The 142,393-nt window shown below is 41.6% G+C and overlaps 2 protein-coding genes and 1 long non-coding RNA gene across 7 annotated transcripts in view; 1 reads left to right on the top strand and 2 right to left on the bottom strand.

Moving 5' to 3' along the window:
• Positions 1-28,147: 28,147 nt before the first annotated feature.
• LOC136171210 (uncharacterized) lies at positions 28,148-55,408 on the top strand. Its single transcript, XR_010663778.1, has 6 exons — positions 28,148-35,537; positions 36,311-36,445; positions 40,142-40,370; positions 43,610-43,877; positions 49,147-49,311; positions 52,395-55,408. It is a non-coding gene; the product is annotated as an uncharacterized lncRNA (long non-coding RNA).
• NOD1 (nucleotide binding oligomerization domain containing 1) lies at positions 43,720-128,397 on the bottom strand. Of its 4 annotated transcripts, none has more exons than XM_065939957.1 (13): positions 128,053-128,397; positions 82,343-82,440; positions 79,845-80,150; positions 78,400-78,574; positions 73,798-75,625; positions 67,940-68,023; positions 66,603-66,686; positions 65,183-65,266; positions 59,302-59,385; positions 58,148-58,231; positions 55,434-55,517; positions 50,482-50,565; positions 43,720-43,855 (listed from the first exon to the last, which is right to left on the bottom strand). In XM_065939957.1, the coding sequence occupies exons 3-13, from the start codon at positions 80,043-80,045 to the stop codon at positions 43,783-43,785; spliced, it is 2,865 nt and encodes a 954-aa protein (XP_065796029.1). In that variant the 5' UTR covers positions 80,046-80,150; positions 82,343-82,440; positions 128,053-128,397; the 3' UTR covers positions 43,720-43,782. The 4 variants fall into 4 exon arrangements, with proteins under 4 accessions (XP_065796029.1, XP_065796027.1, XP_065796030.1 ...); XM_065939955.1 differs by lacking the exon at positions 128,053-128,397 and adding an exon at positions 126,974-127,502; XM_065939958.1 differs by lacking the exon at positions 128,053-128,397 and adding an exon at positions 124,554-124,644.
• A 4,594-nt stretch (positions 128,398-132,991) lies between these two features.
• Positions 132,992-142,393, bottom strand: part of GGCT (gamma-glutamylcyclotransferase) — a 9,712-nt gene continuing 310 nt past the window's right edge. The window contains exons 2-4 of one of the 2 annotated variants that reach the window (XM_065938763.1): positions 136,346-136,491; positions 135,214-135,349; positions 132,992-134,139 (exon numbers count right to left, since the gene is read on the bottom strand). In XM_065938763.1, coding sequence (XP_065794835.1) covers positions 133,996-134,139; positions 135,214-135,349; positions 136,346-136,491 — 426 coding nt within the window. In that variant the 3' untranslated portion in view covers positions 132,992-133,995. The remainder of the gene's footprint in view (positions 134,140-135,213; positions 135,350-136,345; positions 136,492-142,393) is intronic. The other variant, XM_065938764.1, reaches the window with a different exon arrangement.

Below are 142,393 nucleotides of genomic sequence, written 5' to 3'. Positions count from 1 at the left end.
CATAGTGATCCCTTTTTGTTAAAATTTACAAAAGGTAACATTTTTTTAAACTTTAAATTCAGTCTCCCATCAGTGACTTTTTAAAAAAAGAATTGAGAAATTGAAAAAATTTTAAAGCCCAAATGCTCCAGTTTTTATTTAAAGTCAAAATTGTTAATCTGGAAAATATTATAAGTAATATTGTGCATGTCACTTATAATATTTATAAATTTATATAAAGACACTGAATAGTGTAAGTAGGACATAAAATGACATTAGATGTTTGAACATGTAGTTGAAACTGCTGACAGCTGAATATTACGGAGACAGTGAAACCCTAGTTATCAAGTTGTTCTAGTTTTCTAGAAACTTTGTAAATACTTCATTTTTAAGTCAGATCACAGTTAGGTATATAGAAAGCAGTATATTCTGAAATTTCACCTTAGTGCCACTCTTTTCTTTATAATGGGTTTATTGCCAATTTTGACTCATGCTGATCTGATATTTTTCCCCCAGAATGTATAAAAGAGTGTAAGGATGTATATGAGTACAATTATTCTGTCTTCTTTTGGCTCTTTCCCAGAGAAATAAACTAAGAATAATCTTAATCTCTGTTTTTAAGACCTGGTCCTAAATCAGATATAGATTGCGTTTTAAGAGTAATGTTTGTGATTGAAATGTAGATAATGGTTTCTCTAACTCATTTTTTGTAGTAGCCAAAGCAACTAAAAAGTCATGTTGTTAACTGTTGGATACTGTGTAGGTTTTGATTGTTTCTTAGTGCAAGTTTTCTATTTCTTTTGAATATTACACAATTATTTCAGTTTTCACCTACTAAACAGTCTACTGAAATGTAGCCCCAAAATGCCTGAGGGAGCATATTTGCAGTATGTATCTTGAGTTAATGAAAATACTGTATTTTTTTCAAAGCTTAGTTTGCTTTCTAATTTGGATTTAGTGGAGTTTAAAAGCAGTTGTTTAACATTATAGCAAGACATAAGGATATTCCTTTAGTTGAAAAAGGACTGTAATTTAATGTAAATATTAGCTAATTTAATTTACTAACTTATAGAATTGAAGAAGGGAAATTACATTTGAACAAAGCATGAAACTTTTTTAAAATTCAAGAATAATTGACTTAACCATCTGATTGACATCCATGTTATTATAGATTGATGGTAATAGTCATCTTACATTTCCACAGAGAAAGTTTTCAAATAAGTTAGATTATTAAGAATTTTATAAAGCTGCATAGAGATACATATTGCTCTAAATACAGTACAACTTGTTAGTTGCAAGCTTTTTAGTTCATTTGGGCTGTTTTCTTGCATTCTGATTTATCTTGAGGTGAACTCAGAAAATACTGACAGTGGGTGGTTAAATGTGAAGTGTCCCTTGTTCATGTACAGATATTTTCTAAGTTAAAAAATCTAGCATGCCAGTATTTTGTCTTTGGCCCATTCCCCTTTATTTCTGAAGTATGTAACTTCTGATCTTTTTCTTTGCTATATTGTTAGAAGCATTATGGTAGTTATATCATCTGTGTTATTGCCCCCTTTTCTTCTCTATCCAGATTTTTTCATTCTGAAACTCAATTGTTACTTGATTTTTTTATATATATATATAGGAAATTGCTACTTAGTGTAGTAGTGATCCTTATTCAGGAACAGCTGGTAAAAATTTTTTGTAATAATAGATAATACTGGGCTTCCCTGGTGGCTTAGCTGGTAAAAAGATCTGCCTGCAATGTGGGAGACCTGGGTTTGATTCCTGGGTTGGGAAAATCCCCTGGAGAAGGGGATGGCTACCCACTCCAGTATTCTGACCTGGAGAATTCCATGGACTCTATAGTCCATGGGGTTGCAAAGAGTCAGGCACAACTGAGTGACTTTCACTAGACAATACTATAAATAAACCATATTCTATGAATGTGCTTAAGTTAGGGATATTCTTTTCAAATCACAGAATTCTTGTATTGAATCAGAAATACCTTGTCTTTTTAGTTGTCTGATTCTCTATGGAGAATAAAAGACATCAAAGAAAATCTGATTTGATGATGTTTAGTTTTAGTCAAAAATGCAAAATTACTATACTTGGGGGCGTTGGCATATTTTCAGATACTTAAGCCATCATTAATTTTAGACCAATAGCTGATAAGATAAATTGTTGGTTGCTTGTTGGTTGCATGGCATAAACTCACATCCCAGAAAGAAATGAAATTTTCAAAAGTGATATTATAGTATCTGTTAACCAACTTTGTGGTTCTTAACTCTGCTCTGGACTGTGTGGCATCTTCCAGGATTGCAAGTCTTATAATCAGAAGTGACTAATTTATTCTGTTACTAGATTCTCATGACTTCCTTTTTCATTTAGTATGCTGAGATTGGTAAGTACTGATGATTTCTATTTATTAACTTAAGAGTTCTCTGGGCAACCTGTTACCAGTGAATCTGGTGCCAGCATCTTGAAAAGGTTTCGTTGTTAGTCAAAAGCATTTTGAGCATCTGTGTGCATTTAATACAGTTAGTAGATCCTATAGAGAGATACAAGAGATTTGGGGATTTGATGATGATATTGATCTCCATTACACTTTATTGCTTTGTAATGACTGTGTGAGTTTCCTTATTTGAAAATCATGATGATGATAATTACCTCTACTGCTCTAGAGGGTCATGGTTTCCTCAACTCTTCTGTAATACTTTTTAATTTCCTCTATTAGAAAGGGTTTTCCTGGTATCAAAAGCATCAATCACAAGAAATAGAGAAGATGTTTTGGGAACAACTTGTATGCTCTACAGTGGAACAGTTCATTATTAATATTTTAATAAATAAGACTTCCAAATGATCTTGCCAAATTATCCCACTATTTAGAAGTAGAAAATAAGAGAAGAATTCTTTCAGGGAACTTTGTCATATCCACCTTATGTCTAGAAGTTGACAGTACATTACAATAAAACAGAATTATCTGAATTCTGAAAGGTTACCATGAATTAACTTATGTCACAGGTTTTTTTATTTTTTTATACTCATTGCCACAAAAATTGAATAAAAAAATATTAAAATTCTGCAATAGCTTAAGAAACAACTGTTTGTAGTGGTAATGGACAAAGAGGCCTTTATTCACTACTGTAATGATAAAGAGACATACTGTGAAATTTCTAATGTAAAACCTATTTTGTAAATTTGTAATTGAAATGTGATTGGAGAGCTATTATATTTTAGGAAAGAATGATGGTCTGCCAGTGCACAATCATAACTTAAAGTTTAGATTGTATTTTAGTAACATTCCATTATGTTTTTAAAAGGAGGGTAATTAATCTTTCGAAACGCAGTTTTCATGATGGAAGAGGTATTGAATTTTTTAGCATAGTGGTTAACAACATGGATTTTGGAGCCACAGTGCCTAGTTTTGCCATCTTCTTAATGTTGGCAATATACTTCTCTGTGCCTCGCTTTTGCCTATAAAAACAGGTAATACTACTGCCTACCTCAAGGTTGTTGTGAGGATTAAATGGAAAGTACGTGTATGCACCAGACAGAGTAAGCACTTAATAATGTTAGTAGTTTTTATAAATAAAAATATTTTTGCCCATTTGTGAATAAATTTTGTTATTCTCATCATTCATGAAGTATAGGAGTAATTCATAGACCTTGATTTAAGAAACGTAAGTGTAATAGAGGACAGGGTGGATTCTGATCTTCCCTCTTGCTGAAATCTGAAGATTATTTCAGCAGTTACATATTAAGCACTGCTTGGTTCTGTGGACTATTAGGGAACTAAGAATATAGAAATCAAGAATAACTGATCTCCAGGAATTTAATTTTTAGTATGTGAAGCAAATAAGTAAACAAACATATAATAAGGAGTAAAGGCTGTTGTGGAGGTAGGGAGAAGGGTCATTAAGCTCAGACTAGGCAAGAGAATGACCTCAAGTCTTTAAGAAGAAGTAGTCTTTAATCCATTAAAAGGAAATGTGAAGCAGGAGGTTGGGAAGAGTATTCTCAGGCAGAAAACATAGCACATAGAATCATAACCCTCTTGGAGAGTTGCTATGTCTAGAGAGGTAAGCAGGTAAGAAATATCGAAGGTATGTATATACCAAACTAAGATTGAAGGATTTTTAGCAGGAAAAAGACATCAAATTCACCCTTCAGATTAGAGAGGAATGAGCCTAGTGGCAGACATGTTAGAAAATTTACAGTAACTCAGGCAAGATGATGAGCAGAACTGAAGCAATGACAATAGGGAGAGCAAAAAGGAAGAACTTAAAGAAGTGAAGAGTAGAAGTAACTCACCTTGGTAGTCACTTAGGTGTAAAGGATGACAGATAAGACAAGACAGCTTTCAGCTAGTACTTTTCCCACTTCTTGAAGGGTGGAATCTTTCCGTGAGGAAAGCCAATTATGCTGAAGAATCTGCTGGAGAACCAAAGATAAAGAGAACCAGTTCTGACCTGAAGGATCTTAAATGGAACCAGAGTCTTGAGAGAACCAGACAGGAACAGCTGGTGTGTGTGTGTGTGTCTGTCTGTTTTTAGTGTTTAGGGGGAGTCTAGATAAAAATGTGGCCAACACTATTAGAAGTATATGGTAAGTGGGCTAGACCAAACTAGGTTATTGACATCTAGGTTGGGTGACTTGGACTCCTCCACCACTAATCTTCCCCTTAACCTCAGATACCTCTTGGAGTAGGGCCATGCTCTCCTAGGTGTGTTTAGTGAAATGTTGAGATGCACACTGAAGCTTTCTTGAAGTTTTCTCTTTGAGTCATTTTTCCCATACTCTTTCTGTGTACCAGTCTTCTACTCTTGGAAGAAGAGTAGTTTTAGAAATAGACAGGAAGGATGAATCCTGCTGTCCTAATGGATGCTGCTGTTGGAATGAGTAAGATAGGCTGTGCAAGAGGACCAGAAGAGGACCAGTTCCTGGAAGACTCTGGATTGCTGCTGGCTGCGTTATGATCTTTGTTAGCAGTTGTTAAATTCTGTCACACAGAGCTTTATTTCTGTGGTCTTTCCATATAAACTTATGAATTCAGTGTTCATTATTTTCTGAGATTTTAAAAAGCACATGACACAAAAAATATCTTCCCAACGAAGTCAGTTTGAGATTTAAATGCTTTTGGATTGTCTTGATCATTTTGTAGCTGGATAACTGAGAGCAGTTGTAATTGTACAGTATTACAATGTAAATTTGTATTTCAGAAAAATATCAAGTTATTGTATGTCATGAACTTTTCAAAGTAAATCATTAATAATTGAAATGTTATTAAATCTGTAAATGTTAGAAGGATTCATGTCCAAGTATTTAGGGGATAGCCATCAATGAAGTTAAATGGTATATGGTTCAACCGCTGTTAGAACTTAAACACTGCAAAAGCTAAAGGCCTTACTAGGGTATTATAGTATCTAAACTATTATCACTTTAGTATATAATCAATGTAAAAACTATCAATGAAGTATTTTGCATTCTTTTTCAGTCTTTGAAATTGGGTATATATTTTATATTTATAACACATCTGTGTTCAGAACTAGCCTTATTTAAAGTGCTCAAGAGCCACATGTGACCATTGGCTACTGTGTTAGTTAGGCACACAGGTCCAGATGACTAGGAGGTGGTTTTTCTACTCTGTCCTTAACGTGAATATTTTTGAAAACCTTGTAATTCTAACTTTGGAGACCTGAGTTTCTCACTGTGCATGAGCAGAGCTGGTCTTATTTTGTTACTAAATGGAAATAGAGTTTCCAGCTTTTTTTTTTTTTTAATGAAAAAGGCTAGAAATGTCTTGAAAAGGTTGATGGCCTAATGAGTCCTCTTTGTGTGCTTTCATAAATGTTACTTTTTTTTGCTGCTTTATTTTTTTAATTGAAGGATAATTACTTTACAGAATTTTGTGGTTTTCTATCAACATCAACAAGAATCGTCCATAGGTACATCCATGTCCTCTCCCTCCCGTCTCCCTCCCCATCGCACCCTTCTGGATTGTCACAGAGCCCCTGTTTGAGTTCCTTGAGTCATGCAGCAAATTCCCATTGGCTGTCTGTTTTACATACGGTATTGTAGGTTTCCATGTTTCTCTGTCCATACTCTCTCCCTCCCTCTCCCCCTCCCCACCTGCCCCATGTCCGTAAGTCTGTTCTCTGTGTCTGTTTCTCCATTGCTGTCCTGAGAATCAGTTCATCAGTCCCATCTTTCTAGACTCCATATATATGCATCAGTATATGATATTTATATTTCTGACTGACTTCACTCTGTATAACAGGCTCTAGGTCCGTCCACCTCCTTAGAACTGACTCAAATGCATTCCTTTTTATGCTTGAGTAGTATTCTATTGTATATATGTACTGCAGCTTCTTTATCCATTTATCTGTCGATGGACATCTAGGTTGCTTCCATGTTCTAGCTATTGTAAATAGTGCTGCAGTGAATATTGGGGTACGTGTGTCTTTTTCAGTTTTGGTTTTCTTGGGATATATGCCTAATAGTGGGATGGCTGGGTCATATGGTGGTTTTATTCATAGTTTTCTAAGGAATCTCTATACCATCTTCCATAGTGTCACTGACTTTTGCTGTGATTAGTGTTTTGGTGAGTACACACGGGCTCTGAATAACTGGTTCAGTTGATAGTTTGGCTGGTGTTTTAGCCAAATGACCAATAGGAATTATGAGCAGCGCTGATGAATAGCACTTGTCTGAGTTTTCCCCTCTGTCGAACTCTGTGGGGACAGTTTTGTGAGTTTCAGGCCTTCTTAGTCAGTGGTTGACTTTTTACCACATCCATGCTTAAACTTCTAAGCTTGTTCACCTGATTCTCATTCACAAAACTGAGTCTTCAAAACCCAGCTTGAGAGTCACCAAGAGTTAATTCTAAACTCTCTTCGATAAGATATTCTGCAGTTGGTGTGGGGAGTCTGTACTCTTAGTGAGCTGATGTGCTTCCCCGGTGGCTCAGTAAAGAATGCTTGGCTCAGCAGTAAAGAATCTGCCTGCAGTACAGGAGACATGGGTTCGATCCCTGGGTCAGGAAGATCCCCTGGAGAAAGGGCATGGCAACCCACTCCAGAATTCTTGCCTGGAAAATACCATGAACAGAGGAGCCTGGCTGGCTACAGTCCATAGGGTCACAAAGAGTCGTTGAGGACTGAAGTGACTTAGCACGCACAGCACAGCACAGCGAGCTGGTGAAAGCAGTCAGAGGGTGGGGTTGTGAGGGATGGACCGTCTACAAGGATGGGCCACATCCAGGGAAGACGGATATTACGCTCTTCTGCTTCGAGATCCCCATAAGCCAGTGATTCGCAACACTTGACTAAACACGAGATCAACTCAGAAGGTAGGAAGGGAAGGCAGAGGCAGCTCTTTAAAGATTCCACTGCAAAGATTCTTGAGTTGATTGTTCTGGTGTGATACTGTTGTGTAGCCAGTGTACACCCCTTATGTAGGGTTTCCTCACACCCCCAAAATAAGGGGTCAGCCCTTGAGGAGGAGAATGCCTAGCATATTGCAGACCTCTGCAAGTAAGCTATAGCTTCATCCCCTCCAGTTCTCTTTCCTGCTTGATTGAACTCTTGACTCTTTAAACTAGAAAGCTATTCCTTTATCACGCATTCTTCCCAACTCTATGGTTCATAGAATAAGCTACCTTTTCCAACGAGGCTCACATCCTTGATTTGCACAGCAGTTTCTGGATTCTTGAAAGCCCTTTCTGCCTCCAGGACATGGCTGTGACAGATCCAAACAGGCTCTTGTCCTTTCTTCTGGCTCTTAAGAAGTCGACTTTGACATTGGAAATTGAGCAACAACGTCTTTGTCTTAATCCTTATTGTCTCTCCCTACTGAAGCAGCAGCTGCCAGTGAGTCACTGAGTTGCCATAAGCAACCAGGAATGCAAGGAATGAAAAATGTAGCAGTTAATAATTCTGAAAAAGCATTTTATTACACTCACGTCAATCACTGGAAAGCCACTGTGGTAACTGTGGGCATGTGAGTAGCTGTAGTCTTGTATGGTCTTCATTCTTAATGTTGGTAATCTTCCGTCTTTTCACCATGAAGAAGAATGTGTGGGAGTAAATTGAATGCAGGGTAAATTGAAGTGGTTCATTCATTTAGCACATATTTAGTGAATATTTGATAGATACAAGACACTATGCATATATTGAAATAGTTCCTGCCCTTAGGCAGCTCTATGGTGCTGTATTCCTGTTAGAAGTTGGTAATCAGCCATAACATGGATGCTTAAAACCTAGTTCTTTTTCTTTCTAGTTTTATGAAGCACATGTAAGTTTAAGGTGTACGGCATGATAATTTGACTTATATGCATCACAAAATGACTACCACAGTAAACTCATTAAGTATTTATCATCTCATACAGATACAAAATAAAAAGGAAAAAAAAAAACTGTGATGAGAACTCTTAGGATTTACTCTTAACTTTCCTATATAATACATCAATACTAATTATATTTTTCATGTTGTATATAACACCCCTAATACCTAATAATCTTACGACTGGAAGTTTCTAACCTGGTTCTTGAGTAAGCATTTTTGTCAGATCTTCCAAAGCGTAAGATTGTTAAAGTTACGAGAAAACATCTGTGCATCTGGCAGCAGCGTTGCACCTTGTGCCTGACCCGGGTGTGTGTCCGTGCTGCTGAAACAAGTGGACACAGGTGAAGTGCTTATGTTTGCAGTAAAGACAACCAGTAGATTTGTTAACTCATTTCCATGTTTAGGGATCTGTTTCCTCAGTGAGGGCAGTGTTATATTTCTAATCCATTTTTTTCTTCTCACCTTATTAAAGCAACTAATGTCATGTTACATAGTAAGATGTTTTGTACAATCTGATGAGTTTGGATACACATACACCCGTGAGACCGTCACTACAACCAACGTGAGCATATTTCCGTCCCCCTCAAGAGTCTCCCTCCTCAAGCCCCCTTACAGTCAGTTTCCCCCATCCACGCTCGGGCCTGGACAGCCGTTAATCTACTTTATGCTGCTGTAGATAAGACAGAAACGTCCAGCGTGTGCTTTATTTGTGTTAGGCTTGCTTGGCTTAGCATATTTGTGAGAGGCATCAGTGTTGTTACTTGAATCAGTTCGTTCTTATTGCTGAGTAGTATTCTGTTATAGGAATATGACTGTTTTAGTAGTGTGTGATCCATTCTCCTATTGGTGAGAGCTATTTCTAGTTTGGGGCTATTATGAGTAAAGTGGCTATGAACATTTATATATAAATCTTTATGTGGACATGTGATTTAATTGCTCTTTAATAAATATCTAGGAGTGGATTTACTGAGTTGTAAATATTTATCTTCGTAAGATACCACCAAACCATTTCCCGAGTCGGCTGTACCATTTTACATTTCCTCCAGTAACACCTGAGGGTTTGTCATGTCATTGTCAGCACATGTATTGGTCAGTCTTTTAAATTTAGACCATTCTAGTGGATATGTTGTGGTATCTTGTAGTTTAGTTTGAACTGACCCAACCACTAGTAATGTTAAGCATCTTTTTATGTGCTCATTTGCCCCTTTTATATAATTTTGGTAAAAGGTCTGTTCAAATATTTATCCTGTTTGAATAGTTTTGTTGAAGTACAATTTACAGAACCATAAAAATCTAACCATTTGAAGAGTATGAGTCCATGGCTTTTTAGTATATTTACAAAGTTGTGCAGTCCTCATCGTATCTAATTCTGTAATATTTTCACCACCCTAAAGAAAACTTTATACCAATTAGCAGTCACTCCTCATTTCTCCCTCCTCCAGCAGTTAAGCAACCACTAATATATTCTGTCTCCATCATTTCCCTTTTCTAGATATTTCATATAAAAGGGGAATCATACAAAATACAGTCTTTTGCACCTAGCTTCTTTCACCTAACATGTTTCTGGGGTTCATTCACGTTTAGCAGGTGTGAGTAACTCTGCCTAATTTTACTGAATAGTATTCTATTGTATTTATATACCACATTTGTTCATTTACTAATTTATAAAATTTGGATTGCTCCCACTCCTTTGGCTGTTATGAATAATGCTGTTAGAAACATCCGCCTTCATGTCTTGTGTGTACATACATTTTTCATTTATTTTAGGTAAGTATTTAGAAGTAAAATTGCTGGATTAGATGCATGCATGCAGCCTTCTATCCCATGCCAGCCTGAGATATGTTGGAGGCTTACTGTTATCTCATCCCCATATCACCATGTTAAGTTTCTGCTGTTGTGTTCACCTGTTGCTTGCCACAGCCAGCATCTCATCATCAGGCAAGCTGTAATGGTGGCCTTCTCTGGTTGCCCCCAAGATGATACTGTTTCAGCAGTTCTCCTGAGCATGACTTTTCTCAGCATGATCTTGCCCCAGATCAGTTCAGTGCCCTCCAGAAGATACAGCCTGCTCCACCATGGTAGGACTACAGTGCCACCGACGTGGGAGATTTCTGGGGGCAGGGAGAGCTCCTGCAGGCTGCAGTGCTGGGCTCCCACTGATTTTGCCAAGATTCAATAGGTTTTCTTAAGTAAATGTCGCTGTTTGTTGCATACCTTGGGTCAGTTCCCAATTTTGAAATGTCTCTTTTGATAGTTTTGTCAAATTTTATTTTATGGAGAGAAAGTGTGCCATACTCCTTACCCACTTATTCCTGAGGTCTTACAGGGCTTCTTATTTTTATATTGTAAAAGTGTTGCTCTGTCGTGTCTGACTCTGCGATCCCCGGGACTATAACCCCCGGCTCCTCTGTCTGGGATTTTCTAGGCAAGAATTCTGTAGTGGGTTGCCATTCTCTTCTCCAGGGGATCTTCCCGACCCAGGGATTGAACCTGGGTCTCCTGCATTGCAGGCAGATTCTTTACCATCTGAGCCACGAAGAGATTATTTTTAAATTGAGTCATGCATAATTTATTGAGTTGTCAAAGTTCTTTATATATTCTGCATACAAGACTTTAATCAGATAGATGATTTGCAAATACTTTCAGTCTGTGACTTGTCTTATTATTGTCTTTAACAGTATCTTTGAAAGAGCAACAGTTTTCAATTTTGATTGAAGTTCAGTTTATTTTTTTCCTGTTCATGCTTTTTGTGTCCTAAGAAATCCTTGCTTAATACAAAGCCACAGAAGTTTTCCGTTTAGATCTATGATACAGTTTGAAATGATTTTTGTATATGTTGTGAAGGTAAGTATTGAGGTTTATGACTCTCCAGATGACTCTCCAGATGACATCTCCAGATGATGACATCTCCAGATGACTCTCCAGCTTATTTTTGTTGATTCTCTTTTCCCTGTGAAATTAACTTGCCATTTTGTTGAAAATCAAATGGTATGTGTGGATCTGTTTCTGGAGTTTCTTCTGTTGCACTGAACTATGTATCTTTACTTATGCCATTATTACACGGTCTTGATTATTATAGATTTATATTAAGTCTTATGTCACTGCCTTCAGCTTTGAAAAAAAATTGCTGGTCATAGAATTTTACATTGTCTTTTGTTTTTTTGTTTTCCTCAGTACTTAAAGATACTGCTTCATTACCTTCTGTCTTAACATAGCTCAGGCAAGAAGTTTGCATCATTCTTTTTTAAAAAATTTTTTAATTGAGACATAATTTGTATACCATAAAATTCACCATTTTGAAGTATACTATTACATGTTTTTGGTATATTCACAAGGTTGTGCGACCACCATGACTATCTAATTTCAGAACATTTGCATGACTCCAAAAGGAAACCCCCATGCCCATTTTTAGTCATACCTCATTGTTCCCTTACCCCTGTGGCCCCTGATAACTGCTAAACTACTTTTTCTCTCTGTGAATCTGCCTGTTCTGGATATTTCATTAAATGGAATCATAGAATATGTGTTCCTTGGTATTTGTTTTTTTTCCACTTAGCATGGTGTTCTCAAAGTTCATTCTGCTATAACACATGGTAGTACTTCATTTCTTTTTATGGTTGAATACTATTCTGTTGTATGAATATACCATATTTTTTTGGTGGACATTGGATTGTTTGCATTTTTCACTATCTTGAATAGTGTCACTGTAAGCATTCATGTACAAGTCTTTTTGTAAAAGTCTGTTTTTAATTATCTCAGGTATGTACCTTGTAGAATTGCTGGGTTGTGTGTCAACATATGGCAACTCTGTGATTAACTTTCTGTCAACTACCAAACTTTTTCCAAAATGGCTGTGTCGTTTTACATTCCCACCAAAAATGTATAGTTTCCAATTTCTCCACATCCTCACCAACACCTGTTATTGCTCACCTTTATTAATATAGCCATCCTAATGACACTGTGAAGTGGTATTTCACTGTGGCTTTGATTTGCATTTCCGTATCTGTGTTCATCGTCTTTCCATGTGCTTATTGGCCATTTGTATTATTACATCTTCTCTGGAGAAATGTCTTCAGATCCTTTCCCCATTTTTAAATTATTTGTCTTTTTATTGTTGAGTTTCAAGAATTCTGTTTAATATGTTCTGGATTCCTCGACCCTTATCAGATATGATTTGTAGTGTTTTAAATATTTTCTCCTGTTTTTTGAGCTGTCTTTTCACTTTTTTGGTAGTGACTTTTGTAGCATGAAAGTTTTTAATTTTGATGAAGTTCAGTTTTATCTTTTTCTTTGGCTTCTTGTGTGTAGGTGTCATCTGTGAAACTATTACCTAATCTAAAGTTAGAAAGATTTACACCTCTGTTTTCTTCTAAGAATTTTACAATTTTAACCCCTATATTTAGGTCTTTGATCCATTTGGAGTTAACTTTTATGTATATTAGGAGGTGTCAGGGTCCACGTTCATTCTTTTCTGTGTATGTATCCAGTTGTTCTAGCACTATTTGTTGAAAAGACTGCTTTCCTCCGTCTTTCTTTTTTGAAAAATCAGTTGACTGTCAATATATGGATTAATTTCTCTGTTTTATTCCACTGATCTATGTCTATCTTGCGACAGTATCACCCAGTCCTGATAACTATATGTTTATAATATGTTTTGAAACTGGGAATTGTTCTTGGTTAAGAAATGTTGGAAGTTTTCCCTGGCACTTGACCTAAAGATAAGGTGATACCAGTTTGTAAGTATTCACATAGCTTTACATTTTTGTACACAGTAAATGATGCTGTAATCCGAATGATAGGAAGGTCTTTAATTTTCTGGGCGTTCTTCCACTAGTAAAATTGACGAATCTTCGCTTGATAGTATTTTCATAAATATTGTACTGTACCTTGTCTAGCAAGGTGAGACCTCAAACCGTGTTGAGAATTGCTAGTGTTTGAATTGTTAGCTGACAGTCAAGTCAGAACAGCTTCTAAAAAATCTTCCTTTGGAGCTTTCCTGGGAGTTCCACATTTGTAGAGTCTGTAGCCATTGTAGAAGTGGAGTTTCCCTGAATGTAGCCGCCTTCCTCTCTCCTGGGTTCCATCTCCTGTGGGTCATAGAAGCCTTGGAGGAGTCAAAGGGCCTCAAGGGTCCAGGCCCACTCCAGAGTAAGGTGAGGCCGGGCTGGAGGACCTTTGAAGAGAAGACTAACCCAGCTCCCCACTCCGCCCAGACCCTAAAGTAACCCAGCGTGACCTCCACATGAGGGAACATGGAGCATGGGCTTGCGACACTTGCTGGAGTCCCCAGGGTGTTGTCTCCTAACTTACTGACCCAGAGGTGCTTGCTGCCATTCTGGGAAACCAGCTTGCCGACATTGCTCCCTCCCAGATCCTTTGTGTGGAGGAGTATTTCTCAGACATCCACGACTTCCATTATAAGTCTGGGGAGTAGGCACTTCTTTAAAGTTGCTGGAGTGAAATACCAAGAAGGCCTTGTGGTTGTGAAGGTCTTTGTAGTTCAGGATCCCATGTTGCCTCTAACCAACTCGTAACAAGAGCTTGAGGGACTGAAAATCTGGCTTCATTCTGCACAGAACTGTCTGTCTTTCTAGAAAGCAGCAGAAAAAGCATCTGAGAAGGCAGCCATGTTCTTCAAGCAGTATGTGCAAGACAACCTCTATGATCGCATCAGCATTCGTCTGTTCTTAAATAACATTGAGAACAGGCGGGTGCTGATGCGATCATAGAGGTTGTCTAGATCCTCACAGCTGTGGACGAAGCACGCAAATCTGGAGTCGGTCATGGGGACATTCAAGACTAAGAACGTGATGGGTCCTTCTCACTGGTTTTGCCAGTTTAAAATCTACTTATCTTTCAGAGGACAACCCAGCAGATGTCAACAATTTTTTTGATACTTTACAGAGGAGAACTTGTTACATTGCTTAACCCGCTATGATGCTACTATTGTTAGACTCGCCTGTGCTGGGTCAACCTTGTGTGTGTGCTCAGTAGCTTCAGTCGTTTCCGGCTCTTGGCAGTCCTATGGACTGTAGCCCACCAGACTCCTCTGTCCATGGAATTCTCCAGGCAAGAATACTAGAGTGGGTTGCTATGCCCTCCTCCAGAGGATCTTCCCGACCCAGGAACTGAACCCATGTCTCTTGCATTGCAGGCAGATTCTTTACCCACCTTATTGTCCACGTGATAACAGTGCATATTTTTGATGTTAGTGACTATAATATCCCTTATTTCTCTGATACCTTTGAGAATCTCAGCGGTGAACTTTATTCCTTGAACTATTTGTGTACATCTTAATAATATTTATAGCTGGGACTCAAGCTTTGTGGGTATCCTTATTCTTGAAGTGATCAGAATTAAAGGGAAAGTATGTAATACAGAATCTGTGGTTTTACTGAGTGTTTAATTTGGAGTAAGACATTTCTGTTTCTCTGAACAAATAACTACATTTCTGTGACTATCAGTGTATAAGTCTATTGCTGCTGACAAAAATAATATTGCTGGTAGTTTGATGTTGAAAGAAACTAGCCTCTTAACATTACTGAATTAGGGTCCTTTCCACTACTATGATGCTTAGTATATGTGGCTTCTTTGTGAGGAGGTAGGTGTGTTATATGACACACCCACCTGTGTCATATATTTATTTGTAATTATATATTTATTTGTAATTCTCACTCAAAATCAGTTGATAACAGATTCATATTTTTAGCTTCCCAAATTAATGTGAATGCTTAATTCTGCATGGAAAGTTTAATTGAAATATTTACATTATTTCTAAAATGTAATTTGTTGGGAATCACAGATTCTGAAGTCTGTAAATAGTGCATATATGTGGAGATGATATTGTCACCTTTTTTGAAAGATACTGGCTTATTCATTATTGTATGACTTATTTGTCATTTTAATGGAGTATGAAAAATGCTCTTTGAACTGTGTCTTTATGGCTAGGCACATCCACAGAGTGATGGTTGACTTTCTTAAAAATACATATTTTTTAATATTTAAAAAAACTTTCTTTGAAGATATCCCATGCTCTTGGATTGGAAAAATTATATTGTTAAAATGGTTATAGTGCTCGAAGCAATCTCAGATATAATGTAATCTCTATCAAATCACCCATGTCATTTTTCACAGATGTGGGACAAGTAATCCGTATATGGAACCCAAGACCCAGAATTACCAAAGAAATCCTGAGGAAAAAGAACAAAGCTGAAGGCATATCCTTCCCAGACTTAAGAAAATACTACACAGTTACAGTAATCAAAATAGCATGGTATAAAAACAGACATATGAATTAATAGAGTAGAATAGAGAACCCAGATATAAACCCACACATCCATGGTCAATTAATTTATGACAGAGGCAAGAATATACAGTGGAGAAAAGACAGTCTCATCAGCAAGTGGTGCTGGGAAAGCTGGAGAGCCACGTGTAAATGAAGCTAGAAGACTCCCTCACACCCTCAAAAATAATCTCAAAATGACTTAAAGACTTACATGTAATTCACAACATTATAAAGCTCCTAGAAGAGAACATAGGCAAAACATTCTCTGGAATAAATAGTAGCAATGTTTTCTTAGGTCAGTCTCAGAAGACAATAGAAATAAAAGCAAGCAAGAAAAAGAAATGGGGAAGAGCTAATCAAACCTACCGTCTACTTTGCATAGCAAAAGAAATAATAAAACGAAAGGACAACCTATAGACTGAGACAATTGCCAAAGTAAATATGTAAAACCACTTAATATCTGGTGAATACATCACATACTCTCCACTATTTTTCTGTATCCTCTTCCCTGTTTAATTTTTTTTGTTAAGATGTGTGAAAGTAGTTGACTTATCCACCAGTATGTATTGAGATTATAAATTGAAAAGAAGGTAACTGAAGAATATATTTAGTATATAGTGAAACTGTAGCATCATCTCATGCCAGGGCACAGGTTAGCCACACATCATGATGGTAAAAATAAAGACTATTAATTAAGCTATTGACATCAGCCCTTTGATAGTTCTTTTATCAGGCTTTTGTGTAATGAGCTTATGCTAATAAAAGCCACATCTTGTATTTTATAGCACTCACTGCCCCCCATCATGCTAAGTACAGACATCTCATTTAATCTGTACAACAGCATTTCAGACAGGAATTTTCAACCTCATCTTCACTGACAGGAAACTTGCAGAAGCTAAGTGATTTGACCAAGGGAAAACCACTGGTAGTTGACTGAACCAAATTGAGTATGAATATCAGGGTTCCTGGCTCCAGAAATTTGATAGTGTACCACCAGAAGTTTATAGAGAGGATATAAAAGCAGAGCTTGGTAAGATGATAGTCTAGGATTTCCTAGTATCAGAAATAGCAAACCCTTTTTGTCTCATGCAGCTGATCACTGAAGCTATCTTACGGTAAGTAGGTTGCTTGGTTAGTCATGGAATGCCTCAGTAGAGGTTAAAACAGAGAGGACAGATGTGTAAAGACCTTGGGGATCCTCTGTCTGTAAAGGCAGATTAAATGGAAACCTCACAGTCCAGATAAGGGGGAGTAGGACTTAAGTTGCAGGGCTAAATGTTGACACATTTATTTAGACTCTTAATTTGTAGTTGAGCATAAGCCCCCCTCTTAAACCTCACCTGAGTGTGCCTGGGAGCTTTTAACACCTCATATTTGAAACACAGTACTTTAACTCTGTAACCAAATTCTACCTTTTCAACCACATATACTGTTTTTTCCCATGTACCTTGGTTCGGTTCAGTTGCTCAGTCGTGTCCGACACTTTGCGACCCCCTGAACCGCAGCACGCCAGACCTCCTTGTCCATCACCAACTCCCGGAGTTCACCCAAACTCATGACCATTGAGTCAGTGATGCCATCCAACCATCTTGTCCTCTGTCATCCTCTTCTCCTTCTGCCCTCAATCTTTCCCAGCATCAGGGTCTTTTCAAATGAGTCAGCTCTTTGCATCAGGTGGCCGGAGTTTCAGCTTCAACATCAGTCCTTCCAATGAACACCCAGGACTGATCTTTAGGATGGACTGGTTGGATCTCCTTGCAGTCCAAGGGACTCTCAAGAGTCTTCTCTAACACCATAGTTCAAAAGCATCAATTCTTCGGTGTTCAGCTTTCTTTATGGTCCAACTCTCACATCCATACATTACCACTGGAAAAACCATAGCCTTGATTAGACAGACCTTTGTTGACAAAGTATGTCTCTGCTTTTTAATATGCTACCTAGGTTGGTCATAACTTTCCTTCCAAGGAGTAAGTGTCTTTTAATTTCATGGCTGCAGTCACCATCTGCAGTGATTTTGGAGCCCCCAAAAATAAAGTCAGCCACTGTTTCCACTGTTTCCCCATCTCTTTGCCATGAAATGATGGGACTGGATGCCATGATCTTAGTTTTCTGAATGTTGAGCTTTAAGCCAACTTTTCCACTCTCCTCTTTCACTTTCATCAAGAAGCTCTTTAGTTCCCCTTCACTTTCTGCCAAAAGGGTGGTGTCATCTGCATATCTGAGGTTATTGATATTTCTCCCGGCGATCTTAATTCCAGCTTGTGTTTCTTCCAGCCCAGTGTTTCTCATGATGTACTCTGCATATAAGTTAAATAAGCAGGGTGACAATATACAGCCTTGACATGACTCCTTTTCCTATTTGGAACCAGTCTTGTTCCATGTCCAGTTCTAACTGTTGCTTCCTGACCTGCATGCAGATTTCTCAAGAGGCAGGTCAGGTTGTCTGGTATTCCCATCTTTATGAGAATTTTCCACAGTTTATTGTGATCCACACAGTCAAAGGCTTTGGCATAGTCAATAAAGCAGAAATAGATGTTTTTCTGGAACTCTTGCTTTTTTGATGATCCAGGGGATGTTGGCAATTTGATCTCTGGTTCCTTTGCCTTTTCTAAAACCAACTTGAACATCTGGAAGTTTACGGTTCACGTATTCCTTAAGCCCCAGTTAAAATCATTTGCTGCATCTTCACTAGACCTCTGTGGCAATCTAAAGGAATGGATGTCTAGGTTATTTTTTCTTACATCCTTGCTTATAAATATTCTACCATTCTATAAGACCTTTCAAAATGCCCTTTCTTAGAGAAAGCTGCCTCTGATTGTGCTAACCTATTACGAACCACATCCTGTAATTTGTAAATACTTCATCACACTTAGCCTAATGCCTTTTATCGGTTATTTATTTTCTTATCTGATTCCATCTAGTAGACTTTAGGCCAAAGAGTGGACTTAGTTTTAAATCATGTCCACAGATTTTTTGGTGTTTCCCCCAATCAAGAGGTAAAAATCAACTTCATTTGTCTTGAGTGTGGGCTGGCCCTACTAATTCTAACTAAAACAGCAGGAGTGATGTTGAATGCCTTCCGAGTCTTGGTTAGAAAAGGGAATACTGCTTCTTTCTGGGGCTCTCAGGAAGTTTCCATGCTCTGAGGAAGCCCAGGCCACATCAGTTGCCAGATATGTGAGGAAGCCTTCGAGTTGACCCCAGCCCTAGCTATTATCAGACTACAACTACAGGAGAGACCCTGGGTGAGAACAACCTCGCTGAGTTCTTTCAACCCTCAGAATTGTAAGAGATGATAATACACGACAGTTTTGTTTTATGCCACTACATTTGGGACGGTTGTTTACACAGCAGTCACCAACTAGAACAGGAACCTAGGAACTAGAGAGTCAAGGACCATCCCGATAGGTGGGATGGCGCCTTCTCTCAAGCCATGCCATGGCATGTGTTTGCTCTGAGTCTTCTGCTGACCAGGGCTTCTTACCAAAGCTTTTCTTGGTCTCAGCATCCTGATGCTTTGGAAATCCTTGCAGTTATGAGAAATGTGCAGACAGCTTTCCAAAAATTGGCAAGTGAAGTTAATAAAGTCACTACTAAATTTAAGCAAGAAGGAAAGTAGTCTGAGTTAAGAGAGTTGTTCAAGACTGTTAACTGTATTCTCTTTAAACCCTTCCTGAATGCAGCTGACATTTGTTAGCCATATACATGCTGCTTAGTTAATGTTTGTTTTTGCTTATCATCATAGTTGAAATGGACTGTGTATGTTTATTTTGAGCTTAACGTAAAGCAAAGAAAAAGCTCACTTTAGTTGATGGTTCTAATAATTCCTCCTTTAGATGTTTTAAAATTAAAAATTTCAAGAAAATAATGGATATTTGTTGTAGAAATTTTCAAAAATCCAAGTGTAACACACAGAAGAAAACATCATGTTTTTCATTTCCCCAGGAATTTTGACCCCGTTAATTTGTTGGTGTATGTCATTCCAGACTCTTATTCTATGTTTGTGTATTCATAAGATGCCATAGTATATCAGATCATATTATTCCTCTGCTTAAAATCCTCCATGGATTCCATCTTACTCAGACACAGCTGGAGTCTTTACCATGACCTCAGAGACCCTACAACATCTGGGGTGTGTGTGTGCATGCACACACAGGTGTGTACATTCCAGTGGCTCTTTCTAAGTCATTCTCCCCACCTTTCCTCCTGTTCCCTTGTAGCCACATTGGTCGTTTGATATTCCTGAAATACAGAAGGCAAGCCCCTGCACCAGGGCCTTTGCACTTGATCTTCCCTCTGCCTGTGACCTTTCAGGTCTCAAGTATTTTCTTTCACTCTTTTGTTGCTTTGGCTCAGCTGTTGTCTTCCCTATCAGAGATACCTTCCTTAACCATGCAATACAAAATGGGGATACCTTATGAGCCCACTAATCTCCCCTCACCCTCACATATTCTGTTTTCCTTACCCCAACTTGCTCTTTTCTGTATCACATATTTGGCAAACTTGGCCCATGAACCTTAGATTGCTGAGTCATGTTCTAGAAGATTTAGTGTTATGTTTATTCTGTGATCCTTTTCCAATTTTTTTTCCTACTATGGTTCAAAGTACGGATTGAGGCTGTTCGTGTGTTTTGTTTTGCATATGAATGTCCAATTATTCTAGCACCACTTGTTAAAAAGACTGTTTTTACTTTGATTATATTGTGTCAAAATCAATTATCTCATCATGTGTGGGTTTGTTTCTGGATTCTGTATTCTGCCTTTATTTCTACCCTTCCCCAGTACTACACTATCTTGATTGCTGTAGCTTTGTGCTTTGTAGTAAGTCTTAAAATGAGGTAGTGTGAGTCCTCCAACTTCTTTTTTTCCCCGCAAATATTTTAGTTTTTATGTTTTATCCCCCTCTTCCTCCCTCCCTCCAGCCTCTTATTACACAGGCTCAGATCTCCAGTGTGATGTGAATAGGAGTGCTAAAAACTGAGAACCTTGCTTGTTCTTGAACATAAAGGGAAAGCCTTCAGTCTCATATACTAAGTTTATGTTAGCTGTAGTGTTTAGTAGATGACCTTTATAAAATTGAGGAAATTGCACTTTGTTATTGTGTCCTAAGATAGTTTATCATGAATGGATATTGAATTTTGTAAAATGCTTTTTTCTCCTTTTCTTTTGAGATGATTATAAGGTTTTTCTTCTTTGATCTGCTAAGATGAGTTTCACTGATTTTTGAATGTTGAGCCAACCTTTTATATATTTCTGGATTCCACTTGCTAATATTAGTTAAGTTTTTTTTTACATCTATGTCTGTGAGAGATGTTGGTATATAGTTTTCTTATATTGACAGTATCTTTGGTTTTGGTATCAGGGTAATGGAGGGCTCATTAAAAGAGGTGGGAAGTGTTCCTTGTCTCTTGTTCTGAGTTTGTATAGAATGTTGTAAATTTCCCTTTTTGTTCTACTTTAGCTGTATCCCATGAAACTGTGATATATTGGTTGAAAACAAGGATGGAGGGTGGTAGACTGTATTGGGAGCTGACTCACATTAGACTTGAGTCAACTTTTGTCCCTTGAGGCAGGCAGATTTCCTGAGTTAAAGAATTCTTTCAAATCAGGCTGAAGAGTCTCTGAGGAGAATAGATAGGGACATTTGTTTCCACTCCTAATGAGCTCTTAATGTTGGTACAATAATGATTTCAGCAGAAGTATTCTGTTGACTTGAGGTTAGGTTCCAGTTTTTATAAGACTGAAGGGTTGGGGTTAATAAATGTGAGGGAAATTCAAATATCATAAAAGACCTATTGTCTGAAGTATATAACAGTTGTCACTTTAAACTTTTGTCAGTGAGGTCAGGTTGTGGGTGAAAATAATCTAGCAGTCAATTAGATTTAGAGCAGTAACTGGATTGAGAAGAACACACAAGAGGTTTCGCCTTTTCTTGTATCGCAGAGAAGGTGGGAGAATGAAAGTCAAAGGTGGGAATTGTGAAAGTGTTTCGTTAAGCCATTAGGTGATGGCTGGAGGGCACCAGAGTGTGGTAACAAATAGGGTTAGCAGTAAAGAAGAAACCCTGAGACATCAGGAAATTCATCTGATTCCACTGTATTGGGTAGAAGCTGTCTGCTTTGTTATCATCTGTTCGATTCGAGGGTCTTCAATCTTCATCTGAAGATCATCTTCTCTGAGATCATTGAGACTCCAGGGCGTAAGGTCTCCTGGAAAGGTCTATTTCATCCGGACTCAAAGGTAATTTTTCTCTTAATATTAAAACAATTTTTAAAATTTCTCTTATGATTTGTCAGTTTTTGTTCTCCTAGCCCAAGTTTTGAAAATAATCTCTCAAAATAGATTTTAGTTAAAATGCAAATCACCAGACAAATTCAGTTTTTCCTGTTTTTTTCCCTTTGTATGGTGAAGAAAAATCACAAATTACCTAGTAGCTGCTGCTAAGTCGCGTCAGTCGTGTCCGACTCTTTGTGACCCCATGGACTGCAGCCCACCAGGCTCCTCTGTTCATGGGATTTTTCAGGCAAGAGTACTGGAGTGGGGTGCCATTGCCTTCTCCGACCTAGTAGGCATTGCACAATACCCCCAAAAACATTGCATTGTAAAAGACACATTGGAAGTTTTAGCATTCTCAAATTGGGAGAGGCAAAAATAAGAGTTGACAAGGAGACAAGACAGAAACATAGAAGTATCTAACTGCAAAACATTTTTACATTTTTACATTTACATTCACATTTTTAATGTAAAAATAGTAGCAGTTGCTATTCAAGTTACTCAGTTGTGTCCGACTCTTTGTGACCCCATAGACTGCAGCACCCCAGGCTTCCCTGTCCTTCACTAACTCCCAGAGTTTGCTCAAACTCATGTCCATTGAGTTGGTGATGCCATCCAACCATCTTGTTCTCTGTCATCCCCTTCTCCTGCCTTCAATCTTTGCCAGCATGACAATCTTTTCCAATGAGTCAGCTCTAAGTGACAATTATATGGAATTTAAATTTTGCAAAAAAGGGAAATTTCGTTAAAATAATTTGAGTGTGCCAAAGATATATAGATTTCACAATATTTTTATTTTTTAGGAAGAAACTACTGTCTGAGCACAGAGTAAATTGGATCATTTTAGGGCAAGAAAACCCTAATTTTAATTTGACTTTATTGTACATCACCCAAATGGTGATTGACAGTGACAGCTTTGTGTGCCTTTCATTAACACAACTTTCTAAAGCCTTCCTAAATATTTGTTAAGACATATGTAAACATGTAATTTTAAGTTTTAATCCTAAAAAAAAAGTTTTAATCCTGCTTTAAAATAGGATTACCTATTACATAGAATTTCCCTTCTTGGTAAAATCATTTCCTTGATAAATAGTTAAACCCTATGCTATGCTGAGTCACTCAGTCCACCAAGGGTCACTGCTTTGCACTTGGACCACTTTATTAAGTAAATGTTCCTCGGTGTGTGTGGTCTGTGCTTAATCTCTCAGTCATGTCCAACTCTTTGCGACCCCATGGACTGTAGCCTGCCAGGCTTCTCTGTTCATGGGGATTCTCCAGGCAAGAATACTGGAGTGGGTTGCCATGCCCTCCTCCAGGGGATCTTCCCAACACAGGGATCAAACCCAGGTCTCCCACATTGCAGGTGGACCCTATTCATTATCTAATTATATGTGAGATATATTATTTTGTAACTATATTATAGTTTCAACCATTTTATTAGTTACTACCTTAACCAAGGTAACCCATTTTATTTCCTACAAATAGAGAACTAGAATACATGAAACCAAAAACTTAAATTTTTTTCCTCCATGGGTTGGCTGTATATTTTGTATCTTTTATAGACCTAAAGATTACAAAAATAAATATTTTCCAAGGCATTTACCCTTAATCTTTAGTCATTCTGTAATTTTAAAAATAGGAAACAAAGATAAATTAAAACTAGGTAAGTGACTGGCATTTTGTATCTTTTCTGTCAAAGTGTCCAAAGATAGTTTAATTTAACTCAATTTAATATTAAGCTCTTAACAAAGTTAACAATGGATTGTGAAACTGCAGTTTGTTTACACATGAAGTCCCTATAGTTCAGAGCATAATAAGTATTACACATGACTAAATGAACTTGCCCTAAAATGCAAGACATGTAGAAAAGTTCAAATCATAAAAACAGTAAATCCAAGTCTGTATAAGCTAGTACTTTGCACTAGTATTATTTTTATGTGATGGTAAATCTGTGAGAAGATTGAAGGCTGGTTTCATCTCCATCCATAAGCCAAAAATGTATGTTATGTCAAAAGTTTTTGTTTTAATCTGATAAGCTAATATGCAAGGCCATTATTTAATCTGACAGTTAACTTTTTCTCCTATATTAGTTTTAGCAAGCAAAATTTGAAGAGGCAATGTGTGTAAAGCTTGAGACTTAAAAAAATTATTTGCATTTTATCTGGACTGGAAGAATATGTGAATAACAACAGATAACTTTTTGGTTAATTTTTACTTTTTAAAATTAACTTCTAATTTAACTAAGAGGAAGGGAATGGGGGGCAGGGAGCCAGGTCTAGGCAGGTGAGATCAGGAAAGTTAACCTACCATCTGGTAATTGTATAATTCTGTAAAGTAAAATTTAATATTTATAGAGAGAGTTGTAGGATGTATAGTACAACCCATGTCAGTTTGAAAGTTTTGTTTCTGTCCTTCCATCAGAGAGAATCATCTTGGGCTAAGGGAGATCATTGGTATTTGGCCACTACAGTTTCCTTTCGATCTCCTTTATGATATTCTAGAGGCTTCAAGTTCTTCCTGTTTTCAGCTAGAATGAGAAATTATTCCAGTGACCTTTTGGTTTACAGTGTCAAGCTTTTGCATCTCCTGGACCTATCTAAGGAAAGAACTGCTTGAATGCTTGAATGAGGTCAAGAAGGTTTGGGCCAGGACAGAATTGGGAAGTCCTTAACAATGGCACAAAGATCTGAATGTAAGCAGGATTACAAATTGACATATTAGGGGCCTCTTCATACAGAGATTGCAATTTTAAGCTACTTGGAGTTACCATGGATCATTCCAAAGATAGAAAAGGAGAGAAGAGAAAGGAAAGACAACAAGAAAGTGTGGAACAGGGTTAAGATGAATCTACAAGTGAGGCAGACTTTAAATTTTGTATATTTTTTATTCTAGGGAGACTTTTAGGGAAGTTTTGGAGTCTGGACTATATTTAGAAGTGTCTCCTACTAATTTTTAACTGTATTTTAAAATAACTTTACACTTACAAGGAATTGCAAAAAAACAGGACTGAGAATTAATACTTCTACCCAGAATTCCCCAGATGCCCTGGTGATAAGACCTTATATAACCACAGTTCACTATCAAAAATAATAAGTTGACAGTGGTACAATGATTTTAACTAAACTACAGATCTTTTTCAAATTTTACCAAGTTTTACATGTGTCCATTTTTTAAATGTGTAGTTCTACAACATTTTATCACATATATATATTCCTACAACTACCACAACAATCAGGATACAAAACTTTCCCATGCTAACCTTTTTATAATCATACCTTCTCCATAGTTGTAACCACTGGCCACCACTGATCTTTTCTCTATCACCGTAACTTTGTCATTTCAAGATGGAAATGTATATATAATTTTTATAAGTGGGAGCATACGGTATATAACCTTTTGAAATTGGCTTTTTTAACTCAGGTTAATAGCCTTGAGATCCTTTCAACCTATTGCATTTGTCAGTAGTCCTTTTATTGATGTGTAGTGGTCCATTGTATGGACGTTCCAGTTTATCCAGTCACTTTTTATAGGACATTTTGATTGTTTCCAGATTTCAGCTATTAAAAGTAAATCTTCTGTAAACATTCATGTACATTCATGTACAGATTTCTATGTGGACATGTGTTTTCATTTCTCTAGGATAAATACCCAGGAGTATGATTGCTAATTCCTATGGTAAGTTTATGTTTACCTTAAACTGCCAAAAATTTTTCCAGAGTAGATGTATCATTTCATATTCCCACCAGCAAAGCATGAGAGACCCATTCGCTCTATATCCTCACCAGCAGTTGGTATTGTGAACTTTTTCTTGCCATTCTTAAAGGTTTCTCATTGAATTTTTTGCTTTCTCACTCTTGCATTTAGAGAATATATATTCGGAAAATAGGACTCGTGAGAATTGTGGATTGCAAATGTATCTCCTAGTTCATATACTTTCACCCTTTTAACAGGGTCATTCTCATAGCAAAAAGACTTAGTATTGATAAAATTCAATTTGTTATTATTTTTCTTTTATGATGATTTTGGTGTCATAACTAAGAACTGTGCCTAACCCGTAAGATTCTCTCCTATGTTATCTTGTAAAAGATTCATGATTTCACTTTTCACATTGATGTTTACGATCCATCTTGAGTTAATTTTGTGTCAGGTGTGGTGATGTTTATGTTACAGCTCATTTTTATAAAAGTCTAAAGAGGTACAGTTGTTATAATACCATTTATTGAAAAGCCATTGTTTCTCCTTTGACTTGTTTTGCCCTTTTGTCAAAATCTCTACTTGGTGTGTTATTTCTGGCACTATTTTCTTCTGTGCTGTCCCTCCACCAATACTACATTGTTGTAATTACCGTATCCATGTGTAGTAGCTATTAGAAAATTGGGTAGTGTGATTCTACCAACTTCTCTTTCTTCCTGAAGTTTTTGTTCTTATATTTCCATATAAATTTAGAAAGCTGCTTTATGTCTCCCAACAAAAAAAGCCTTCTAAGATTTCAAAAAAAATTGCATTAAGCCTGTAGATCAGTTGGATGATAATTGTCACCTTTAATATGTTGAATCATTTTTAATCCATAAATACAGTTGGTTTCTCTATTTATTTAAATCTTTAAAAGTATTTTCATCAGTCTTATAGTTTTCTTCATACCAATCCTGTACATATTTTGTTGAATTTAGACTGTAGCATTTCCCCCTCTCTCTCTTTCGTGTGTGTGTGTGTGTGTGTGTGTGTGTGTGTGTGTGTGTGAAGCAATTGCAAGTGTGTGTGTAATTTTTATGTGGATCATTTTTTAAAGTGTTCATTGGCTTTCTTGCAGTATTGTTTCTGTTTTATTTATTTTTGACAGCAAGACATGTGGAATCTTAGTTCCCTGAGCAGGCATCAAACTCACACACCCATGCAGGGTGTGAAGGTGAAGTCTTAACCACTGGGCTACTAGGGAAGTCCCGTGGTTTTGTGTTTTTAATTTCATTTTTTATGTATTTATTATGAGTATATAGACGTCCAGTTGATTTTTGTGTGTGGATCTATTATCTTGCAACCCTGCAAAACGCAATTGCAAGTGGTGCTCTCTGTTCTGTTTCCTGGAAGAAACAGGTATATTTCCTGGAAGAAATGGTATAAAATTGCTGTTATTTTTTCAGTGTTTGATACTATTAAGCAATGAAACCATCTGACCTAGAGATTTCTTTATCAAAAAGTTTTAAACCGTGGATTCAATTTCTTTAGTATTTACACAACTTCAGGTTACCTATTTTATTTGGGTAAATTTTGACAGTTTGAAGCTTTAGAGGAATTGGTTGATTTTATCTAAGTTGTTGAATTTATGGACATACAGTTGTTTACCCTTAGTATCTTTTTAATGTTTGCTGAGTCTATAGTACTTTTCATTCTTTCATTCATGATGTTGGTAATTTCTTGTAGACAGGAAAATGCATCTTTATTATGTCAAAGTCTTTTAAATCATGTATAGACTATTTACATGTAAGGTAATTTTGGTCAGTCAGTCAGTTCAGTCTCTCAGTCGTGTCCGACTCTTTGCGACCCCATGAACTGCAGCACACGAGGCCTCCCTGTCCGTCACCAACTCCTGGAGTCCACCCAAACCCATGTCCATCGAGTCGGTGATGCTATCCAACCATCTCATCCTCCATTGTCCCCTTCTCCTCCTGCCCTCAATCTTTCCCAGCATCAGGGTCTTTTCAAATGAGTCAACTCTTCGGATCAGGTGGCCAAAGTATTGGGGTTTCAGCTTCAACATCCGTCCTTCCACTGAAAATCCTGGACTGACCTCCCTTAAGATGGACTGGTTGGATCTCCTTGCAGTCCAAGGGACTCTCAAGAGACTTCTCCAACACCACAGTTAAAAACATCAATTCTTCGGTGCTCAGCTTTCTTTATAGTCCAACTCTCGCATCCATACTTGATTACTGGGAAAAACCATAGCCTTGACTAGACAGAAATTTATCGACAAAGTAATGTCTCTGCTTTTGAATATACTGTCTAGGTTGGTCCTAACTTTCCTTCCAAGGAGTAAGCATCTTTTAATTTCATGGCCGCAGTCACCATCTGCAGTGATTTTGGAGCCCCCCAAAATAAAGTCAGCCGCTGTTTCCACTGTTTCCCCATCTATTTGCCATGAAATGATGGGACTGGATGCCATTATCTTACTTTTCTGAATGTTGGGTTTTAAGCCAACCTTTTCACTCTCCTCTTTCACTTTCATCAAAAGGCTCTTTAGTTCCCCTTCACTTTCTGCCAAAAGGTTGGTGTCATCTGCATATCTGAGTTTATTAATATTTCTCCCGGCAATCTTGATTCCAGGTTGTGCTTCTTCCAGCCCAGCGTTTCTTATGATTTACTCCGTATATAAGTTAAATAAGCAGGGTGACAATATACAGCCTTGACATACTCCTTTTCCTATTTAGAACTAGTCTGTTGTTCCATGTTCAGTTCTAACTGTTGCTTCCTGACCTGCATGCAGATTTCCCAAGAGGCAGGTCAGGTGGTCTGGTATTCCCATCTCTTTCAGAATTCTCCACAGTTTATTGTGATCCACACAGTCAAAGGCTTTGGCATAGTCAATAAAGCAGAAATAGATGTTTTTCTGGAAGTCTTTTGCTTTTTCTATGATCCAGCGGATGTTGACAGTAATATGTTAAGATTTAAGTCTACTATTTTATTTTCTCTTTGTCCCTTCTGTTTTTTCGTTGATCTTTCCTATCTTGAGTTATTTGAACTTTTTTTTAGTATTCCATTTAAATTTATTTACAGCATTGATAAGTTTATCTCTTTGTACAGTTTTTAAGTGGTTATCCTGCATTTGCATATATAATATACATAACAGTTTACCAGTATCAGCATTATGTCACTTCAAATGGAATGTAGAAACTGATTGTTGGTTAGTTGGAATTTTGTTCCCTTTTTGTGCTAAAGTGCCTGTTAGATGAACAGCATTGCTCATGTCAGATTTCTCCAAAGTGACTACTGCAGTACCTAATTGTCTTTGATAAAATTATGCACCTTGAAGAGATGTGTGCATGATTTAGCAATATAACAGGTATCATGAAGAAAAGGTATTTGGCCTTATGAGGGAGTACAAACTTAGACTAAAAAATTCTCATGAGGATTATTGCATTGATAATGTGTTTTTGTAACTGTGTCTCCTGTTTGGTCAAAGACCAGATTGCAGGTGAGGACTATTTGGGGAAAAAAAAAAAGAAAAAACAGCTCTAAGAAAACACAACTATAGAAAGTAAGTCTTTAAATACCTTGAAAGGTGACTGTTGTGGGTTGAAGTCTGAACTCCAGGTACCTGTGAATGTGAGATTATTTGGAAATAGGGCAAAGTTAAAATGAGGTCATACTGAATTAGGGTGGGCCCTGAATCCAGTGACTGGTGTTATAAGGAGAGGGAGGTCTAAAGATACACGAAGAGGGAAGTAGGCCATGTAATAACAGAGGCAGAGACCGGAGAGCTGAAACCATAAGGTAAGGAAAACCAAAGATTGCAACAACCACCAGAAACTAGAAAGGACTCAAGTAATACAGTGACCCAAGGCAGAGTTTATTCCAAGGATTCAGGGCTGATGAGATGATGCTTTCTGAACTTAGAAGCTATCAGAACCAGCCTCATTGACAATCCATCTGGTCTGTCTCTCTCACTATAGGCTTTCCTTTTATAAAGGAGTGATTGTCAAGAAAGTGGACAACTGGACAGATAAGAGGAATGCTGAGTTAAATGCTTAGTAGCCAAATTTTACCAAAGAGCAGTATAAGATGATCAGAATTCTGAAGTCCTAGGAACCGAGTATAAACCTAGTATTGAAGGGCTCAACAAATTACTTGGAGCTCACATTTCAGCAGCAGTCCTCTCGTAAAAGACAACCTAGAGACTATGGAGATACAAGGAGCTTGAGATTCGTTCCTGATTTACAAGTCCAGCATGGTTTGTGACAGAAAAGGGTCTAAGCTGGATTCAGGAAGCTCCATTCTTGTCATAAGTGACCAATCACAGACCACTGTGACCACAACTGAGATCAAAGTGAGGTTTCTTTACCTAGGTGAGGACCTAAGGGGCATCCTTGTAAGAGAGTTGGAACGAACTTGTAGGTTTGGACTTGTGCTGGGTGATTCAGAGAAGGGTCAACAAAATGGAGGCTGATAGTGATTTAGATGCTGTCAGGAGCTTGGGGCTACTCAGTAATTGTATACCTTGGTGATTTTATCTAGGAGGCGATACATTTAAAGCAGAGCTAGAGTTGTTGACAAAAAGAAAAGTCATGTCAGTCAGAAACAGAAGGTGCATAATTACTTGATGCAGAATGGAGTTGCAGGATGTCTTGTCTCTTGTTTGAGACATGCTTGCTGAGGGGTTATGCCCTGTCTGGGTCCACTATCTTCACCGAGCTGCCTTGTCTGATCCTTAATATACTGTTGTTGATCTATTGTGGCCATTGTTTATGTTTAGATGGGGCTGTCGCAGCCTTTCTACTACTTGCCAAGACTTTTTCCTTTTCTAGGAGTCTGGCCTGGAGACTGCATTTTTCAGTTCTGCCTACATTCCGTTGGTTAGGACACAGTCAGGTGGCTACAGCTAAGAGGATGGGAAGTAGGTTTTAACTGTATGCCCAAGGAAATGTGAAATAAGTTTAGTAATTATGTGACACTCTCTTTTCATTGTTGTTGTTCTTTTTTTTCTTTATCCCCATTTCCACTCCCTTAAGACATACACCGGAGTATTTAATATGTGTCCTTCTGAGGTACCTTCTATATATTTAATTAATTTACGTGAATCTTTGAAAGATACATAGGATTGCTTTGAGTGAATTCTTAAAGTGTAAGTAAATGTTCATTGTATATCCTTGTGATAATTTTTACTGTATTTTTGAGATCCATTTATGCTGCTACATATAGATCAAATTCATACCTCCTAATTGCTTCAAAATATTATGTTTTATTCATATTCATTTGACGTTTTACTTACCATTTCACCACGTACAAAAAGTCAAAAGCCTTACAAATTTGTCGTATTTATTCTTCCAGTTATTTTTGCCGAGTGGAGTACCCCTTAGTGGCTTACGATAATGGTTTTATTTTATTCACATGTCTGCGGTTGGACTGGGATTGGCAGAGACAGCTCATCTGTGCTCCATGCAGTATTAGCTAGTGCTGGCAAGTTCTCAGCTGACTGGGGTTGGAGTCAACTGAATGCTCTGTCACCTCTGGTGGATGATGTTGGCTGTTGGTTGGGGCCTCAGCTGGAGCTATTTGCCAGAGCACCTACACACAACAAGTCCATGTAGCTGCCTGGCTTCCTCACAGTGTGGTGGCTTGGTTAATCTAATCCTGGAAGAGGTTTCAGTTTAGCAGATCTGTCTTTGATGTTGAGAGCTACAACCTGTCTTTCTATCCTTCTAAACAAACCCTTCTTTTTGTGATAAGACTGCTTGGGGGAAAAAAAAAAGACTGCTTAGTTAGACTTTCATGACTTACAACTTGGAACTGTCGCTGACCATACTACTCTATCTGAATAGCTTGATGTTACTCTTTATTTCTCTCCATGCTCTTTGATTTCTCACACCACTCAGTTTAGTTATAATAATAATGCCATCAGCTCACCTTTATTGAATGCCTATCATGCACCAGACACTCTACCCTGTACTTGGCATTTAAGCCTCACAACAACCCACTGAAGATGGTAATTTCTCTATTTTTTGGAGTAAATGAAAATTTACATGGATTAGGTCATTTGTTTTATGTAATTGATAAGTATGGAACCCAAACCCTACTCAGCTCTTTCTAATTTTCAGTCTGTTTTCAGTCTGCCATGCTGGACCTGACAGGCATGATTTTTATTTCCTAAAAAGTCAACACAGTTCTGTAGCATCAAGCTGTGAGTTGTTCATCAGGCTACTTCCTCCTGTTGCTAGGCACACGACTAGACTCCTTCATTGCAGTTAGGTTTAGCCACATGGTTGGGTTCTACCTACAACATGTGAACAGAAGAGATAGACCCTATTTCATGGCCAGGCCCAATAAAATGTCCCATTTCCTGTCCTTTATGCTCTGCTTCTGCCATCTATTAAGTTTATGGTGCCTAAGATGACCTTGGAAACCACACATTGATAATGGCAAAAACTGACAGCCCGGGTCCCTGACAGAGGTCCCTGCCACCAATATCAAACCTCTTTAAACTGTTTATATGAGAAGGAGATAAATTTCTGCTTATTTAAGCCATTATGTATTTAGGGGTCTATTTATTACAGCAGTTAGTCTTCCTTAATTTTTATGGACTGTTTCAATTATGCTTTTCTGGGTAACAAACCACCTCAAAATTTTAGTGGCTTAAAACCACAGTCTTCACTCATGATTCTGTGAATTAGAAACTTAGGCTCTTGCCTATACTTGTTCACGCAGCCACAGCCAGCAGGTGGGTGGGTCAGCTGGGGGCTGACTGGTCTAGCATGGCCTGACTCATGTGTCCTGAGATAAGAGCTAGAGCTGGCTGCTAGCTGGACCACGTGTCTCCAGCAGGTTGGCCTGGGGTAATTCGCATGGTGGTGGAAGCATTCTCAGCAGCAAGAGGGGGCAAGCCCCAATCTTCAAGTGCTTTTAAGGCTTCTGCTTGCATGTGTTTGCCAGTTTACCAGTATCCAATCCAAGTCACATAGGTAGAGGGAAATGTGATTTATGGGGGAGTGCTCCATGCAAGCACTCTCCAGACATGCTACAGTACTTATGTACAAAGTAGGCAAATCATTCACATGTGTACAACAGCTCAGCTGCACGTTGGATAAGAGATTCCAGCTTTAAGCTGTGTTCATAACCTCTGAATCGAGTTGTAATAGCAGAGTTGGTTTTAATAAAAATTATAATGATTTTGTTTTAAAATTACATTTCAGATCTATATGAGAAAATGAAATATTTGCCAATACGTGATACATTCAGGTTACTAGCACTGGCACTATAACAATGATGTAGTTTATGGCCTAAATTTACCTGATGTTTTATGAATTCAGTTTATCAAGAGCCTATGGATTTGAAACCAAATCCATACTGTGAATCTTTAATTGCTAGATTTTTAATCTAGATCTTTAACTCTTTAATCTCTAGATTCACCCTTATTTAGGGTCATTTGTAAATAAATAAGTTATAAGTTCAGTACTTCCTCACTTTCTTTTAACTTTTGCTTTATTAGGCCACACTGAGCCACCTGCAAGAACAGAATGTTTTCCTCTTTGCTCAGGGTAAAGTACTCTGCGTGCTTTACCTCCATGATGATATCAATACAGTGGTTAAGGCCCTCAGTTCTGGAGCCAGAATGTCCAGGGTCATATCCTATCATTTCAGCTGGTTGTGTGACCCTGGGCAATTTAAGTACATAGTGCCTCAGTTTTTGCACCTTTAAAATGGGGATAATTATCATAAAGTAACTCATAGGATTGTTATGAGATTAAATGAGATAAAGTATAAAAAAACCCAAAACCCTTAGTTCGGTGCCTAGCCAGTTAGAAGAAGTCATAATGATTTTTTTTAATTTTAGGTTTCTTGAGTATAATTGATAATTTAATATTTTTAATTACTCTTCAGACCTATATATGAGAATGAAATATTTACCAGTACATCAGAAACTCAGGTTTGTAGGAGACTGCCGATTAGGAGATGCTTGCTGAAGCCTCAACATATAAGTTTCATGATGTATATAAGTTACTTTCAAATGCTATAGCAAATAGAAAAATTATATTGCAAATAAGGTAAAACCAATATGATAAAATGTTAATACTTGTTAATATATGTAGGATAAGAATGTTCATTTATTATTTCAAGTTTTCTATAGGTTTGAGACCTTTCCTGATAAAATATGGATGGAGGATGGAAATTCTCTCCCCAGTTCTCTCAACGTCCCTTTTTTCTTTTCATCCCTCCTTCCTTTCTCTCATCTTCCCCAGATTCTCTCCCAGTCTCTCCCATGAGGGCCTCTTGTCTCTGCTCATCTACAGGCCATCTCCTGTTATGTACTTACTCCTAGCAGCAGTGTATTACCGGCATAAGGAATTAAAGACACAGCCCTGGAGCCAGACTGTCTGTGTTGGAATATCTGCTGTCTCTCTTACTGTGTGATCTTGGGCAAATTACTTTTAAACTCTCTATGGCTCCTCCAAATGGTTGTGAGGAGTGAAGAAACAATGAGTATCTATAAATAATTAGAAGAGGGTCTAGTATCTTGAGAGCTTTTATCCTCGTGGTGTCCCTCACTTCTTTTCTGTTCAGCAAGAATGGGCCCTGCAGTCTTCCTCCTGAGGACATGTATTTGAGGGAAGATTGCAAATGCTTCTTACTTAATACCTTTTCTTTTTTTTTTCCCCAACACAAAAGGAATTGCAATGGGCAAAAATCCTCCTGCAAGATGTTTCCACATTTAGAAGAAATATATTCTACTCCGTTTTTGCTTTCTTATTACCCTCTGAAGAGGTAATTGTTTAACAGTAAAATCTTGCATTAACCTGGATGTGGACAGTGGCATCAACACCTTACCCCTAACCTCACAAGCCCAGCTTGTCTGCACTGTCTTCTTAACTTACTCTTGAAATGGCACAGCCCTTCTTCCCATGTGAGGTTAGTCTGTCACCTACGCTGGAGATCCCAGCCTCCTTGCCTTCTCAGGAGCCATGCAGTCTCATTTATTCCTCCTCTCTCTCTAGTACTCAGCTCTCCCTCCCAGTCTGTCTTTTCCATGAACATTTAGCGCCTTCTCATCTTAAGTTGGGCTTCCCTGGTGGCTCAGATGGTAAAGAATCTGCCTGCAATATGGGAAACACGGGTTTGATCCCTGGGTCAGGAAGATCCCCTGGAGAAGGAAATAGCAACATACTCCAGTATCCTTGCCCGGAGAATTCTATGGACAGGAGCCTGGCAGGCTACAGTCCATGGGGTCGCAAAGAGTTAGACATGACTGAGTGACCAACACTTTCATCTTAAGTCAGACGAGGGAACCCTCCCTAGACTCCACATCCCCTTTGAGCCACTGTTCTGTCTTTCTGCTTCACATGATATTTCTTGAAAGATATTTTCCTCTTCCAATTATTTCTCAGCCCACTCCAGTGGCTTCCCTGCTGCGAGTTTAACAAAACGGCTGTTACTGAGGTGACCCATAACCTCTGTGTCACTAAATCCATGGGCATTTACTTTGATTTACAAAAACATTCAGCAGTGTAATCTTCTTATTGAGACCTCTTTATTCATCATTGAGTATCTGTTCTGTCAATAATAAAGTACTGTATCTTTGACCCAGGAGTCTCAGGCCTCATGCTAGCATCCATGATACAGTGTCTAGCTTATAACTTGTGAGTAGGCTAAAATCCAGGCCCAGACAGGACACTGACCATTCTATTCCTAGCAGTTCCATAGTGCTTGGCATGAAGTAGGTGTTCAATATTTGTGAGATGGATGGATGGACAGACAGACGGACGGATGGACTTTCTCAGTTCTGCCAGGATACTGCAGGGATCAGACCTGAAGAACCACCTGTGTTCTGGATTCATTCTGGGATCATGGGGGAGACAGCTGAGAGAACATGAAGGTTAATTTGATCTGAAGTTTCTCTGGGCTTAAGTGTCTCATTGGAGAGTATTTTGAATACCCAGCTTCTCTTCTGAAATGTAAACCGTCTGACAGAGGTAATCCTATTAGTTCCATTTTATTCTGAATTACTTGAATCTGTGTAATGTTCTAATATTTAGCTGAGTTTAGCAGTAGTGTGTGGGGAGGGTTGATGTGGGAGGTCTGCAGCCTGGGGTGGGCAGAGGCCTGGGTTCTCTTTCAAAGGGGGAATTTTGGATATTCCTGGGTTTCTTGGAGAGGATATGAGGGTGGGGGAACCAGGAAGTGAGAATGAGAGGTGGGTAACAGCAAAGGCACATTAGGTTGGCCTCAAGATCTACCCAGAGCCTGCCAGCAGTCACTGGGGACATACCATAGAAGTTCATCTCTGAAGCTGCTGGGGCCAGAAAGCTTCAGACTGTAATTGTCCCTGTTGGGATGGCTTGTTACCCTTTTACAAAGTAAGCATAGTTTTTGCACATAGAATAAAATTATTTTCAGGACAGATAAAAGAGTGAAAAGAATGAATGAGAAAATTAAATTTATACCTATTAAGATTTCTTGAATTAAACACTGAATAATGTGTAGAAAGGCCCAACAGCTTTTAGGTTGACAGAGGGGTTCTTGGAGTGAACAAAGGTGACAAGAATTATCTAGGGTTTGACTATCAACAGGACGGATATCACCCCTAAAGGGGGTAAAAATTGGTTCTTGGGGGGAAAAAGAGTTTAGCTATTCAATGGCCTGCAGGGTTGGGGTACCTAAACAGAAATACAGTATATTTGTGGCATTAAGAGTTTTATGGTGGAAGAGGGGATTAGCTTAAAATGTCTTAAAATTCTCTTTACAGGGGTGATAATGAAAAAAAGTTGAGAAAACTGGACTAGATGATTCAGATGGAAGCATAGTGTTGACCACCAATAGGCCCTCCTCTTGGGAATATCTGTTGACTCAGCAGAAGGAAAAAGATCGCACACATTGTCTGGTGAGTGCCCACTGGGAGATCTAAAAGCAGCAGTGGGCAGCTGGGCTGTTCCCTGGAGCTGCTCAGTAGGTGATGAGCTGCTGGCTCCGTACAAATGCAGTGCCCAAGAAGCCAGGCTGATGGGTCCTGACACATATGGCCAGCTCCTGGACGAGCCACAGCAACAGGAGGGTATGAATCAGGATGGGAGTCAGGATTCCAGTAGCTAACCCACCCACCTTCCACCCTCCTCCTATTCTGTTCTGACCTCCCTCCATCACTACTATTCTCTCCTGCTAGCTCTCAAGACTGCCTTTATTCATTTCTGCTGGAGGCTGGGGGATCAGTAGCAATGTCAACCAAGTGGATGAAAAGAATGCTAGAAACACAGAACCACATGCTGACATCAAAGACAGAAATGACCTTCAGCCACATGATTTTAGTGTAGAACGCCAGATAATTCACTCTAACATCTGTGAAATCAAATTAAAATGCAAACAGACTTTTAGCTTTCTTAATCCCTGCTTCTAAATAGGACCTGAACAGGCAGTTCCTTAACAAAATGGAGACAGTGTCAGGTATGTCAAGAATGCTTAGTTCTTGCGTGCATGCTAAGTCACTTCAGTCATGTCCAACTCTGTGTGATCCTATGGACCAGAGCCCACCAGGCTCCTCTGTCCATGGGGTTCTCCAGACAAGAAGAGTGGGTTGCTGTGTCCTCCTCCAGGGGATCTTCCTAACCCAGGGATCGAACTGGCATCTCTTAGGTCTGCCTGCATTGGCAGGAGGGTTCTTTATCGCCTGTGCCACCTGGGAAGCTTAGTCCTTATCCCATAGGTATTTGGCCTTCGGCTTCTGGTTTCTGAGCTGCTTACAAGTCTAGACTCTGCTGTCAGTTCAAAAACAGCAGTGTTGTTTCAGAGGGGCTCTCAAGGTGCAGAAGGATGGCTTAGCACTGCCGCCTCTTTTGCCCTATCTCTGATGCTCATTAAAGTCATGCTAGAGGGGAAAGGTCTGATTAGTTAGATAACAAATGTTGCTACTTCTAGAGCCCTACTACATGTCAGGCACTGTTCTAAGTGCTTTATAAAAATATTTATTAATTTACTCCTCATTACCAAACAGCCCTGCAAAGGGAGCAGTACTATTACAGATGGAAAGCTCAAGTGCAGAAAAGCTAAGTCATTGTCCAAGATCACACAAGTCCTGGGAGCACTGGAATTTGAACCCAGACCCTCAGTACCCACAGAACTGGCTGTAACTCTGCTGTTTCTCTCCCTAACTTACCAGTGTCTTTGAAGTCATGGATGAATGCACTGACAATGAAATTGCTCTTAACACCATGTACTTTGGATTTTTATGTAAGGAGAACATTGGATCAGTATCAGCACCCGCTACACAGTTGAATCCTCAGGCCACTTATATAATGGACTAATCGCTGGATACGTGCTGCCCTCTTGTGATGGAAATAATCCCAGCATGACCTTCTCCAGCTCTCTGGAATACATCTACTTCCTTTGGTCCCGTCCCATGATTGTGGCTGGCAGAGGATGTGTGGGCTTTGAAGAGTCAGACTCGGGTCACCGACATTCTCCAGGGTGTTCCTCGCCTTGAGACTGTCAGTCAATGAGACTTGAAAGCAGGACTCCCGAGTCTTGGAGCTTTTCGCATCATTAGTATATGAAAATAAGACCAGGCTTCCCAGAGGGACACTAAAGACACCCCACCTAAGTCCTCGGGGAGCAGAGTTCATTTTGTTTAACTTGCCCTAGTGGATTGGGATCAGGTTTAATAGGCTTGGTAAAAAAAAAAAAGGGGGGGGGGGGAACAGAGGGAAAATAAAGCCAGCCAGAAGGCCTGTGTTCTAGTTCTTGCTCTGCAGATGATGTGTGTGACCTTGGGCAAGTCACTGTTGCTCTCTGAGGCCAGTGTCTTCACTGGCATGGTAAGAAGGCTGAACTGAGTGAGCTCAAAATCTTAGCTATTACCAAGTCCAACCTTCTATATTTGCCAAAATCCCTTTCTTGAAGGGAAATTCCTCCCCAGCCCCCCGTTTTTCTACACATTCTCATTAGTAAGATGAGATACATATCCACACTCACTAGTTCTCATTTTCTTCACTCAGGAAGTAATCCCTACTTCATAGGGTTGTTGGGAAGAATTAGTTACCACTTGACCCAGTGCTAATGGAATCAGTCGGACTGGGTTTGTTTAGATAAAGCAGAGACACATGCACACATACACATGTTTAAAATCAAAGAAAACTGATTTTGAAGATACACTGAGTCAGTTATAAGTGACTGTCTTAGTGCCACTTGAGAACAGATGCCAATGCAAGGACCACTCATTAGTCCCTGCAGCTGCAGTTATTACCGGGGCCTGTCTGTGGCGCTAACATTACTGTGTGTGCGGGCAGGGCCTGGGTGCCATGTAGGGGACAGGTCCAGGGCAGGGAGTCTCATTCCTATTCAAAGGAGAGAGTACATTGTTCTCTAACTTCCACCTGCTTCCAAACCATTTATTAGACTCCTAAACCTGATGGATTCATGTAGATTGAAAAAAAAAAATAAAAATTCACAGCAAGAAACTTTGACTTGCCTGTCCCACTCCAAAGAAATAATCCTAAAGAAACTTTTTTACTTCCGTAGAAATGTCTATAATCATCATCCCTACAGCTAGTCTGGACACCTGAATGTCTAACACTTGGGACATAATTAAGCAAATTAACATACCAATAGAATACAAATGGTAATTATAAAGATTAATAACTGTGGGGAAATTAAATAAATTATAAATGTTCACTGTGATTATAACTATATAAAAAGATGTCAAAATACTCAACCCTAAAAAAGGAAATTCTGACATGGATGAACTTTGAGGACATCATGCTAAGTGAAATAAAGAGTCACAGAAAGACACCATATGGCTTCACTTATGTGAGGGAACTAGAGTCGTCAAAATCATAGAGAAAGAAAGTAGTGGGTGGTTGCCAGAAGTGGGGGCAAGGGGAATTATTGTTTCATGAGCATAGAGTTTCAGTTTTACAAGAGGAGTAATTCTGGAGATGGGCACTGGTGATGATTGCACAACATACGAATGTATTTATACCACTGAAATGTATAAAAATGATTAAGATGATAAATTGTATATTACATGTATTTTGCCATAATAAAAGTCTCCTTGTAGGCAAAATATGGAAAAATGACATGCAAAAATTTAAGTTGCTATTAGCACTATTATAAGCATTATTTAAAAAATGTTAATATTGCGATACTGCTTTTGTAATACAAATGTGACAGGAAACTGTCAAGGGGAAAAAAATCAAGTGATTTTGATATTTGTTATTTGACCCAAAAAGCACCTACGTAGGCATGGGGGAAATCAGAAACTTGCTTAGCATCCTTGAACTCATTTTATAATTTACTGTGGTTTAGAATCGTTTTTTTAATTCATTCATTCATTTCATTACAGATCACTGGGGGCCTACAATCTTTTTAGTGCTTAGTGCTTCTGAGAGAGTTTTAAGCTGGTCTGGGTGCAGTTAATTCAGCTGTAAGTCTGTGAGAATCCTGCTGGGATGGCCCCTGGGCCCTGTAGCTCTGTGGCCAGCCCATCTGTGCGGCAACATGAGCTTTGGCCTCCTTACCAGCTAATTCCACTTTTCATTAAAATTCCTCTCTATGGACCTGAGATGATGGTCATGCTTTTGCCTTTCAGCTCCAGAGCATGGATTTTTATTCCTGTAAGTGAGCAATTAGTTACTGGAAATAGACGCGTGTCACCCCTGGAAGTGGACCAAAACACCAACGAGCCAAATGTGCCTTCCCAGTTGGGGAGCTGAAAGGGACGCCTGGCAAAGGCTGGCGGGCCTGGCTTTGTGCGGTGGTGCCAGCTTCACTCTGCTTTTACTGTGCAGTGAAGACACGGATGTGCCTCCCTCTGTTCAGTGAGTGACATGTAAATGCTAAGAATGATGACAACTCATGGCCGTGCTTTTCACTGAAGGAGTCAGGATACTGAAGGAAGCTCAATGTTGAATGCTTCTAGACTTGAATTTGAGAACTTCTAGTCCTATATTGGACCTTGTTGGGAAGTTTCCTAAGCCTAAGAGTGTCAAGGGGATCCTGGGAGATGCCACTGTGAGCAGAAATGAGAAACATTGGCTTTATAATTGTTGTTGCTTAGTCGCTAAGTCATGTCCGACACTTTGGGACCCTATGGACTATAACCCTCTGGGATCCTCTGTCTATGGGATTTCCCAGGCAAGAATACTGGAGTGGGTTACCATTCCTTCTCTATGGGATCTTCCCGATCTAGGAATCGAACCCAAGTTATCATACGGTTGCATACTGAAGCACTGGGGGCTTCCCTGATAGCTCAGTTGGTAAAGAATCCACCTTTAGTGCAGGAGACCCCGGTTCAATTCCTGGGTCAGGAAGATCCACTGGAGAAGGGATAGGCTACCCACTCCAATATTCTTGCGCTTCCCTTGTGACTCAGCTGGTAAGGAATCCGTCTGCAATGCGGGAGACCTGGGTTTGATCCTTGGGTTGGGAAGATGCTCTGGAGAAGGGAAAAGGCTACCCATTCCAGTATTCTGGTGTGGAGAATTGGGTCGCAAAGAGTCGGACACGACTGAACGACTTTCACTTTCATTGAGCATTGACCCTGCACCGGCATTGTGCTGATCTCCATGTGGAGGCTCATTTAATCCTCACAACAACTTTGTATGTCAGTACTCTGGGGTTTCCGTTTTCAAGGTAGAAATTGAAATTTTGACAGTCTTAAGATGTGGCCCAAAGCCCCACAGTGATTTGACATGTCTTATAAGTTCCAAGTCAACATGGACATGTAGGTCTGAAACACGGAAGCTGTGGTTTCTTCCCTGAAATCATCTAACATGTCCTGTGGAAACAGTCATATTCTAAGTTTGTGGAATTCCCTTTCCCCCCCAATTTCCTATTATCTTTTTCTTGATTAGGACAAGGCTCCATTTCTCTGCAGAGAAGTTCACATATGGGTAGTGGAGACCCCTTCCAACAAATTAGGAGTCTAATTTCACTTTTGTAAGAAAATCCATCATTCGCCATCTGGAAAACCAAAGTATTTCCAGGTTAGAATTTAACCCAATATCACACAAATTCAGTTTCCCTTAGAGGCAACAGTTTTAATTTTCATAATCTCTAAAAGTAGTAATATTTGGTAGTTTCTGGGTTCATTTTAGACTCTCAAAACTTTACTTTTAGCAGTTTATAATAAAATATGCACCTGTCAGCTGGGAAGTGTGGTTCTGTGACTCGGCAAGTCTGAAGTCTGTTCTAAGCACCTTTGGCCTTCAGCTCACCAACCGCTCAGTCCTTTATGTGATCTGGGCATATTTGCTGCTCAGATATTCTGAAGAGAGGTCCTCCCTTGGGTAGGGGTGGGGGTGGTGACTGTTAGGCAGATACCCAAATCTGGGGTGGCCAGGACCTTAGAGGAATAGCTCCCATGTACAGGATGTTCCCCCTACCTTTCAGGGCTAACTTGTTGAATTATACCCTTCTTAACCGGGGCTGCAGTATAAAGCCAGCCTGGACTTCTGACAACTCCAAGGTACTGTTGAACGGCCCCCGATTTACCCGTCAGCTCAGTGCCTCTTGCCACAGTGGGTACAAGCCCACCCTGGTCCTCCACTTGGCAGTGAACAGCCGAGGAGGGTAGGGGACGGCCCATCAGGAAACAGTGGTGAGGGCCATGAAATCTGGCCATGACAGCATACCCTGGCCCCAGCCACCAGGGACTCAAGGTATTCCCTCTGAGAAGCCACTTGTGTGGACTGGGAGGTCAGATGGAGAGGCCTCAGCTGCTTTCTCCGCCTTCTTCCTTCCCTTGGTAGGTGGAGGGACTTGTGAAGGATCACACTGAGGATGCCTCTGACTGGCCCTCGTCAGTTCTGCTCACAGCACGTCGCCCCAGGGCCCCACCCAATGCAGTGAGTGCCTCTGAAGGGGTCACAGTGTGCTTGCCAGGCCGACTTCCTTTTTAAAACCCCTGGCTCAGACAACTGGAAGGACTGATGTTGAAGCTGAAACTCCAATACTTTGGCCACCTGATGCGAAGAGCCGATTCACTTGAGAAGACCCGGATGCTAGGGAAAATTGAGGGCAGGAGAAGGGGACGACAGAGGATGAGATGGTTGGATGGCATCACCGACTCAATGGACGTGAATTTGGGTAAACTCTGGGAGTTGGTGATGGACAGGGAGGCCTGGCATTTCTTGGGGTTGCAAAGAGTCACACACAACTGAGCTGAACCGAACTCAATTAGAAATAATGAGTGTTTCAGTATTTTACTAACAAATGAACTGGCAAATGAATGAGTTACCTGGGAAAACCTCCTTCCCCCCATTTAGCATCCACCGCACGCCCACCATGGTGGCAGGGGTCTAACATGCTCTCCCAGCTGAGTTCTCAGCGACTCTGAGCCTTGCCTCCAACACAGCCATCCTCACAAGTGCTCAAGGGCAGGATGAGATTTCCCTTTCTCCACAGGGCGAGAGAGAAGCTCCAGTTTGGATGCCATGGCCACAAGGGCACGCCAGACCTTTATTCCTTTTGGAGGATGGTACTGATTCTTCTTCCTGGGGCAGAGCCCGTAGCATCAGCCTTCCAGAGGTCGGTCCCATCCCACAAAAGCCCTGAGTGGAGCCTCAGTAATTATGAAGACGTTGTCCTGTCCCTCAGACGGGTGAAGAGGGCATCCTGCCATCTTTATCAGCAGACGGTGAGACTCCAGGACTAAGACAAAAGTCCATGGTGGGGCCTTCCTTTGGCACCAGCTCCCTACAGAGCCTTGGAGGAGTCAAACCCCCACACTGCACCCCTCAGTGGCTACAGTTTGAGGTGGGAATAGTATCAACACTGGGGGAGGTACTGAGGAGGAAGACAATATTTCAGGTAAAACACTTTCCTTTGTTGAGCACCTTTGCCCCCCAAGAAACATGGTACCAACTTTGCACCATGTCCTCAACTCTTCAGTGAACATGGCAGTGACTGACTCACTCCCCTTGGCCTCTGGGCAGGCATTTGTATGAGCTCTAAGTCTCCTTCCTCTAGTTGCAGATTTAAATAATCATGGCTATGCATTTAACATCTCTTCATAGAATGTTTACAGTCACTAAAATGGCTCATGCTTTTCCTGCAGAATTGTCACAGCTACTCAGGGACTCTGCCAGTCAGAGGGCCCACCTGATCTGCATCATGAAGGCAGAATTCCTAGCAGTCCCACCTCAGCAGACCCTGGATGCCGCCATCCAAGACAGGCAACTGCACTGAGTCGCCCCCAGAGCCAAGACCCACCCACAGGAAAACATCCCCTCAGAAACAGACAATCCGCTTCTCATCTTCAAAGACCTTGGCCTCCTCTGGTTTTATCAAGTTTCCATTTAAGCTGTTGGAGAAAAAGAACACAAGTAAGTGAGGGGCTACTGTATACACCTTCCCAACATGTGTTGCTAACACACTCTCATACTTCACGCAACCCTGAAATTAAAGAACATGATCTGTCAAACACTTTTTTCTTTTTTAAAACTGAAGTATAGTTGATTTACAGTATTGTGTTATTTTAGGTGTACAGCATGGTGATTCAGTATTTCTGCACATTGTTTTTCATTACAGGTTATTACAAGATAATGGGTATAATTTCCTGTGCTACACAGTATATTCTTATTATAATACAGTAATTTGTATATATGTTACTCTCATACCCCTGATTTGTTCCTCACCCTTTTGGTAACCACAAGGTAATTTTCTGTATCTGAGAGTCTGTTTCTGTTTTGCATATATACAGACATGTATATTATTTTTTAGATTCCACATCTACCTGATATAATAGTCTTTCTTTCTGTGATGTATTTCTTTTAGCATAATATTCTCTAGGTCCATCCACTTTGTAAATAGCAGTATTTCATTCTTTTTTATGGCCGAGTAATATTCCATTGTGCATATGTGTGTGTACATATATATGTACATGTACATATATGTGTGTGTTTATCACGTATTAATCCAGTCATCTGTTGATGAGCACTTGGGTTGCTTCCATGTCCTGGCTATTGTAAATAGTGCTGCTGTGAACACTGGGGTACATATTTTCAAATTAGTGTTTTATCTTTTTCTGGATATATACCCAGGAGTGCAATTGCTGGATCATATGGTAGTTCTACTGTTAGTTTAAGAATCCTCCATATTGTTTTCCATAGTGGCTGCACCAATTTACATTCCCACCAACAGTCTACGAGGGTTCCCATTTCTCTATATCCTCTCCAGCATTCATTATTTGTAGACTTTGATGGTGGCCATTCTGACAGGTGTGAAGTGATACCTCACTGGGTTTAGATTTGCATTTTCTAATAATTAGTAATGTTGAGCACCTTTTCATGTGCCTGTTGGGAATCTGTAAATTGTCTTTGGAAAAATGTCTCTTCAGGTTTTTTACCCATTTTTTAACTGAGCTGTTCTTTTGATGTTGAACTGTATGAGCTGTTTGTATATTTTGGACATTAACCCCTTGTCAATTTCATCATTTGCAAATATTTTATCCCATTCTGCAGGTTCTCCATTTTTTCAGGGGTTTCCTTTGCTATGCAAAAGCTTTTAAGTTTAATCAGGTCCCATTTGTTTATTTTTGTTTTTATCCATTTTGCCTTAGAGCTACATTTTTAATTCCTAATGTCATATTTTATATCTCCCTGTTTATCCCTTTATTGTTTAGTGTAGTTAGTCATTTTTGCAATTTTTTCGTTTTTAATCCATGTACTGGTTTAAGCGATCTTCAATCCTCAATATATATTTGCCTTTCCTATTGGTATTTTCCCTCTCCTATAGATTCTTTTCCATTTAGAGAAGATTCTTCAACATTTCTCTTAGGGTAGGTTTTGTAATGGTGAATTCTTTGCTTTTTGCTTCTCTGAGAAATTCTTATATTCTAAATGATAATCTTCCTGGGATTAAGTATCCTAGGCTGATATTTTCCCTTTCAGGACTTTGAATATATCATGCTATTAATACTTCTTCTGGCTTGCAAGGTTTCTGCAGAGAAATCAGCTGATAGCCTGATGGGGATTTCCTTGTAAAGGACTGTTTTTTATGGTATGTCTTGGTGTGGTTCTGCTTGGTTTCATCTTCTTTGGGACCTTCTGTGTTTCCTGTTCCTGGATATTTGTTCCCTTCTTCTTTAGGTTTGGGAAGTTTTCAGCCATACTTTCTTCAAATATGTGTTTTATTGCCTTCTCTTTTTTCCTTCTGGAATTCTTACAAAGCAGATATTGGCACATTTTATATTATTCCATAGATCTCTTATGTTGCTTTCATTTTTTTCATTTTCTTTCTGTCTGCTATATTGATTAATTTCCATTATCTTTCATGTCATTTGCATTTGTGTCATTTAGTCTGCTATTGCTTTTAGAGTGAGTTTTATCTCAGACATTGAATTACCTATTTTTGATTAGATCTTTTTATAGTTTTTGTTAAAATGATCTGTGCTTAGATCAGTTTTCTTTTTTCATTCAGTTAGCATTTTTATTTCCAGCTTTTCTGTTTCATTTCTGTTTCATTACTTTTTCCAAGGGGTTTCTCTTGCTCAACTGTTTCACCTAAATTCACTGAAAAAGAGAAAAGCAATCTATTGTGGTCATGAAGAGGTGTTTTCATGTGAGTGTCCCTCTGGTGTCTTTGGTGTGAGGACTGGATTTGATTGTGGATGCCAGCCCTGTCTTCTTCAGGGTGTGCTGGCCACCATCACCTTGATGGGGTATGGCTAGAACCTGCACAGGCTGTGATGTGGGATCTCCTCTCTGCTCAGTGACCATCACACAGGGCAGGTGCTGCTCCGGAGTTGCTGGAGGAAATGCCCTGAGCGTTGGGCTGTAGAGTGGGCTCTGTTCCCTGGAGGTGTATGTCTTCCCTTCTCCCTGCACTGGGGCTTGTGCATTTACAGAGGTCTGATGCAGCCCAAGGTCATGCTTCTTCCCACTGTGGTCATGCCACGTCTGGCGCAAGGTTGTGGCATGAAGAGACTGGAGCATGTGCTTGGCTAGCAGTGGGGGCCATGGCATTACGGCCGAAGCGGCTGCGTTGCCATCAGACATCGGGGCTGCTTTGTTAGCACTGTTGTAGCAAGCACCCAGCAGGCGCCTGGGGGCCACGTCTGTGTCCCTCGATCAGGTCTCCTGCCAGGACTTGGCTTCCCTAGATCTAGTGCCAGTCTGTGGTGTGGAGTGGGTGGGCCTGGGGTGTTTGCTCAGCTCGGCTTCAGGAGCACAATGAGGTGGCAGTCACTGGGGCAGACCTCTCTCTGCCCTGTCTGGTGGCAAGCAAGCACCCACACACTCCTCCCAAGTGGAGTCTAGGCTCTCCAGCCTCTCTCTCTGTCATACTGTTCTCCAAGCACTCAAGGGGACTTGTCTCCTCTGCACAGGAGCCCAGGACTGGGACACCCAGTCTGTGATTCAACCCGCTTACTTCCCAGGGCAAGTATCCATGTGATCGTCTTCCTTTTCCTCTTAGTCCCTGCCCAGGGGTGCCATCCTCACCTGATTCTTTTTCCCATCCTACCTGATTACATGGGAATCTTTCTTGTAAGCCTTGGTTGTATAGGAGCTCTCTTGCCAGTTTTCCATGAGACTTGTTCTAAACTTGGATGTATTTTTGATGTGTTTGTGGGGGAAGGTCACCTCCACATCCTTTTACTTGGCCATCTTGATGACTTGTTTGATATTAATCATTTCCAGATGGCCAATAAACACATGAAAAGATGCTCAACATCACTCATTATTAAAGAAATGCAAACCGAAACTTTAATGAGGTATCACCTCACACCAGTCAGAATGGCCATCATCAAAACAAATCTACAAATAATAAATGCTGGAGAGGATGTGGAGAAAAGGGAACCCTCCTGCACTGCTGGTGGGAATGTAAATTGATACAACTACTATGGAGAACAGTATGGAGGTTCCTTAAAAAACTAAAAACTTTCATAGGACCCAGTAATCCTACACCTAGGCATGTACTCTGAGAAAATAATTCAAAAAGATACATGTGCTCCAGTATTCACTGCAACACTACTTAAAATAGCCTAAATGTCCATGGACAGACAAATAGATAAAGAAGATGTGGTATATATATATACAATGAAATATTACTCAAACACAAAAAGGAACAAAATTGGGTCATTTGTAACAACGTGGATGAACCTAGAGTCTGTCATACAGAGTAAAGTCAGTCAGAAACATATAGTAATGTGTATATATATACAGAATCTAGAAAAATTTAGTACTGCTGAACCTCTGCAGGGCAGGAATAGAGATGCAGGCATGGAGAACTGACTTGTGGACACAGTGAGGGAAGGAGAGGGTGGGACAAATTGAGAGAGTGGCAATGACATGTATGCACTACCATGTAAGACAGACAGCTGTGGGAAGCTGCTCTGTAGCACAGGGAGCTCATCTCAGTGCTCTGGGATGACCTAGAGGGAGGCTCAAGAGGGAAGAGATACATGTATACACATAGCTGAGTCACGCTGTGGTACAGCAGAAACTAACAACGCTGTAAAGCAATTATAATTCAATAAAAAAAATTCCCTTCATGGAGCTACCGTCACTCCACGGAATGGATCTGAGGTCACCAACAGCCTCGACAAAACGGAATTTAAATGACATTTTTCAGGCCTTATCTTTCTTGCCCTTCACAGGCATTTCTTCCTCTTCCTTGAAACACTACCATCCATTTCTTGGCTTGATATTTACACTCTCTGGTTTCTTTCCTACATCTGACCACTCCATCTCCTTTTTTATATTCTCCTCCACATGACCTCTAAATAATGGATATCCTCCAGGCTTGGGGCCCGGCCCTCTTCCCCAGAAGAACCTCATCTATCCCTGGCCTCATCTGTATGTCAGTGATGTGGGCGAGACCTCTCTACTCCAAGCCTTTTGCCTGCTTGACATCCTCATCTGGATGCCTCCCTGGTACCTCAGAGTGGGCACCTCTCCCCCGGGTTCCCGAGCTCCGTGAATGGCACGCCACTCTTCCTCCAGTTGTGCAAGTTAGTAACCTGGAGGTTAACCTTGACACCTTCCCCACCTTCATATTCTGTCACAAAGTTTTGTTTCCTAAGTATCCCTAGCATGGCTCCCTGGAACCTCTCCATATGTTCCCCACCACCGTCCTGATCTGAGTATCTATCACCTCTTCTCTGGCCTTTCCCAGTCCTCTTTCCCACAGGAGCCAGGGTGGTGTTTTTTTTTTGTTTGTTTGTTTGTTTTACAGTGCGGCTCTGAGCACATCCCTCTTTGCTTGAAACCCTTCAATGACTTTCTACTGCTTTTAGGATAAACACCAAAAATATGCAAAAGGACCCTTAGATCTTTCATGGTCTAGTCTCTGCCCATCACCTCCACCTCCTGTGGCCCTTCTCCTACACTGTTCTTCAAGGGTACCACATTCCTTCCTGCCTCAGAACTTTTGCACATGATGTCCTCCTTCCTACTTCAGCTGATGATCTCCTATTTGTCCTTCATGGCTTAGTTTAAATGCCACTTCCTTCAGGAGACCTTCCCTGAAACCTCCTTTGCATTAGGTTCCCTTCTCAGCTTTCCCCTCTCTAGCACTCATCGTGACCGTCATTAAATAATTACTTGAATAATTTTTTCCTTTACTCTATCTTCCTCACCACTGGATTCTCAGAATCGGCACAGCACCCGGCACTCAAGCACTCATTTGTTATTCAACAAATTAAGATGCAGTGTTTTACCTGGGGACTCTGCAGTGACCTTGACAGAGGCCCTACCCTCAAGGAGCTCACAGTCTGGAGGAGGGAGCCTCACAGAAAGCTCTTACAATGGAGTGTGGGTAAGTGCTATAATTTATGACACCGGGTCATTGAACACTGCTAATTTCTGTCTTTGAAGGCATAACTCACCGAGGGACTTCAGATTTCAAGTTCTTTTTGAACGGGGATGAGGTAGACATAAATGGCGTTACAGATAAAGAGTCCAAGAAGATGGCCAAAGGTAATCTCTGCCAGTGGTGACCCTGGGCAGAGACTGACCCCAGCCCTGGCAGCCCATGATGTGACACTTCTGGACTGAACCAGGGGCTGGAGTGAAGATAACGCCTGGGCCAGTGCCCAAGCCTTCCTCCTTGTCCTCTTTCCTAATCCTTCCTGACACCAATGCCTCGTTCAGGTTCTACACAGCATGCCTTAAAAACTGATACTTGGTCCTATACAAATAGTTCTTTGTGTAGGAACAATGGTCTTTGGTAGGCCATTTCAAGCTGGTCAGAATTAAAGCAGCTGCCCTCACACTCTGCTGGGCTGTCTCAGGCAGCGGCGGAGAGCAAATTCCAGAGCTCTTGGGGGGGTCTGGGTTCAAGGACACAGGGGCCCTCTGTTCTCAACTTGGTTATATCGGTACTGAGGCAGTCAGGGCCCTTTCTGTTACTAGTGGGACACACACATGCCCTCACCCCCCTGAATATACTCCAGGCCCAGTCCTACCTGTGGGGAAGCAGGGGGGCTGCATGTGTCCCGTGGGGGGCACGAGAAATGGAATGGGGCGCAACACTGCAGTGAGGCAGGCCCTGGGCCTTCCTTCTGCTGGCATAAGCGAGTCCTCAGAAGAGAAACACGAAGTTGGAAAAGAGTACAGTCAGCTCAAATACAGCCTGGAAGCCCAGACAGGAAAAGAACATGCTTCAGACTCCAGGCCATCTCTGAGTGGGAATCATTTCTCAGTCTGTCTGCCCCTGTACAATCTAGGACAGGGGGACTGCAGAAGAGAGTCCTGACTATGAAGTCACAGCCTTGACTGAATTTCAGCTTCTCTTCTTAGGTGTGACCTGGGTCTGGGCCTCAGTTTCTACATCTGTGAAATGGAAACAGTACTACCTACTTTACAGATTGTTGGAAAGATGAGAAATAAATGCACATTGCCTTACATTGTGCACAGCACATAGTCAATGGTGTTAAGTAAATAATCACTGTTGTTATCACTACAAAAAGGAGGAGATCAGTCTTACCAAATCTCCATTATGCCAGTGTTCTTCTGTAATGCCTCTGCCAACTGGGCAATCCCCTTGGCTGTGATCTGGTTCTGGATAAGCCTGAAAGAAAAACACACCTTTTGTATCAAGTCATACAGGATGAACTCTGTCCACGTCATTAGGGGGTTGGAAGGGTATGATGGAATGAGAGACAGGATCAGGAAGAACTGAGTCCATTTAACTTTCAATCTAGCAAAGATTGTCTAGATCAGACTCAGGAGAATAAACGACATGTTTTAAAATGTTTGTTTTCTGATGGGCAGAAGACCTAAATAGGCATTTCTCCAAAGAAGACATACATATGGCCAACAGGCATATGAAAAGATGCTCAGTGTCACTAATTATTGGAGAGGTGAAAATCAAAACCACAATGAGGTACCACTTCATACCAGTCAGAATGGCCATGTTTAAAAAGTCTAAAAATAATAAATACTGGAGGGGATTTGAAGAAAAGGGAATCCTCCTACACTGTTGGTGGGAATGTAAATTGGTTCAGCCCCTATTGAAAACGGTATGGAGGTTCCTTAAAAAAACTAAAAAATAGAGTTGCCATAAGATCCAACAATCCCACTCCTGGGCATATATCCAGATAAAACTGTAATTTAAAAAGATATACAATAGCCAACACACGGAAACAACCTAAATAGCCATCAGATGAATGGATACAGAAGATGTGGGGTGTGTGTGTGTATATATATAACATATATACATGAATATATATATACACACACACACAATGAACTATTACTCAGCCATTAAGAATATCATACTAAGCAGAGAAGGACAAATACCGTATGAGAGCACTTATATGTGGAATCTAAAATATTACACAAATGAACCTATCTACAAAATAAAAATAGACTGCAAAACAAATATAGACTACAAAACAAATATAGAGAACAGACTGTGGTTGGCAATGAGGCAGAAGGGTGGGGAGGGAAGGGTTGGGAATTTGGGATTCATAGATGCAATTTACTATATACAGGATGGATGGATAAACAACAAGATCCTACTATATAACACAGGAAACTATAGTAAAAAACCTGTGATAAACCATAATGGAAAAGAATATGAAAAACAATACACAGGGGACTTCCCTGGCAATCCAGTGATTTAAAACTTTGTCTTCCAGTGAAGGGGATGCAGATTCGATCCCTGGTTGGTGAGCTAAAAATCCAAATGCCTTATGGCCAAAATACCAGAACAAGAGAATCAATATTATAACGAATTCAGTAAAGACTTAAAAAAATTTTTTTAAATATATAACTGAGTTACTGTGCTATACAGCAGAAATTAAAATAGATGTTATTCATCAATAAATTTTTTTAATGTTTAACTTTTATGTATATTTTTAGCATGAGCATAATAGATCTGTATATTCACATGTAGGTACTTTATTACATGAACATATATATGCATGTGTCCTTGACACTTTTCATTGTTTCGAGACTACCAGTCTGAACAACAAATTCTAAGGAATGTATCTGGGAACAGGCAGTCTGATATCTCCTTCCAGGTGGCTGGAGAAAAGCAAGGCAGCTTTTAAAGTTAAGTATGTTTAAAGAGCTGGGCATTCTCTTCTTTTCCAGGGAGGGGGAAGAGGTTTCCAAAATGGTGCCATGTCCTATCCAACATCTGAGAGGGAGGGAGGGAGGGGGAACTATTCATGAGTCCCAGTGGAAAAGCATCCATACTGGGCCTCTAGGACTATACCCCATTATGTTGGGTAACTGACTCAATGAAACGAAGGTTTCAGATAGAGCTGAGAAGCCTGAACAAGTTCTGAATTGCTCCCCTGGGAGGCTGTGCTTCTAGCCCACCCAGGAAAAAAATGCAGCACAAGTCAGTGATATGTCTACTTTTTTTTTTTTTTCTCTTTTTTATCACAGGTTCACTCCTCTCCTCTGGCTTTTTGTAGATAAAGGCTGCAAATGCACTTGAGCTATCCAAGAAGGCAGCTGTATGAGGAAGATGAAGGCCTGAATTACCATGACTGATGAGATTTCAGAAATTAAGCCAGTCCCTTAGAAGGAAGCAGTATAGCATGGTCAAAAGCTCTCCTCGCATACAATTACGCCTACTCCCCACCTTCCAGCTATAGATCCTTGAAGAAGCTCTCTGTTCTTCGGTTGCCTGACCTATAATATGAGAATAATAACTGTAAGAGAGCCCACAAGCCTGAGTGTGCAAGTTTCAATAGGAGGATGGGTATGAAGCAGTTCTCAGTCTCTACCACGGTGCCCAGTGCAAGTTCTTCTCACCATTCCTGCCCAAGCACACAGGACTAGGCAACCATGCTGTAGCCAGGACCCAGTGATCGCTGCCACATCTCCCAGACTGGGGCCCTGGTCTTGATGCAGAGGTGGTAAGCATGACCACAGTGTGACTTGGACTTTTTTTTGCGAAAGGAGCAAAAATAGAACCTGGAAGTGGGCACAGAGTTCTGCATTCAGTTAAATTCTGCTATTTCCTAATGACCCCTCCCATGGTTGTGACCAGTGACACCACCTACGCCTTGCTGGAGGTAGGCTGAGCTGCCTGCAGCCTAGACCTGGCGAGAGGCTGGGTAGGAGGAGAGGTTAAAAAGGCTGGCAGTGCTCAGGCCCACTGGCTACCTTCACCCTGGCCAGTGTGGTCTGTGCTCACACAAAGAGCGAAGACTCACTCTCTAGCCCTCTTCTCGCTGTGTTCTCCCTGGAGAGGCTGGCCTGACACCTAGGGAAAGGCATAAAAGAAAGAAAGGGTCAGAAAGAAAAGGGAAAAAAACAGATGTAAAAGTAACACACTGGGTTTATATATATATATAGAAACTGACATGGTGATCTAAAATTCACGTGAAAAGGCAAGGGACCCAGAATAGTCAAAACAATATTAAGAAAGAAGAACAAGGTTGGAAACACACACTTCTTGGTGTAAAAAACTTATTACAGAGTTACAATAAGCAGGACAGTATGGTCCTGGCATAAGGATAAACATATGACTCAACCAGAATAGAAAGTTCAGAAATAAACTCACACATTTATGGTCAACTGATTTGACAAAAGTGTTAGGGCCATTCAAAAGAGAAGAGTCTTTTCAGCATGTGGTGCCAGGACAACTGATTATCTAGATGCAATAAAATAAAGTTGGACCCCAAACCTCATACCATACACAGAAATGAACTCCAAATGGATCAAAGACCTAAGTGTAAGAGCAAAACTGTAACACTTAGGAAATCTTTGTGACCTTGGCTTAGGCAATGATTTCTTAGTAAGACAACCTAAAGCACAAGCAACTAAAGAAAAAATAAATTGGACTTCATCAAAATTAAAAACGTGCTTCAAAGGTCACTGTGAAGAAACTGAAAAGAAATATTTGCAAATCATCTATCTAGTAAATGTCTAGCACCTAGAATATTTAAAGAATCCTAACAACTCAGCAATTAAAAGGCACATAACCCAATTTAGGGCTTCCCAGGTGGCACCAGTGGTAAAGAACCCACCTGGCAATGCAGGAGATATAAGAGACAAGAGTTTGATCCCTCGGTGGGGAAGATCCCCTGGAGGAGGGCTCAGCAACCCCTTCCAGTATTCTTGCCTGGAGAATCCTCATGGACAGAGGAGCCTGGTGGGCTACAGCTCAAAGAGTTGCAAAGAGTTGGACACAACTAAAGTGACTTACCACAGCCAAACCCAATTTACAAATGAACAAAGAATGTGGAGTCAGTTCTCCAAAGAAGATATACAAATGGCCAATATGCACATGAAAAGACACCCAACATTGTTAGTGTCAGGGAAATGCAAATCAAAACCACGATGAGACAGCACTTCAAATCCCCTAGGATGGTATGACCCCAAAAGACCTGTGTTGGTGAGGACGTGGAGAAATGCTGACCCTCATACATGACTGGTGAGAATGTAAATAGCATAATCACCTTGGAAAACAGTTTAGCAGTTAACAAAATAACCATATAACCCTGAAATACTATTCCTAAAGTATATACCCAAAAGAAATGAAAACATATGGTTACACAAACATGCACGAATGTTCACAGTAGCATTATTCATAACAGTCATAAAGTAGAAACAATCCAAATGTCCATCAGCTGATGAATGGACAAACAAAATGTGAACTATCCATACAATGGAATATTCAGCCATAAAAAGCAATGGAGTACTGATACATGCTACAGTGTAGATGAAGTTTGAAAACTTATGCTACTGAAATAACACGGAAACATAAGGTCCCATATCGTATGACTGCATCTCTATGAAAGACCCAGAAAAGGCAAATCCAGAGAGACAGAAAATAAGATTCAGTTCAGTCATTCAGTCATGTCCAACTCTTTGAGACCCCATGAATTGCAGCACACCAGGCCTCCCTGTCCATCACCAACTCCCAGAGTTTACTCAAACTTATGTCCATCGAGTTGGTGATGCCATCCAGCCATCTCATCCTCTGTTGTCCTCTTCTCCTCCTGCCCCCAATCCCTCCCAGCATCAGGATCTTTTCCAGTGAGTCAACTCTTCGCATGAGGTGGCCAAAATATTGGAGTTTCAGTTTCAGCTTCAGCATCAGTCCTTCAGTCCCAGGACTGATCTCCTTGCAGTCCAAGGAACTGTCAATGCTAAAGCCCAGGGACAGAGGAGCCTGTTGGGCTACGACGGTCCTTAGAGTCACAAAGTCGGATACGACTGAGGTGACTTAGCACACATGCAGGAACCAAGGGGGGAGAAGGATGGGGAGTGATTGCTTAATGCATACAGGTTTTTGGGGAGTAGGGGAGGTGGTTAGGTAAAATGCTCTCGAGTTAGAGAGTAGTGTTGACTGCACAACCTATAAATATGCTAAAAATCACTGAATTGTACACTTCAAAAGAGTGACTTTTATGGTATGTCAATTTTATGTTAAAGTGTTTTTTTAAAAAGCAGTGTTGAAATCTGAATTACCATAAATGTTTCAATGTCTGGTTGACTTTCAACATCTCTGCAAAGCTCTCTGCCACTTCATCATCAAGTTCATTTTTGGTAAGCCTGTAAGGAAAAGGAAGAATGGATTCAGTACAGTCAGTCCTCTCTGGTACCCTTTCTTCATTGAGTTCCTAGCCCAGGCGTCTCCAGCTTATGTTGCTAATCACTTGCTGAGAACTCAGCAAACAGCCAGGCTCCAAACCCAGCCTCTCAGCCCCAACGACAATAAATGGAGGTTCATTTCTAGTGCAAATCCTTCACCCAAGCTCCTACTTCTTAGCCCTGCTGTTGTCAGGGAGCCCACACTCCCCTTCCATCCTTGCTGAGCTCTTGGATTTTGAAGAAGACAGGGGCCCACAGAAAGCAAGGGACCAATGCTTGCTTCTCTGATCTGCAGCCTTTAAGATCCCTTGAACACCAAAGACAGTCTGTTACTAAATTCAGTCTGATGAAGACCTAGAAAAGCCTGCCAAATGCACATGAATATGTGATCATCACTTTGCCAGTTATGAAGGACCCAAATTCTGTGACTGAAAGTTCCAGTAGTCTCCCAGTTGTTCTTAAAAGCAGAAACTGACCTGGGTAAAGCAGAGAGGGTAAGAAGCTCCTGGTTGTAAAGAGGATTAAACCCTGCTGTGCCAGTGGATGAAAGAATAAATAAAGGAAGGCGAATAGAAAAAAATTAAAAAATCATTCCTTGAAGGGCAATTTGGTAGTGTCTATCCAAATTTTAAATGTGTTTCACTTTGGACCAATGATTAGACTTGTAGAAATTGACCTCATGGTGTGCAAAGACATTACACACAGGTTTCTATACATGCAGTACTGATTGCAGTCTTTTTTGGTCATAATGTAAGATGTGAACAAATTTCAGTATCAATAGAGGCAATTGGAAAAATAAAGTTGTGAGTGTGCAGCCTTTAGAGAGACTGAGGTAGGATGAAGAAAGAGGCTAAAGAGCACTCAAGACGCTCTGAGTCAGATAGACCAGCTGGGAATCGCTTCCTAGCAGGGTGACCGCAGCAGGTGGTTGAACTCTGGGCCTGAGTCTTCCCATCAGTAAATGTTAACAGTAATGGTACAACCCTCCTTGCATGGTTGTGAGAATGAGTTACTGTACAAAAAAGACTAAGAACAATGCATGACATATGTATGGTCAGTACTCAAGAGATTCTGGGGATTGACATTATTATCTACCTAGAGCTGTGAGTCTCAACCGGGGTTAGTTTCCATCCAGAGACACTTGCCAATGTCTGGAGACAATTTTGATTGTCACAATTATGGGTCACTACAGAGTATCTAATGGGCAAAGACCAGGGGTTCTGCTGAATATCTTACAATGCACAGGACAGCCTCTCAACAAAAAAGAAATATTTGGACCAAAATGTCAAAACAGTGCTGAGGCTGAGGGACCCTGACATAAAAGGACATATAAAATATGTACAATATATGGCTGAGATGTTTTTTAAGCCACTTGCTAAATTCTATTTTGTAAGAAAAGGGATATTTATTTGAATATACATTCAAATGCTAGAAATAGAAGATTATATTTAGGAAACATGAAAGGGGAGGTACTTTCACTTCCTACTTTCCAGACGTCAGTATCATATTTTTTTTTTCCCAAAAAGTATGTTTTTCACTTTTCAAAATTTTTTGAGAGATTTTTTGAAGAGAAAAGGGAAATGAACTTACTGGGCAGCAGGTGTAGTGTCAGAATTCTCACAATGATGATATTTACATTAACTAATTTAGCCAGTATCTCATGAGGAGGACATGGAGACATGTAATATAACTTCCTCACCTGGAAGCAATTTATGATACAGGCAAGTAAGTAAAATACTTACTTGCAAGTAAGTTAAGTAAGTAAGTAAGGCAAGTAAGTAAAATTAAAATATGGTAAATGGCCAAAAAAAAGAAGAACCAAAAAAAAAGGAGCACTTTCAGAAGGTAACATCCACTTAATGAGTGGCCCTGGAATGCAGAGAGGAGTGAGGACTGTGGACTTCCCTTGACAGGTGAGCAGGAGCATGAAGGTCAACTCCTGATATGACTAGCTGGGGAAGGAGGAGGCTGCATGAGAGAAAGGCAGTGTAAGAGGAAGAAGGGAGAACATTCAAACAAGTTGCGAAAGTTGGACCCTTCAAGGCATATCTGGGGGTGTTCCAAAGAGATCCTGACAGGAAGAATAGCTAGCCTTCTGATTTACCTGAGGCCCGCAGTGGCCAAGAAGGCTACGGTTTCCAACTCAGGCTCCTAGGGCCCATTCCACCCATTCTGTACTTGTCTGTGCTTCTGGGAGTGACTATCATCTTCTCCAGGAGGAAATTAAATGATAAACCTTCCTCTGAGGAAAGGCCTAGAGCCTTTTCAATTTTCAGGCCTCCCTGGTGACTCAGATGGTAAAGGATCTGCCTGCCATGCAGGAGACGTGGGTTTGATCCTGGGTTGGGAAGATGCCCCGGGGGAGGGCACGGCAACCCACTCCGGTATCCTTGCCTGCAGAATCCCACAGACAGAGGAGACTGGTGGGCCACAGCCCATGGGGTCGCAAAGAGTTGGACGTGACTGAGCTACTAAGCACAGCACAGAGCCTTCTCAGTTCAGAGGCAGCCTTTCAGTTAAGATTCTAGGCTGTGCACAGTCTTTGGAAAAATCCCCAAGCCCCAACCTTTCAGAATGACTCTGGTTATTACCAGAATATTCGCAGAGATGCGTTCTGCTGCAGGGCCCATGCCAGGCTCTTTCCTCCTTCTGTAGCGATGCCGTTGAATGCAAGGCTAGGAAGGAAGAACATTTGGAGGAGGTTATTAAAAACACATCTACATTTGCCTTTGGCCTGGTAGCTCAGATGGTAAAGAATTTGCCTGAAATGTGGGAGAACCACGTTCGATACCTGGGTGGGGAAGATCCCCCAGAGGAAGGCATGGCAACCCACTCCAATTTTCTTGCCTGGAGAATTCCATGGACAGAGGAGCCTGGCAGGCTACAGTCCATGGGGTCACAAAGAGCCGGACACAACTGAGAGATTAACACACTCAGCAACTAAAGCAGCTGGAAAGACTCGCCAGGAGGTGGCCCCTGCCCGGGTTGACTCAAAGCAAGAAGCAGAAGGGCTCAGCTGCGCCAGCAGCCGCTCGAGCTTTGTTGCTCCAGAGCCCAGGTTCAGACCATGAGAACAGGCCAGAAGGGAAATGAAACATGGGCCCACAGCGGGCTGAAGAGGCTTGGCAAGCTTTCCTTTGGATGCTGACACCTTACAGGCACACATCAGTGAGGCCTCTGTTCTCATAAGGAAAGAATTCTGCTACTGCTGCTACCATAGGAGGAGACTCTCTGTAAGTGACAGCAAGAACACAGGCAATCAAGAGACACCCAGGTCTCAGGGATTCAGCCGGGGATCTAAAGGAGGGCCGGGAAGGACCCAGTCTGTTTACAGAGAGGAAAGGTCCCCTCTTGTCCCAGCACCATCCTGAGAATGAAGATGGGGCAGAAATAAGCTGCCAAGTGTCCCTTCCAGTTTTATTTGGACTGAAGAACTCCTCCCCAACCCCCAGTGGGCACATGCAGACTGCCAAGGGGCTGGCAGTGTCCCATGTCTGATATGATGGGTGTGTGCACATGTCACATTCCGGAGCTGAAAACTTAACCATGATGTACTTTACTGTACGCCTATCTTCTGTGTCAATAAAAATGTTCTGAAAAAGTAAAACCACACACACACAAATAGCTTCGCTGTTAGGAATGTCGGCCACCCTCTTCCCCTTGGTTCCTCCCCTGGTAAATCACGAGGTGCACCGAGTGACCCGGTTGACCCTGAAGACAGTGGGTCTCAGAAAGCAGCAGTTACCTCAGGTTGGTCAAGCTGGGGTGGTTCCTCAGAGCCTCTGCGAAGGCCTTTGCTCCTTCATCACCGATTTGATTGCCCCACATCCTGCGGGCAGAGGCGAGACAGTAAAAGTTACCTCAAGCTCATCCCCTTATTTTCTGCTCGTGGCCACAGGAGATGCCGTGTACTCTCAACAGGCAGATGTCTCTGCTCTATCTCTGGAGCTATGGCCTGGAGATGAATCCCTCCAGCAGCCCCTTAGTGAGCTGCTCTGGAGGAACAAAACCAGTAAAAGCCTTGTGAACATAAGTCAGACACAATTAGAAACCAAGTCTGACCCCCTGAGTTTTTGGAGAGCTGTCAGAACCTAAGCTCACTACCATCCCTGAAATGTCACCCTCAGGAAATACAGGTTGACCAATATCCATTAGATCCTGAGCAGGGGTGACACATGTTCCTGAAAGCAAAGTCAGTCGTGCATAAAGCAAATATCAATAAACACACTGATAAACTTAATCAGCAATTTTCCTGGTGTGTAAAGAGGACATGACCAAACCATGCCGTTCAGGTTGTTGTAGTCTGGGTGGGGAGTTGCAATGACAAACCGTATCCCTTCCCCACAGCAGAAAACCTTAAGAGGATCTGGCTAAATCAAGGGTCTGTATGGTAAGACACTGGGTTCCCGACCTGGCCCTGCCCCCACCACCTATGCGCGCTTGGGTGGGCTGTAGTCTCTTAGGTCTTAGACTCCTCGTTTGAAAGCAGGAATAAGAAGAGCATTTCCTCATAGAGTTGTGTGGATGAAGTGAGTTAACATATGCAAAGCACTCACAACAGTGCTGAGCATATAAGAATCAGCTGTTTCTAAAAGGCTGAGGGCCACTGTCTACAGAAAGCAAGTCTGCTGGGCCCACCACAGCACAACCAAAGCTGCCTCAGCTATACACGCTCTCTCCAGGCAAGTGGCCTGCTGGTGTCTCTGGCAGTATGGCTTATAAAACCTCAGCATGAGAGTTTGCAGCATTTTGCATAAAAAGTGTGTGAATACAACTGCAAAGTATCAAACTTTTAATAAAGTGGAAAACTACTCATGACATGAGATTAAGCAAAGAAAAGCAGAGTAAAATTCTGTACAGATGGTTTGATGTCTACAATATTAAAACAGTTAGAGAGGGCACACATTGCATGAGGGAGATCAAGAAAACTGACATCTAGGGTTGATAACAATTATTTTTAATAAGTGGATCTCTATTATACTTTTCATATTTTCCATAGTTTACAAATAAAATTATCTATGTTTCTTTTAAATCAGGGGAAAACTGTAACTATGAAAAGCTTTAAATAGTCTCCTGAATCAAAACACCATAATGAGGTATCACCTCACACCCATATGAATGGTTACTATCAAAACACCAGGAAATAACAAGTGTTTGTGAGGATGTGGAGAAATTGGAACCCTTATGCACTGTTAGTAGGAATGTAACATGCTACAGGTGCTGTAGAAAACAATATGGTGGTTCCTCAAAAAAGTAAAAATAGAATTGCCATGTGATCTAGCAATTCCACTTCTGGGTATATACCCAGAAGAATTGAAATCAGGGCTTCAAAGAGATATATGTACACCCATGTCAATAGCAGCATTATTCACAAGAGCTAAAAGGTAGAAATAACCCAAGTGTTCACTGGTAGATTAATGGATAAACAAAATGTGGTATGAACACAGAATGGACTATTATACAGCCTTAAAAAAGAAGTAAAGTCTGATACATGCTACAACACGGATAAACCTTGAGAACCTAATGCTAAGTAAAAGAAGCCAGTCACAAAAGGACAAATACTGTATCACTCCACTTACATGACTACCTACAGTAGTTGAATGCACAGGAGACAGACAGTAGAAAGGTGGTTGCCAAGGGCTGAGGGGAGGGGAGAATGGGGAATTACTGTTTCATGGGTATAGGGTTTCTGTTTTACAAGATAAAGAGAATTCTGGAAATGGATAATGATGATGGTTGCATGACTATATGAATATACTTAATTTTTAAGTGTATCAAACTGTACACTTAAAATGGTTAAGATGGTAAATTTTATGTTACATGTATTTTCAATTAAAAATTGAATTAAAAAAGCCTCCAGAGAGGGGAGGCAGAGACAAGATGGTGGACTAGAAGGATGTGAACTCACCTCTTCTTATGAAAACACCAAGATCACAACTAAGTGCTGAACAACTAGCAGCAAAAAATGGTGGAACCTACCAAAAAAGATATCCTACATCCAAAGAACCACAACAAGACAGTATGAGGGGCATAATCATGATAAAATCAAATTCCAAACCTCCCAAGTGAGTGACCCACAAACTGGAAAATTTTATCACAGTAGTTCTCCCACAAAAGTGAAAGTTCTGAGCCCCATATCTGGCTCCCCAGCCTGGGGGTCTGGCAATGGGAGGAGGAGGTCCCAGAGAATCTGCCTTTGAAAGTCAGTGGGGTTTGATCACAAGAATTCCACTGAACCGGGGGAAGCAGAAACTCCACTCTTGGAGGGCACACACAACGTCTTGTGTGCACCAACCCAGGGGAAAAGCAGTGACCTCAGAAGAGCCTAGGCCAGACCTACCTGCTCGTATTGGAGAGTCTCCTGCAAAGGCAGGGTGGCTGTGGCTTGCTGTGGGGACAAAGACACTGATGATAGTAGTTCTTGGGAGTACTCATTGGCATGAGCCTTCCTGGAAGCCACCATTTTTTCACCAAAATCTGGCCCCACACAATAACCTGTAGGCTCTAGTGCTGGGTCACCGTGGGTCCACCAACCAACAAGGTGGGAACACAGCCCCACCCTTAGCAGACAGGCTACCTAAAGTCTTCCTGACCATACAACTGCCCACTCAGCAAACCCCTGACACAGCTCTGCCTACCACAGGGACAAGACCCAGCTCTACCCACCAGTGCATGTGAACTAGTCTCACCCTCCAGGAAGCCTGCACAAGCCTCTCAGACAGCTTCATCCATGAGGGGACAGACAGTAGAAGCAAAAGGAACTACAACCCTGCAGCCTGTGGAATAGAAACTGCAGTCACAGAAAGTTAGACAAAATGAAGACTGCCACAAAACAGAATAAAGAAAAAAGAAGGAAAAGAAATGAGGACAGTCCAAGAGACCTCTGGGATAACATAAAATGCAACAACATTTGTACTGTGGGGGTCCCAGAAGGAGAAGAGACAGAGAAAGGACCTGAGAACATATTTGAAGAGATAATAGCTGAAAATTTCCCTAATACAGGGAAGGAAATAGTCACCCAAGTCCAGGAAGCACAAAGTCCCAGGACTGGATAAATTCAAGGAGGAACACACCAAGACATACAGTAATCAAACTGACAAATATTAAAGACAAAAAAAATGTTAAAAGCAACAAGAGAAAAACATACAAGGGAACTCTCATAAGGTTATCAGCCAATTTCTCAGCAGAATCTCTGCACGCCAGAAGGGATTGGCATGATATGTTTAAGGTGATGAGTGGGAAGAACCTACAACCAAGAATACTCTACTCAGCAAAGCTCTCATTCAGCTTTGATGGAGAAATCAAAAGCTTTACAGACAAGCAGAAGCTAAGAGAATTCATCATCACTAAAGCAGCTCTACAACAAATGCTAAGGGAACTTCTCTAGGTGAAAAGAAAAGGCCACAATAAACAAGAAAATCATGAATGGAAATGCTTACCAGTATAATCAAACATACATAAAGGTAGGATATCATCCACACACAAATATGATATCAAAACCAGCAACCATGCAGAGAATATAAATGCAGAATACTGGAAATGCACTTGAAATTAAGAGATCAGAAACTTAAAACAATCTTGTTTATATACAGACTGCTGTATCAAAACCTCAGGGTAATGGCAAACTGAAAATCTATAACTGATCCATACACAAAAAAGAAAGAGGAATCCAAACACAACACTACACTCAGTCACCAAGTCACAAGAGAACAAAAGAGGAAGTAAAGAAAAAAGACCTACAAAAACAAATTCCAAAAAATTAACAAAATGGCAATAAAAAATATATATTGATAATTACCTTAAATGTGAATGAATTAAATGCCCCAACCAAAAGACACAGACTGGCTAAATGGGGTACAAGACATACATACATACATACATACACACACACACACACACACACACACACACAGTCTACAATGGACCCATTTTAGGTATAGGACACATACAGACTGAAAGTGAGGGGATGGAAAAAGGTATTCCATGCAAATATAAATCAAAAGAAAGCTGGAGTAGCAATACTCCTATCAGACAAAATAGACTTTAAAGACTCTTACAAGAAACAAAGAAGGACACTGCATAATGATCAAGGGATCAATTCAAGAAAATATAACAACTGTAAATATATATGTACCCAAAATAAAATATAGGAGCACCACAATGTATAGGGCAAGTACTAACAGCCAGAAAAGGAGAAATCAACAGTACCACAATAATGGTAGGGGACTTTAATACCCCACTTACATCAATGGACAGGTCATTCAGAAAGAAAATAAGGAAACACAGGCCTTAAATGACATATTAGACCAGATGGACTTAATTTATAGAGCATTCCATCCAAAAGCAGCAGGATACACATTCTTACCAAGTGCACATGGAACATTCTCCAGGACTGATCACATGCTGGGCCATAAAGCAAGCCTCGGTAAATTTAAGAAAACTGAAATCTTGTCAAGCATCTTCTCCAACCACAATGCTATGAGATTAGAAATGACCTAAATAAAATAATTGTAAAAAACACAAAATGTGGAGGCTAAACAATATGCTGGGCTTTGCAGGTGGCTCAGTGATAAAGAATCTGCCTGCCAATGCAAGAGACATGGATTTGATCCCTGGGTTGGGAAGATCCCCTGGAGAAGTAAATGACAACCCACTCCAGTATTCTTGCCTGTGAAATCCTAGACAGAGAAGCCTGGTGGGCTACAGTCCATGGGGAAGCAAAAGAGCTGGACACAACTTAGAGACTAAATAACAAACAATATGCTACTAAAAAATAGTGGATCACTGAAGAAATCAAAGAGGAAATTAAAAAATACCTAGAGACAAATGAAAACCAAAAGCACAAGAATTAAAAACCTATGGAATGCAGCAAAAGTCGTTCTAAGAAGGAAGTTTATAGCAATATAATCTTACCTCAGGAAATTAGAAAAATCTCAAATAAACAACCTAAACTTACACCTAAAGCAATCAGAGAAAGAACAAACAAAGCCCAAAGTTAGTAGACAGGAAAAAATCATAAACATCAGAGCAGAAATAAATTAAACAAAGACAAAACAATAGCAAAGGTCAATGAAACAAAAAGCAAGTTCTTTGAAAAGCTAAACAAAATTGATAAACCTTTAGCCAGAGTCATCAAGAAATAAAGGGAGAGGGCCCAAATCAATAAAATTAGAAATGAAAAGATACAATGAACAATACAGAAATACAAGGGATCATAAGATACTACTACGAGTAACTATATGCCAATAAAATGGACAATCTAGAAGAAATGGACAAATTCTTAGAAAGGTACAAGCTCCCAAGACTAAACCAGGAAGAAATAGAAGATATGAACAGGCCAGTCGCAAACACTGAAACACTCTCAGCAGACCAAAGGCTGGGACCTGATAGCTTCATAGGCAAATCACACCAAACATTCAGAGAACAGTAAACACCTATCCTTCTGAACCTGTTTCAAAATACTGAAAAGAAAGGAAAACTCCCAAACTCACTCCGTGAAGCCACCATCACCTTGATACCAAAACCAGACAAAAATACCACAAAAAAGGAAAATTACAGGCCAGCAAGCACTCCTGTACACAGAGCAGGTCATATACAAACACCCACATGCATTCGCCTCTACTCACCCAACTTCAAAGATGGATTTGCTGTTCTTCACAGCCAGAGCAAGACACTTTCCTCCTTCGCTTGTTATTTTGTTTTTTCCCAATCTGCAGAGACAGTCACGCACACATCAGCTCCAGCTGTGAGGAATCTCCAGCATCAGCCACCCTCATCCTTGGCACAGAGCCCCCTGGGGCCCTCTTAGGATGGATGCTCTCTCTCCTGAGACCCACAGCAGCCTTCCCTGGGCTTCCCCCCTCAGGAAGGGGCCTGAAGCTGTGAAGAAAGTGAGTCTGCATTCCTCTTCAGAAGACACAATCTCTGCAGAAGCTAAGGGACCCGAGTTCTCCCTCAGATTCTTTAAATGACCTCCGAGCATCACTCCTTTCCATCAGCAGACCAGATGGTTCCCACTTCAACTGCAATGGTCAAGGGGTAGGGTCCTGTCACCAGAGCAGCACCAGGGGCTCCTCCAAGCCTGGTGCTCTGACATCTTTAGCAGGACATTTCCTATGACACAGCCAAGGTCCAAATGTTGCTTGCAACTAGATGGCTGTGGCCTGAATGTTTGTCTCCCTCACCCCACCAGAATCTATATGTTGAAATCCTAACCCCTAGATATTAGGATACTAGGAGATAGGGCCTTTGGCAAGTGATAAGATCATGCATCACAGCCCTCACAAATAGGATTAGTGACTTATAAGCGAAGTCCAAAAATGCTCCCTCTCCCCCTTTTCCACCGCCATGTGAGGACGCAGCAAGGCGGCACTATCTAAGAACCAGGAATCGGGCCCTCATCAGGCACCTAATCTTCTGGCACATTAATCTTAGACTCTCCAGCCCCCAGAACTGTGAGAAAGAAATCCCTGGTGTTTATGCATGCATGCTAAGTTGCCTCAATTGTGTCTGACTCTTTGAGACCCTATGGTCTATAGCCCACCAGGCTCCCCTGTCCATGAGATTCTCCAGGCAAGAATACTGCAGTGTGTTGCCATGCCCTCCTGCAAGGGATCTTTGCAACCCAGGGATCAAACCTGAGTCTTTTTTTGTCTCCTGCATTGGCAGGCGGGTTCTTTACCATTAGTGCCACCTGGGAATGTTTTGTTACAAAAGCTAGATGGACTAAGATAATGAGGAACTTCCTCAGGGGAAAAAGACCTCCAGAATGGGTGGCAGTTGTGGCCTTTCTCCCATCAGGAGTTAATGAAACCAAAATGCCAGGCTCTACCCCGACCCACGGTAGGGCTTGTCCCCTCAGGATCCCCCCACACCCTTCCAAACTCTGAGCCTCACCCACAGTTCACCACACAGATGTCCTGATCTGAACTATATGGCCCTGGGGCAAGCAGAAGGCAGCTCTAGGGTGACATTTATTTTTTGCTTGAACAACAACGGGTGACCAAGAGTAGCTGCCGAAGACCCCGTTGCATCCACCCCACTTACTTCAGGTGTGTGAGGCCTTTGCACTCATCCAGGATTCTGGCGATGTACCTGGCTCCGACATCGGTGATTTGGTTGTTGTATAAGCTTCGAGAGAAAGCACGGCCATGAGAATTTATGACTCCATTGTTTTAAAGTGAGTAAGTGCTGTCTGCTGATGTCCAGAGTCTGGGTCAAAAGGAGAAAGGAAGGGCACGTGGAGACCAGAGTTTGGGGCTCAGGGGTCTCACAGGCCGCGGTCAAGGCCAACACTGCCACATTCCCCAGTTTTATGAACTGGGACAATGCACCCAGCCTCTCTGTGAGTTAGTTTCTCCATCTGTAATGCAGGGGTAAGATTTACAGCTTCTCACAGGATTGTTATGAGGATCATACTAGATCATTCCAAGCTCTTGCATGTAAGTGCTTAATAAATGGTAGGCAGGGGGGCACTTTGAGATTAAGGGATAATCTTGAGGGATAACATTTTCTGACCATTAGAACCACCTCAGTGTCTACCTTTTAGTCAGTTTACCACTTGATACCAATTCAACAATGAGGTTGAAAGCGGTAAGCAGACAGGTTTCCAGTGTTCCATGGTCACCCAGAACTCCAGAGCCAAAAGGCAACCTGGGATTGAGTGCTTCAGTGTCCTCACGTGATGGCTGAGAAAACTGAGGCCCCAAGAAGCTGACAGGCTGGTTCTAGCTCACAGAGTCCACAGCCGCCATGGGGCTGGCCAGGCTGACCCACAACCCCTCATCTCAAACTCCAAGATCCCAAGGGCTCCCCAAACCCAAACTTCTCCATAATTATTTTGGCAACCAATGTGATGCTGTTCGTGGTCTTTATCTCAACTGGTTTGACTGTTTCTACGTTTTGCTGCAGAAATTAAAGTATCTGAAAATGGGGTATTGCCCTAGAGCCCACTGGCCATGACACTGCTAGGTAGTAGGAACACTGATTTCTGATTCGTGTCATGCTCCAAGGACAACAGATCATGGACCCACAGTAGTGAAATCTACCACATAAACAGTATTCTCATGTTCATAAGACATCCCCAGGTATGCAGCCATTACATCTCTCAATCACCACCTGTAAAACTATATGCCTATATTAGGATCCCAGTTACACAAGGGGGATGAGAGGGCTGGGTTCAGTGAGATTCCCTGACTTTCTCAAAGACTGAGCTGCTGGCTGAACCAAAACCAGGACCCAGGATTCCTGGCTCCCAGTCCAGTGCTTTTCCTGGTGTCTGGGGCCATCAGTCTCAACCATCCAGTGATCCATAGGAAGGACAATTTCCTGCTACTCTCTATTCTTACTACATAGCTGTCCCAGTGTTCTTGAGAAATACATACCCTAAAAATGTCAGAATTTTGTATTTGGTCAGCTCTTCATATAGCACCTTCACCCCACTGTCAGTGATCTGGTTCACACTGAGTCTGAAAAAAACAGTAAAGAAATTTAAGAATCAGAGCAGCTTCTCACTATGAAAGAACATTAATTCCACAAGGTTCTGAAGTTTATAGGTCCTGCAGTTTTCCCAGTTATAAATGCCCCCAGAGAGAATGGCCACAGTAGCCAGTCAAATGGCCCCTATAGGACCTGGTCTTCATGGGGGCTAAGAGACCCACCAGAATAAGCCCACTGACAAGGCTACAGCACAGCTCTGATGCAACCAAGGGCTACTAGGGACACCCGAAGGACACATGTGGCCAGCCCCCTCTGATATCCTGCATTTGCCAGGGGCCTCTGTGTCAATGTGGCTCTCACTGTTCATAAGGGGCTATGGGATTTGGAAGCATGTGGAGCTGCATTTGGTGGTTATGAGGCTGGGGGCGAGGATGTTCCATTATCTTGAAAGTGGGGCCAGAGATGTTAGGGGCCCTGCAAAAGGCAAGACAGTCCCCACATGGACTGTTCCACCCAAAATGCCAAGAGCCTTTGCATCTGGAAATGACGTGCTACACCTGCCTTGCCACCTGAAAAGGCGAGTCAAGCGAGACAGCTCCTGTGGTGTGGTTGTGTGTGGGAAGTTCAATGGCAAGGGAGAAACAGTCGAACAAGGCAGGCCTTGGCAGCCACAACTCCCATTCCTCTTTAATGCCAGTGCTGCTAGGAGCAGGTCAAGCTTTGAGAGGGGGCAGGAAAAGAGGGCCTTGGGATGATGGATAACTCTTGGACAAGGGCCAGCTGCATACTGAAATTGCTCTTCAAAAGCACTATACTAGCCGGATATTATGATTTGGCCAAAATGCAGAATTTTTTGTTTTACTACCAAGGAATCTCTATAACAAACTGCCCTGATCTTCTCAATCCTCCACCCCTTCATTTAGATGAGTCCAAGAGATGGAATGGAGAAAAGGAAAGATAAACCCATTTGAATGCAGAGTTCCAAAGAATAGCAAGGAGAGATAAGAAAGCCTTCCTCAGCGATCAGTGCAAAGAAATAGAGGAAAACAATAGAAAGGGAAAGACTAGAGATCTCTTCAATAAAATTAGAGATACCAAGGGAACATTTCATGCAAAGATGGGCTCAATAAAGGACAGAAATGGTATGGACCTAACAGAAGCAGAAGATATTAAGAAGAGGCGGCAAGAATACACAGAAGAACTGTACAAAAAATATCTTCACGACCCAGATAATCACGACGGTGTGATCACTCACCTACAGCCAGACATCCTGGAATGTGAAGTCAAGTGGGTCTTAGGAAGCATCACTACAAATAAAGCTAGTAGAAGTGATGGAATTCCAGTTGAGCTATTTCAAATCCTAAAAGATGATGCTGTGAAAGTGCTGCACTCAATATGTCAGCAAATTTGGAAAACTCAGCGGTGGCCACAGAGCTGGAAAAGGTCAGTTTTCATTCCAACCTCAAAGAAAGGCAGTGCCGAAGAATGCTCAAACTACCGCACAATTGCACTCATCTCACACGCTAGTAAAGTAATGCTCAAAATTCTCCAGGCCAGGCTTCAATAGCACGTGAACCGTGAACTTCCAAATGTTCAAGCTGGTTTTAGAAAAGGCAGAGGAATCAGAGATCAAATTGCCAACATCTGCTGGATCATTGGAAAAGCAAGATAGTTCCAGAAAAACATCTATTTCTCCTTTATTGACTACACCAAAGCCTTTGACTGTGTGGATCACAATAAACTGTGGCAAATTCTGAAAGAGATGGGAATACCAGACCACCTGACCTGCCTCTTGAGAAACCTGTATGCAACAGGTTAAGCAACAGAGAAGCAACAGTTAGAACTGGACGTGGAACAACAGGCTGGTTCCAAATAGGAAAAGGAGTATGTCAAGGCTGTATATTGTCATCCTGCTTATTTAACTTATATGCAGAGTACATCATGAGAAACGCTGGGCTGGAAGAAACACAAGTTGGAATCAAGATTGCTGGGAGAAATATCAATAACCTCAGATATGCAGATGACACCACCCTTATGGCAGAAAGTGAGGAAGAACTAAAGAGCCTCTTGATGAAAGTGCAAGAGGAGAGTGAAAAAGTTGGCTTAAAGCTCAACATTCAGTAAACTAAGATCATGGCATCCGGCCCCATCAATTCATGGCAAATAGATGGGGAAAGAGTGTCAGACTTTATTTTGGGGGGCTCCAAAATCACTGCAGATGGTGATTGCAGCCATGAAATTAAAAGATGCTTACTCCTTGGAAGGAAAGTTATAATCAACCTAGATAGCATATTCAAAAGCAGAGACATTACTTTGTCAACAAAGGTCCATCTAGTCAAAGCTATGGTTTTTCCAGTAGTCATGTATGGATATAAGAGTTGGACTGTAAAGAAAGCTGAGCATCAAGGAATTGATCCTTTTGAACTGTGATGTTAGAGAAGACTTTTGAGAGTCTCTTGGACTGCAAGGAGATCCAATCAGTCCATCCTAAGGGAGATCAGTCCTGGGTGTTCATTGAAAGGACTGATGCTGAAGCTGAAACTCCAATCCTTTAGCCACCTGATGTGAAGAGCTGACTCATTTGAAAAGACCCCAATGCTGGGAAATATTGAAGGCAGGAGGAGAAGGGGACAACAGAGGATGAGATGGTTGGATGGCATCACCAACTCAATGGACATGAGTTTGGGTAAACTCCAGGAGTTGGTGAGGGACAGGGAGGCTTGGTGTGCTATGGTTCATGGGGTTGCAAAGAGTTGGACACAACTGAGCAACTGAACTGAGGGATGGAATAAAGCTCAGAGATGGAGGAGTGAGGGACAAGGTAAGGGTCAAGAGTGGGTGACAACAGACCAGAGCTCAGCAATTTTTTTCTATAAAGGGTCAGATAGAAAATTTTAGGCTCTGAGAGCCATTTGATCTCTATTGTAACTACTCAGCTCTGCAGAATGAAGCAGTCAATATGTAAATAAATGAGTGTGACTCTGTTCCAGTAAGACTTTATCTAAAACACAAGCCTTGGGCCAAACTGCACTACAAGCTGTCCTCTGTAATCAACAAGAGGCTAAAGCGGTAAAACTTGATTTTTAGGCCAATCAGAATGATCATGTCAGACACTCTGGATCCTTCCCACTCATGTTACTCACCTTGGTGATGGGGCACAGTGTGTACAAACACTGCAGGACTATCCCAGAGCCCACTAGTCACTCCCAATATTCATACTTACTTAGAAACAGAATCTCCCATGTTTTAGCTGGGCACACATGATTAACTTCTGCCCAGTGAAATCTAAGCAGAATTCTCATTAGCAGTGGCTGAGAAGTTTTCTTAAAAGAATGGGATGTGTCCTAAACTATAATTAAAGATATGCCCCTATGTTCAGACCAGCACTATTCACAATAGTCAAGACATGGAAACAACCTAAATGTCCATCAACAGATAAATGAATAAAGAAGATATGGTACACATATATGATGGAATACTACTCTGCCATAAAAAAGAATGAAATAATGCCATTTGCAGCAACATAATGCAACTAGAGATTATCACACTAAATGAAATGTCAGAAAGAGACAAATACCATATGATATCACTTATGTGTGGGATCTAAAGTATGACACAAATGAACTTATCTGTGAAACAGACTCACATAGAGAAGGGACTTATGGTTGCCAAGGGGAAGGGTGGGATGGGGTAGGGATGGATTGGGAATTCGGGATTAGCAGATACCACTATTAATATACATAATGGAGACACAGTAAGGTTCTATTGTATAGCACAGGGAACTATATTCAATATCCTATGATAAATCATAATGGAAAAAAGAATATAAAAAAAAATATGTAACTGAATCACTTTGCTATACAGCAGAAATGAATACAACATTGTAAATCAACTATACTTCAATAAAATAAATTTACCAAAAGAAGAATGGGGTTTGTCCTTTGCCTTTTGTTCCTCTTGGTGACTAGAATATCAACTGAATGGCTGGAGCTTAAGCAGCCATTTTGGGCCAGGAGTTGGCAGTCAGATAGGGAGGACAACAGAGCAGTAAGGCAAAAGACAGCCAAGGCTGGTGGTCACAGAGACATCATAGCAGCCCTAAACTGCCCGCCTTTAAACTTTGTCATCAGAAACAAACAGGCTTATAACTTATCTAAGCCATCAGTATTTTGGTGGTGCTTGGTGCTCAGTCATACTCGACTTTCTGCAGGCCCAAGGACTGTAGTCTGCCAGACTCCTCTGTCCATGGGACTTTCCAGGCATGAATACCGCACTGGGTTGCCATTTCCTACTCCAAGGGATCTTCCCAACCCAGGGATGGAAACTGTGTCTCTTGTGTCTCCTGCATTGACAGGAGCATTCTTCACCACCAGCACCACCTGGAAAGTCCACCAGTATTGTGAGTTTTCTCTAACTCTCAGCCAAAACTAATCCTCACTGATGCCCTCAGGGAGCTCAAAATGCTTCCTTAGGGTGGTCCATTTCTTCCTGTTTTGTCTTTTGCTGTCTGGAGGCAAACTATGGGACCATCATACTGGTGCAGCATTTCCATCTTATGAAATGGGCATGGGAAGGCACTGAATGTGACATTGCCTGAGGTTGCATACAGAGAGTTGCTGGCTGAGAGCTCAGAGAACAGATTCCAGGGTTTCCAATTCCCAGGCCAGCATAGGCTTGGGCTCCCTACATCCACCCATCCCTGCACAATCTACACTCTGGTGCTGGTGTAACTGGTACCTGGAATCAGTTCCAAATCCCTTCTGCTCTTCAGAAATGCATGAGCCAAGTAGTAGAGAACTGAAACCCCCGTAGAGATTTACAAGGTGTATTTAATACAAGATGCTAATAGAAGAAAGAAGACTGACTGGTTTTTCTTTCCTCTAAACCATCAAACAGGAAACTAAGAGTCAGCATTCTTTACTGAGATCCTTTGCTGCTCAGGGCTGCCAGCTTTTTTGGTAGAAATTAACGCTAATAAGCACAGTCTTTTTTTGCCTTTATAAAATTGTTCACGTATCAGAAACTTTTCACGGGTTATCTCTGAGCCTCACATAAATCTCAAAAGGTAGGTTTTTTATGATGCTGGCTCCAAGATGGCCCCCATGTGTGACCTTGAACAACTTCTCTGTGCCTCTGCTTCCTCATTTGCCAAAATAGAGATCTAGTTTGCTGCAGTCCATGGGGTCACGGAGTTGGACACAACTGAGCGACTCAACAACAACTCTTACAGAGGTGTTGAGAGGATTAAGTCAGGTAATATTTGTAAAGCCCTTTACTCATTCTCAATAAATGCTGGTTGTTATTACTGTAATTGCTAGGATATAACAAACTCCTTTTTCTGAATGAGGACACTGAAACTTCAAAGAAGTTAAGCAACTTGCTCAAGGACACCCAGTTAGGGCCAATTCACATCCATCTAACTTGGAAGCTTTGCTCATTACCCTCTGCCACCCTGAGACAGTGGGCTTCCCTTGTGGCTTAGTTGGTAAAGAATCCGCCCGCAATGCGGGAGACTTGGGTTCAATCCTGGGTTGGGAAGATCCCCTGGAGAAGGGAAAGGCTACCCACTCCCGTATTCTGGCCTGGAGAATTCCATGAACTGTATAGTCCATGGCATCCCAAAGAGTTGGACAGGACTGAACGACTTTCACTTTCACCCTGAGACAGAGAAGGTCCGGATGCTCCCAGATCCGTGATCATAAGTCCCAGGATAATCTAGGAAATCCAGCCCCAGGATCCTAGTCCTGGGGTCTGTCACCTGAGCCCCGGCCTGCCAATCGCTCCCTGAACCTGGTGGCTTCACCTGACGACAGTGAGGCGACTGAAGCATGGCTGCAGTTCCCGCACGCCGAAGTCGTTGAGGTTGTTGTTGTCCAGGTCGAGCGCCAGCCGCTTGCGAAAGTGGTGCAGGACGAAGGAGAGGGCACTGCAGTCCGCCGGGCAGGCATTGCAGAAGGTCAGTTTGAGGTAGTTGGCGCAGATGCCCCTGGCCGCCAGCTGCCCCACCTTCTCACTCTGCGTCTCGTAGATGCAGCGCAACATCCAGATGAAGGTAGGCAGGGCCTGCACCTGGCTGAAGCCCCCAGACTGAACCCGGGGCAGGTTCTTCAGGTGGGAGCGCAGGCTGGCGAACAGGTGAGTCCACAGGGCCTTGCGTTTTCGCCGCAGGGCAGCGGCGGGCACCAGGTGCCGCAGGAGTTTCTGTTTGCCTTTGGACAACAGCCCGCACAGGAAGAGGTTGGTGAAATGAAAGTGATCCTTGTTCTTGAAGGGGTCTTCCCCATGCAGGCCGTGGCCCCCCAGGCACTGGATGGGGAGCAAAGGAGGATAGCAGGTCGATGTGGCCACAGCCTCCCCGGGAGGAGTCCACTCCTGGAAGAACCTTAGCAGCTCCCGAGTGCCCACCTTGTCGTCCACCACTAGAAAGAGGGCAGCGAAGAAGGCCTGGAGGGTCAGGTGGAAGAACTCATAGGACTCCTGTTCCCCTCCGAGGTCCAGCTCCGGCACGGCCCGAAGGAAGCCCAGTTGCAGGTCCCCCTCCCGCACCGCGGACGCCTGCACCTCGTCCTGGTTGAAGACGAAGAGGCTCTTCTCCATGCCCCTGTGAGCCACCCGACCCAGTGAGCACAGGGTGTCCCGGCCGGTGCGGAAGGTCTCCGTCTGGCTCCGCGTGTTCTGCTGCACCAGGCTGGTGGGCTGCGTCCTGTTCAGGTGGACCTCAGTGACCAACAGGAAGACGTCAGTCAGCGTCACCGTGAGATCGGGCAGCTGCGGGGAGCTCTCAAAGGCGTCGTGGAAGTGCTGGAAGCACCGGAAGATGATCCAGCAGAAGAGGGGCACTGCGCACAGGCTGCAGAGGTTGGGGTTGGCCTCCAGTTGATCCAGCAGGCGCTGGCGCGTGGCGCGCTCGGGGAACATCCTTCCCGTGTAGGCGCGCAGGTGGCTGGGGGAGAAGCCGCGCAGGAGCACCTTCTTCCAGAGGAGATGTCGCGGGACCTCGACGCCCGTGCGTGCTGTGAGCAACTTGCGCGCCCCTTTGAGTAGCTTCCCACTGAGCAGACTGGCCAGCAGGGCCAGCGGGTGGGCGGGCTCCCAAGGGGAGGAGGTGTCGGGCTCGCTGCTCAGGTCGAAGTCTGAGTGCAGCTCGTCCAGGCCGTCGAAGGTGAAGAGGGCCGTGTGGGGGAAGCGCAGCAGGAAGGCGAAAACCTCCCCGGGGTCCTGCTCTGGGTAGCAGTAATGCTTGAAAAGCAGGTCCTGCAGACACAGTGCCGCGCTCTCCTTGAAGCAGCTGAGGGTGCGGCAGCGGAAGTGGAAGAAGAACTTGATCCCTGGGTCCAGCTGGCCCGCTGCCCAGAGGCTCTGCAGCCGCTGCAGCAGCATGGACTTGCCCATGCCTGCATCGCCAAACACGAAGATGGTCTCACCCTCCTCGTTGAGGACGCCCGTGGATGCGTCCAGGAGACAGGCCAGGCTGTCCAGGCTGCCCAGACTCTCGTTGTTGAAGTTGACCAGCTCCACCACCGTGTCCGTGTACATCTGCTCCAACAACAGCTCCTCCTTCTGCGCGTAGCACAGAATGAACTTGGAGTCCCGGCCCAGTTGCTGCCGCAGCTTCTGAGTGTATCTGCTCACTGCAGGGAGAGCCGGTGGGTGAGAGGTGGAAGAGGGTTGAGAAAGAGACACAGGTGGAAAGGGTATCCAATAGGGAGGTCTCTGGTGAAGAAGCAAGGGCACAGACAGACAAACCCACAGCCTGGACACTGAGTCCAGGTGCAAGGACTGGTCAAATACAAAGAGCTAGCATTCCAGAATCCCCTGGTCCTCTGGCCTCCATCCCTCTGCCTGACATCAAATTTAGCCAGCCAGCAGGGACAGAATCCAACTGGGATCAGTGTCTGAATCAGGTTCCCTACTCCTCTGCACAAGTTGTCATTGAACACCAGCTAAAAGCTGAAGCCCTCTCAAAATAGAGGGCTAGGCTACAGGGGTCTGCCGCTCCAGCCCACCCCAAGTGTTCCACTCCAACAGCTCAGGCCTGTCTGCACCGAAACTTGTACTGTGAGGAAGAAACTGTCCTGAAACTGACACTGCTCTTAAACAGTCTCATAAAACCTAATGCCAAACTTTTTGTGATGATACGTTTGATACCAATATGGACTACAAGGGGGCTGTGCCTCACTGTAACTGAGTAATAATAGGACTCCACAGAGCACAGCAGTCCTGGTTCCAAAGCTGAGGCCTGGGGAGTCACTGATGCTTAGGCACATGCCCTGGGGGAGCCCTGGGATTGCCCATAGGCGGGTACATGGCTTTACATGCAGACATGGGTGCCACACTCTGCAGAACCAAGCTACGAAATGACCTGACTCCAGACAGAAAAAGGATATTCCAGAAATTCCTTTAAAATCCTTTTTGGGTTTTAATGATAACATAAAAACTGGACATGTGCATATTTCCAGATTCATCTACAACCCTCTCCTATCAACTTGGTTCTCTGCTTAACATTTGTGAAGTAAATTCTATTTTTCTAAGTTTTAGTAAGGAAAAATGTACAGACTAGAAATTCACCTATTTTACAACAGGTTTACAATGATTTTTAGTAAATTTTCAGATTTATGCAAACATCACTATAATCCAGGGGTACAATATCCATCATAAGTGCATTTGCCGACTATTTGTGTCTTACCCTGGCCCTGGGAAACTGTTGGTCTGCTTTCTGTCTCCATGAATTTGCCTTTTCTGGACATTTCCTATAAATGGACTCATACAATATGCAGTCTTTTGCATTTGGCTTCTTATAGAGTGAATTATACTTTAAAATCTGTTATAGTAGCTAGGTAAAGGGCCCAATGGAGAAGTCCTTTTAGAGAACTCTTCACCAAAGGAATATTTTCCTTTTTTCATAGGGGAAGATAACAAACCTAGACAGCATATTAAAAAGCAGACATCACTTTGCTGACAAAGGTTTGTATAGTCAAAGCTATGGTTTTTTCAGTAGTCATGTACAGATCCAACTGGATGTGAGAGTTGGACCATATAGAAGGCTGAGCGCCAAAGAATTGATGCTTTTGAACTGTGGTATTGGAGAAGACTCTTGAGAGTCCCTTGGAGAGCAAGGAAATCAAACCAGTAAATCTAAAGGAAATCAACCCTGAATATTCATTGAAAGGACTGATGCTGAAGCTTCAATCCTTTGGCCACCTGATGTGAAGATCTGACTCAGTAGAAAAGATCCTGATGCTCGGGAAGATTGAAGGCAGGAGGAGAAGGAGACGACAGAGGATGAGATGATTGGATGCCATCACTGACACAATGGACAAGATTGTGAGCAAACTATAGGATAGATTGGAGGACAGAGGAGCCTGGCGTGCCACAGTCCATGGGGTCACAGAGTTGGACACGACTTAGCAACTGAACAACAACAAAAATAACGAAGTGAGGTGAGCAGGAGCAGTGAGAGTGAGAGGCTACCAAAGGCCAGTGAGTTAACTGTTGGGACCTCAGAAGCAATAGCTTGGCCCTAACACTGTCTCTGGGTCTAGTTTCTCCCAAATACACACCTGACAGTCTGGAACATGATCCTTTGTTTCTGTTTTCAAGGTCAAGCTGGACTCTGAAGCTCAGAGTTTGGAAGCTCCGTGCTGGTATGTTGCCAACAGCTGTCTTAAAGTGGAGCGACCACAGGCATGGAAAGAAGATTCCCTGGTCCTCAGAGCAGACTATGGCCCTAATTATGTGCTCTCTCAGCATCTCGGACTGCTGTGCTCCTTATCACTATCTGCAACTATACATTTGTGTTACTACCAGTTTCCTGCATTAACCTCTGAGCTTCCTGAAGGCAGGAACCATATCTGGGTCTGTTCCCCATTGCACCCCTGGCATCCAGCACTCACAGCCTTAGCGCATGGTGAACTCATCATAAATACCTACTGAACTAATCATTTAACTAAAGGGCAAGTTGGGGGAGGGCGTGGGTATGATGCTTTGGAAATAAGGACTGGCAGTCAGGAGTGATAGAAGAATTCTTCCCCTAGAATCAAATTTGGAAAGATTTTTAGGAAGGAAAAAAATACAACCTTGAATTTGTACAAGCACTAAAATGTCTAGATATGTCAGAATAGGAAGCCAGCAGGGGGTTCAAAGAGAAGTCATCCCAATACATCCATAGGCCCTTACATAAACCAGACCAGCTACATGCAGGCAGTTCAATCACAGTCCCCAGGGCTGCACAAGGGTGACAGGGATCCAGCTCTCTTTTTCTAAAAGGAACACAGCAGCAGAGCCTGCTGCCTGGGGTGGAGGGCAGGGCTGGCCAAAATGGACCCCACCTTTATCCCCTGCTGGGCCTGCACAGAGAGCATTTCAAAGCCCTGGGGGCCTTGCCTCCTGGGCGGCTCCCTCGTACCTGGGTCAGTGTTGACAACAGCTTTGCTCTGAATGAGTGGGGAAGGGGAGAAGCCGATCTCTGACAGCCAAGGCCTGAGATCCACATACGCGTCTTCGAGTTGCTGGAGCACGTAGAGGAAGAACTCGGACACCTCCTCGCCCTTGCTCTGTACCAGGTCCAGAATTCTGCGGACCTAGTGGGGTGCAAGCAGGAGGGTGAGGGCCAGTGCTAGGGTTGCCCACCCCCCAGAGGGGCCCACATGCAGGGCTCTGAGCTCTTCAGCCTCGAGCTTGACTGTCCACCCAGCCAGTGTGAGATGCTACAGCCTGAAGGTCCAGGATCTGTGAAATGGACCTCCGGAGCAAGAAACCAACTGCATGGCTCTAGGAAAACAGAGGCTTCCACGAGCCTAAAAATAAAAAGGTCAGACTCACAACTGGGGGCAGGCCCACCCCTGGAATCTCTTTTTCCCACCTCTTCTTTTTCCTCTTAACCTAACATTACTGCTCTCTGGGAATGAGAGCTGAGGGCAGAAAACCATCCATTAGGCGTAATGAGGTGGGTGGTGGGCCACAGAGCAAACGGACAGCAGACTCCTATGTAAGGTGTACCTTAAGAAAGTTTTCTGTCGTATTAAAAATTCAAGGGAAAAAAATCACAAGTGTTTTTTGTGTTTTTCTCAGAAACCTTTCTGATCTTTTCTGAGCCCAGCAGGTGCTGCCGATGGTTTAGTCACTAAGCCGTGTTCAACTCTTGCGACCCCATGGACTACAGCCCACCAGGCTCCTCTGTCCTCTGTTCATGGGATTTCCCAGGCAAGAATACTGGAGTGGGTTGCCATTTCCTTCTCCAGGGGATCTTCTTGACCCAGGGATGAAACCAGGATCGCCTGCACTGCAGGAAGATTCTTTACCAACTGAGCCACCAGGGAAGCCCCAGCAGGGGCTTCATTCATTACAAATGAATTCTGTCACTCCTCTCCCCACGAAGGAGGTTTTGGTCCCTCCATTCTATTTTTCTAACATGACACAAAGTTAAAGTGAAACCAAGGGCTGTGAAGACTCCCCACAGTGAAGTGTAAGAAATTCTTTACTGTGGACCTGGGTTACAATGCAGCGATTCCTCAATCAGAAATGAGGGCCATTCTCAGAGCCATACCCAGCAGTGAGCAACTCTCCAGGGTTTAACAGGCATGGAAGGGAGTAGCATGGCTAGCGTTTCATGCTCACTTTCTTTCTAAAGAATTCACTAATTTAGAGTGAGTTGGTGTTTGAGAACCAGTACACACAGCAAGGAGAATGGAGGGGATCAGAGGAGTTTGCTGTGTCATGATCACAGAAATGAAATATGTAAGTTCTGTTTTGTAAATAACCACCCAATGTACTGAACGCAAAGCTCTTCACCCACGTCAATGGGAAGGAGCCCGATCTGGCCACCAGAGCTGGCATCCCCGTCACCAGCACCTTGTCGGGCTGCGTGGGGCAGGCACACACGATCTCTGCATCCTCAGTGGAGAAGTAGTCATTCTGCAGCAAGTTGTCCAGCAGACACCGAGTGTTTCGGATGTGAGTGACCAGATGCTCCCGGTTGACTTTCAACAACTTGATGAAGGAGTGAGACTCTGATGAGACTATTTCCATCTCACTGCAGTCCTGCTTTTCCATGGTTCAAGAAGCAAGCGGCTACTTTCCCCAAATTCATCTTTGGCTGCATGTGTCTCTCTGGCAGAAGGGCAATCAGGATCCAGGGCCAGCCTCTCAGTGCAGCCCCTGAAGACACAAATGAAATCACCAACAAAGTCAAAGCCACGGGAAAGATTTCCCCACCACACCATTCCTCACCTTTCTTTGGTCCTGGAATTTCTCTATTTAGAGCAGGAAGAGAGTATTAAAAAACAGAGACATTACTTTGTCAACAAAGGTCCGTCTAGTCAAAGCTATGGTTTTTCCAGTAGTCATGTGTGGATGTGAGAGTTGGACCATAAAGAAGGTTGAGCACTGAAGAATTGATGCTTTTGAACTGTGGTGTTGGAGAAGACTCTTGAGAGTCCCTTAGACTGCAAGGAGATCAAGTCAGTCAATCCTAAAGGAAATCAGCCCTGATATTCACTGAAAGAGTGATGCTGAAGCTCCAATACTTTGGCCCATCTGATGCAAAGAGCCAATTCATTGTGAAAGACCCTAATGCTGGGAATTACTGAGGGCCAGAGGAGAAGGGATGACAGAGATGAGATGGTTAGATGGCATCATTGACTCAATGGATATGAGTTTGAGCAAACTCTGGGGGATAAGGACAGGGAAGCCCTGTGTACTGTAGGCCATGGTGTCACAAAGAGGTGGACATGACTGAAAAACTGAACAACAAAAGCAGGATGGAGTCATGCTTAAGATATTGATCTGAGATGTATTACAGTAAAAAATCATAATTTAGTTGTGCCTGCTTGTGGGTTACATCACTGGGGTAGATGTCCAGAGATAGACAATGCTTTTGTTTAGCAAAACTTCTTAATTATTATTACTTTTTAAAAAGTATGCCTCCATGGAACTCTATTCAATGTTATATGCCAACCTGGATGGGAGCAGGGTCTGGGGGAGAATTGATACATATATATATGTAGGGCTGAATCGCTTCACTGTTCAACTGAAACTACCACAACATTTTTAATCAGCTATACCCCAATACAAAATAAAAAGTTTAAAGTTTAGGGGGGAAAATGTATGTCTCAATCCAAGATTGGAATAAGGATACAAATGTATGTTTTCCAAATTAGCTGACAGGGATTAGAAATTTCTACACGCCCTGTGAGGGGACAGGGCCCAGAATTTGCAGGCAAGGAGTTGTGGGAATTGATGGGAGACAGCAGAATGCCCTGAGGAGAGCGCGAGCTGGGATGAGGCATTCGTGGTAGTCATGAATCTCCTGTGGCAGTCAGAGCCCAGGAACCTGGGAACAGCAGCATGTCCGTCCTCACTGCCCGATCTGGGCTGTGCCGTAGTCCTCTCCACTGCCCCGCCCCAGCTCTCCTTACAACTCCAGCCAAACCGGTTACATATGGGCACCCGAGGGAAAGAAGGAGTGGCATTGGCCATGCTGGAGGGAAGTGGGACAGGAGGAGGGCGAGAAGGAGAGGTAATGTGGAATTCCAAGCAGCGGATGATCAGAAGACACCATCTCCCTGGAAATCCTCAAAAACCTCATATAGGTGCTGAACTTCCTGTCTTGGTAGGGCCCAAGCTCTTTTATTTGGGTATTAAGAAAATACTTTGGGTTTATCTGTACAACCCCAGAATTGTACTGATTGCTTTTCCACCCCCAGAATAAGATCTCTCAGCCACTTAATTTTCCAATCATCCTGTGGATATAAAATGGATCACACTCTTGAAAGTGGAAAGGCCTTGAACTAGTCTTTCATCTAAACCCCACATATCCCAGAGAGATAGCTTTAACTATTTTTTGTTGATCTTAAAAAAAAAAAATTCATAAGAGTTCCAAACATGTTTGTTTCACAAGCCCACCTATGTTAACATTCAGGTCCTATGGTTCTCACAATTTTTCCCCACAACTAGTCTCCTGCTCTTTGACACATTTTTTTTTCTTGCATTTTTGCATTTTATCATCTTTTACCTTCAAGTTGTGAAATGCAAGCCTTCCAGAGATTCTCAACGGGACCCCACACAATACCCTTCCCTTTTATAACCTGACTGATAATAATTTTTAATACATTCTAGCATTCTAAACAAGAAAGGCAAGACAGTCTTATCAAAAGGAATTTGAAGGAATAAAAATGAGTGATTAGCTACTATTCCACTAAAAGTATGCTGATTGATTAGACTAATTCAGCTTTTTCTACTGTTGTCAATTCTATGACTCACTTAAGGATCCAAAGTTTTAGAAAATTAGTTCCCTTAAGGATACCAGTTGATGATGTTAAATGTATATTTAAACTAGTGGTTAGTAATACCTTTTTAAGTTTCTGGCATGTGTTCTTTGAAGTAAGTGAGAATACTCTAAAACAACATTCTATCCTTAAATCTTCAATTTCCAATTTCTTTCTGGAATCTGCAAAGACAAAAAAAAGAGAGAGAGAAAGAAAGGTTTCTTGAAAACACTCTTGTGCTGCATGGTGAACAAATGAATACAATTGGAGAAAGTAACTTTTAATACAGAACTGTAGGATCTCAGAGTACTCTTTGTTACCTTCTTCCTTTGGGACTCTGTTTTCCAAATCTTAGTCATTCAGGCACAACACTCCATTTTTTGGCCATAATTGAGTCTCAAAAGCAAAGTTATGTGCTTAACTTTTTCCTTTAAATCGACTTTATTTTACTATTCTAACAGACTAATTTTAAAGGAAATTTTATATTACCATTATAACCAAAACACTCACTTGCAATAAATAAAAAAGTAACACAAAAATAAATTCACTAAAGAATAAAACCGTGCTATTGAATTCCAGCTTATTCCAGCTATTGAATTGCCCAGAAAGGCTCTAGGTCTGAGGCCTGTTTTCTCTTAGAAGCATTTGAGAGCTGTTAAAGACACAGTAGCACAAGAATGATACTTTCTCTTTGAGATCATGGTAAATTAGACAGCTGGAAAGGGAGAGCCTTCTCACTTGGTGAATCGGGGTGTTTTCACACCCTGATGCTGGGAAAGATTGAAGGCAGGAGGAGAAGGGGGCGACAGAGGATGAGATAGCTGGATGGCATCAACCGACTCAATGGACATGAGTTTGAGTAAACTCCGGGAGCTGGCAATGGACAGGGAGGCCTGGTGTGCTGCAGTCCATGGGATTGCAAAGAGTCGGACACGATTGAGCAACTGAACTGAACTCCATTCTTATCAGGGCTTGGAATGGGTGTTACACAAGGGCCTTCATTCCTCCGCTCCCAATCCTCATACATCTTCACTGTGGGTCTCATTTCATTCCTGGCTTCTAACTCTTCCAAGCCTATGATTCCTACAAAACTACTGACATGCCTTCCCAGCCCTTCCCCAGAGTATCACCCAGAGCCATCACTACCTCTTACTGCCTGAGGCAGAAATGTAAGGAAAACCTGATTTATGGCCAAGCAACAAATTACACTTCAGCCAGCTGGCAAGGAGACTAGTTTGAAATTTAATCAGATTTGCAAAGATCTCTCAACTCAGCAGGAACTTAACAAGGTGTGGATGGTGAAAGAGGAAACAAAGAAAGCTGATCCTGCCCTGTTAAACAGAATCCAAGGGTAGACCAAATCTAAATCGTGGAACACTCCAGAGAAATGCAGTTCATGGACATTTGGTTACCAGAAGTACTGATGCCAGAAAAGATTGTGAACTGGCTTTACAGATTAGAGTCTCTCAGAAAGTCAGTGAGATGGGGGTTAAAGAAGTAAGGTCACTCTAACCCTATAAACTCAAGAAACAGTAACTACAGGACCTAGTGATTTAGAGTGATTCCTTTCAACAATCAGACTCAATTTTCATGCTTGAAAAGATCAGAAAATAAGACACAAAAATGGTTTTGATTGTATGGTGAGGCAAGAACTCTCATACCAGGAATGTATATTGATGGAAACCTTCTGGAAATACATTTGAAATACATATCAAGAGCCTGTGATAAATATCAGTTTAGCAACTTCTCATTCTAGATCTTGGCCTTATGAAAAGGTTCAGAGGTTCTGACAGTTTTGTGTTTTTTTTTTTTGTTTTTTTTTTAAATAAGGGGTTTCCACTGCCAGTTCTGATAGCATAGCTTGCTGTTCCCACAAAGGCCAACTACAGGTGAGCAGATGAGTAGATTGGGGTGCTACATATAGTATGTATGTAGCACATATGAATGTAGCAAATATGAATGAAATACTAATATGACATGAATGAGTGTCAAAGATGCTATGCTGAGAGAAACAAAACTCAAAAGAGTATGGAGTGTATGATTCCATTCATATGATTCTAGAAATCTGAACTAGAAATCAGACCAGTGGTTTCCTGGGTAGGGGGGATAAGAGTAAGGGAGAAACTGAATGCAAGAGGAATAAGAGAAATCCCTGGGGTGACAGAAGTGTTCTTTATCATGCAGTGCCACAAATACATGTATATCTCACCAACAGATGTCAATCATTTTGCCTTTTCATACTGTTCATGGGGTTCTCAAGGCAAGAATAATGAAGTGGTTTGCTATTCCCTTCTCCAGTGGACCATGTTTTGTCAGGCCCTGACTAGCAGGGACATGCCCTTCAGCTGCTCCACATAACTGGAGGGCATGCCTGTGCCCTGGTTGTTCCACTGCTGATCCTTGTTGAGGGTGAAAACCATCATTGGCCATGGGGTGTCAGTCAATGTGCCACCTGGGGGCTGAGACAAAGGCTCTGCTAGAGAAGTAAAGTGGATGAGAATGGGCGAATTTAACTCAGATGACCATTATATCTACTACTGTGGGCAAGAATCCCTTAGAAGGAATGGAATAGCCCTCAATAGTCAACAGAAGAGTCTAAAATGCAGTACTTGGATGCAATCTCAAAAATGACAGAATGATCTCGGTTCATTACCAAGGCAAACCATTTGGTATCACAGTGATTCAAGTCTATGCCCCAACCACTGATGCCAAGAAGCTAAAGTTGAATGGTTCTATGAAGACCTACAAGACATTTTAGAACTAACACCAAAGAAGATGTCCTTTCATCATAGGAGACTGGAATGCAAAGGTAGAAAGTCAAGAGATACCTGGAGTAACAGGCAAGTTTGGCCTTGGAGTACAGAATGAACAGGGCAAAGGCTAACAGTTGCGCCAAGAGAACGCACCGGTCAGAGCAAACACCCTCTTCTGACAACACAAGAGATGACTCCACACACGGACAACACCAGATGGTCAATACTGAAATCAGACTGGTTACATTCTTTGTAGCTGAAGATGAAGAAGCTCTATACAGTCTGCACAAACAAGTCCAGGAGCTGACTGTAGCTCAGATCATCAGCTCCTTATTGCAAAATTCAGGCTCAAATTGAAGAAATTTGGGCAAACCACCAGACCATTCAGGTACGACCTAAATCAAATCCCTTATGATTATAAAGTGGAGGTGGCGGACAGATTCAAGGGACTAGATCTGGTAGACAGAGTGCCTGAAAAACTATGGATGGAGGTTTGTAACACTGTACAGGAGGTGGTGACCAAAACCATACCGAAGAAAAAGAAATGCAAGAAGGCAAAAGTGGTTGTCTGAGGAGCCCGTACAAATAGCTGAGAAAAGAAGAGAAGAAAAGGCAAAGGAGAAAAGGAAAGATATACCCAAATGAATGCAGCGTTCCAGAAAACAGCAAGGAGAGACAGGAAAGCCTTCTTAAGTGAACAATGCAAAGAAATAGACGAAAACAACAGAATGGGAAAGACTAGAAATCTCTTCAAGACAATCGGAAATACCAAGGGAACATTTCATGCAAAGATGGACTCCATAAAGGACAGAAACAGCAACAACATAACAGAAGCAGAAGATGTTAAGAAGAAGTGGCAAGAATACACAGTTCAGTTCAGTTGCTCAGTTGTGTCTGACTCTTTGCGACTCCATGGACCGCAGCACACCAGGCCTCCCTGTCCATCACCAACTCCTGGAGTTTACCCAAACTCATGTCCATTGAATCGGTGATGCCCTCCAACCATCTCATCCTCTGTCGTCCCCTTCTCCTCCTGCCGTCAATCTTTCCCAGCATCAGGGTCTTTTCAAATGCTTATTCTTTGCATCAGGTGGCCAAAGTACTGGAGTTTCAGCTTCAACATCAGTCCTCCCAATGGACACTCAGGACTGATCTCCTTTAGGATGGACTGGTTGGATCTCCTTGCAGTCCAAGAGACTCTCAAGAGTCTTCTTCAACACCACACTTCAAAAGCATCCATTCTTCAGTGCCCAGCTTTCTTTACAGTCCGACTCTCACATCTATACATGACTACTGGAAAAACCATAGCCTTGACTAGATGGACCTTTGTTGACAAAGTAATGTCTCTGCTTTTGAAAATGCCATCTAGGTTGGTCCTAACTTTCCTTCCAAGGAGTAAATGTCTTTTAATTTCATGGCTACAGTCACCATCTGCAGTGATTTTGTAGCCCTCCAAAATAAATTGAATACTATTTCCACTGTTTCCCCATCTATTTGCCATGAAGTGAATATATTCTATTTGCCAGAATATACAGAAGAACTGAAAAAAAAAAAAAAAAGTCTTAATGACCCAGATAACCATGATGGTGTGGTCAATCACCTACAGCCAGACATCCTGAAATGTGAAGTCAAGTGGGCCTTAGGAAGCATTACTACGAACAAAGCTAGTGGAGGTGATGAAATTCTAGCTAAGCTATTTCAAATTCTAAAAGATGATGCTGTTAAAGTGCTGCACTTACTATCTCATCAAATTTGGAAAACTCAGCAGTGGCCACAGAATTGGAAAAGATCGGTTTTCATTCCAATCCCAAAGAAAAGCAATGCCAAAGAATTGTGCAGAAACTGCAGCACAATTGCATTCATTTCACATGCTAGTAAGATTAGGCTCAAAATCCTTCAAGCTAGGCTTCCACAGTACATAAACTGAAAACTTCCAGATGTACAAGCTGAATTTATAAAGGTAGGGGAACTAGAGATCAAACTGCCAACATCCACTGGATCACAGAAAAATCAAGGCATGCCCCCCAAAAAATCTACTTCTGCTTCACTGACTACATTAACACCTTTGACTGTGTGGGTCACAACAAACTGTGGAACATTCTTCGATAGATGGGAATGCCAGACCACCTTATCTGCCTCCTGAGAAATATGTATGCAGGTCAAGAAGCAACAGTTAGAACTGGGCATGAAACAACAGATTGGTTCAAAGTTGGGAAAGGCGTACATCAAGGGTGTATATTGTCACTCTGCTTATTTAACGCATGTGCAGAGTACACCTAGAGAAGGAAATGGCAACCCACTCCAGTATTCTTGCCTGGAGAATCCCATGGACAGAGGAGCCTGGCGGGCCGTGGTCTATGGGGTCGCAGAGAGTCGGACACGACTGAAGTGACTGAGCACGCATGCATGCAGAGTACATCATGCAAAACGCTAGGGTGGATGAGGCTCAAGCTGCAATCAAGATTGCCAGGAGAAATATCAATAACCTCAGATATACAGATGACACTACTCTAATGGCAGAAAGTGAAGAGGAACACAAGAGCCTCTTGATGAAGGTAAAAGAGAAGAGTGAAAAAGCTGCCTTAAAACTCAACATTCAAAAAACTAAGATCATGGCATCTGGCCCCATCACTTCATGGCAAATAGATTGGGGGAAAAAAGGGAAACAGTAACAGATTTCATTTTCTTGGGCTCCAAAATCACTGTGGACGGTCACTGCAGCCATGAAATTAAAAGATGCTTGCTCCTTGGAAGAAAAGCTATGACAAACCTAGACAGAGTATTAAAAAGCCAAGACGTCACTTTGCCAACAAAGGTTCATACAGTCAAACTATGGTGTTTCCAGTAGTCATATATGGATGTGAGAGTTGGATCATAAAGAAGGTTGAGCACTGAAGAACTGAACTTTGAACTGTGCTTTTGAACTGTGGTGTAAGAGAAGACTCTTGAGAGTCTTTTGGACTGCAAGATCAAACCAGTCAATCCTAAAGGAAATCAATCCTGAATGTTCACTGGAAGGACTGATACTGAAGCTGAAACTCCAATACTTTGGTCACCTGATGCGAAGAACTGACTCACTGGAAAAGACCCTGATACTGGGAAAGATTGAAGCCAGGAGAAGGGGACAACAAAGAATGAGACGATTGGATGGCAACACCGACTCAATGGACTTGAGTTTGAGTAAACTCCGGGTGATAGTGAAGGACAGGAGAGCCTGTGGTGGTTGCAAAAAGTCAGACATGACTTAGCAACCGAACAACAGCACATATATATGAATGCATGTATCACTATGCATAGATATGTATTTATATGCATATATCACATATGTGTTGGAGTAGAAAATGGCAACCCACTCCAGTGGGTAGGTTGGAAAATTCCATGGACAGAAGAGCCTGGCAGGCTACAGTCCGTGGGATTGCAAAGAGTCAGATATGACTGAACATGACACACATCACATGTGTATGCATATGCAACATGTGTATATGTATATTATGCATGCACACATATATACACATGCTGCTGCAGCATGCTGCTAAGTCGCTTCAGTCATGTCTGACTCTGTGAGACCCCATAGACGGCAGCCCACCAGGCTCCCCCATCCCTGGGATTCTCCAGGCAAGAACACTGGAGTGGGTTGCCATTTCCTTCTCCAATGCATGAAAGTGAAAAGTGAAAGTGAAGTCACTCAGTCGTGTCCGACTCTTAGCAACTCCATGGACTGCAGCCTGCCAGGCTCCTCCATCCATGGGATTTTCCAGGCAAGAGTACTGGAGTGGGGTGCCACTGCCTTCTCCGATATATACACACATATATACACGCATACACCATTAATATCATTAGTGTTAGTTGCTCAGTCATGTCCAACTCTTTGTGACCCCATGGGCTGTAGCCTGTCAGGCCCCTGTGTCCATGGATTTCTCCAGGCAAGAATACTGGAGTGGGTTGCCATTCCCTTCTCCAGGGGATAGTTCCGACCCAGGGATTATATAAACACATATGATTTGTCAAAAGTCTACCTGTACACTTAAAATCTGTGAATACTACTGTATGAAATAATACTTCACTGAAGTTTATTTCTTTGAAGTCAAAATATATTTCCAGATAAATAAAAACTGAAAGATCTTGTGGCCAGTGTAGCTGCACTAAAATAAGTACTGAACAGCTTTTTTAGGTAGAAGAAAAGTGATTTTAAACCCAAACAAAATGAGAACAGAAAATTTTAATACGTGGTTAAATATAAATGTGTATTGACTGAACAAAACAATACTTACCTTGTGGGGTTTAAAATATATGTAGAATTAACATTTAAACAAGGGAAACACTGCAAGATGGCACAGTGGAAAGACCCTGAGCTTACCTCCTTTTACAGGCACACCAAAATCACAACTATGTGCAGAACAACCATTGTTGAAAACGACTAAAACCTACCAGAAAATGTCTTCTACAACTAGAGATACAAAGATGGAAGCACAGAGAGGCAGGCAGGAGGTGCAGAGTTGCTATACCGTCAAGTCCCACATCCCCCAGTGGGCGATCCTCAAACAGGAGAATAATTAGGACATCATGGTTCTCCCAAAGGGGTGACAGATCCGAGCTCCATGTCAGGCTCCCCAACCTGGGAGTCCTACACAGGAAGATAAGCCCTCAGAACATCTGGCTTTGAAGGCCAGTGGGGCTTATTTCTGAGAGTCCCATAGGACTGGGAGAAATAGAGACCTCACTTTTAAAAGGCACATACAAAATCTCACATGCTCTAGAACCCAGGGCAGAAGCAGTAACCTGATAGGCACCCGGGTCAAACCTACCTGCTATTCCTGGAGAGTCTCCTGGAGTGGCAGAAGGCAATTATAGCTCGCCCTGGGAACAGAGACACTGGCAACAGCCATTCTGGGGGGCTCTTTTACCCCATGCACACTGGTGCTGGCAAGTGTCATTCTGGAATCCTCCCTTTAGCTTATCAGCCCCAGGCCCCAGCCCCACATGGGGCTACAGGCACTGAGCGGTCTGCAGGGACCCGTGCCGGGACAGCTCAGGCCAAGCAACTAACTGGGCATGGACACAGCCCCAGCTACCAGCAGAGAGGCTGCTCTAACACCCCTAGATCCACAGCTGTCTCTGGACACAGCTCTGCCCAGCACAGGGCCCAGAATCCAGCTCCACGCATCAGTACACAGGCAGTAGAACCAAGACCATCAGGGCCCTCCAGCCAGAGACCCTGGGACCCAGCTCAACTCAGAGCAGTCTGGAACCAGTCCCAGAATCCCCAAGGCACCAGCCCTGCCCACCGGTGAGCCTGCTCTAGCCTCTCATCCAGCTCCACACACCAGTAGGCAGATGTGAGTCACAAGAAAACTACAGTCCTGCCATCTCCAGACCTGGCACACTCACTAGCTGTCCAGATCCTGCCCTGGGCCACTTGGGCCCAGGACCTGCCCACTAGCAGGCCAACACAAGATTCAAGACACCCCAGACCCTGCAGTCAATCGTGGCAGGAAGTGGCCCCACCCACCAGTGATCCGACACCTGCTCTGGGACCCTTCGACCCTAAAACCAGACTCCAGGGCGAAGCTCTGCTCACTAGTAGATGAGCAATGGCCCATGAGGTCTCCTGGATCCTGTCTCCACCCATCAGGACCCCAGCACAAGTATAGATCCCTGGGGGTTCTGCAGCCAGCTGCCTCATGAACCAGTCCCACCAATGAGTGGCTAGCAGCCTCTGCACAAGGCACGAACTGGCAACCAAAGAAACCAGGGGTTAACCAAGCTCACTAGACTACTCACATAGTCAGTGCACCACAACAGAAAGACCCATGCATCCCTCATGGGGGAACCCCTAGAGCATATAACTCTGGTGGTGAAAGGGAAGTATCCCGGGACACATAGGATGCCTATGAAAAGCATCTTCTTCAAGGTTGGGAAATGTAAACAACCCATCAGACACATAAAAAGAAAAAAAGCAACTTAGACAAAATGAGGCAACATTAGAACATGTTCCAAATTAAGAAACAAGATAAAACCCCAGAAAAAGAACTAAGTAGACATAGACAATCTACCTGAGAAAGAGTTCAATGTAGTGATCATAAAGATGATCATAGAACTTGGAAGAATCAATGCACAGAACAAGAATTTAGGAGTTTTTAACAAACAGAAAATATAAAAAATAACCAAAATGGCATGAAGAATGCAATAACTAAAATGAAATATACACTAGAAGAACCAACAATAGACTAAATGATACAGAGGACTGGATCAATGAGCCAGAAGATAGTAGCAGAAATCACTGATGCTTAATATAAAAAAGAAAAAAGTATGAAAAGAATGAAGACCTCTGGGAAAACATCAAGCACACTAATATTTGCATTATAGGGGTCCCAGAAGGAGAAGAAAGAGAAAATAAGGCTGAAAACAGAATTGAAGGCATACTGACTGAAAACTTTCCTAACTTGGGAAAGGAAACAGACATCCAGGTCCAGGAAGTGCAAAGAAACCCAAACAGAATCAACCCAAAGGAAACACAACATAACTTATAATTAAAATGGCAAACCCTGATGATAAAGAGAGAATATTAACAGTAGCAATGGAAAAGCAACACATTATGTATATGGGAACTCACATAAGGCTATCAGCTGACTTTTTAGCAGAAACTCTGCTCCAACAGACTGGTTCCAAATAGGAAAAGGAGTAAGTCAAGGCTGTATATTGTCACTCTGCTAATTTAACTTATATGCAGAGTACATCATGAGAAACGTGGCGCTGGAAGAAGCACAAGTTGGAATCAAGATTGCCGGGAGAAATATCAATAACCTCAGATATGCAGATGGCACCACCCTTATGGCAGAGAGTGAAGAGGAACTAAAAAGCCTCTTGATGAAAGTGAAAGAGGAGAGTAAAAAAAGTTGGCTTAAAGCTCAACATTCAGAAAGCTAAGATAACAGCATCTGGTCCCATCACTTCATGTCAAATAGATGGGAAACAGTGGAAACAGTGGCTCACTTTATTTTGGGGGCTCCAAAATCACTGCAGATGGTGTTTGCAGCCATGAAATTAAAAGACACTTACTCCTTGGAAGGAAAGTTATGACCAACCTAGATAGCATATTAAAAAGCAGAGACATTACTTTGTCAACAAAGGTCTGTCTAGTCAAGGTTATGGTTTTTCCAGTGGTCATGTATGGATGTGAGAGTTGGACTATAAAGAAAGCTGAGTGCCGAAAAATTGATGCTTTTGAACTGTGGTGTTGGAGAAGACTCTTGAGAGTCCCTTGGACTGCAAGGAGATCCAACCAGTCCATCCTAAAGGAGATCAGTCCTGGGTGTTCATTGGAAGGACTGATGCTGAAGCTGAAACTCCAATACTTTGGCCACCTCATGCGAAGAGCTGACTCATTCAAAAAGACTCTGATGTTGGGAGGGGTTGGGGGTAGGAAGAGAAGGGGACGACAGAGGATGAGATGGTTGGATGGCATCACCGACTCGATGGACATGAGTTTGAGTAAACTCTGGGAGTTGGTGATGGACAGGGAGGCCTGGTGTGCTGCGATTCATGGGGTCGCAAAGAGTCGGACATGACTGAGCAACTGAACTGAACTGCAGGTCAGAAGGGAATGGCACAACATATTTAAAATGATGAGAGGGAAAAACCTACAACTAAGAATACTCTATTCAGAAAGTAATCAGGACAAGCCCTGTGCTGCTGGAAGGAAGCTGTGAAAGAGGAAAGTTTCCTGCACCGTGGGAAGACCCCTCCCTGGTGGGGAGATCTACAGGGACAGAAGGGAGCTTCGGAGCCTTGGAGGAGAGTGCAGCTGCCAGTGTGCAGCAGACGGAGCAGAGGGAAAACTGCACAGGTGATCAGGGCCTCTGCCCCGTGCTCCCCAGTCTGAGACATGCGTCTGCTGGGGTGGGTGGGAGCTGGCTGCATTCTCCAGTCTGAGACGTGTGTCTATCAGGGTGGGTGGGAGCTGGGTGCTGGAACTTGGGCTTTGGAGATCAGAACGAGGGAGAGGGTTGGGGTAGGCTGTGTGGAAACAGCCTGGGCTGGGGCTGAGCCTATGGCTAGGAGTGTACACAGGGGAAGCCTGGGCCACCTTATAAGCCAGTTGCCACTGTCTGGAAAGTGTGCAGTGGGAGGGGAGGGACCTGAATTTCAGCCTTCATTCCTGGGCATGAGCTCACCGGCGACAGGGGGGTGCCTGCTCAGGCTCTAGGAGCAGTCAGGAGCTATGACCACTACAGGAGTGCTCAGAAACCACTGCTGCCGCCTGCCCGGCACCAGGCATGGTTGCAAGTTACTACCACCCAGCTTCACAGATTCCAGGAGTTGTCAAGAATAGCCGCTGCTCCCATCACATTCTCTGGGGGCACACCTGAGCCACCACTGCTGCCAAGAACCCCCAAACCAAGCGCTAGACACCACATCTGCACACCCTCTATCAAGGGGATAACAACACATACACACTAAGAAAATAGAGGACAGGCACCCATACTAAAATACAAACTTTGCACCGAATATATTAAACCCACACAAGTTACACAAGGATGTCTCCACATAGAAATAGCCCTCCCAGACCACAGTAGATAATTGTTTCTCCTAAACTCACAGAGTAAGAGAAATATAAGCAAAATGAAGAAGCAAAGGAATCCAGGTAGAAAACCAAGAGCATTCCCCTGAAAGGACAAACAATAAAGCAGACCTCTTCAGTCTAACTGATTTCAAAAAGGAGATAATGAAAATATGAAGGAATTAAGAAAGGCTATCAACAAGAATACAGAGTACTGTAACAAGGAACTAGTAACTATAAAGAGGAAGCAAGAAAAATTACATAAATCAACTGCAGGGAATCCCCTGGTGGTCCAGTGGTTAGGGTTTGATGGGGCCTGGTTCAAGTCCTGGTTGGGGAACTGAGATCCCACAAGCCACATAGTGTGATCAAAAAAGAAAAAGGAAAACTCATTTGCAGAGGTGAAGGCTGCATAAAGGCAATGAAAAGCAGAATGAATAATGTAGAAAAATAAGTAATTGACCTGGAAGATAGAATAATGGAAATCATCCAATCAGGACAGCAGACAGAAAGTCAAATGAAAAAAAAAAAAAAAAAAACCAACCAAAAACCAAAATCTATATAAGAGACTATGGGATAATATAAAGCATGCCAGTCTATGCATGACAGGGATTCCAGAAGGGAAAGAGAAAAGGGGGTCAAAAATGTATTTGAAAAATTATGGCTGAAAACTCCCCAGTCCTAAAGAAGGAAACAGGTAACCAGGTACAGAAAGCACAAAGGATCCCCAACAAGATAAACAGGCTTACACCAAGACATCTAAAAAGGGACAAAGTTAAAGAGAGGATTCTAAAGGCAGCAAAAGAAAGACAAAGATAATTACAAAAGAACCCCCAATAAGGCTAACAGATGATTTTTCTACAGAAGCATTGCAATCCAGAAAGGAGTGGCAAAATACATTCCAAGTTTTAAACGGGAAAAATCTGCAACCTGGGATACTCTACCCAGCAAGGTTATCATTTAGAATATAAGGAAAGATAAAGAGCTTCTCGAACAAGCAAAAACTAGAAGAGTACAGCAATACTAAACCTATCCTAAAGGAAACATTGAAAGATATTCTCTAAATAGAAGAATCTATAATAGAAAAGAAAAAATCACAAATGGAAAATAAATCACTTAAACCAGATTAATACATTTTCTGTGAAAGTGATGATAACCACAATGAACAGCAAAAGGGTGAACATGAAGATGTAAAAGAGGACCTCAAAATCATAAAATGTGGGGGCAGAAAGTCAGAAATGTAGATTTCCTCCCCCTCCCAAGAATATGTTTGAGCCTATATGACTACCAATCTAAGGCAAGTAGATATAGGAAGTGGCTAACACATTTAAAAAACAGGTTAATCACATATCAAAAACACACAATTGATTCACAAAAACCAAAAAGAAGAGAACATAAGTATAATACAAGAGAAAATCAAAGGCAAAAGGATACAAAAGGATAAACAAAAACAGAAAGGGACAAAGAAAAAATATAAAATCAATGGGAAAATAAGGTTTAAAATGGAAATAAATACATATCTATCAATAATTACCTTTAATGGCAGTGGACTAAATGTTCCAATCAAAAGACACTTAGAGTGATAGACTGGAAATAAAAGAAAAACAAGAGCCTACAATATGCTGCCTACAAGAGATCCATTTTAGGGCAAAGGATACACATAGACTGAAACTGAAGGGGTGGAAAAAGATAATTTGTGAAAAAGAAAATGACAACAAAGTAGGGATTGCAATATTAGTGAGACAAAACAGACCTTAAAACAAAGACTATAAAGAAAGATAAGGGATATTATAAAATGATAAAAGATAAATACAAGAATTTTGTACTTATCAACATATATGCACCTAACATAGGAGCACCCAAATACATAAAACCATACTAAAACATTAAGTGAGAAATTGACAGGAATATAGTAATAATAGGAGGCTCACATCGATGGACAGATCTTCCAGACAGATAATCAATAAGGAAACAGAGGTCCTAAATGACACAATAGAATAATTAGACCTAATTGATATTTTACATTCAAAAAATAGAATACACGTTCTTTTCAAGTGCACATAGAACATTCTCTAGGACTGACCACATACAAAGGCCTGAAACAAGCCTCAAAAAATTTAAGAGTACAGAAATTATTTCAACATCTTTTCTGACCACAATGAAACTAAAAATTAACCACAGAAAAAGAAATGAGAAAAAATTACATGGAGACTAAACAACATGGTACTAAAAAAAGATCAACGAGTCAACAATGAAATCAAAGTGGTAACTAAAATATACCTTGAGACAAATGACAATGAAAACACAACCACGCAAAATCTATGGGATGCAGCATATGTAGTTCTTAGAGGGAAGTTCATGGTGATCCAGGCCTTTCTCAAAAAAACGAGGAAAATCTCAAATAAACCACCTCAGCTACCACATAAAAGATTTAGGAAAAGAAGAGCAAACAAAACCTAAAGTCAGCAGAAAGAAGGAAATAATAGGATCAGAGAGGAAATAAAATAGAGATTAAAAAAACCAAGAGCTGGTTCTTTGAAAGGATAAGCAAAATTGACAAACTTCTGGCAAAGCTTACCAAGAAGAAAAGAGAGAGAACTGGAATAAACAAATCAAGAAATAAAAAAGACATAATAACTGATACCACAGAAATACAAAAAACCATAAAGGAATACTATGAGCAATTATATGCCAACAAATCTGACAACTTAGAAGAAATGGACAAGTTTCTAGAAACATGCAGCCCACCAAAACTGAATTGAGAAGACATAGATAATTTGAAGAAACCAATTACCAGAAGTGAAATAGAATCTGTAATTTAAAAATTCCCTATGAAGTCCAGGACCAAATAGCTTTACAGATAAATTCTACCAAACAAAAGAACTTGTACCAATCTTTCTCAAACTCTTCCAAAAAACTGAAGAGAAGGGACACTCCTAAGGACACTCAATGAAGCCACTATCACTCTGATACCAAAACCAGACAAAGAACCCAGAAAAACAGAAAATTACAGGCCAATATCTTTGAAGGATACAGATGCAAAAATTTTCAATAAAATATTGGAAAACAAAATCCAACAACACATAAAAAGGATCATACTCCATGACCAAGTGGGATTCATTCCAGGTTCACAGTGATGGTTCAATATATGCAAATCAATCAATATGATACACCACATAAACAAAAGAAAAGACAAAAAACATATGCTTATCTCAATAGATGCCGAAAAAGCATTTGATGAAATCTACTATCCATTCATGATAAAAACTCATCAAAGTGGGTATCAGTTCAGTTCAGCTGCTCAGTCGTGTCCGACTCTTTGCAACCCCATGGACTGCAGCACGCCAGGCCTCCCTGGACATCACCAACTCCCAGAGCTTGTTCAAACTCATGTCCATTGAGTTGGTGATGCCATCCAACCATCTCATCCTCTGTCGTCCCCAAAGTGGGTATAGAGATAACCTATCTCAAAAACTAGTAAAAGTTATTAATGACAAACCCACAGCCGATATAATACTCAATGGTGAAGAGCTGAAAACTTTCCTTCTAAAATCTGGAACAAGACAGTTCACTTCAGTCGCTCAGTTGTGTCCAACTCTTCCTGACCCCATGAACCGCAGCACACCAGGCCTCCCTGGCCAACACCAACTCCCAGAGTTTACCAAAACTCATGCCCATTGAGTCGGTGATGCCATCCAACCATTTCATCCTCTGTTATCCCCTTCTCCTCCAGCCCTCAATCTTTCCCAGTATCAGGGTATTTTCAAATGAATCAGTTCTTCACATCAGGTGGCCAAAGTTTCAGCTTCAACATCAGTCCTTTCAATGAACATTCAGGACTGATTTCCCTTAGGATGGACTGGTTGGATCTCCTTGCAGTCAAAGGGACTCTCAAGAGTCTTCTCCAACACCACAGTTCAAAAGCACCAATTCTTCAGTGCTCAATTTTCTTTATAGTCCAACTCTCACATCCATACATGACTACTGGAAAAACCATAGCCTTGACTAGACAGACCTTTGTTGACAAAGTAATATCTCGGCTTTTGAATATGCTGTCTAGGTTGGTCATAACTTTCCTTCCAAGGAGTAAGTGTCTTTTAATTTCATGGCTGCAGTCACCATCTGCAGTTATTTTAGAGCCCAAAAACATAAAGTCTGCCACTGTTTTCACTGTTTCCCCATCTACTTGCCATGAAGTGACAGGACCGGATGCCATGATCTTAGTTTTCTGAATGTTGAGCTTTAAGCCAACTTTTTTACTCTCCTCTTTCACTTTCATCAAGAGGCTCTTTAGTTCTTCTTCACTTTCTGGCATAAGGGTGGTGTCATCTGCATATCTGAGGTTATTGATATTTCTCCTGGCAATCTTGATTCCAACTTGTGCTTCTTCCAGCCCAGCATTTCTCATGATGTACTCTGCATATAAGTTAAATAAGCAGGGTGACAATATACAGCCTTGATGTATTCCTTTTCCTATTTGGAACCAGTCTGTTGTTCCATGTCCAGTTTTAACTATTGCTTCCTGATCTACATACAGGTTTCTCAAGAGGCAGGTCAGGTGGTCTGGTATTCCCATCTCTTTCAGAATTTTCCACAGTTTATTGTGATCCACACAGTCAAAGGCTTTGGCGTAGTCAATACAGCAGAAATAGATGTTTTTCTGGAACTCTCTTGCTTTTTCGATGGTCCAGCAGATGTTGGCAATTTGATCTCTGGTTCCTCTGCCTTTTCTAAAACCAGCTTGAACATCTGGAAGTTCACGGTTCACGTGCTTTTGAAGCCTGGCTTGGAGAATTTTGAGCATTACTTCACTAGCGTGTGAGATGAGTGCAATTGTGCAGTAACTTGAGCATTCTTTGGCATTGCCTTTCTTTGGGATTGGAATGAAAACTGACCTTTTCCAGCTCTGTGGCCACTGCTGAGTTTTCCAAATTTGCTGACATATTGAGTGCAGCACTTTCACAGCATCATCTCTCAGGATTTGAAATAGCTCAGCTAGAATTCTATCACCTCCACTAGCTTTGTTCGTAGTGATGCTTCCTAAGGCCCACTTGACTTCACATTCCAGGATGTCTGGATCTATGTGAGTGATCACACCATCGTGATTATCTGGGTCGTGAAGTTTTTTTTTGTTCAGTTCTTCTGTGTGTTTTTGCCTACCTCTTCGTAATATCTTCTGCTTCTGTTAAGTCCATACCATTTCTGTTCTTTATTGAACCCATATTTGCATGAAATGTTCCCTTGGTGTCTCTAATTTTCTTGAAGAGATCTCTAGTCTTTCCCTTTCTATTGTTTTCCTCTATTTCTTTGCACTGATCGCTGAGAAAGGCTTTCTTATCTCTCCTTGCTATTCTCTGGAACTCTGCATTCAAATGGGTATATCTTTCCTTTTCTCCTTAGCTTTTCACTTCTCTTCTTTTCACAGCTATTTGTAAGGCCTCCTCAGACAGCCATTTTGCTTTTTTGCATTTCTTTTTCTTGGAGATGGTGTTGATCCCTGTCTCCTATACAATGTCATGAACGTCCGTCTATAGTTCATCAGGTACTCTATCAGATCTAGTCCCTTAAATCTATTTCTCACTTCCACTGTATAATCGTTAGGGATTTGATTTAGGTCATACCTGAATGGTCTAGTGGTTTTCCCCACTTTCTTCAATTTAAGTCTAAATTTGGCAATAATGAGTTCATGATCTGACCCACAGTCAGCTCCCGGTCTTGTTTATGCTGACTATATAGAGCTTCTCCATCTTTGGCTGCAAAGAATATAATCAATCTCATTTCAGTGTTGGCCATCTGATGATGTCCATAGATGCCTATTATCACTTCTATTCAACATAGTATTGAAAGACCTAGCCACAGCAATCACACAAGAAAAAGAAATAAAAGGTATCCAAACTGGAAGGAAGAGATAAAATCACCATTATCTGTAAATGATATGATACTATATATAGAAAACTCTAGAGACTCCACACAAAAACTACTACAACTGATAAATTCAGCAAAGTATCAAGATAACAAGATTAGCATGTAGAAATCAGTTGCTCTTCTTTACACCAACAATGAAATATCAGAAAGAATGTAAAAAAAAAAAAAAGTATCTTTAAAACTGAAATCCCCAAAATAAAATATTTAGGAATAAACCTAATCAAGAAGGTGGAAGTTACATACTAAGAACCAAAAAACATTAATAAAGGAAATTCAAGCAGATTCAAAGAAAAGACATCCCATGTTCTTGGAAGAATATTGTTAAAATGGCTACACCACCCAAAACAATCTACAGATTTAATGTGATCCATATCAAATTACCCACAACATTTTCCACAGAACTAGAATAATGCTTAAATTTTATATGGAACCATAAAAGACCCAGAATTGCCAGAGCAATCGTAAAGAAAAAGAAAAAAAGCAGGAAGCATAACCATCCCAGACTTAAGACAATACTACAAAGCTACAGTAATCAAAAGAGCATGGTATTAGCACAGAAACAAACACATGGATAAATGGGACAGAATAGAAAGCCAGAAATAAACCTGAACACCAATAGTCAATTAATCTTCAACAACGGAAGCAAGACTATACAATGGGAAAAAGACAGTCTCTTCAGCAAGTGGTGCTGGGAAAGTTAGACAGCTGCATATAAATTAATGAAGATAACAACATGCCCTCTCACCATACACAAAAAGAAACACAAAATGGCTTAAACACTTAAACATCAGACATGATACCATAAAACTCCTAGCAGAGAACACGGGCAAAACATTCTAATACAGATCATACCAATGTTTTCTTAGATATGTCTCCTAAGGCAACAGAAATAAAAACAAAAAGAAACAAATGGGACCTAATCAAACTTACAAGCTTTTGCACACCAAAGGAAACCATAAGCAAAATGAAAAGACAATGTACAGAATGGGAGAAAATACTTGCAAATGATGAGACAGACAAGGGTTTAGTTTCCAAAATATACAAATAGCTTACACAACTCAATAGCAAAAGCAAACAACCCAACTGAAAAACGTGCAGAAGACCTAAATAGACGTTTCTCTGAAGAAGAAACACAGATGGTCAATAGACACATGAAAAGATGCTCAACATTGCTAATTATTAGAGAAATGCAAATCAAAGCTATAATGACGTACCACCTCACACCAGTCAGAATGGCCATCGTTAAAAAGTCTACAAATAACAAAATAATGGAGAGAGTATGGAGAAAAGGGAACCCTCCTATACTGTTGGTGGGAATGTAAGTTGGTGCAGCCACTGTGGAGAACAATATGGAGGCTCCTCAGAAAACTAAAAATAGTTACCATATGATCCAGCAATGCCACTCCTAGGCATATAATCAGGCAGTACTATAATTCAAAAAGATATATACACCCCTATGTTCATACCAGCACTACTCACAATAGCCAAAACATGGAAGCAACCTAAGTGTCCATCAACAGATAGATGGATAAAGAAAATGTGGTACATACACAATGGAATACTAGTCAGCCAGAAAAGAGTAAAATAATGCCATCTACAGCAACATGGATGCAACTAGAGATTATCAAGCAAGGTAAGTCAGACAGACAAATATTATACGGTATTACTTATATGTGGAATCTAAAATATGACACAAATGAATCTATGAAACACAAAAGAATCATGGACATAGAGAACAGACTGGTGGCTGCCAAGGAGGAGAGGGAGCAGGGTAAGGATGGATTGAGAATTTGGAATCAGCAGATGTTAAGCTTTTATATACAGAATGGATAAACAACAATGCCCTACTGTATAGCATAGACAACTATGTTTGATATCCTATGATAAACCATAATGGAAAATATAAAAAATAATGCATATACATGTACAAATAAATCACTTTGCTATACAATAGTAATCAATACAATATTGTGAATCAATTATGTTTCCATTTTTCTTAAAAAAAAAAAAGGAAAAATACTGATGTCATTCTTCATGGAACTAGAACTTCTTATATTTGTATGGAAAAACAAAACACCCTGAATAGCCAAAACAATCGTGAAAAAGAACAGAACTGAAGGAATCCCACTCCCTGACTTCCGACAACAAGGCTACAGTAATCAAAAGTAATCAAAAGAGCATGGTACTGGCACATAAATATATAGATCAATGGAACAGAATAGAGAGCCTAGAAATAAACCCATACACTTACAATTATTTTATGACAAAGGAGGCAAGAATACACAATGGATAAAAGACAAGTCTCTTCAGTAACTGGTGCTGGGAAAACTGGACAGCTACACACGAAAGAATGAAATTTAGAACATTCTCTAACACCATATGGGACTTTCCAGGTGGCTCTGTGATAAAGAATTCACCTGCCATGTAGAAGGCCACAGGAGATGCAGGTTCCATCCCTGGGTCAGGAAGATCCCCTGGAGGAGGAAATGACACTCCAGCATTCTTGCCAGGATAACTGCAGGGACAGAGGAGCTTGGCAGGCTACAGTCCCTGGGGTTGCAAAGAGTCAGACACAACTGCCTGAGCACACACACACTGTATCACCATATAGAAATATAAATTTTAAATGAAGTAAAGACCTAAATGTAAGACCAGAAACCATACAACTCCTAGGAGAAAACATAGATGGAATACTCTTTGACATAAATCACAGCAATTGTTTTTTGGATCTGTCTCCTAAAACAAAGGAAATAAAAACAGAAATAAACAAATGGGACACACTTTAAACTTAAGAGCTTTTGCACAGCAAAGGAAACCATCAACAAAACAAAAAGACAATCTACTATTATTACAAATAATAATGGGCTGTCCAGAAAAAGTCCATTTGGGTTCTATAAGATGTCATAGAAAAATCTGAACAGACTTCTTGGCCAACCCAATCTAACTCATGAGGTGTTAATATACAAAATGTACAAACAGCTCATGAAAGTTTACATCAAAAACCAAACGAGTCAGACTTCCCTGGCAGTACAGTGGTTAAGACCCCATGCTTCACTGCAGGGGATACAGGTTCTACCCCTGGTTGGGGAACTAGGATCCCAAAAGCTGCATGGCATGGCCAAAATAACAGAGAACCCCAAAACAATCCATATTTAAAATGAGCAGAATAGTTGAATAGACATTTTTTCCAAAGAAGACAAGGATGGCCCACAGGCATATGAAAAGATGTTCAACATCATTAATCAGAGAAATGTATATTAAAACCACAAAGAGATATCACCTCCTACCTGGCAGAATGGTTTTCATCACACAGAACACAAAAAAATAAATGCTGGCAGGGATGTGGTGAAAGAGAACCCTTGTACAAGCTACACCTTAAAGAAAATGACAGGGTTTAATTCACCCAAGTAAGAAATGATATACTAGATACAAACTAATCAAAAGAGATTTGGTAGAGCTATATTAAAATTAAGGTAGAATTTAAGGGAAGAAATGTTACTAGAGGTAAAGGAACATTTCATAATGGTAAAATAATTAATTCTAAAAATGTCACAGAAACTTAATTTTGTATACACATGGTAGCTAATTTTCAAAATATATAAAGCAAAATTTCACAAACACAAAGAGGATGGATACACAAATCCACAATCAATGAGGGTTTTCAAACAGTGAAAGTCATTATGTCTTGTCTGACTCTATGTATTCCGTGGAATTCTCCAGGCCAGAATACTGGAGTGGGTAGGGTAGCCTTTCCCTTCTCCAGGGGATCTTCCCAACCCAGGGGTTGAACCCAGGTCTCCTGCATTGCAGGCAGATTTTTTACCAGCTGAGCCACAAGGGAAGCCCTTTCAAACAGTGAAGGACTTCAATACATTTCTCAGAATAACTGAAAGAATAGACCAAAAAATGAAACAGTAAGAATATAGAGAATATGAACAAAATGATCAACAAGTCTGTCTAGACTGATATCTACAGACCACCACAGCCAATAGCAACAGAATGTCCAGCATTTAGAATGCATCTTGAGTGTGCAAAGTTAACCAATATGCAGGAGCATAAAGCATGTTCTGAACAAATTTTAAAGAACTGAAATCATTCAGAACATGTTCTCTGATCACAGTGGAATAAAGCTAGAAACAAAAAATGTTTAGAAAATTTCCAAAATCATAAGTCAAGGAAGAAATAAGAGCAGAAATTAGAAAATACTTTGAATTGCACAATAATGAAAATACAACTTATCAAAATTTGTGGGATATGATTTAAAAAGTCATAGAAATGTATAGCCTTATATACATATATTAGAAAAGAAAAACAAAAAACTGTCATATTACTTATACTGTGCTTTTATTATTCTACCAGGCATATTTACTCTTGTTTATAAATATTCTTTGCAAAGAGTTTTAAAAAATAAATGAAATTTCATAAGGATGATATTCTAATTTGTTCAGGCAGTTTCTTATACACATATATATGTATGCATACATTACACATATTATAAATAGCCATATACACTGAGAAGAAAACTCAGAAATCTATCAAAACATTGGCATTATTTTTGGGTGACAAGATTACAGGTGATTTTTATTACTTAGATTTTGGGAGGCATATTCCAAACTATCTTTGATAGGGAGCATCTCATTTTTAAAATGAGAAAAAAATAAATATTTAGCCCATCCCAAGTACTTAGGTTTACCTCTCAGGAACATTGCTGCAGACTTTTGAAAGGTTTTTGAGCTTGCTGTCGACCAGTACGCTCCACCAGTTCTGTGTCCTAGTAACTTGTCTATTTAGAACAGCGAGCAGGTAAGGACAAGCCCACAGCCAAGGCAGGGGCCTGCGCTCTCTGGCTGCCACCGTGTTCTCCTTTGTTGGCCAGTCACCAGGAGAAACTGGAGGGGAAGGGGTCTGAAGGGGTAGAAAGAAAGCCACACCTCCCAGGAGAGAGTGATCCCAAGGCAGTCAGCACAGAAGGGTCGGCTGTGATGCCTTCCCAGCTGAAGAAGTGGACTGTGAGGGTGAGAAGGCCTCCCAGAGAGGGAACACCTGGGGTTCATTCCTTTGTCCATTTTCACTCATCATGTATTTACGGAACATACAGGATACATGTGAATAAAATCAACTACCCCTGCCCTCGGGGGGCTTACAGAGAAGACAGTATAACTAACACAAATCAACCGGACCACCAAATGCAAAGAAAACAGATTGACAGCTGAAACAGCTGATCAGAGGCTGAAAACAGGGGAAACAAAGCAGAGAGTTCGGAATGTGGTGGACATGGATCCCCAGAATCAAAGGAGGGCTGTGTCAGCCAAAAGTCTGGGAAGGCAGGTGAGGCCCGGGGTTTAGAGGGCACCTGGGCCGACGTGCCATCAAGTCACCAGGACGCTTCCCAGAAAGAACTCACTTAAAAAGGAGTCCCACATCTGGAGAACAACCAGGACTCATGGGTAGAGACTGACTTCTATTCCAGTTGGTCCTGGCATCACAGGGAGCCCCCAGAGAAACCACAAACATAGGCATATGCATAATACATACTCATACATATGCACACACATTCAGTTCAGCTTTCCAAAGAGGGATTTATCCTAGGCCTGCTCCTTTCTGCCCCTTCTACTACCCAGGGGATCCAGAAGGAAATGTGCATTCTCTGGTAACTGAGATGCTAAGATAAAAAACATTTCATAAAAATGTTCATCCATCTCTGATGTTTCATTCTATGTTTTAATAATTTTCCTCAAATATAAAAAGCAATGCCTGCTCACTGTGGAAAAATTTGGAAATAAAAAAAGTTTAGAGAAACAAAGTTGCCCATCACCCACTGTTAACATTTTGGAGTATTTCCCCTTTCTGCTTTCCTCTATATTCACTTATACTGATCTTTCTGCATATTTGGCATCACACTATCTGTAGGTGTTGTACCTCTGCCAAGGCCCCCTTTTGAGCTGCAGAAGCTCATTTCTGACAGTTGCTTTGCTTTCCCTGGTTTTTATTTTATGAAGAGTAAGAACCACCTGCCACTCTTTGCTGTTTTCAAGCCTCGCACCTGAGAAATCCATGTGCCAAACCGAGGATCAAAATTGACGACAAATGGGAGCCCCTTCCTAGGCTCAGCCCTGCCTGCCTGAGCTGCCAGGGCAAATCTGGACGCTGTACCTGGCAGCCTCCACCAGCTGCCAGTCACACGACGACAAGCTATCCATCACAGGCCTGCGGAAGGGCTGCAGAGGGCAGGTGGTGGCGGGGGACGGCGGATACTGGGCAGACTCTGCGATGCTGCATCCTCAGGCATCCTTCTCAGGAAACCCAATGTCAAACCTATGCTGCTCAGAGGTCCCAGCAGGGCACTGATAGTCATCACTGACACTGCAGAAGCACTTCGCTACGGGCCCAGTATTGACTGAACACTTCCACTCACTGCAGGAAGCCGGATAATGTAAGGGTTCAAAGTGGTCTCTAGAGCCAGAGGGCTGAGTTCAGATATGCGTCCACTGCTCATGAGCAAGTCAGCCATCCTCTTGTGTCTCAGTTTCTTCCAAGTCTCTGACAGTTCTACCTCCAAGTGTTGCTGTAGGATTGAGTTCATGGTCACTAAGTGCCCAGACCTCATTTAACCCCCTCTGTTCTCTAACTCGATCCTCAGAACAGCCAGAGGCGGCAGAAGTCATTGTTACCCCTGATTTACAATGAGGATGCTGAGGCATGCGGAGGGTAAGCAGCTCCCCCCTTCACAGAGGTTACGACACGGTTGGGCAGATGGACACAGAACAAGGGAGTGCAGGAGTGACTGAGAAATGACCAGAGAGTCCAGTCTGTCTGTAGCTCTCCCGAAGGCTTCCTTAGCCCCACTGGAGCCCCCTGTAGTGGAAGGTGATGAAGAGACGTGGCAAGAGCCTCTGTCTAGTAGGCAGTTTGGATCCAAGACACGAGAGAGATGCCGAGCCCTGAAAACTCACAGCACGCAAGCAGCAGGGGGAGAACTGCCCAGTTGCTGAGGGTCACCCAGGTGCACCACCCCATCCCATTCATCCTTAGAGTAAGGCCCAAACAGAGATCATTTCAGCATTCCCTGGAGATACTGGCAAACGCGTCCACTCCGCAGCAGCTTCGTTCTGTGCACAATCATCTGGCAGAGCCTGAGTGCAGAGGTCACCCTGCCCACAGTGTGGTGTGAATACTGACTCCCCGGAGGAGCAGACACTTTGGCCCCCATCCCAACTGAAGAGGGTGTGGGGGCTAGAGTGAGCACAGAAACCGTGAAGAAATCATTTCCCAGTATCCACATGATTTCATTCTTTTCTTACACACCCAAGGGTTGGGAGTCATCATTCACATATATATGTATTTCAAAATAAATGGCACAGCTTTCTGAAAATTGGTATTTTTTGTAATACCAGCAGATAAGATTCCCAACAGCAGATAAGATCCCTAGGCCTTAAAACATTCTTTAGCAGTGTGGAAGATGCTAACATAGAGTCAGGCCACCCTGCAACTATTTCTGCTGCTGACTTTTTCTACTTTTTCTGCGTTCAGGCTGGAAACAAATACAAACATAAGCAAAATCAAGGCCAGCCTTGCTGGCATCCAGGTGCTGTGGCATTCGGCTCAGGGCCATCTGCTCTGCTCCTATTCTGACTGCCACCTCCCTAAGCTCTAGTCACTTCTGTAAATGTGAGTCCTCACACGGACTGCTCTTCACTACGCTCTGGAACCTTGGAGGCCACAGTAAAACGTCGATGATTAACTTTCAGGATATAACTTTATTGACCACAGGACAGTTTCACAGACTCTCCTACCCACTCCTTGACAAAGAACACTGCGAGAGAAGAGTGTTGCTCATCAAGGAGTTTGGATTCTCCTCCCAGGTACCAAGTAGGATTACACATTATTGAAGTCAGCTGCTCTGACTCACGATACATGAGCAGAAGTGGAACGAGTTACTCAGCATGGTTGCAAAATTTGTCAGCATACAACTCTCCTTTTCCTCTGGCACTAGGACCAGCGACATTCCAGCCAGTGGTTGCTCCACCCACCTGGCCCATAGGTAACCACAGTAAGGAGAGCCTCTGCCAACTTGTGATGGGCATAGAGTGTGAACAAGAAACAAACCTTTGTTTTTTTTGAGCTGCTGAGATTTTGGAATTACCCATTACTGCAGTACAACCTAGCCGGGCCTGAAGATACCATTATTTTGGGTAAGAAAAGCACTTAGCACATTAAGAATCTAAGGCCCAGGTTGGTGAAGTGAGTTATCAAGGGCCAGACAGCTGGCTGGAGGCAGAACAGAAGGCTTGGAATACTCTCTGCAGCCCTCTGCCTGCCTTCACACCACACCAGTTTCTACAGGACAAAGAGCCAAGACATTAAAGAACCACTCGCAATAAAGATAAAGCCACGGATTTCCCTGGTGGTCCAGCGGTTAAGGATCTGCCTGCCAATGCCGGGGACACAGGTCTGATCCCTGGCTGGGGAAGATCCCACATTCGGCAGGGTGGCTGGGCCTGGGCTCCACAACTACTGAACCTAAAGGCCACAACTCTGGAAGCCCCCTCGCCTGGAGCCCGTGCTCTGCAACAGAGGCCACTGCAATGAGAAGCCTGCACAGCACAACTGGAGAATATCCCCTGCTTGCCTCAACTAGAGAAAGCCTGTGTGCAGCCACAAAGACCCAGCATAGCCAGAAGTAAATATTGTTAAAAAAAAAAAAAAAAAAAAAGATAAAACCACTACAACTTCTTTCTTCAGATGCCATAAAACCAACTTAGATTTAAATTAAAATTCAGCATTATTTCCCACCTACCTTAGACTTGAAAGTAATCAATACAAGAAAATATTAATTTATTTAAAGTGGGGGGAAGGCATACAGTAAGCCACACATTCTCTTTTGTACTGGACTGGCTGTGTCTGCTTGCTGGGGTCCTGCATCCACCTCACTCCACACAGCTACTTGCCCCACATCAGAAAAACCTCAGCCACTCAACCCAGTTCACCACCACTTCTGTCAGAGTAATTGGCTAGGAAACATCAAAGATAAAAGACATGATTAGTGATTAAAAAAAAAAAAAGAATGTGGTGGAGCTCCATGTATTGAAAGAAAGATCTTCAAGACATACTGTCATTTGAAAAATGCAAGTTGCAGAAAGAGTACAATAACATAATTTGCCCATATCGTCTGCCCTATCGACATAAAAAACTATATATTTTCTACAAGTATACATCTGTGAACATAAATGCAAAGAAAAACACCTGGAAAAAGACATACTTTATGAGAAGAGACAGTACTTCCAGACAGGCAAGGGCATAAAGGATTGGTATAGTACTTTTATTCACAACATTTTACTTTTTTATAAGAATATATACTTGCATAATTTAAAGTTATTTAAACTTTAAATAAGTCTTTTTAATCATCAGGGCATCTTAGGAAACCTTGAGGCAGGTTAATGAAACACTCCCAGCAATCACCATCTTTTAATGAACTCTGAGTTTCGGCTCACCCTCTTAGGGAAAAATGCTCAGTCTCCATTAAACTAAATGCCAATCCACTAAACTCAAACACACTCAGATGGTATGGTATGACTCCTTCTCTGCACCTGTCAAACAGAATGCTCCTCTTGGTTTGGTGAAATATCATATTCAGACTTGATGGGTTTGTGGATGGGAACATTTTTATTTTGTTTTCAATTTAGTAGGAGCCTGTCAACTTACGTTATTACTACTGAGCCTGGTTTGAGATACAACATGTAAGATGAAAAATCAAGCCCTACAAAAACAAAATGGAGCAAAAGAGTCAACAGACTTTCAAGTAGATATTTTTAAACCTTAAAACTGTTTAACCTTAAGCAACACACTGGAAAAAAAATGATCCATAATTACCACAAGTCTCTTCATTTCCTTTGTCTTATTTTTCCTTTCATGTAATCCAAGCCACTGAACACTTTAAAATAGCATGGACTCAGATTCCTTCTGTGTAACATTCTGACCCTGAGTGATGTTTTCATCTGATGGATGATGTCAAAGGTACCTTATACTTTCCATCAATATATCCTCCCCACCTAAATTGCTATCATTACTAACAAAACCTCTTTAGATTTTTCCTTTCTGCTAAAAAAAAAAAAAATCCTATTGCTAGGACCTATCCAGAAAATGCCATCTCTGGCAGAGTCACATTAGCCATGCATGATGTGGACATATAAAACATTCTGTCTACACATTCCTGGACAATAGGAATTGATCGTTGCTGTTTATTTACTGAACTCAGATTTAAGATAATGTAAAATAAAGTCATCCTTCTCTGCTTACCTCAAATAGATACCTGCCTACTTCAGAGATTACATTCCCCAGATTACAAAAAGGCAAATCTGCTGGGCTTCCCTGGTGGCTCAGTGGTAAAGAATCCAGCGGCCAACACAGGAGATACGGTTCAATCCCTGATCTTGCAAGATCCCACATGCCGCGGAGCAACGAGGCCTGTGTACCACAACTACTGAGCCTGTGCTCTAGAGTCTGGGGGGCCACAACTACTGAAGCCCAAGGGCCACAGAGCCTGAGCTCCACAGCAGGAGAAGCCACTGCAATGCGGCAACTAGAGAGTAGCCCACACTCTCCGCAACTAGAGAAAAGCCTGTGCTGCAGCAAAGACCCAGCACAGCAAAAAATAAAATAAAATAATTTTTTAAAAAAGGTTCTGCCAGGAGGCCACACCTGAGGCAAGGGATGGGGTTGGTGTTCTCAAGGTCGGCCCAGAGGAGGACTTCCTGTGAGGGGTCTGCCTTGTTCAATCAGTAATGTGACACTGAGTGCCATTGAGTGCAAGCTCCTGAAGAGATCAAGCCCTGAGCCTTTGAAGTGGGAGCACTGACTCAAGACCCTAGACTACCAGGAAACTAACCCTAGGGAGTATCAAACAGTGAGAACTCACACAAAGGAAACCACTTGAATACAAGACCCTGCATCACCCAACCACCAGTTGCACCCTGTGCAGGATGCTTCATCTAAACAACAAACAGGACAAAAATACAAACCAAATCAGCAGCAGACAGGATAACCACCTCACCCAGCCTTGTCCATCAGAGGAAAAACAAACAAAAACTCAGCACAAATCTCACCCTACATGAAGCTCACACAAACCACTGGACCAACCTTAGGAGGGCAGAAACCAAAAGCAAGAAAGAATTCAACCTTCTTCAAGGAAAGAAATCAACTTTCCTTGAAGCCTGGGAAAAGGAGACCTCAAACACAATAAGTTAAAAAAAAATAATGAAAAGGCAGAGACATACTACACAAATGAAGGAACAAACTAGAAACACAGAAGTCCAAATAAATCAAGAGGAAATAGGCAAACTACCTGAAAAAGAATTCAGAATAATGATAATAAAGATGATCAAAAACCTTGAAAACAAAATGGATAAAATACAAGAATCAGTTAACAAAGACCTAGAAGAATTAAAGAATAAACATATGGACACAAATGACAGAATTACTGAAATTAAAAATACTCTAGAAGGAATCAATAGCAGAATATCTGAAGGAGAAGAACAAATCAGTAAGCTGGAAGATAAAATGGTGGAAATAACTTCTCAAGAGCAGAATAAAGTAAAAAGAATGAAAAGAACTGAAAACAGTCTCAGAGACCTCTGGGGCCATATCAAACACACCAACATTCAAATTATAGGGGTCCCAGAAGAAGAAGAGCAAAAGAAAGGGTATGAGAAAATTTTTGAAGAGATTATAGTTGAAAATTTCCACAACATGGAAAAGGAAACAGTCAATCAAGTCCAAGAGGCACGAAAAGTCCCATACAGGATAAACCCTAGGAGAAACATGCCAAGACACATACTAATCAAACTAAGAAAGACTAAACACAAAGAAAGAATATTAAAAGCAGCAAGGGAGAAGCAAGAAGTAACATACAAGGGAAACCCCATACGCTTAACAGTTGATCTTTCAGGAGAAACTCTGCAGGTCAAAAGGGAATGGAAGGATATATTTAAAGTACTGAGAGGAAAACATCTACAACCAAGATTACTGTACCCAACAAGGATCTCATTCAAAATTGATGGAGAAATAAATAGCTTTCAGACAAGCAAAAGTTAAAAGAATTCATTACCACCAAACCAACTTTACAACAAATGTTAAAGGGACTTATATAGCTAAGAAATACAAGAGAAGAAAAAGAGCCACAAAATCAACCCCAAACAATTAAGAAAATGGCAATAGGAACATATACATCAATAATTACTTTAAATGTAAATGGATTAAATGTTCAACCAAAAGACACAGACTGGCAGAATGGATACAAAAACAAGACCCATATAAATGTTGTCTACAAGAAACCCACTTCAGACCTCAAGACACATATAGACTGAAAGTGAGAGGATGGAAAAATATATTCCATGCAAATGGGAAGCAAAAGAAAACTGGAGTAGCAATCCTCATATCAGAAAAAATAGACCTTAAAATAAAGAAGATTACAAGAGATAAGGAAGGACACTACATAATGATCAAGGGATCAGTCCAAGAGAAAGACATAACAATTGTAAATATCTATGCACCCAACATAGGAGCACCTCAATATATAAGACAAACACTAACAGACATAAAAGAAGAAATTGACAGTAACACAATAATAGCAGGAGACTTTAACACCCCACTCACACCAATGGACAGATCATCAAATCAGAAAATTAATAAGGAAACACAAGTCTTAAATGACACATTAGATAGATGGATCTCACTGATATCTTCAGGACATTCCATCCAAATGCAGAAGAACATACCTTATTCTCAAGTGCACATGGAACATTCTCCAGGATAGCCCACATCTTGGGTCCCAAATCAATCCTCAGTAAATTTAAGAAAATTGAATTTGTATCAAGCATCTTCTCCGATCACAATGCTATCAAACTAGATATCAATTACAAGAAAAAAACTGTAACACACACATGGAGATTAAACAACACATTTCTAAGTAACCAACAGGTTACTAAATAAATTAAAAGAGAAATCAGAAGATTTCTAGAAACAAATGACAATGAAAACATGACAACTATAAAACTATGGGATGCAGCAAAAGCAGTTCTAAGAGGGAAGTTTATAGTAATACAATCCTACCTCAAGAAACAAGAAAAACATTGAATAGACAACCTAACTTTACACCTAAAACAACTGGAAAAAGAAGAACAAAAAAACACCCAAAATTAGTAGAAGGAAACAAGTCACAAAGATCTGAGCAGAAATAAATGAAAAAGAAATGAAAGAAACAATAGTAAAGATTAATAAAACTAAAAGCTGGTTCTTTGAGAAGACAAAATTGACAAACCTTTAGCCAGACTCATCAAAAAGAAAAAAAAAAAAAGGGAGAGAGAGAAGAATCAAATCAACAAAATTAGAAATGAAAAAGGAGAGGTTACAACAAACAATGCAGAAATACAAAGGATTATAAGAGACTATTATGAACAACTATATGGCAATAAAATAGATAACCTGGAAGAGCTGGACAGGTTCCTAGAAAAGTTCAATCTTCCAAGAATGAACCAGAAAGAAATAGAAATTTTGAACAACCCAATTACAAGCACTGAAATTGAAGCTGTGATAAAACATCTCCCAAAAAACAAAAGCCCAGGATTGGATGGCTTCACAGGAGAATTCTATCAAACATTTAGAGGAGAGCTAATGCCTATCCTTCTAAAACACTTTCAAAAAAATTGCAGAGGAAGGAACACTTTCAAACCCATTCTACAAGGCCACCATCACCGTGATACCAAAACCAAAGACAGCACACACACCAAAAAACTACTGGCCAATATCACTCATGAACATAGATGCAAAAATCCTCAACAAAATTTTAGCAAACAGAATTCAGCAACACCTCAAAAAGCTCATACACCATAATCAAGTTGGGTTTATTCCAGGGATGCAAGGACTCTTCAATATACACAAATCAATCAATGTGATACACCATATTAACAAATTGAAAGCTAAAAACCATATGATAATCTCCATAGATGTGCAAGAAGCCTTTTACAAAATTCAACACCCATTTATGATTAAAACTCTTCAAAAATTAGGCATAGAAGGAACCTGTCTCAACATAGTAAAGGCTATATATGATAAGTATACAGCAAACATTCTCAATGGTGAAAAACTAAAAGCATTCCTCCTAAGGTCAGGAACAAAACAAGGGGTCTCCACTTTCACCACTATTATTCAACATAGTTCTGGAAGTTCTAGCTACAGCAATCAGAGAAGAAAAAGAAATAGAAGGAATCCAGATCAGAAAAGAAGAAATAAAGCTCTCACTGTTTGCAGATGACATGATACTGCACATTGAAAACCCTAAAGATAGTATCAGAAAATTACTAGAGCTAATCAGTGAGTTTGGCAAAGTTGCAGGATACAAAATCAATACACAGAAATCACTGTGTTTCTATATACAAACAATGAAAAATCAGAAAGAGAAATTAAGGAATCAATACCATTCACCATTGCAACAAAAAGAATTAAATGTCTAGGAATAAACTTACCTAAGGATAAAAAAGAACTGTACACAAAAAAATTATAAGACACTAATAAAAGAAATCAAAGATGACATAAACCAATGGAGAGATATTCCATGTTCCTGGGTAGGAAGAATCAATATTGTGAAAATGACTATACTACCAAATGCAATCTACAGATTCAAGGCAATCCCTACCAAATTACCAATGGCATTTTTCACAGAACTAGAACAAAAAATTTTACAATTCAAATGGAAACACAAAAGACCCCAAATAGCTAAAGCAGTCTTGAGAAAGAAGAATGGAGTTGGAGGAATCAACCTTCCTGATTTCAGATTATACTACAAAGCTACAATCAGCAAGATAGTATGGTACTGGCACAAAAACAGAAATATAGACCAATGGAACAAGATAGAAAGCCCAGAAATAAACTCATGCTCCTATGGGTACCTTATTTTTGACAAAGGAGGCAAGAATATACAACGGGGCAAAGACAGCCTCTTTAATAAATGGCGCTGGGAAAACAGGACAGCTACATGTAAAAGAATGAAATTAGAACACCTCCTAACACCATACACATAGATAAACTCAAAATGGATTAAAGACCTAAATGTAAGACCAGAAACTATAAAACTCTTAGAGGAAAACAGGCAGAACACTCAAAGACATAAATCAAAGAAAGATCCTCTATGACCCACCTCCTAGAGTAATGGAAATAAAAACAAAAGTAAACAAGTGGGATCTGATTAAACTTAAAAATTTTTGTATATCAAAGGAAACTATAAGCAAGGTGAAAAGACAACCCTCAGAATGGTAGAAAATAATAGCAAATGAAACTGACAAAGGATTAATTTCCAAAATATACAAGCAGCCCATACAACAATGCTAGAAAAAACAAACAACCCAATCAAAAAGTGGGGAAAAGACCTAAATAGACATTTTGTCAAAGACGACATACAGATGGCTAACAAACACATGAAAAGATGCTCAACATCGCTCATTATTAGAGAAATGCAAATCAAAACTACAATGAAATACACCTCACACCAGTCGGAATGAGACATCATCAAAAAGTCTACAAACAATAAATGCTGGAGAGGATGTGGAGAAAAGGGAATGCACTTGCACTGTTGGTGCGAATGTAAACTGATACAGCCACTATGGAAGACAGTATAGAGATTCCTTAAAAAACAAGAATAAAACCACCATATGACCCAGCAATCTCACTCCTAGGCATATACCCTGAGGAAACCAAAATTGAAGGACACACATATATCCCATTGTTCATTGCAACACTTACAATAGCTAGAACATGGAAGCAACCTAGATGTCCACTGACAGATAAATGGATAAAGAAGTTGTGGTACATATACACAATGGAATATTACTCAGCCATAAAAAGGAATGCATTTGAGTCAGTTCTAATGAGGTGAATGAACCTAGAACCTATTATACAGAGTGAAGTGAGTCATAAAGAGAAAGATAAATACTGTATTCTAATGCATATATACAGAATCTAGAAAAATGATACTGAAGAACTTATTTACAGGGCAACAATGGAGAAACAGACATAGAGAATAGACTTATGGACAAGGGGAGACGGGAGGAGAGGATGAGATGTACAGAAAGAGTAACATGGAAACTTATAGTACCAAATGTAAAATAGATAGCCAACGGGAATTTGCTGTATGGCTCAGGAACCTCAAACAGGGGCTCTGTATCAATCTAGAAGGGTGGAATGGGGAGGGAGATGGGAGGGAGGTTCAAAAGGGAGAGGATATATGTATACCTATGGCTGACTCATGTTGAGGTTTGACAGAAAACAGCAAAATTCTATAAAGCAATTATCTTTCAATAAAAAAATAAAATAAAATAAAAGGTTATGCCAACCTGATCATAAACCCCAGCACAACCTGAAGACATACAACCATAAACACTGAGGATCAAGCTCGATTCTCCTCAAGGAAACGACTTCTCTCTGGAGTGTGGTTCATTTGAACAGGACCCAGGGCCTCCTCAGCCCAGTCTCACAGTGCAGAAGACAATTATACCCTGTGTGCTGACATAGATGCTATGGACAATAAGGCTCCACCATACTTTAAGCTGCCCAACAGTGAGGTGGGTGGACCAACGCCTTCCATCAGCAATTGAACAGCAAGCTAAGACCAAGCACAATTTTATACAGTACTCATACAACTGCACAGAGAACACACAATATGGGTCAAATAGAGTCCTACTTTCTCTGCTGCATAAGTCACAGAAACATCAGCTCAATTATGCTTCCAGAAACTAGACAAACTCAAGCTGCCATTCTTCACTGGGTCTACACGGAACTCTCTCTCTCATGAGCATGGGGTTTTGGGGGGGTTATTCATTTTTCTTGTTTTGTTTCCAATTTATTAACCTGGAAAACCAGCCTAGTACTTCATGCCTCTGCCATACCTGAAAACTACTAACAGCCCCCTCCAGAGAAAATTTAGCAGACAGATGAGGCTAGTCATTATTTGAAACTTTTAAGTTTCATTAACACTCATTTACTTTAAGTATCTGAATGCACGTAATCCCTCAGAACTTCACAGATAGAAAAAGTTAGTCTCGCTCAGTCTTCTGTCTCATTCTCCGTCTCTCCTTCCATTTCTCAGTCTCCCGTTCTCTCTCTCACTTGTGGAAGCAGCACTTAGACTGAACTCGAGGCACAGACACCGCCACCCTGCCACCACAAAGGCAAGAATGCAGACAGAGCGCACATGAGCACTTGGGGGTGGATACTCATGGGATACCAACCACCTTTCACAGCTATCTGGGCCTCCAGGGAACTCGAATGTCTGAGTCAACATTCCCAAGCCAAGCATCTCCTTCCGGTCAAGAAACCGTCCTCAGAGTGCAGAGCCAGCCCCTCCCTTCCCTGCTGGAACCGTGGACTTCTGGAATGGAACAGAAGCCTGTCCGATACCCCTATTTTAGAGACAGGGAAACTGAAGCTCTAGGCAAGGCCAAGACAAGAATTGGAACCCTGGCACTGAGGTCTCCAGGCACTGAGGCTAATGCTTTTATTTATTTCTGGTTAGAGTAACCCCCTCAGCAGCCAAGAGTTTCACCCCACCCCACCCACAGCAGGGACTGGTGTCCATCAGATGTGGAAAGCACAGGGGCCCCACCTCACCATGTCCTCCCCTGAGCTCCTCTCTCCCCTCACTGGGAATTCCCATGGTATTTTATCCCCACCTGTGTTACAGGATGGGGTACATCACTTTTTTCTTCTCCTGAATTCTTTCTCTGTATTGATGGTGACAGTGAAGGGGCAAGACTAAAACCTGAATTCTTTCTCTGTATTGATGGTGACAGTGAAGGGGCAAGACTAAAACCAGGTTGAAAGTGAAAGTGGCTTAGTCGTGTCCGACTCTTTGCAACCCCATGAACTATGCAGTCCGTGGAATTCTCCAGGTCAGAGTACTGGAGTGGGTAGCCTTTCCCTTCTCCAGGGGATCTTCCCAACCCAAGGATTGAACCCGGGTCTCCCACATTGCAGGTGGATTCTTTACCAGCTGAGCCATAAGGGAAGCCCAGAACCAGGCTACCTGGTTCCAATCACTAGCTGTGTGATTTGGACAAATACATAGCATTCTGTGTTTCAATGTTCTAATGTTCTTGTCTACAAAATGCAGACTATAACACCTACTTTCTAGGACTGGTGTGAGAATTCAGTGAGTGAATACTTAGACGGCATTTAGCACAACACTGGTCACATTGCAAGCATTTATCATAACCAAGGAGACGGTGGTGTAAGTTGGAGCTTTGGACTGGTTCATCTTTGAGGCTCAGCATTTGACTATGAGGGATAGTGTCCATATGGTTAGTCCCTATATCTCCAGCACAGAGAGGATGCTAGGTTAAAAAAAAGTTGAATGAATGAATCTAGCACAGTATACTGCTTATAACAGGTGCTCCATTAACGATCACTGAACAAATACGTAGATTTCCAGAATTCACAGACTCACTTAGGAGTGTCACCGGGAAAGTTCATTAGTAGGTAAATTCAGATCCGCAGGCACCAAAACTTTCTATTGCTCTAAGACTTTTCCCTGAGCAGCTGCCTTAAAAAGTTTAACTGAAGTACAGCTCTCAATTTCCAAGCATTCTCTTGGTACACAATCACCCACTGTTTTGTGACAATGTCCTCCATTGTGCCTTATGGGTGTGCTGTGCTAAGTCGCTTCAGTCGTATCTGACTCTCTGTGACCCCATGGACTGTAGCCCACCAGGCTCCTCTGTCCACGGGATTCTCCAGGCAAGAATACTGGAGTGGGTTGCCATGCCCTCCTCCAGGGGATCTTGCCAATCAAGGGACTGAACCCATTTCTCTTATGTCTCCTGCATTGGCAGGTGGGTTCTTTACCACTAGCGCCACATGGGAAGCTCATGCCTTATGGAGCTGATATACAATTGTTAGTGGACATTTTCCTGTTTTTATCTAGGCTTTGAAGAACAAAGTTCCCAAAACCCTCTGCTGGTACGTATCTCTGAGGGCCCAGTGAATTAAAATATCTTAATAAAGGAAGCCAACAAAAGATAACAGAGTCTTGAATCAGAAACCCAGATCTGGAACCCTATGAGTGGGTTTAGGTGCTTATACCAGAGAAAGTTCTACAGAAGGGCTGGGTCTGGAAGCCAGAGAACATTAGGCGATGGCATTGAGGATGACACAGAACGTATCTGGAGCTTCTCAAATAAAAGGCACTTTGTAAGAACAAAATATGTTAGTCACCTTGGAGGCTTGAAGTGAAACCTGGTCTTGAACAAACAAACACTGAGTTGACTGTTGGCCAAAATGCTTAGCTGGAGACTTTTACTGTCTGGGACGCAGATCTACCTGAAGCTTAGCCAGACAGTACTTGGGATGTGTGGGAGGGGACCCCAAGGCCCATCGAGAGACTGAGGAGATGCCGGGTTCTTCTGAGAGGTGGCACGCCCCGGGCCCCCGCCCAGCGAGGGCCTATCTCAGGAAGCAGGTCCTCCTTGCCAGCCCAGATACACCTGACCTGCTGTGACCTCTCACTCCATGACCTCACGACAGCCACACAGGGGTGAGGAGAAAGGGGTTAACGCAGATGCCCCAAAACAACAGGCTTTTCCTGTACCTGGAAGCTCCACGGAAAGAATTTGTTTTTCTAAACACTCCAGTTTTTTAAGTATATGCAAATTCTCTGGTAGATGAACAGAGTGAAGAAAGTACCTCTTTCAGGGATTTGGGGCTAAAGCCAGAGAGAAACAGACTAGCATGAAGTACCACTCAAAACTTCTCCCCTGAGCCAGGGGGTTCCCAGAATTTTTACCCACAGACTCTGACACTCTGGCACCCACACTGCCATCCTGCCTCCCTTTTTGGGAACCTTTTGTTCCTGTTCCTAAGGAGCTAGGGGGTACTGGCTCCCACCCATGTGCTTCCACAGAGGCTCCCGCTGAAGGGTGCTGGTACCTGGCTGGCTGGCATGCATTTACACACAACTGCTCCTGAAAACCATGGAGCAGGTGCTGTGGGCCAGGCAGACCGTCTCTGAATCCCGGTTCTGCATCTTTTCTCTGTTCTGAGACTCAGTTCCTTCATTAGAAACTGAAAATCATAGGGACTTCCCTGGTGGTCCAGGGGTTAAGAATCTGCCTTGCAATGGACACGGGTTCGATCCCTGGTCAGGGAACTATTATCCACATGCCAAGGAGCAGCTAAGTCCGCACACCACAACGAGAGAGTCTGGCACCGCAACAAAGAGATCCTGCATGATGCAATGAAGATTCCATGTGCCACAGGTAAGACCCAATGCACCCAAATAAAGATTTTTAAAAAGTAATTGAAAACTGTAATTTGTCTCCATAGTTGTCTCGCACATTAAGACAAGATTTACTATCTGCTGTTTAGTTGCCTAGTCGTGTCCGATTCTTTGTGACCCTGTGGACTATAACCTGCCAGGTTCTCTGTCTGTGGGATTTCCCAGGCAAAAATACTGGAGCGGGTTGCCCTTTCCTTCTCCAGATCACTTTCTTGACCCAGGGGTTGAACTCACGTCTCCTGCATTGGCAGGTGGATTCTTTACCACTGAGCCACCAGGGAAGCCCAAGACAACGTTTATAAAGCTTAACAAGTAAAGGTCATTAATCATCTTTTTCTTATAGATTACTAACATTGAGAAAAGGTGTGGGTGGGAACACCTCAAAGCCTCCTACTGCCCTCTGCAATAAACTTCCAAATCCTTCCCAGCCCAGGAGGCTCTGTTTGGCCTTCCTCATTGCACTCTCTTCAATACACTCCATTCTTTCCACCTCTGAGCCTTCAAGCATGCTCTTGCTTGCAGCTGGTGTGGCCTTACCTCTCTTTATCCCCAAGAACTAGTTGAAAAGGCTCACTCTTGGAGGGGCAGATCCCAGACTCCCTTAATCCCAGTACATGTGTCATGACATACTACTGTTCTCACTTATAGCACTTAGCCCATTTATAACTATGTACTTCTGTTTACCACCCCTTCCTCTCCCAATAGCTGGCAAATTCCCTCTGGCCAGGTGCTGGGCCCTGGGATTCATTCACTGCTGTATCCCCAAAACTTGGTAGATGCCTGGCACCAGCAAGGTCTTCTCATAATATCTGTTGAGTCAATGGGTTGCAGAATTGAAACCTGAAGAGCCAGGAGCTATAAGTAGTTCTCTGACAGCCCTCAACACCAGGCTGGGAATCCAGCAAAGAACTTCAAACCCATGAAGTTTCTTTTTTATTCAGAAAACCAGAAAAACAAGTGCCAGCTCATTATCAGAAATGTTAAGTCATCCCCAAGTCGTTCAATGGAGAACTCCCTTTTCTAGGCTCCGAGTTTCACTGGCCCAGGCCTCTTGGAAGGCTGCCAGAGTTCCAAACAATGCAAATGCTAGTAGGGTGTAGAAGGGTAATAAGTAAGGAATTTCTTAAAAGGTAGTGGGCCTGGCACAGGCCACTGTCTTTTTGATGCAATGCCCTTTAAACACTGTCATGTCCACCTGGGTCCCCATCCTGGGAAATTCCAGGCCTGGTTCTGTTTTCTCAAATACTCAGCACACCTGTCTGGGTGAATGTTTTAGAATATGTTTAGAAACACAGAATGTCTGTGTTTTATTACAGCTAGGTTAACAATCTCAGTACTCTGAGATGATTGACACTTATGCCAAAATAAACATCATAATTCATTCTAATAACGTCAGTCAATACCAGTATCACCACCCCCAGTGCGTATTAGATCATCCAGTGAAAGCAATAGTTGAGGTTTAAAGGTTATAAATGGAGGTGGAGGGGGGTTCCCATGTTCACTCCATCAGCAGGCAGAGGCAGGCAGTTCTTTGCAAGGGCCTTGTATCCAGGAGAACCATGCTACAAACAGCATAAGCATATCTTGTGGGTCAATTCCAGGAGGCAGGCGTGGGGGTGGGGAGGTGGGCAGACAGGGAGGGGCACTCACTGAGTTCTGAGTGGTTAGAACCTGGATTTCTGCTCTAAATCCTGAGTGCAGCACTAACAATCTGTTGACTTTGGGCTAGTTATTTAATCTCATTGAGCCTTAGCTGTCTCCTCTGTAAAATAGGAGAAACAATAACTACAATATGAGGTTGTTGGGAAGATTAAGTGAGCTAAGAAAACAAAATAGAAACCTAAAGTCCTTCGACTAGTGTTGCAGAGAGTAAACCTATGTAAGCGTTTGCTATCATTATTTAAGGTTCAGGAGATCAGACACATCTTTATTTCACTTCATTTCATCAAAGCCTCAAGTCAATCCTTTCAGATTGATAAGAGTTATCCCCTTCTCACAGATGTAAAAACTGAGGCTCCTGAGGATTAAGTAGCTAATTCAAAGCCAGACAACTAGGAGATGGCAAAACCAGCACTTGAACCCAATCATCATACTCGTTATTATCATGTTAACCACCATTTCCTGGAAGCCAGGTGGGACACTGAGCACTTCACAGCAACTATCTTAGCAAATACTCAAAACCACTCTCAAAGGAAAGAACTATAACTATTTCATACAGACGAGGACATAAGGTTGGAAGAATTAAATCTTGGGCGAGGTCACATTGTTAATGAATGAAGTGGGAGCTTGATCCTAGTTCTGACACCAAAACTCACAGTCTCTTCAAATCCTGACTGTCTAGTATTTGTCATAGATCTTGTAACTTCACTTGAAATCATTCACGTGCTTGAAATCATATTAAATGTAAATGACACTAGCCTTAAGTGAAGTCCAGGAATGGCTCACTCCATGAAGGGGCCTGCTGTCCTGAATAACAAGGAGTTAGGATATCCCCAAAGAAAAGCCTAGCTTTCCACCTGGTTCCTTCTAGAAGGCTTAGTTTGGGGTCACTGATAGCAATTGGGGAATGTGTTAAAACGAAGCATGAGAAGTTCTTAGTCATTACAGTTTTATCTTTTGGGAATTAGAACACAAATATTTTCTCATGTAAATCATCATCTGCTCCCTGCTCTTCTACCATGGAAAGGTTTTCCTTTCCTTAGCAGTATGTGACTGCCCTACTCAGCTAAGCGTGACTCTGAAAATATCTACCAAGTCGCTCCATCCCCGCAACTATTTTCTGTCCCTAACCTGTATCATGGAGATGACATAGAGAAGGGCCAATAGCAACAAAGATATAGTGAGATATACAAAGATGTAGTGATGGTGACTTTTCACGTTTTATTAAAATAGTAACCAACCAACAGCTGGAGCTCACTTTGCAAATTATCTAGACCCTCATGTTGACCCATTCATTAGTTTGATAGGAAATTATGTTGTTGCTTGCTTTGTTGATTATGCCAAAGCCTTTGATCACAACAAACTGAAAATTCTTCAATAGATGGGAATACCAGACCACCTTACCTGCCTTCTGAGAAATCTGTATGCAGATCAAGAAGCAACAGTTAGAACTGGACATGGAACAACAGACTGGTTCCAAATTGAAAAAGGAATACATCAAGGCTGTGTGTTGTCACCCTGTTTATTTAACTTATATGCAGAGTATATCATGCAAAATGCCCGGCTGGATAAAGCATAAGCCGGAATCAATATTGCCGGGAGAAATATCAATAACCTCAGATATGCAGATGACACCACCCTTATGGCAGAAAGTGATGAAAAACTAAAGAGCCTCTTGATGAAAATACAAGAGCAGAGTGAAAAAGTTGGCTTAAAACTCAACATTAAAAAACTAAGATCATGGCATCCGATCCCATCACTTCATGGCAAATAGATGAGGAAACAATAGAAACAGTGACAGACTTTATTTTTTTGGGCTACAAAATCACTGCAGATGGTGACTGAAGCCATGAAATTAAAAGAACGCTTGCTCCTTGAAAGAAAAACTATGACCAACCTAGACAGTATTTTAAAAAGCAGAGACATTACTTGGCTGACAAAGGTCTATCTAGTCAAAGCTATGGTTTTTCCAGTAGTCATGTATGGATGTGAGAGCTGGACCATAAAGAAAGCTGAGCACCGAAGAACTTTTGAACTGTGGTATTGGAGAAGACTTTTGAGAGTCCCTTGGACTGCAAGGAGATCATACCAGTCAATCCTAAAGGAAATCAGTCCTGAATATTCATTGGAAGGACTGATGTTGAAGCTGAACTCCAATACTTTGACCACCTGATGCGAAGAACTGACTCATTGGAAAAGACCCTGATGCTGGGAAAGACTGAAGGCAGGAGAAGGGGACAACAGAGAATGAGATGGTTGGATGGCATCACTGAGTCAATGGACATGAGTTTGAGCAAGCTCTGGGAGTTGGTGATGGATAGGGAAGCCTGGTGTGCTGCAGTCCACGAGGTCACAAAGAGTCAGTCATGACTGAGCAACTGAACTGAACTGATGTTGCAGCTGATGAACTGAACTGATGATGTTGATGGATGTAAAATACATCCACCTCTTTATACATCATGGACTGCAGCACACCAGACTTTCCTGTCCTCCACTGTCTCTTGGAATTTGCTCAAACTCATGTCCATTGAGTTGGTGATTCTATCTAACCATTTCATCTTCTGCCGCCCTGTTCTTCCTTTGCCTTCGATCTTTCCCAGCATCAGGGTCTTTTTCAGTGAGTCAGCTGGGCCAGTGTAACTCAGAGCCACTGAAATTGAATTGAAACCCAAAAATATAGTTTAAAGGAAAATGACTACTCAGCAAAACAAATAACAAAGCAACAAATTACTAGAGAGCACTCTAAGTGAAGTATAACACAAAATTGCCTTGCTGGTTCTATAGAAGTAGATCCCTTGCTCGGGCATCATGCCCCTCAGAGGGCCAAGGAAAGATCGCCACAGAGTAACAGCATCCCAGACTCAACAGCTCCAGAGGCAGGGAGGATGACTAAGGGGAGGAGGGAGGGTGGCAAGCTTGTCCTGGCCAACTCTGAGTTAAAATCTCTGCCCACAGTTTGGTCTGTGGTGGGCTTTAGATAAAACACAACAAGAAGAATTCAACCCATAAAGTCTTGCTTTGACAAACTTTCCAGCACTGGGTAAAATACATCAATTAATTGAAATGGCAGTGATTACTCACCTTTTACTACAAGAGTCAAGTTTGGGGGGCAGGGGAAAACACTTGTCACTGAGTATTTGACGCACCAAAGAGTTTTCCTTGAAACAACCTTCCTTCCTTCCAACTTTGGACTCTATAGATGGATGAAAGGAAGCCCTTTGTATGAGACTCAACTGACTCTGCCCAAAGATAAAAGAAAACAGGACTTTCAGAAACCTGCAGTAGACCTAAAAGCTTCTACATGACAAAAATTCAGCAAAAGTATAAAACTTATGTTTTTAAATTTCATCTTGCCTCAAACCCCCAAAAAAGAAGAATCATAGAAGGAGCTGGTGATTCAAACTTCAAATCCTAAATTTAAGTCTTAGATACTGAATATTGAACTTTTTTTAAATAAAAGGAGACAAGAATTTAAGAGTCTCATTAGGCAAGTATCAGGGATAGTGCTGTAAAAGCACTTGATTTTTATATCAACATTAAATCACTATTTAAAGTATTTCTACTGTTTAATCTAAAATAAACAGTGTTGCTGTTACTGTCAAGAGGATCACCAGTGACACACACAGTGGAACCAACGTGAAAGATTCAGGATGCCCCCACTGACAGCTGCAGGATGCAGGTTTTCCCTTCCCCAAATTCCTGACTTCTTGGTCATCTAAGAAGGATTCATTGTCCCTAGGCCAAGAGTCAGTAGCAAAACAGGTACAACAGGGGCACAGCCCAAGGATGCTGACAGCACGAAAGTCACGTGTATGTGCCCATGTCAATTCTGAAACCCTGTAAACAGCCCAGCTACAGGGGAGCTCATATGTATATATGTGTATACACATATGCACGTGTGTGTGTGTATATATATATATTGCAATGGAACAGAGGAAGTCTCAAACTTAAGGACCACTTTATTTTGTCATTACTATCACATGGAGTAAAACTGTATTTCAGAGCCATTAATAAGCCTTACTGAGCGGCAGGCCGGTGGCCTGAAATTCCAGACCTCAAAGTACACAGTGACCAAGGAGGAGGAGTACAAGACCCTCTCCTGGGCAGGAAAAGAAAAAGGGAATGGAATTTCAAGGGAGACAACTGCTGGACACTCTCTTCACTGTGGCTGTACTAATTAAACAACTGTTGAACACAAATCACCACTGCAGTGGCTAATAACTGCTACCGATGGAGCAGCAACCCAGCCTGCCAGGCATTTGATACACATTACCTCATTCAGGACAGAGCTACTATTTTCCCTCCATTTCACAAGAAAGAAAACAGGGGTTCAGGGAGATCATGCAAGTATCACAGAAGTGACAGAATCTGAATTTGGGCCCAGGTTTGATGGGCTCCAAAGCGTGAACTTAAATTTCTTCATTATGCAAAACCACAATTCACCCTTCTTGGACCCTCTGGAAGCCCTCTCTTCTCCTAGGCTGTTGTTTGTTTCAAATCCACCTTTCTTATCTGCCCCACACATGCAGTAGAAATCTGTGCCTTGTCCAGGGGGCCTGGTTGCTGAGATTAGAGCTATCTCCCCCCAGCATATACCTTAGGTTGAGAAGTGGGTAAATTCTGTGCCCTCCTAATATCCAAGGTAGAGTTACTCTTCCTTGGATATGGGAAATCTCAGATAGGGGGCTTTTAGCAGGAACAAACCCGACCCTGCAGCAAGCAGACCTAGCTTCACCCTTAAAGCATCAATCCCAGAAGTTGTCAATGGGTTTACTGGATTCCCTTCACTTAACTTTAAATGACAGTAACAGAGGCATTTCCCAGAAAGCAGAACCAACGAGGCATCATGATCTGGCAAAGCTTCTGTGTTTCACAATGTGCCAAAAGACTGTGTGCACAGCTGAGGCAGTATTCCGGTGACGCTGCCAAGTCTTGTCTCATTTCCCTTCTCTGTGTCTCGGGAAACCGGAGGGAGGGCCACTGCCCCTTCCCCAGGGCCACGCGGGGCACTAGCTACAGCCGGATCTGTCTGCAGGCTGGACTCTTATCAAAGCCCCTGCCCGCCTTTCCACCCTCTCTTGGCAACCACTCTTTGGTCGTTGGTGCTCAACCCTGCCCACACAGTGGAATCAGTTGAGAAGTGTAAACGATACAGACCCCCGCCCCCTCCACTCCCCCAGGGGTTCTGATGGATCCAGCCTGGGCATCTGAACTTTACAAGCACCCCAGCTGATTCTACGGTGCAGGCAAGACTGAGACGCTCTGTCTAGACCACCGTGGGACAAACGATTCCCCCATCGCTGAAGTTCGCCCCCCTGAACTTTCCTGGCGTTCCACAAACCCTGGGTTTCTCCTCCTTGCTCCACCCGGAGCTCTTCCAGCGCAGCTTTGAATTCTGCCCGCTCGCAGGACGCCGCCTCTCTGCGCCTCCTCCGCCGCGGCCCCCAGGACCCCCAGAAAACGTGTGCCCCGCGCGACCCTTCCCTGCCGCTGGGACTTACTTGATCGCCCGGTGTGCAGACCTCGCGGTATTGGGGGGCCAGAGCCGGAGTCCGGTGCGCCAGGAGCGCGCGGCGCCCGCAACTTCACCCGCTGCAGGGAAGGTACAGCCGCCGCGCGGGCCGGGAACGCGAACTGTCACGACCGTAGCGACGGCCGCGCCCAGAACCTCCGCGGCCTGCGCGAAAAGGCCGAGGCGCTGCCCGGGCGAGCGAGGCGGGCGAGGGCGGCCGGCAGAGGCTGCGCGCAGAAAGTGCCCCTGGGCAGTCGGGAAGGGCAGTCCCTGCCCCCGCAGAGTGGCCAGGCACCGCGCGGGCAGGCCTGAGAGCTCAGCTAGAGGTGACGCATTGCCTGCTGGTGCTGCCAGCTCGGTCCCGGCCGCTGCGAGCTCAGGCCCGTCCCGCTAGAAGTGCTAGCCCAGCGTCTGCAACCAGAGGCAGCTGCTTCAAAACACGACGATGGAAACGCTTGTTAGAACACGTGCTCCCCCGTGAAACTCCTGTTAACACGTGACACGTGCTCCCGGATGAAAAGCAGCTCAAAACAATCAAACCTTTTACAACAGAGCATATACTTTGATATGGACTTTTAAAAAATCTAAGGTTTTCTTCCTGCCCTTAAATCTCTTCTTGGCGGTGTACATGGTACACTGTTAACGCCGTGATGACCTGTCAGGGAATTTATAACTTGCTAGCTAACACATTTCCCAGTAAAATGTTTTTTTAACGTTTTAAATGGAGGTCTACATAAGGCATAACGATGCTATAAATAAGTTTCACACTGAATAAAGTACATTCAATCATGTGACCCCATGTGCTCATGAATATTTAGATTCCCAACAGAAGCCTTCTCAGAAGGCTGCCTTCTGAGAAGTTTGTTCATAACTCAAAAGTGAAATTTGCAAACGTTAACACTGGTGGGAGACGTGCAAACTTGTCAAACCTAATATAGAGACGCTAAAGATAACCAATTCTCCTTCATGTAAGTTTATCCTTACATGAACTTCTGGTAGAAAAATTGCAAAATTTGTCCTTTCTTCTAGGATTCTGGATTTTATATTCCATATCTTTTAAATACTCACATTTTCTGTATCCTGCTTCTCTGGCTGCACTTTCAGTTAACTTCTTCAGTTCTTTCCATTAATCAATTATTTTGGTGGTTATTTGAATCTGCTGTTACTGGTCTTTGCTAGGCGAGATAGTCCCTTCAGGCCCCCTATAATGTTCAAGTCCTACACCTGGAACCTGTGAATATGGCAAAGGAGAATTAAAGTAGCAAATGGAATTAAGGGTGCAAATCAGCTGACCTTGAGATGGAAAGATTAATCATGGTCTATTGATGTGGGCTGGATGCAGTCACAAGGGTCCTTATAAATGGAAGAGGGAGGCAGAAGAAGGAGAGCTACAAGAGATAGCAGCTTGAGGACTGGGCCTGATGTTGCTGGTTTTGAAGAGGAGGAATGGAGCTATGAGCCAAGAAATTGAGGGTGGCTTCTAGAAGCTGCAGAGAACAAGGAAATGCTAGTAGAGCTCTAGAAGGAATACAGTCCTGCTAACACTGATTTCAGCCCAGTGAGACCCATTTTAGACTATTGAACTCCAGAACCATAATAAAAACTGTGTTGCTTTAGGCCACTAAATTTGTGATGACTCATTACAACAGCAATAGGCAACCAATGCACCATCCACTTAAGTTCTTAATTTCAACAATAATATATTTATTTTCTAAGAGTATTTTGGTCTTATTTCTAATTTTATTGGGTGTGTTTAATAGTCTCCTGTTCTCTGCTGATTCCACTGCTTCAAAAATTCACATATAGCTATTTTTACTTTTAATTAAACTTTTTATTTTGGGATAGTTGTAAATTCGCTAGAGTGGAAAAGTTGGCTTAAAACTCAACATTCAGAAAACTAAGATCATGGCATCCGGTCCCATCTCTTCATGGCAAATAGATGGGGAAACAGAGACTTTATCTTGGGGGGGCTCCAAAATCACTGCAGGTGGTGACTGCAGCCATGAAATGAATAGACACTTGCTCCTTGGAAGAAAATCTATGACCAATCTGGACAGCATATTAAAAAGCAGAGACATCACTTTGCCAACAAAGGTCCGTCAAGTGAAAGTGAAGTCACTCAGTCATGTCCCACTCTTTGCGACCCCATGGACTACGTAGCCTGCCAGGTTCCTCCGTCCATGGAATTTTCCAGGCAAGAATACTGGAGTGGGCTGCCAATTCCTTCTCCAGATCTTCCTAACCCAGGGATTGAATCTGGGTCTGCCGCATGGTAGGCAGACACTTTACCGTCTGAGCCACCAGTTAAGTCCTAGTCAAAGCTATGGTTTTTCCAGTAGTCATATATGGATGTGAGGGTTGGACCATAAACAAAGCTGAGTGCTGAAGAATTAATGCTTCTGAACTGTGGTGTTGGAGAAGACTCTTGAGAGTCCCTTGGACTGCAAGGAGATCAAACCAGTCAATCCTAAAGGAAATCAGACCTGAATACTCATTGAAAGGACTGATGCTGAAGCTGAAGCTCCAATACTTTGACCACCTGATGCGAAGAACTGACTCACTGGCAAAGACCCTGATGCTGGGAAAGACTGAAGGCAAGCAAAGGGGACGACAGAGGATGAGATGATTGGATGGCATCACCGAGTTGATGGACATGAGTTTGAGCAAGCTCCGGGAGCTGGATCGTTATTATGTTGAGCCTTCCAAACTATGAACATAGTGTACCTCTCCATTTATTTAGATCTTTGATATCTTTCATTAGTGTTTTGTTGTTTTCAGCATAAGTCTTAACACATTTGGTTAAATTTGCACTTAAGTATTTCCCTTAAAAAATTATATACATTGTTGTTAAGAATGTAAAAGTGACAGGAAGGCCTGGCATGCTGCAGTCCACGGGGTTGCAGAGTCAGACACGACTAAGCAACTGAACTGAAGTGTAAATTCACAAGCAACTGTAAGAGATAATGCAGAGACCCTTACACCTTTAACCCAATTTCCCTTCATGGTAACATCTTGCAGACCCTGAATGATACAGTCAAGATATAGAACATTTCCACCACTGCAATGAGCCCCCACGTTGCCATTACACCACACCATCCCCTCTTTAACCCCTGACAACCGCTAACCTGTTCCCCATTTCTATACTATGTCATTTTAAGAATGTTACATAAATGGAAGCACACAGTATGTATTGAAATTTTGTTCAGGGACTGGTTTTGTTCACTCAGCCTAAGTCTCTGCAGCTTCACCTAGGGCATTGCATGTATCAATGGTCCTCTTTATTACTGAGTAGTATTTCATGGTATTACCACAAAGATACCACAACTTAATCATTCACATGTAGAAAGACATTTGGATTATTTCCAGTCTTTAGCTTTTATGAATAAAATCGCTGTAGACATTAATCTACAGGTTTATATGTAAACATAAGTTTTCATTTCCCTGGGATGAAAGCCCAGGAGTGCAACTGTTGGGTCATACGATAGTTGTATGGTTAGTTTACTAAGAAACTGCTAAACTGTTTTCCACAGTGGCTGGACCATTTTGCAGTCTCACCAGCAATGTGTAAGTCGTCTAGTTTCATAACATCCTCATAGCATTTGACTCTGTCATGTTTTCTTTTAGCCTTTCTACACGTGTGTAGAGTTTAATGATCTATCATTATGGTTTTAATTTGCTAATGATGGTATACATGTCTTCATGTGCTTATTTGTCATCAATGTCTCCTCTTGCATGAAATGTCTCTTCATGTCTCATTCATTTATTAGTTGAATTATTTGCTTTTTTTATTGTTGAGGTTCAAAAGTTCTTTATTGTAGATACTAACCCTTTGTTATATATGGAGTTTGCAAATATTTTCTCTCACTTCAAGCTTGTATTTTCATTCTCTTAATAGGATCTTTCACTGAGCAAACATTTTAAATTTCGATGTACGCTAGTTTTATTCATTTTTCCTTGTATGGATCATGCTTTTGGTATTCAGTCTAAAAACTCTGTTGACAAATTCCTACATGTCAAAGAAAATTTCCCCCAAAAAGTTTATAGTTCTATGTCAGGCATTTCAGTTTAATTTTTGAATGAGACTTGTTAACTTTATTGTAATTATTATCTTTGCTTATTATTTTTGCTCCAGCATCATTGTTGGTGGTTGTGGTGGATTAGTCACTAAGTCGTGTCCAACTCCTGTGACCCCATGGAGCCTCCTCTGTCCATGGAATTCTCCAGGCAGGAATACTGGAGTGGGTTGCCATTTCCTTCTCCAAGCAAGAAGGGCTATCTTTGTTGAAGGACAAAGGTATCTTTGTTGAAGGGCTTAATTGTTGAAGGGCTATTTTTCTCCGCTAAATTACTTGTGCACCTTGTATATTTCTGGATTCTCCATTCTGTTTCATTGATCTGTATGTCCATCCCTCTGCCAGAACCATACAATCTTGAAATTGGGTCGGTTGAGTCCTCTCATCTTATTCTGCTTTTTCAAAGTTGCTTCACGTATTCTGATTCCTTTGCCTTTCCATATAAATTTTAGAAAAAAAATCTTGAAGGGATTTTGATAGAAATTGTAGTAAACCTGCATTGGAGAAAACTGAGATCTTTATTATGTTGAGCCTTCCAAACTATGAACATATCTTTCATCAGTGTTTTGTACTGTTCAGTATACACGTCTTAAAACGTTTGGTTAAATTTTCACTTAAGTATTACCTTTAAAAAACTATATACCAAAAAAAAATTATATACATTGTTGGTAAGAATGTAAAATTGTTCAGCCAGTGTGAGAAACAGGTTGGTCATTCCTCAAAAACTTAAACCTAGAATTACCATATGACCCCATCAATTCTATTCCTAGGGACTTAAAAATATATATGTATGCACATGGTCATGGCAGCGCTATTCACAATAGTCAAAAGGTGAAAACAGTCCAAATGTCCATCAATGGATAGATGGGTGAACAAGTTGTTATAAACATACAGACGAGTATTATATGCTTTTAATCCACTTCACCAATTTTTAACTGGTATCTTGAGATAATTTCATTGAATATACTTATTGATATGTTAGGGTATAAATGTGCCGTTTTATTATTTGTTTTCTGTTCTTTCATTTCCCAGTTCTGTTCTTTCTATTTTCTGTTCTTTCATTTCCCATTTTCTTTTTCCTGTCTTCCTGTGGGTTACCTGAACATTTTTTAGAATTCTGTTTTTATTTACCTGTGGTGTTTGTAAGTGTAGCTCTTTGTATACTTTTTAAGTAGGTAAGATGAAAGTGAAAGTGAAGTCGCTCAGTCCTGTCTAACTCTTTGCAATCCCATGGACTGAAGCCTACCAGGTACCACCGTCCATGGGATTTTCCAGGCAAGAATACTGGAGTATGTTGCCATTTCCTTCTCCAGGAGATCTTCCCGACCCAGAGATTGAACCCAGGTCTCCTGCATTGTAGGCAGACACTTTACCATCTGAGCCACCAGGGAAGTCCCATAGTCCTATATAATACATATTATACATACATAATCTTTTAGTATACTGGTGTCATTTTACCTGTTCAAATGAAGTGTAAAAACCTTACTTCACTTTACTTTTCACCTTTTATAGTTGTTAGTAACATTACCTCTACATATATTATACTTTTCATTACTGTCTAGCCTTTCAGCTCATTTTATCTTTCTAGTTGTTTTCAAGGTAGTACTGGCAAATGTCATATGTAAGGAACTTCCATCAGTGATTTTGGCCCTCTCAAAATACAACCAGCTCCTGGTGACACTATCACCAACATAGTCTTTGAAAAGCATTTCTGGGCTTGAAAGAAAATAAGGAAAATTTTCAATTTGTTCTCCACTCTGGGAGATAGAGAAGCCTCACTACAGAATTGCAGCTGTAGCCGAAAAGTTCTTTGGGCCTTCTTCCCAAGAGTAAAAACCAAAGCTAATAACCTATTTCATTCTAATAACCTATTTTGAAGGTCCAGCTCACTGGATTCCACAGAGACATGAGAGATTGCTTGATAACCAGTGTTGTTTTATTCATGACTCTCTTCCATTTATTCAGTAAATAAGTTTAAGAAGGTCACCATTTTTTAATAAGCCGAGAAATCAAATTTTAGCTTCCAAGAAATACTTTTCCCTCATGATCTTGACTCTTCTACTTTAAAATCCTATTCCAAAGATGGCTCAGTACAAACTTAATCCTTCAATAAGAACAATAATGATTGCTAATACTTGTTCTATGCCAGGCTGTGTTCCAAGCTTATACATATACCCCTCAAAATGATCCTAAGACATAGATATTTGGGCTGTCCTCAGTCTGCAGGCGAGGAAGCTGAGGAAGTTGAGTCAAATAACCCAAAGTTTCCCAGGTAGAAAGTGGTGACAGCCTATCCCTAATATACTGGTTCCAGAGTCTGTGCAATAATCCTTTAGTATAGACTGGATATGGCCAAGACCAGACCCAGTATGTGTGATGATGTGAGTCTTTCTCATAAAAAGGAAATGTAGTATTTTCACAGAGAATACAGGTTAAACCACAAATACATTTATTCCTCTAAGAACATTATGCCATCTTTTAAATTTTAAAATAATTTTAAAAATTTTAAATAGTTTTAAAATAATTAAAAATTTTTATAATCAATTGTCTCTTCAGTTTGCTTGCTCTTATTAAGCTGATTTTAAAAAAATCCCAGAGCTGAGCGATTTACCAGCACCATCATTAAGTTGCAAATTTATCTTCAGTCACAGAGTAAAAATACACTTCAGATAAACTCAGTAAAATAACTTTAAGGGTTCACAGGAGTACTCACACCTAACTGTCATGCATTCCAACACCTCTCACAGCCCCCCTTTCAATTGTCTAACTCCTGCCTAGGTCTTTTTACAGTCTGAAAACAAGGAATCACCGAAGTGAGATAACCCTCCAGAACACTGCTGAGACATATTAAACAGAGATACATCCCAGATCCCTGTTCTAAATGTTAAAAAGGTATTAGCATATAGAGAAAATATATGTAGATATATTCCATTAAGTTCTAATGAGTCTTTGCTTCCCTCTTTTTGATAATGTCTTCAATTTCTTCTGAGACCTTTCCTTTGTAGTCATTTGGTTCTATCGCATTTAACTTCTTTTGGTACTCCAGTGGCAAACCGTTCTCTTTTGCACCCATGCAAATGACCTAGAAAATGGTTAAACAACAACAAAACTCTCTTTTAGTTAGGAACATAATTTAGTTTAGTATACCACAGCTTTATTTGTAGTATCAAATACATTAGCTTTCAGATAACTCTAGAACAAACAACTGTAGAACAAAATAAAGAGTCATTCCTCCTGGGATGAGTATGAATGTACTGGGAGTTTTCATAGCCACACAATCCATCCCTATGTGATAGCAACTGTACTCAATACTGTGGTTTAAAATATTTTTAATATAAAACTTATTGTATAGAATTTGCCTGAAACAAACAAAATCTTAAGAAACAAACACCATTCCTCAAAGAAATTTAGTTTATAGGGAACAGTTTTTAGTTGAATCCTGGAGTCTACTCTACCTCTGAATTACACATGGGGGAATAAACAGCAAGTGTATTCAATGGTACCCCCCAGATCCACACCAGGCTAATTCCTCTAGGTTCCATTCTAGAAAATTCCAGATTAGGCCCAGGAACTGGGTCACCTTCTCCAAGTATCATGTCCTGATTGGACCTGCCAATAAGTACCTAAGTTTGGGTTTCTGAAGAGGGATGTCAGCCTCTCTATCCTTAATTCTTTTCCTGTGCGTGCATGCTGGAGTTTGGAAAGGGCATGACTTATCCCTCCATCTAGAAATGGAAAACATTTCAGCAGTAGAAAATATATTTTTGTCCCATAAAAATGAATCTTGGGGTTTATGAAATACTATTTTGTGGAGAAGAAAAAAATGATTAAAAAAAGCATAGGTATAGAATAACTATAAAAAATACATTCATACATGTTTTTAAAGAAAAATATGTCTAAGATTATGACTCAAGTACATTTCTGAGAGTTTTTTTTAATAAACAAAGTTTTAGAGACATTGTTCTATCATTACAAATAAATTGGGAATGCTTATTCAGTAAATAACTATCATTTTTGCATTAAAAACATTTTGATTGAAATGAATTGTTCATATAGAATTTAAAACACAAAGCCTTTTAAAAACAAGATATTCTGTCATTTAACTGTGAAAATTAACAAGGAATCACCAAAAGTCTTTGTAAGTTAAAAAGGATACCTTTTTATACTGGGGTGATGGGGGAACACGCTCATAATTTGTCATCTGATAACTTCGACAGGTTATTTCTTTTCCTTCTTGAGTTGAAACAGTAACTTCTATTGGGACATACATTCCACTTTTAACCCCTTCTTGCCTGGAATCGGAATAGCCACATTTTAATCATATGTTGACTCAGCCAAGTTAGTTTACTGGATTAAAAATTTTAACTATTTATGGATGTATGTGTTCTCTATGTATTTGGGGATAGAGTAGAACATACTATAAATACCACCACATCAAAAGTAAGCTTAGCATTTCAATTAGAAAGCTGGAGACTTACTGGGTATACTTCTAACAGATCTTTATATTAGTTATTGCAAGCTTTATAACCCTGAAACATTGCTCTTTATCTACGAAAACTGGACTGTGTTCTGACAAGAGAATATCCATCCTGCAAAAGCAGACAGGACAGCTCATTCCTGTTTGCAAGTGAGGTAAAGTGGTAATCATGTCAGATGTTTGCTCTTCTCAAATCCTACTCTTTTCTGTCAACTTTCTTTGTATTAAATGCTCTGCCACACAACTCTTGAGTTCTAAAAAGCATCAAAGCATTTCTAATATGTTGTGAAGTTTTACAAATTATTATCACTTTTTTACTGATTCAACTGCTACCTTAAAGAATTATTTTTTAAAAATCTGACTCTTATAAAAACTGAGTTGTTTTTGAAATTGGTAAAAGTATGTAATAATTACAAAAATCTTCATACTTTCTCACAATATGAAACTACCAAGATATTTTTATTAAAAAAAACAAATAGAAAATAAGGACATCAATTATAGAAGAGATTACAAAAGTCTCCCCAAATCTTAAGAGTGTGTAACCCTTCCAGGCTTTTCTTTTTAGGAAATGAACATTATACCTTTTAGGTTAACTCTCAAGTGTAAAGAATATGTCCATATATATACACACACACATTCTTGCATATGATCCACCTTCAAATTAGTAATGATTTAACTTATAATTAGAAGCCACCTGCTTATCCAGAGAACTTAAATTGCTTTTGTTCATTTTCCATACTACTCCCCATACTTCATCGCCAGGACTTTCAAAAATTAGTAATGATTTAACTTATAATTAGAAGCCACCTACTTATCCAGAGAACTTAAATTGCTTTTGTTCATTTTCCATACTACTCCCCATACTTCATCGCCAGGACTTTCAAAAATGGTGGCTATACCTCCATGCCAAGTTTCACTTGTTTTGCCTTGGGGATTGCCAAAGTCAAGTTTAAAATCCTACAAAGGAAACCAAAGTGATATGATCAATATCCACATGAACCAAAATTTCCCTTCTCAAAATAAAAACAGATTTACCTTCAACACCATGTAATTAAAACATATGTTTTGAGTTCCTTCTATAAAAAACACCCAAGGACCCAGATTTCAAGAACTACATTTTTCTTAAAAATAAACTGTATACTGAATATGTACATGTATCTTACCATAAATAAGAGGTTAAGGGGGAAATAAATCCCATAATCCTGATGCCTTAACACAGCTATCTTCACTTTTGAAAACTGCTTCCCAATCAATCCACTTACTTACACATACATTTTAACTTAGAGGCAGAGTGGGGCTTCCCTGGTGGCTCACTGGTAAAGAATCTGCCTGCAACGCAGGAGACGAGGGTTTGATCCCTGGGTCTCGGGAAGATCCCCTGGAAAAGGAAATGGCAACCCACTCCCATATTCTTGCCTGGGAAATACCATGGACAGAGGAGTCTGGTGGTTGCAAAAGAATCAGACACAACTCAGCAACTAAACAACAATAATCATACTGTACATAATTGTTGAAGCTGGGTGATGGCTGCCTAAGGTTTATAACATTATTTCTACTTTCATATATGTTAAGAGTATCCTATTAGCACTTTTTTTTAGCCCCAAGGGAGCTGTCATTTGAGGGTGATTTGTATACTTATAAATTTTAATATTCATGAATTATATTAACATATCTATAATAATCATAAGAGCAGCTAACAATTACTGGGTTCTGTACACTGCTATGGGCTTCATATGGACGTTTCAAAATCCTGTCAACAGCTTTTTATACACATTTAACAGAAAGAAAAATGGTGGCTCAAAAAGATTAAGCAACTTGCCTAAGGTCTCACAACTAAAGTAACGATAGTCAAGGTTTTAAGTTGTTAGTTTCTTCCCTCACAGAGACGAGTAATCAAAGGACAGAATGAGGGAGATTAAGAATCCTTACTCAGCTGTTTGGTCTAGGAAGATTTCTTTCCATTTTTTCAGAGTTTAATTTCCTAATGATAAAAAAAAAAAGTTGGATTAGATAATAAATCTGAAGTTTATATTTTATCTCTGTTACCTTTATTTTCTTAAAAAACCTTTACAATTTCATTAAAAAGGTTCATTTCAGTGACCAGTACCTTTGATTGGTATATTAGATGTTCTAGGACCAGGTATCCTTGGCAAGACATCAGGCAATCTGATAAAAGATACAACCACACTAGGACCTGTCTATACAAAAAAGATCTTCATGACACAGATAATTACGATGGTGTGATCACTCACCTAGAGCCAGACATCCTGGAATGTGAAGTCAAGTGGGCCTTAGGAAGCATCACTATGAACAAAGCTAGTGGAGGTAATGTAATTCCAGTTGAGCTATTTCAAATCCTGAAAGATGATGCTGTGAAAGTGCTGCACTCAATATGCCAGCAAATTTGGAAAACTCAGCAGTGGCCACAGAACTGGAAAAGGTCAGTTTTCATTCCAATCCCAAAGTAAGGCAATGTCAAAGAATGCTCAAACTATCACACAATTGCACTCATCTCACACGCTAGTAAAGTAATGCTCAAAATTTTCCAAGCCAGGCTTCAATAGCACGTGAACTGTGAACTTCCAGATGTTCAAGCTGGTTTTAGAAAAGGCAGAGGAACCAGAGACCAAATTGCCAACATCCACTGGATTATCAAAAAAGCAAGAGAGTTCCAGAAAAACATCTATTTCTGCTTTATTGATTATGCCAAAGTCTTTGACTGTGTGAATCACCACAAACTGTGGAAAATTCTTAAAGAGATGGAAATATCAGACCACCTGACCTGCCTCTGAGAAATCTGTATGCAAGTCAGAAAGCAACAGTTAGAACTGGACACAGAACAACAGACTGGTTCCAAATAGGGAAAGGAGTACGTCAAGGCTGTATACTGTCACCCTGCTTATTTAACTTATATGCAGAGTACATCATGAGAAACACTGGACTGGATGAAGCACAAGCTGGAATCAAGATTGTTGGGAGAAATATCAACAATCTCAGATATACAGATGACACAACAGTTACAGCAGAAAGTGAAGAAGAACTAAAAACCTCTTGATGAAAGTGCAAGAGGAGAGTGAAAAAGTTGGCTTAAAGCTCAACATTCAGAAAACTAAGATCATGGCATCTGGTCCCATCAATTCATGGCAAATAGATGGGGAAACAGTGGGAACAGTGGCTGACTTTATTTTGGGGGGCTCCAAAATTACTGCAGATGGTGACTGCAGCCATGAAATTAAAAGACAGTTACTTCTTGGAAGAAAAGTTATGACCAACCTAGACGGCATATTAAAAAGCAGAGACATTACTTTGTCAACAAAGGTCCGTCTAGTCAAGGCTATGGTTTCTCCAGTAGTCATGTATGGATGTGAGAGTTGGACTAGAAGAAAGCTGAGTGCCAAAGAATTGATGTTTCTGAACTGTGGTGTTGGAGAAGATTCTTGAGAGTCCCTTGGACAGCAAGGAGATCCAACCAGTCCATCCTAATGGAAATCAGTCCTGAATATTCATTGGAAGGACTGATGTTGAAGCTGAAACTTCAGTACTTTAGCCACCTGATGCAAAGAACTGACTCATTTGAAAAGACCTTGATGCTGGTAAAGATTAAAGGTGGGAAGAGAAGGTGATGACAGAGGATGAGATGGTTGGATGGTATCACTCACTCGACTGGGCATGAGTTTGAGTAAGCTCCGGAAGTTGGTGATGGACAGGGAAGCCTGGCGTGCTGCAGTCCATGGGGTCGAAAAGAGTCGGACACGACTGAGTGACTGAACTGAACTGATACACTGTTAAATCCTACAATTTTCATTCCTCATCTTGCTGTACTTCTCAAATGTTTCTGATATAGTTATCCACACTGTCTTGATCTGCCTCCTTTCTTTTCAGCTGTTCCTTGATCTCAGTTCCCTTTACCAACTCCTTCTCCACTACCTGGTTTTTAAATGTTGGAGTTTCTAAAAGTCTCAGTTTAGGCCCTTTTCTCAGCAGTTTGCTCAAGACAAAATCATACCCTCCAATGGTTTCAAATACCATCCAATATTCCAACTGTCTTTTATCCAGCTCAGGTCTCTCTTTTGACTTTGAAAGTACTTAGAACACAGTAAGTACTTCATGTGCTGTGTTGTGCTTAGTCGCTCAGTCGTGTCCGACTCTTTGTGACCCCATGGACTGCAGCCCACCAGGCTCCTCTGTCCATGGGGAGTCTCCAGGCAAGAATTCTAGAGTGGCTTGCCATGTCCTCCTCCAGGGGATCTTCCCAACCCAGGGACCGAACCCAGGTCTCCTGCACTGCAGAGGGATTCTTTACTGACTGAGCCACTAGGGAAGCCCAAGAATACTGGAGTGGGTAGCCTGATCTGTCTCAAGGGGATCTTCCCCACCCAGGAATCGAACCTCGGTCCCCTGCATTGCAGGCAGATTCTTTACCAGCTGAGCTACCAGGGAAGCCCAAGTACTTCAGTAATGTTCACTAATATTTTTCTACTCACTTGGGTATACAACAAGCACCTCAAACTCAGTACAGCTGACCCTTGAATAACAATGGGTTTGAACTGCACAGGTCTACTTATCTGTGAATTTTTTTCAATTTTCAGATCATCAAAGTAGCTAAGTATGGGGGAAAGTTTGTGTTTGATTAGAGACTGAAGTAGACAATATGTGTCAAAGGAACTAGGGTCCAAGTTCTGATTCTATCCAAACCTCTTCAGCTTCCTGCCCTTGGGTGAGTCATTTATCAATTCCTCTGTTTTTAAGGCAGAGGTGGCAGTTCTCTGATTTTCAGCTCAGCAAAGGGTGGGAACCACTAACCCTGGCATTGTTCAAGGGCCAATTGTATGCCCAAACTGAGCTTGATGTTCCCTCGCAAACTAATCCTCTTTTTTTTCTTTTTAACAAATATCACTATCATCCACTCTGTTGCATCAAAAACCATTATCTACTCTTCATTTCACAATCAATCACCAAAGCCTAACAGTGTTCTCTCCTCAACACCCCAAAAAACCATCTACCTGCCCTGGCTACCACTCCAAGGTACCATTAGCTTCAGTAGTGACTGCTACAAAAGCTTTCTAACTGCGCTCCCACATCCACTTCCAAAAGCCCTTTTGGGAGGCTGCCCCTACCCTTCCAGAGCACTTTCCACAGCAACCAGAACAAGCTTTCAAAGAGTAAACTTGATATTTCATTTGCTTAAATTTGGCAGAGATCTTCTCACTGTTGTTCTCAAGATAAAGATCCAAGTCTTCATTGGCCTCTGGGGTTCTTAACATGTGGCCCTTCCCCACCTCTCTACACTTCATGCTACATCCTCCTTACACATTAAATTCTAGCCACACTAGCTAGAAGACCCAGCTTTTTTCTCTCCTGACACCCCAGTTAGGTCAGATCCCTAAGTCACATACTCCCATAGCACCTTCAATGCTTCCTTAAAATAATTTTTTTCCACTCTTTTCAGAGCAGTTTTAGGTTCAGAGCAAAACTGAAAGCAAGGTACGATTCATCTCCTTTTAAGACTGACCATACCTGTGACTGAATAATCATTTGTTAGATAGTTCTTTGCTGCATCCCAGCTATAAACATCTAAGCTTCTTTACCATGTTTGGGGAATTCCCTATCTTATGAGTTTGATGGGTAGATAGAACTCAGAGCCCAACTCCTGTTTTTGAAGTTTCAAATGCCAGAGACTGGTTCTCCTAGCTTTGCTTGAAGTCAGGGTATGGGCCTATGGCCAAGATTTAGCCTAGGACACCCACCTAGGGTTTTGAATTAGAAGTCAGTGACACAGGGGAGCAGAAAATCCACTCTGGGGGTGGGAACTGTACTTGAGTTTCAGGAGCTTCCAGATACAGTGACAACAGAGGGAGGGTCCAGAACGGGTGATGCATGATGCAACGTCCATGTTTACCAAGCGCGGAGGTGAGTCACAGTGGCCTCGCCGGCTGTTTCCATCCGCGATACTGGCTGTTTTATAGCTTCCCTTCTATGACTGTCTGTTTTGTCAGTTCTGTGGTCCTACCTTCCTGGTCATTCTGTGAGCTGTTCAACAGCCTTTCAACACATTCTTTTTCTGCTTAAATCAGCTACTTCTGTTGCTTGCAACTAAGAACCCGACCAATGATAGCAGAGACCATGTCTGTCTGGTCCAACGATGTCAAAAGGCTCTGTAGGTAATTTGTTTGCCTGTCTCTCCTACAGATGGGGAGGTCCTGAAAACAGCTAGCTTTACTCAGTCATCTTTGTATCTCCAGGTAAGTGCTGAAAGAATATGAACTAAATGAATAAATGTACTGTACTAAGAGCTATGATTCTTACCAAGGCAAGTGAAGGTTCATCCAGCCATTAGACTTAAGTGAGCACAGCCCTTACTATGAATGAGACACAGCTGCAGCGAAATTTCAGGACCCCTCAGGTCGAGAGCAAAAGGTTGGTAGACGGATTTTTACAAAACTAGGTGACAAGTCCTGGAGCAAAGGTAGAACAGAAAGCAACTGATTCCTTGGCTTGGGTCAGAGAAGACTTCTCAGAGGAACCAACTGAGTGGATTCTGTGATGATGTCCCTAAGTCAGTGGCCAAGGGAAAGGCATCAGGAGCTGGGCAGAATGAGCAGCTGGTGGGAACGTCAGGAGGGCGGGCTAAGGGCAGCCTGGGAGGCACAGGAACCAGAGTAGCACAGCTCAGCCAGGGTCAAGCAGAGGGCTGAGAGAGGGCGAGAGGGACCCGTGGGGGAAAGGGGCTGGCGGAGGGTCGTGCAGGGATCCGTGATGTACTCTGAGCATAGAGAGCTGCATTCCCAGACCAGTGCTGACAACGAGCGGCCCTGAGAAAGTGAGTTCTCAAAACCCTTCCCCCTTTGTCTGCAGAGAG

Source organism: Muntiacus reevesi, chromosome 6, assembly GCF_963930625.1.
Source record: "Muntiacus reevesi chromosome 6, mMunRee1.1, whole genome shotgun sequence".
Taxonomy (NCBI): domain Eukaryota; kingdom Metazoa; phylum Chordata; class Mammalia; order Artiodactyla; family Cervidae; genus Muntiacus; species Muntiacus reevesi.
This window is presented reverse-complemented; position numbering and strand designations above follow the sequence as displayed.

Coding starts and splice junctions, on each gene's coding strand:
- NOD1 (XM_065939957.1), bottom strand. CDS start 80,045: ATGGAAAAGCAGGACTGCAGTGAGATGGAAATAGTCTCATCAGAGTCT. Junction 68,024..73,797: donor AGTCGCCTCACTGTCGTCAG/GTGAAGCCACCA, acceptor TGTTTTTTTCAG/ACTCAGTGTGAACCAGATCA. Junction 59,386..65,182: donor AAATCCATCTTTGAAGTTGG/GTGAGTAGAGGC, acceptor CTCTGCCCGCAG/GATGTGGGGCAATCAAATCG.